This window comes from Melanaphis sacchari, unplaced genomic scaffold (assembly GCF_002803265.2).
Source record: "Melanaphis sacchari strain LSU unplaced genomic scaffold, SCAv2.0 Contig8_pilon_pilon, whole genome shotgun sequence".
NCBI lineage: Eukaryota > Metazoa > Arthropoda > Insecta > Hemiptera > Aphididae > Melanaphis > Melanaphis sacchari.
In genome coordinates this window covers 1,766,459-1,868,335 of record NW_020271635.1, presented here as the reverse complement: position 1 = coordinate 1,868,335, position 101,877 = coordinate 1,766,459, and the positions used below count along the sequence as shown (strand labels likewise).

At 25.3% G+C, this 101,877-nt stretch overlaps 6 protein-coding genes across 15 annotated transcripts; 4 read left to right on the top strand and 2 right to left on the bottom strand.

The window, feature by feature from the left end:
* The first annotated feature begins 3,993 nt into the window (after positions 1-3,993).
* Positions 3,994-31,972, top strand: LOC112602701. Of its 3 annotated transcripts, XM_025350915.1 has the most exons (7): positions 3,994-4,154; positions 16,146-16,227; positions 25,480-25,680; positions 29,497-29,683; positions 29,766-30,017; positions 30,084-30,259; positions 30,765-31,972. In XM_025350915.1, the coding sequence occupies exons 1-7, from the start codon at positions 4,090-4,092 to the stop codon at positions 31,125-31,127; spliced, it is 1,326 nt and encodes a 441-aa protein (XP_025206700.1). In that variant the 5' UTR covers positions 3,994-4,089; the 3' UTR covers positions 31,128-31,972. The 3 variants fall into 3 exon arrangements, with proteins under 3 accessions (XP_025206700.1, XP_025206702.1, XP_025206701.1); XM_025350917.1 differs by lacking the exon at positions 16,146-16,227; XM_025350916.1 differs by lacking the exons at positions 3,994-4,154; positions 16,146-16,227 and adding an exon at positions 23,922-24,698.
* Positions 31,973-36,576: 4,604 nt separating this feature from the next.
* On the top strand, positions 36,577-41,952 carry LOC112602591 (prostaglandin reductase 1-like). Its single transcript, XM_025350756.1, has 8 exons — positions 36,577-36,753; positions 36,877-36,922; positions 37,012-37,068; positions 39,667-39,852; positions 40,275-40,548; positions 41,364-41,475; positions 41,597-41,715; positions 41,815-41,952. Exons 1-8 carry the CDS (start codon positions 36,648-36,650, stop codon positions 41,923-41,925), a joined length of 1,011 nt encoding a protein of 336 aa, XP_025206541.1. The 5' UTR covers positions 36,577-36,647; the 3' UTR covers positions 41,926-41,952.
* A 2,195-nt stretch (positions 41,953-44,147) lies between these two features.
* Positions 44,148-58,025, top strand: LOC112602783 (phosphatidylserine decarboxylase proenzyme, mitochondrial). 3 transcript variants are annotated; one of them, XM_025351108.1, is made up of 6 exons: positions 44,148-44,421; positions 53,222-53,409; positions 56,374-56,607; positions 56,731-57,307; positions 57,361-57,521; positions 57,589-58,024. In XM_025351108.1, exons 1-6 carry the CDS (start codon positions 44,325-44,327, stop codon positions 57,826-57,828), a joined length of 1,497 nt encoding a protein of 498 aa, XP_025206893.1. In that variant the 5' UTR covers positions 44,148-44,324; the 3' UTR covers positions 57,829-58,024. The 3 variants fall into 3 exon arrangements, with proteins under 3 accessions (XP_025206893.1, XP_025206895.1, XP_025206894.1); XM_025351110.1 differs by lacking the exon at positions 44,148-44,421 and adding an exon at positions 44,493-44,643; XM_025351109.1 differs by lacking the exon at positions 44,148-44,421 and adding an exon at positions 52,988-53,100 and having other exon boundaries at positions 57,589-58,025.
* Positions 58,026-58,696: 671 nt separating this feature from the next.
* Positions 58,697-63,801, bottom strand: LOC112602782 (lisH domain and HEAT repeat-containing protein KIAA1468 homolog). Its single transcript, XM_025351107.1, has 20 exons — positions 63,417-63,801; positions 63,148-63,312; positions 62,810-62,970; positions 62,392-62,538; positions 62,249-62,331; positions 61,872-62,175; positions 61,675-61,804; positions 61,463-61,608; positions 61,252-61,389; positions 60,966-61,130; positions 60,735-60,900; positions 60,494-60,650; positions 60,311-60,434; positions 60,109-60,231; positions 59,889-60,042; positions 59,700-59,835; positions 59,431-59,633; positions 59,206-59,371; positions 59,026-59,127; positions 58,697-58,953 (listed from the first exon to the last, which is right to left on the bottom strand). Exons 1-20 carry the CDS (start codon positions 63,625-63,627, stop codon positions 58,845-58,847), a joined length of 3,090 nt encoding a protein of 1,029 aa, XP_025206892.1. The 5' UTR covers positions 63,628-63,801; the 3' UTR covers positions 58,697-58,844.
* Positions 63,802-64,704: 903 nt separating this feature from the next.
* On the top strand, positions 64,705-95,797 carry LOC112602781 (protein lap4). 5 transcript variants are annotated; one of them, XM_025351103.1, is made up of 35 exons: positions 64,705-64,866; positions 69,806-69,923; positions 78,425-78,503; positions 78,580-78,669; positions 79,484-79,604; positions 79,693-79,767; positions 79,843-80,060; positions 80,241-80,374; positions 80,920-81,031; positions 81,097-81,269; positions 81,783-81,892; positions 83,794-83,919; positions 83,975-84,076; positions 84,226-84,366; positions 84,498-84,612; positions 84,818-84,993; positions 85,063-85,317; positions 85,413-85,556; positions 85,619-85,699; positions 85,767-86,051; positions 86,207-86,470; positions 87,807-87,917; positions 88,027-88,206; positions 88,762-88,920; positions 89,036-89,389; positions 89,456-89,614; positions 92,687-93,103; positions 93,303-93,393; positions 93,466-93,522; positions 93,618-93,729; positions 93,788-93,878; positions 93,967-94,080; positions 94,156-94,293; positions 94,734-94,925; positions 95,313-95,797. In XM_025351103.1, the coding sequence occupies exons 1-35, from the start codon at positions 64,705-64,707 to the stop codon at positions 95,493-95,495; spliced, it is 5,439 nt and encodes a 1,812-aa protein (XP_025206888.1). In that variant the 3' UTR covers positions 95,496-95,797. The 5 variants fall into 5 exon arrangements, with proteins under 5 accessions (XP_025206888.1, XP_025206887.1, XP_025206890.1 ...); XM_025351102.1 differs by having other exon boundaries at positions 81,738-81,892; positions 95,313-95,795; XM_025351105.1 differs by lacking the exon at positions 86,207-86,470 and having other exon boundaries at positions 81,738-81,892; positions 95,313-95,793.
* Positions 95,798-97,632: 1,835 nt separating this feature from the next.
* Positions 97,633-99,630, bottom strand: LOC112602607. Of its 2 annotated transcripts, XM_025350774.1 has the most exons (3): positions 98,543-98,763; positions 97,916-98,075; positions 97,633-97,852 (listed from the first exon to the last, which is right to left on the bottom strand). In XM_025350774.1, exons 1-3 carry the CDS (start codon positions 98,675-98,677, stop codon positions 97,725-97,727), a joined length of 423 nt encoding a protein of 140 aa, XP_025206559.1. In that variant the 5' UTR covers positions 98,678-98,763; the 3' UTR covers positions 97,633-97,724. The 2 variants fall into 2 exon arrangements, 1 of the variants encoding a protein (XP_025206559.1); XR_003115116.1 differs by lacking the exon at positions 97,633-97,852 and having other exon boundaries at positions 97,987-98,075; positions 98,543-99,630.
* Positions 99,631-101,877: the final 2,247 nt, after the last annotated feature.

The window sequence follows — 101,877 nt, the reverse complement described above, 5'->3', positions numbered from 1 at the left end:
ATGTTTTTTTTATAATATATATATATATAAAGTGGATATCAAATTAATAAATATACTATACTCAAAAACATCTTAATATTTTATCAAATCTAATTATTCTTAATTATTTTAAAACAGCTATTATAATTTCTATCGCTATAAGCTAAAAGTTCTAATAATCTTAAAATATCATTGATATAATATTATATATTCTACAATATAAACTTCATAGCCAAAAAACTTGAAGAACATAAATCTTTTCTGGTTACATAATATTTAATTAAATTAAATAAAGTTCCGAATGTAACTGTGTTAATGGTTTCAATGTTGAGATTATTATGAAGCGAGTTGTTGGAAGTTTTAAATACTTAGGTTTGTATACTTTATAAGAAATATTTATACGTAGCTTCATTTTTTCAAACAAAAACTGTTATTCTTAAATTATATTGTTATTTGTAAATCACAGGGTTATTTTGTAATCATTAACACATCTAAATCAAAATTTTCAAAAAACCACGTGCTTAATAATTCACTATAAAAAAATTATTTCTCGTTGGAAAAAATATATAATTTATACTATTTTTAGAAAAATTAAATAGCATAAAAAAAATCTATGCCTAAGAAAATATAGCCCTTAGTAAATATTTTTAAGAATTACAAAAATTATCGTAATAACAATAAGTTATTATTAAAGGAAAAAATAGAAAGAAGGAAGAAACAACTCAACATATAAATTGGCGTAATAGATAGCTATTAAAATAAATTATACATAAAAGCTAATACTTATGATTTTTTAAGTAAAGAGGACTTATAATAAATAATAAATAACCTATATAAAGAAAAATAACTAACACTAACTAAAAGAAAAAACTAATACACTGTATTATGCAGTGTGTTGCAAAATCGTAAGCAAACATTTTTACTATGTTAATTTATTTCTTTAGACTACTGGGTTATCAATGTCAAAACTTACTATATTTTCCTGAATTCATATTAGTGTGCAATCATCATTGTTCGATAACAATTATTTTTGCTGTTTCTGTTTAAACTTTCTTCGAAAAGTAAGTAAAAATAATCTATTTATTTTTACTATTTAAAATACTTCTAGAAATAAAATTAATAAACACGAATTGAAAATAATATGTTTTTAAGCTTAAAAAAATAAATCAGATTATATTATTCAAAAGTGCCTTTATATTTATGTCGTATAGGAAAAAGTTTCTTTTAACCAAACCAAAGTAATACATTGAAATTGTATGGATAAAAAGTAAATTTTATACAACTATTCATAGCTATTGATTTTATATTGTATTTTAAACATGAAGATGGATACAATTAAATAATGGAAAGAAGAGAATTCAAAACTAATGTAATATTATGCAATTCAATACCAAATGGTTAAACATATTGCTAACAAATAATGAAATAATAATATAATAGTTTATAGTTAATATATCACATTATTAAAATAAAATATAAAATTGCATAGTAATATTATTACAAACCGTGATCTCTATCGATTATTGGATATTTTAACGTCATTGTTTTAAATAAGAAATTTGAAATTTGAAACTAATATGTAGTATGGATGCTAATTAAAACAATCCAAGTAAATAGGATCAGAAAAAATGCTAAAGAAAATCTGAAAATATTTAAAATATTAAACAATGTTTAATTATTATATTAATATGATCCGCATTATACGAAATAATATTTTTATTTATAATTATGCAGTTAAAGATGATATTATTTTTTGAGTATCAAAAAAAATATCTCGTTATATTATCAAAAATCCAATGTTCTAAAATCATCCCTAAATTATTAGATATTTGCTTATAGTTAACGTTTTAGATTTTTCAAATCAAAACGTGATGAGAAGACGAAGTAGGGCGCTATAATCACAATTAAATGTAAATATAATATACAGTATGCTAAAATATAATAATGATGTTATGAATATGAAATAAAAGATTTGATAATATAGGTGTTATCTAACATGTTATCTACTGTTCGCAATGTATAACTACATTGATCATAATATTAATCATTAAAGCAAGGAAATTAATATACTCTAATCCATTTGAATACATATTAATTTCCTAAAAATAAAACTCATTTCAAAAATGACTGTTGTCCTGGTAAAAATTGTTAAATAATTATAGTTTATAATGAATTAAAATAATTAATAAAACTCACTTATTGTTTCATTTTCTTAAATTTAATATTAGAATAAATTAAAATTAATTATTACCTACTCTTTGATGCCAAATTATTTTCTTATTCAATTATTACGATCAAAATATTATACGAAATATTTAGTAAAATATGATCAATACCTATAAATGTCATAGAACATCAAAGTGTTCTCAAAAATAATTTTCATTTTCATTTAAGTATAATTAAACGCATTTATTAGCATATAATATTCAACAATAAAATATTAGACGAAAAATATTGAAAAAAAACCATTGCTCAATTTTCTTATATTTTGAGGGTAATACATTGAATAATTTGAATATAATTTCTTTGAAAATATCGTTAGGACTTAAGAGTAGTAGACTTAAGTATAGTTTAGAACGAAAAAATTAACCCCCTAAACGCGCTTCCAAATTACTCTTTCAATAATAACAATGAAGTTCTGAAGCTGGTGAATATAAGCCGAGTTATTAATTATTATCAATTTCTCGTGAGCAATTGGACACGACCTATAAAAGGCAGCAGCTGCAGCACCAGCAATGATCTAATCACTGCGTGAAACAAACAATCGACGACGCATGTCCCGGAGCACGTGTACGGCAGCGTGTAACGTTTGGCCGCGTTCTTTCAGCCAACTAGAAAACACGGGATGATGAAAAGTCCACCTTACTGACTATACGAGGGTTTGCGTTTAATATGCTTTAACTTTCAACTTATAGGCATGTTAAATATTGGACTCGGCAAGATACTTTTACTCGCGATGTAACATAAACTTGACGAATGTTTTTTCTTGCACAACTTCAATAAATTACTGTTTTTATTCTATTTATTTACCTATATTATTTTTATATTATTAACTCAAACGAAAGAAAAATACTTGACCATATAAAATAGTCGTGTGTCTGCTTTTATGGTTTATTAATCTCATAATCAGGAGTTTAAGTAAATAGATCTAAGAGGACTCTACCTCTTAAATCTGACAATATTTAAATCTATCCATCCCCTTTCACATATTCTTATAATGGTACACTAAAAGCAAGGAGATATGCTCAAGCCTCAACTAAAGATGATTAAACTATTTATTTTTTTTTTCTTAATATTATCTTGTATTCTATAATGTGATAAATTTTAAATATTATATAGTATAAAGAGTACATACTTAAACTTATTTATCATCTCAGTATTCCATACGTCAGTTTATAATATATACTTTTTATTATATTATATTACATTTATTTAATAGATATTAAGAAATCTAAATTTATGCAATACAAGTACGAGTATCAAGTCCTAAAAAAAAAATAATTTATTTTGTATTATTTTACAAATATACTTTGCTGCTTATGAATTATGATCAATGATTGAACATTTAATCATGATCTGTACAAAAATTAAATTTAGAAAAAGTGGTATTATTAGTTTAAATAAAAATTCTTTGATATAAATAAGAAATGTACATGTAAATTAAAATAATAATATGATGTTCTTAAACATGGTTAGAAGTACTAATGAACTTAGAAATCCTCACTCCACCATCGATGGCGTTAACGCAGTCAAAGTAAAACGTCCAAGTAATAATTAATATTACATTTTACATTGAATGCTCAGGATTCTTTGCCACTTTAAATCACTTTAAGTCTTGCAAATATATATTTATCAAAAAATAATTAAATATCACTATGTGTACCAGTTATTTTAATTTATAAATCACCGTGAATGCTTCTATTCCCACTCCAAATACATATCTGAGCAGTGATAATTATCAGTTGTCGGTAGCCCGACAATCACATATTAAATAATAGTTATAATGGCAGCGTGAGTGCGGTGTACGTTTCTGTGGTATATGTACGTGTGTGTATATAATACGAGCATTAACTTCACTACCCTTACGAAAAATATTATTCGAACAAATTGATGAGTAGTATGGATCCTTGGCTCGCACCCAGACTGAACCTAGACGTAGATTCGGATTATGAAAGGTATGATGACAAGACCTATGTAATAAAACATAAATTATATAATAGAAAATTTGACGTTTTATACAATAACCAAGACATAGGAGTGCCATAAATTATTAATAGATAATAAAAAATAAAAGAGTCATATTATTGTTTTATACAGAACAATTCTTTAATTGTAAGCATTCATTATTTTTAAGTCTATTTATGTTATTAAAAATATTTCTCTTGTAAAATTTACAATCAAAATAAAGCAACATTAAAAAAATAATTATATTATTTATCGTTATAACTTATTTAAATAAAAATATTTATTTTTAATTTCATATTCTAAACTAAAGTTTATGAAGTATTTTGATACATAAAAATCGAAATTTGGATTAGTAGTTCATGAGTTATAAGTATTAAAAGTTTTGATGGTCGGAATAGAAGACCAACATTTATGCAGGATATCTCCACACCACTTTATCTCGCTAACTAAAACTTTAAATACTGATAACTCATAAACTACTTGGCAAAAAAAACAATTGTGTTTAAATACTTCAAAAAATATACTACTACAGAATATGAAATAAAAAATGTATGTTATCATTTAAAAAAGAAGAAAAAATTACAATAATAAAAATTATCATGTTTTTTCAAAAATAAATGTCATTTTATTTCGTTTGTAAATTATGTAAGAAAAATATCCTCAAAAACATTAATAGATTTTGAAGTAATGAATGTTCAATTAAAGAATCATTTTATACATAGATAATAATTAGAAGTTGTATAATAATATTTCATTGAAAATTTAAAAAAAAATTTATAGTTTTATATTTTTTTATTATTTACCACAACACAAATTATTAAAAAAAAAAAATGATAAATTAAGTCATCCAGCAGTTATGCACTATAAATAACAACATATTTTTCATTATATACAAAATTGAAAATATTGCATCATATATAACTAAATTTAGAAATTTAGTCATATATTCCATTCAGTTATGGAATAATTATGCTTACGAGGAGTCAAAGCAAAGTATTGAACAAACTTTTTTGTAAAAATTGTATTTAATTGTTTATAATTATAAATATATCTAAGTAGGTAGATAATCAGAACAAGAGTAACAAGCTAAAAATGTATGTTTTTAAAATATCAAAATAAAAAAATAAAAAATCTGATATTTACGAGAATTATTATCGAGTGCATTCACAATTTATATTACATTGATAGTTAACAGTAAATTTAAAATAAGCGACCACTATTTCCTGATAATAAAATATTGTTTCACATAATATTTGCTTTAATAGTTTTTAGATATTCTTCATCCATACTAAATTCCAATCGTTCTATATGTAAATGTGATTAAGTCTTTATCTTCATTGATTATCACGTGTGGTTTTTTTACTCAAACAATAGAGTCTAAAATAGATTTTTAAGTTCCACTGCATTTAGACTGAAAATTCCACACACTATTCACGGTTGTAGACCTATTAATCAGATTTTCAAAGATCTAAAGCGTCTGACATCCGCTTTATCCAGAGCCTTATTGATAGTATTGACGCGCCATGATTATTTTAGCAACTCAACTTCTACATTTTTGGCGATACTAGGTTTCAAAGCAGTTCTATTTACCTCTCACTCAAATTAGTCACACTAATTTTTCAAGATCTAGCCCCCTTTATTGTATGACGCCCATTATAAATACGAGTAACTCCAACTTCATATATAAATCCCTAAATAATAATTACTTTTTTGTACTCTAAACACTCTTAGTATTAACTATTAAACATTAAATTTTAGTTTTATCAATTTATTTATTCAATATGCGTTGTCACCATCGAAATCGCATTTTTCAGTTTTCTATTTATTTATTGTCGGTATCAAAGTTTAGGAATGTTTTTTTTGTATTATTTTTAGCTAAATTCAGATAGAGAAATTTTAAAAATGCTGAAAGTTAAATCATCATTTTCTTATCACTTGTATGCATTGCGTTAAAAATACATTTTTTTGTTATTTAAAAAAATGTTTTGATACTTAAATTTAAGCCCCTATAAAAAGTACTGAATTAAAATAGGAAATTAAACACAGAATAATTATAGTTTCAGTTTTTAAGTTTTCGCATTACTTAACAAGTAACAACAAAATATTCATTACACAAATACTATGATGATATTACTATTTATAAATATTTTTTTTAAACTTTTATGTTTCTCACAATAATAGGTCATTGTATAAATTATTGTAATAAAGAAAATGTTTAAATAATTATTCACATTGTCCAAAAATAACAAGCATTTTATAATATGCTCAGGCAATGTATAGGATTCTCAAATTGGAATATTCCTTTTAACATTTATAATATTAATACTAACTAAATGCACATCAAAATATAAAAGATTACTCGAAAAAATATTGAGCAAAAAAAAAAAATTATTCGAAAAACTATGTCCTGTTCCACATTTTTTGGAAAGATAAGCCGCTATTGGGTTGGCGTTAATCGTTTAATATAGTCGATTTCTGCATAAATCCTAGATCACCTGTAATCAATAATATGTACCCACTATCTATGTGGTATTAACCTAGTGTTTAAGTTTATATATCAGCTACTTCCTGAATTTCAGTAAAAATATGTATAAGGTACCACTAGCTAGTACCTATCTACATAGATACGCACTAGACGACTCAAGGGTGCCAAGTTTGGTAAACCATTCAGTTAAAAAAAAAAAATAACTTTCAATACCTAGCTTCAAATAGTAAAATATTTTACAAATTTATCAATATTAAAATGTATCTATAGGTAACAGTAGTCAACGTTTATTTATCGGTTGAATTTTTTATATGGACGCACAGAAACGGTACAGAGCCATCGGGATTATCGATCGTTTTACTACTACGTCTATAGTCTATTGTTCTAAAAAGGGTAAGCTGAAATAAAACGTATACGTAATACGAGCTAGCCTGTAGCTACCGAGTATTATATTCTATTTTTGCCCATACAGTCCGACGCTAATTATCATTATTATATTTCCGTTGAAAACTAATCATTAATGTAAAATAAATTGTTAACTTCATACAAATAATATGCATTTGACATCAAGACATTTGATGTTTTCTTTAGTTGATTTATTCAATCAGCACGTAAGTACATTGAATAATTGAATAATTCAAAATAACTATTATTCAGACAACAAAAAAATATCTCGTTTCTGCAGTTTATTGACTGTGCAGACTACTGTAGGTACTGAATAAAATTATTTTTCAAATAAAAAAATTAAATAGTCACTTTGATAATAAAAGCTATTTAGAAAGTTTTTTTCTATAAAATATCATAGTTATTAAAAAATGATGAAATAGACTTGTTCCCTTTTACTAACAAGCCGTCCATTTCACTAATGTAATGAAGTATTTAAACTTTTGTTTTTAAAAATGGTTATTTAAAATCAATCATCAACTAACCTTACCATATTTGTAATATAAAATTTAATCTTCAGTATTTGAACGGTAAATGGGATATGGGAACTTAAAAAAAAAATAAATAAAACTATATAAAAAAAAATAAAAATTTAATTTGGGTCGCAATTGGGCGGTGGTGATGTCAGCAGTGATAAAGACATATTGACACGTTCTCGCCTTAGTACGCGTCCACACACGTGAAAATTTGAGATATAATTATACTATATACGGTTATTTATTTTCGTTTCGCTTACGACGCGCACGCGCGCGTGTGTATGTGATGTCCGTCACGTTGTACCGAGCGTGATTATACACATAATGATACCTTTACCAAGATTCGAGTCGGTGTGGAAAATAGGTTCACTCGTATTGTTTTGTTCCCCCCAGCCGTGTCCCAAGAACTCTAAGTTAAACGCTTATTTCATCCCCGTACCCGGCTTTTGTTCGTTAGATGTTAATAATGTCTATATCATACTAATTGTTGTGTTAATGCACCATTTTGGACAACGATTGTATAAATTTAATTTTTAATAATTTTAACTCTTTAAGTCGGGAGTAATTGAAATTCCCGGATCGAAAACAAAATAAACTTAACAAGTGCCTACTCCAAATAACAATGAAGCCCTATATCAAAGACGTTTTTTCTGATACCAACAACTCAATATTTTATATTTTATGGATTTGCCATGAAACTGTAGTAATTTATCAAACTATAAGTATTAAAGTATTATACGTATGGCCAGGTAAAAAATAAAGTTCTATACAATTGAGTAGCATCATCATTTATCGTTAAAAGCTATTGTTATGTTAAGTGTAGATGTAAAACTGTCGATTTGAATGTAAACACGACTCATGGTAGATTATTATAAAATAATATACAAATTAATGACCCGATGACCCTGTTGTGTATCTATGGCGCACGTAATATAAATGTTGGACAATTCCAAACTATGTAGGTATACAAATGAATAAAACACAACAAAAAATATCAGAGTTACAGTATTCTCTCAGATAAATATAATAAACGTTATAAGTCACTAATATTTTTTTAAGCTTTTTTAATACGATTATAAGTTTACTATTTGTTAAAAAAGAAATATATTTAAATCCTGTTTTGATACCCAAAAATGTTTTGAGCATTACTAAAACTAATAATACTTACATTATAATAAAATAATATTAACTCAAACGTGGTTCTTTAAAATCGTATAAGAACGAAATAAAAAAACAACCAAGGTTCTTGGTTATTCAGTTGAATAAATTTGTTTTTTTTTCAAAATTATTTTTTTCTGTACTTGAGTTTTTAGTATAGTTATTATTTTTATTTATTAAGAAATCAGTTTATAACTATGATACTTAGACAGTATCTATTATTAATTAATAATAATAGAGTTTTATCGATCTAAAAATTCATATATAAATATAAATCAGTATCATTATGACAAGACAGCTACTTAAAAATTATGTTTAGGAGTTCGTAGTACATATGAATATTAGTGTATACCTATTATTATTACAATCTACCCTCAAAGCTCAAGAAACAGAAAAACAATAAATGAGCTTTCAGCCAAAGTTGATTAAAACAAATTTGACCGTTTTACAAATAGGCCACCTTAACAGATGATGAATAATTGTATTTCCTAGTATTACATAAATGGCACGTTTTTATAAAATAATCGAAAAACGTGCGTTCAGACTCCGGAGGAGTTTTAATTTATTCGAGGGAAAAGTAACGGAGTCAAGATTGTTGTATAACTATACTATATTATTATTATTACTATTATTCTAAACAATAAAACTTCATTATACTTGAAATTCGAGCTTTAGAGAATGATCAATGTACCAACAACTTGACACACAGCCAATCCGCAGACATAACATTTATATTTACAATAATATTTGAAACGTAATAACTAATAAGTATAAATTTACACGACATGCATATAATTTATTACAAAGTCAAAAATGCAATATTACCCCGGTCCCTAAAAAGAAAATTTGCAATTTTTAAAATTTTTTTCAATCAATAATATTAATATCACAAACAAACTTTGATCTAATCGAATCCGATACATTCATCATGATTTAGTTATTGAGCAAAGGTCGTATTTCTATTACACAGATAAACTTATAACTGAATATTTTATACATATTTATAGTTTAATATGTGTAATTAAAAATCCCACTTGTTGCATGATAAAATATTCACACTTTCTATAGTAGTATTATATAGTTTCAATTTATATGTTTAATTTAATAAACATACACAATTACCAAAGAAAAGCCAAATATAAATATATTAATACACATTATTACCTATGTAATTATTAGTTCATCAATCATAATAATAAATTCCAAAAAATATTTAGTTTTAAAACCGACAACTTATTAATTGTACTTGGTACTTACTGAATATAGATTACAGAAAATAAATATGTGATTAATTTTCTTATTATTATTTATCTTTCTAAATATAGTCGTACTTTTTATAAGTACAGTTTGTTGTTACGCCACGCCATTATTCCCACCAGATTTTAAGAAATTAATGTCTTATAGTGATTAAAAACCTCACAAATTTTCAATTTTATTTGTTTTTTTAACACTTATCAGTTATTGCACTTACGTAATCATGTTCACGTGTCTTAATAGTTATACTAGATAGGATTGGTAAGCATATATTTTACTACTAAAAACTATAGAATTACAAGAAACAAAATTAAAAAATATAAATTAAAGTGCGAGAAACATATTATTACTACAAACACAGTAACATAGTATATGATATATTACTTTTACATAATTATGTTATATACTTTCGTTTTATGTTTTTTTTAATAATACTGATTTTTGGGATTAATCGCTGCCCAGAAATGATTTTTTGGTCTTGTATTGAGAGAAATAAAACACTACCTTACACTAGTTAGTCATAGTCTATCTTACGCAATAAAATAAATCTAAATTCTGCTTAAATGAAATCATAGCGTTTTCTTAAAATAATTAATTGGCCTATTAAAAAAATTTAATGATTGAAGTTATTTATGACCTATTGTAATTTTTACTCCAATGTAATTAAAAACATATAATTGAATCGATTAATTATTTAAATCAAAAATGTTACGAGAAATTTAAATTAAGAATTTTAGTTTCATTCATGACAAAACTATAAGCTGTGTTCAATTATAATATACATCTATTTAACATAACATTAAACTTTGAAGCTTAAACAATCAATAATAATAATAATTAAACACTTAAAACCGTTTCTAAAATACAATTAATTTTAAATTTTCAACAACACTGATGTACTTAAACTAAATTGCAAACATTATATGATTTCACTGCCAATATTCTAAATGTATATATAATATATATATATTAAGTCTCGAGTCTTGACTATATTAAATTTACTTGCTACTAACTTTAGCGGAACGATTTCATTCTATGAATTATTGTAAATATCTAATGATTGATATTATTCATTTTAAAAGGTTTAAAGGGTTATAAGTATAACACATATTTGTAGTTTGTACTATAATATTACAATTTACAATAATGAGCTTTTTTCTAATTTTTTTTTTTTTTGCACTTATTTTGTAGCAAATAAAAATAACTCAATATTGAGGGTAGTTTATAATATAAAATTAGATGTAATTTGTACTTAGAAAGCCAAAAATATCTATTACTTTTCAAAATATCAGGAAAAATAAAAATAAAATGACAAACTTAAAAAAACACCAATTTTTGACTAAATTGATTTCTTTTTTTTATTGATTCAAAAATGAATGAAAGTAACAATTCTTTTATTACTAAATTTCAAATTTTGATGAAACTTTATACTTATCAAAATTAGAAACATTTTCTATTTATCTAATCGTAAAATCAAAAAATTGTGACCTACTTATTGACAAAGTGTAGACACTAAACATGCTTAAAACCTACTATTAGCAAAGCGACTTCCCTTGTTTTTTTTCTTTTCACTGGGTGGCTGAGTATGCAAAAATCATTTTTATACTATGTATATACAAAAGCGTATTCTTTAACAATTCCAGTTGTACCTGTTTTCGATATAAATATTTTTTGTTGTTGTCTTATATTTCACGTGTTTTAATAATACTGGTAAGTATACATACACACACACGCGCACGTATTACATAAATTGAATACATCACGTCGTTATTACAACAACTGCATCACGATGTATATTGCTTATGAAAATGGTCTATTGTTTTCCGCATAATATGACATATTGCACGCGCATGTACTATACACAATTATTATAATAATTATTATAGTGGGCGTGTTCATCAAGCATGATCACCCCAATTTTAATTAGCATATTTAAATTCATATTTTTAAGTATGCTTAAGGATATTATTTTCAATTATTATTTTTTTAAATTAGGACGAACCTTTTACATTGTAAATTATTAAGCACACATGATTATTTCAGAAATGTTTATGTAAATGATTCAAAAACTACTGATTATAATAATTCGATTTAAATTCATTGAAATTCTTTAAATATTCATCTGATTTATAATTTACATGAAAAATAATAATAATAAAAGTTGATATGAAAACAAGACACTTATCAAATAAAATTTAAATACATAAAAAATATATAGCTCTTATGTATACTTAAAAATCCCGAAAATCAAAATTTGAATAAATTCTTGATTAAAGAAAAATATTTGGATAATAATTATGCTTAAAGAAAGACTCTATAAAATATACAGTTTACATATAGGATTAAAATTATATAGCTACATAAGTACATATCTTTTTATTTTTTACTTGTTTTTCTTCCTCGGTGCATATGAAATGAGACTATTTTATACTTTTAAAATTTAAAAACTAAAAAAAAGCATCAAGAAAACAACGATCATGTAAGGTGGGAAACTCGGTATTATGATGGTGTAGTGGTGTATATAAATTAATCAAACCTAGAATAACAAAGATAATTTTACAAATATTGTCAGCGTCTATTTCTAAAGAAATTTTTTATTTATTTATATTGCTACTATTTTTCTAATAATAGTATGATATGTTCAACAAATATTGTTAGCAAAAACATAACATATAGGTAATATAAATACAAAATTAATATCAATATATTAATATAAGTATATCATAATTTTACCAATTATTTAGATTGGCATTTTCTTTACATGATTTAATTTTCAAAATATTTTGACTTTTTTGAGCTATTTATAGACAACTGAAATTTTCAATTTTTTTGAAAATTTTTTTTTGAAGTTTTGATAAATTTTTTTTGGCCAAATCAAAATACTTGAAAATTTAATACAAAGTTTCTTATAAGTTATTCTTATAGTGATCAAAAAAATTTATGAATACATAGTCACAATTTTTTTTTATTAGCATTTGAAGTTCAAATATTGACAAAAATTCGTCAAAACCATGAATATTTGCAAACTATTTTGAAGGTATAATTCATAAAAATGTTTGTATAAGTAGCTAAGAGTTGAAAATTGAATACAAGATTTTCCATAAATTTTGCTTACAATAATTATAAAAGAATTAAATTTTGGTGTATTCAAGCGATTAAAACATAAACCACGGAAATTTAAAAATTTTAAATTTTCACATTGATTGTACCACAGATTATAATATATATAATAATCCTACAGTAAAATAATAAAATGAAAATGTATATACCTATATGTATTATACAAGATGATTATTATAGTTACAAACTAGATATATTATATTGTTCTGTGATATTATGGTATTTCTTTTTGTGTAATAAAATGTTTACAATCATTCTTTTGGTATACCAGGTATATCTATGATAATATATTAAGGTATTATAAATTATGATAACTACATGCAATTTTTTTAGAAAAATTGATTAACCATGACTTTTGCAAATGCATCCTAATTGAAAAATAAAATATTTGTTCTAAAATAGAATATATGACAATAATATTTAAATATAATATATCCAAGACTGACAATCATCTCCGTTCAGAATCGTTTTTCGTATACAATGATACCTATCATTACATTCAAATTTAATCTACCCTAGTCCGAGGTTCATCCCACCCCCTAATGTACAACAGAGCGGTACCCACTTGCCCACTTTTTTAAATTTCATTGTGTGTAAAAAAAAAAAAATGATGTACGTTACGATAAAAATGTTCAATTTCCTACTTTTTGAATTATCAAGTCACAACTAAAATAGACAAGAGTCAGAGATTTACTGTAAAAATAGGTGTGTGTATGTGTATGTGTGTGTGGCCATTGACTTGATGATTATTATAGAAAGTGATATAGATATAATAAAAATTAAAACGAATACAACTTAAAAAATTCCTAAATTATGATAACACCTCCTATCTTTTGGATAAACTACGACCATCGTCGGTAACACGTGATTTCAACGAAAATTATGACAGACTAAGAAACGATGAAATTATTGTCTTTGCGACTCTGTCTTTACTCATTAAATAGTTGCATAGTATTTAATGAGAAATCATATTGTACCATACTACAATTGCAATTTATAACCCATTATTTATGTTTATAAAAGACTCCCAAATGACAGTCGTGTATGAAAAATTATTTCGAACTCATATTAACTTATAGAAGATATAAATAAATACATTACGATTTCGGTTTTATTTACTTATTGTTTTTCTATACAGATATAATAGTCGGTCATCAGTATGACACGCGAGTGGGTAAAGGGTCAAATATGATATACTAATCACAATGATGACGCATGTATATATTATATATTATTAAAAAATGCACTTTAATGAATACTGCTTCGGTCACACATCGTTATCAAATAATAATATATAATCAGAACACATAGCCTGCAGCTAACATAGCTTATACTCAAAACAAAAATTGCTCAATTATTCACCGTTATCAATATTACTTAAATTAAATTATATAAATGTTAACATGAATATATACATACGTTTGTATTCATGCCACACAAATTATTATAGTTATAAATATTTTTGTAATAATACGAAAAAAATATGAAATAAAATGATTATTGTTCAATGAATTGCAGTATAATTCCTATATTTGCATATATTATTATACCAAATTGTTAAATGTAAACTTATACATTATTTTGAATTTATATATCAATGATTCGTTTTCAATTTACTTTTCTTATCTCGATTTTATTAAATCAAGTATCAATTTTAAACGTTTAAAAATTTAAATATTAATCAAAATCAACTTAATTTTGGCATAATTAATAAAAGCACAAATATATTATAAAAAAATATTATATATACCAATAAATCATGACCAAATCTATTCATACCAAAGAATAATAAAATTTTACTTGGACACTAGAGCCCCAATACTATGATAATGTACATGTAATATACTATGGTTAATATCAGCAAATTTTTAATATACACTATAAATATAGCATTATTTTTCATGAAATAAGTTATTTATTATCATTTTGATTTCGATTTGATGGTTTTATACGACTTAAATATTATTTTGCTGCGATAAAAAAAAAATAACGTAAATATTAAGGAATTCGAGTACTTGCACGTATATTGGTAACGTGTCTATGCATAGTTGCATGTAGAATGTGTTTAAAGGTGTTTTTATTTTTTAACTCGGGTTCAACATACACTGCAAACATAACAATATTATAAATAAAGATATAGAAGTAGATTATCTTGTACTATTTAACTGATCGTTTTAACTTTATATTATATTATATATTATATTGCTATATTTTTAAGTGTGTGTATTAAATGTTGAGTTTTTGTAACTGTCGAAATTAATAGTTTTGATCAAATATACTAAAATAAATAAAGATATATTATGTTTTATTTATCCATTTCATTTTTTTTTCTTGCTAAAGACATTTTTAGTATATAAAATATTAAAATATACAGTAAATTAAATACATAAGTATTGATTAGACAATAAGCAACACTGATATTTAAATTGGCATAGTTTTTCTCAATATTAACACAAATACAAAAATCCACAATAAAGGATAACAATTTTAACATTAACATATTATAATTTAACTCGTGTTTCGATGTCTTACCAAAATAATATCAAAAATATATTAATTTATATTAATCAATTATCAACAATTATTATATGTAATTTTGTAAAAATTTCATTAAAGTATAAATTTACAAAATTAATTAATTTTTAATAATTTTTAATTAGACATAGTGTGATAAATAAAACATCCATTACGAATTTACATACGATTGTAAATTAATAACCGATCGATGATTTCATTGTTCAACTAAAAAAATTGTCGAGTTCATTAAGGATAATACTATTAGCACTTTGTTGTATATATTTATGAAAAGCTCAATTAATAAAGATCACACGTAAAAATTAAATAACTCGTAAATCGCAAATCGCTGTACAATACATAACTGAAATTTTTATACTTATTATTGTTTATGATATGTTTATATATTTAAAGTTTATATATCTAAACGCGTAATATAAATTGTTTACATATAGGTAACCTTACCTATGTATGAGTTGTGTTAATCGTCGCAATGTTAAAACATAATATTATTTTTGATATTATTGTAGAAGCATCAACCTCGACGCAAGTGGGATGAGCCAAAGCGATGAAGGGGAATATAACTCGTTTACTAAGAAAAAACCATCTCGAGTACGTACCCACAATTATTATTGCTTATTATAATAATATGTCGAGTAGAAGTACTCACTCATAGGTGTAGGGTGGTAAGATTTTTTTTAGGGAGAGGGGGGCTGTAGCCTTCCTAGGGGTAGACATGTACTAACTCGTAGAGGGCTTCGTCTGAATTTTGGAGAGAGACTATCTTCCAAACTGGGTAGCTAAGCCTCTCCCTAAGTACGCCTATGTACTCGCTAGCCAGTAAACATTTTTTATGAACCTACTATAATAATATATCTGTAATGTAAAACCTTCAACTTAACATATGCCTATAAAATTATTATAAAACAATAAAAAATCAGAAAATGACTATATAGTATATACACTGTAATATATATATATATATATATATATATATATATATATATATATATATAATTGCTTGTGACCTATAAGTATATACATTATTAGCATATAATATTATTTGATATGATCACGCAGCAGTGCAACACGCAATATATTTTGAGACGACTAATAGCGAAAATATGCGTTATAAGTATACAAATGACGGCGGAGCAATAGTCCAACGGAATGCAGTTAAATCTAAACGTATCGTTTTATCATCATGGATTTAAAAAAAATGCCATTGTGTCCGACATCAGCGTGATAATTTTATGAATTATAAAAAAAAAACTTTCAAAAATTAACCTTATCATCCCCCTTATAACGAAAAAATCATATGACCATTGACTGATCGTTGCTATTAATATTATATAGGTAATACTCGTATAATAATATTATTGATGTCAATACTCGATTAATGTCCAACGATATTTTTACTGATATAATTTCATAAAGAGGTGAGTGTAATGGTTGAACTAAAGAGTTGGACGGCCAGAGCGATGTGCTGGACAAAAATCCCAAAAAAATAAATTCCCACTCCCCAGTATATAAATAAATCAACTTTTATACTTTTTTAATGATGATTAGTAATAAAACAAAATAAGAGATAAAAAAGTATATAATGCATAGATAGTTCTGGTAATAGTTTATACATTTAATTTGTTATATAAACTATTTTAACACTGTTCATTTCTAAGCATTATTGGGTTTAATTTTATACTAAAGATTTGTTTTTCTTAACATTTTATTTCGCAATTTGCTGTAACAAATAGGAGGAAACTTGCCATTTAAAAATGACACGTATCAAATTTATTAAAGCATACTAAAGAAGGGCCACTCAAAACGTCATTGCACTATTTTTAAAATTATTCAGTCAGATGCATTACAATTTATACAAACTCACCCAGACGAAAACCTCTCTATTTTATTTTATGTATATTATACCAATGAGAACCTACATATATATATATATATATATATTATACCAATCCACGCGTATACACACGTGATTACCAATGAGTAATAAACTAATTGCTAATTATAATAAAGATTGAACAGTTGTGTAGTGGGTGTTAGAATATTATTTTATGCACTCCTTTTTATAGGTATATAAAAATATTACAGTCAGTCCGACTCTCGTCATATTATTTATACGGCCGAACACGACCTTTACACGAGCTCTGTAGTATTTACCACATCATAAATAAACCACATGAGTTTTGAATAAGCCGACCAGGTTTTAAAATTGTTTACCAATACATTGTCAATACGTTTGAATTAATATCGAATATCAATTGTAATAAATGATTAATGATAGTACTAACTAGTATAGGTATATTGTATAACATTATCCGAATGTATCTAAATTTACAATAAAATATGTATATAATTTTATTATTAGCCGAGGTGGTGGATCGATAGAAATTATAATATTGCTGCAGGGTAAAAATTCATCGTGTCTGTACATTAAACGTATAAATTACATACTCGTATTCAGTACATAATAATAAAATATTGTGTCAATCGAAAATCAGTCAATAGCATCTCTCACCTATCTATATTAGAACATCGCCCTTATAGCTTATGTAGACAGACACAATTGCAATCTCGTGATCGTGTATACATTATATAATAACCGGACGGACATTAAGCATTTTTACGCGTTCATTATAATATCATGCGCATAATTTAATACTATTGTATAATAATATTATACTGTGCGGTATAGGCACCTATAATGTGTTATTTACACACGTGACTGCGTGGGCATTAACAAAACGGCGAGGCGTTATTGTTATAATAATAATAAAAATTATTATTATTATTATTATATCACTGTTTTATTATTTAATAAAGTATTTACATGATATAAAGTATATTATCATACAGAGTATATCGCAAAGATTTAACACTTTTATATTTAAACATGTCAATTATTCGTGATACACACTGTATATAAATTTAAATTACATGTAACATTTCCTTCAATATACTATGTTTATTAATATGATATATGATAATATCATTGAATGCAATACCGTAATATTTTTTTTTTCTACAGCCGGTAGAATTTATACGTTAACTCATCACGTGAACGTGGCACATGTAACGCGTGAACCAGAGTAACAAAATAATGGGTGCCTACCTAGGTTATTACAATATTACAATATGGCGGGTAATTAAGATACGCAGAATACGGAATTTACAAAAAAAAATTTGAATTCCTCTTTCATATTTTTTTTAAATGTTTTCTTTACATAATATTATCTACTCCGTATATGGTATATTGCCATATTGGTAATGTGTAGAGGAAAGAGATCGTGATGCGTCATGTGTGATTGTATATTAAACATTTATTGTAAAAAGATATATTATTTTATTTCTATAATAATGTTTACAATCTGTAAGGATATCATAAGTACAATAAGATAATACGTATGAATGTTTTTTGGTTATGTCATCAATTTATGGCAGTAGTGCATTAACCATACACAAGTATATATTAAATGTAAACTATTACAATTTAAAAATTACCATAACTCTTATAAAACCTAACCTAACCGGAAAAACAAATTTTTAACTAATAATACTATTAAATTTAATGTTTATAGTAAAAATTATAAAATATTTTATTTGATATAATATATACTAGCTTGTTATATTCTTACGAGTATTATAATTATAAAATATACTCTGTAGACAATGGAATTACATGTACAGTGTATACACTTCAACAGTTGTGAATTTAAGCATAAAGTAAAAGTATAATAAGTTTAGGGTAATAACAAGTTTTAAAGTTGGAAAATCTTTTTAAATTACTGATCATGAATAATATGTAGTAGGTTATTAATAAACTTTTGCGTAAATTAATTTTATATTTTATGTAATATACATTATAAATGCTAACTTACTAAATTATTTATTATAAAATAATAATAATAAAGAAAGAAAGAAAAATAATTATTTACTTTTAATTTTTAATTATTTAATATATTTCAATACTGATGCCATATTATAACTAATATCTACGTTGTAGTTTTAGTAAATATTTAAATACTTAATACGAGATCTACAAAAATTTTTCAAAAAACATAATAGGTACTAACTATAGTACATTATAAATTAAATAAATAATTAACAATTTTGGAACTCAAAATTGTCTTAAAAATAAAAATGCTATGAACGGAATAATGAATAATTAATACTAATTTTTAGTATCATCATATTCATATTATATTAAACCAGCACTCAGCATAATATTGTATACACTCATATGTTAAATAGGTATAGTCAATGTATAACGAGAAAATAGTACAACGACCTATTTACTTTAATATTTGTTTAGTGAGTTCTTCGATAAACAAGTGAACCTATCCTAACACAGTAATTATGAAATAATACTATATGTAACATGACAATATACTGAAGTCGATCATACAATTATTATATTTACAATAAATGAATATTTTTTTTGTCACATAATACAAATATTATACTTAAGCTCACATAAATAAATAACTTAAATATTTTTTTATAGTTAATATCTTTATTCTTTAATTCGTTTATAATCTGTTAAGCTTAAGTTTACCACCATCTAATTCAAATAATAATGCTAAATCTTTTTCGTTGTTGGTTATATTTAAATTTCTTTCCCGATTTCTGACATATTTTATGCTTGAGGGCGATAAAAGAAACTTATACCATTTTTTTATTTACACTTTGAAGATAAATAGTAGATGCTTTAATGTTATTAAACAAAAATATTGTCTAAACGATAAAAATACGATTTTGTTAAAACGTATACAACTGTGCACCAACGGACTATTATAAACACGAATAGGTATAAGGTATACTACTATGCTCTACACTAGTACATTTACGAAAAAAATCGTAAATAATAATAACTGTTTATGAATGCTTAATAACAATAACAACACTAATAATCAGATCTATAATCTAGATTTTTTTATGTAAAGCAGAGAAGTATTAAAAAAATATAATTTTATAAGAAAACGCAATATGTCGTTCAGCTGAACTAATAAAGTTTTTTTCTGTTATTCAATTTTTCTAAAAATGAAATACTATACATGCTAAGTAATATTCTTCCATGGTGTTATGTGTTAAAATTTGTAATACGTAAATAACGTAAAAACGTATATAAATTTTATAATCAATTATTTTTTTTTTTTTTTAATATAGTTTACTTATTGGTGATTTAAAGATGGAAAGCCCACTAAATTCACAACAACATATTAATAAATTCTCTATTTTACAGTAGCAACATTTTTTTACAATAAAGCCAATTCCAAGGTACCTATAGAGTCTATAAACTATAAGTAGTTATAACTACAAAAGACTATCTACTTATCTAGCCACTACACAAATCAAACTTGCAAAATTGATAAAACTCAACAAGTTCTGTATTTTTTAAATAGGAAAAAACTGGATTTATGTAAGGAACTCCAAAAAAATAAATATTTTTAGTAAATACAAGAAGTACGAACTAATTCTATACACTTTCTTTTGACCTGCATTTATAAATTCATTTCAAAAAAAATGGAATAAAAACGATTAAAATGTAAACTCTATTTATCCATATTATTTAAACGTAGAACTTAAGTAGGTATATTACAATCCAAATATTAGGTACATTTTAAATATTATGTCTACCGTTTTCCATATAATTTTGAACGTAGATTTTTAAAAATGAAATTTCAAAAATTTTAAATTTTGTTATTTTAACAAATCTAAAACATACTATTTATACGGCCATCAAGAATATCAACTTCATCTTATCTCTTAATGTTTCAGAGTAAAAAATCCGTAAACAATATTTTCAAAATTTTAAAACTTTTTTAATTCCTATTTTGTCGAATATACTCAATTAACTGAAGTCAGACATAGGTTAAATAAATTCACACTAATTGCGCACTAATTATTGGGTAAACAAACTACAACTAAATTCAAAATTTTAATGAAAAAAGAGGTATAAAGATACTTCTATAGTTTCTCTTTAAAGTTTAAATTTCAAAATTGATAGGGTGTCAAGCAAATTCAAAACTAATTTCACGATAAACATTTAACCAAAAAAAAAAATTTTAATTCGTAATGGGAAGGAGGTTGGATAAAAGTGCATAATCCTATCATTGCTTTAGCAGATGTCTTATATCGTATTAATTTTCTGTGTACCAAAAAATACCCATAGTAATAATTTATTTATGTTGTAAAAGTTATATAATTAAATAATTATATAACTATTATTAATTATTATAATATGTTTCTTTGTCTATAATAACTAAACTGTGATAAAACATTACTAAATTTAATGTTATACACTAAATACACAAAATATATGTGGTAAAAATTTAGAATTAAGTAATGCCATAACATATTTATATACCTACCTAATAGCTATTATCTACTCAAGATATAATTCTAATACCCCAATTGCTATAATATGTTTTTTGGAGAATTTGACAATTAGTAATATTTAACTTGTTTTTTTCAATTCTATATGTCTATTGTTTACAACGTTGGTATGTTACTTATATATATATATATCATAATATTATAGTATCTAGGTAGACAAAATTCTTTTGTGTTCTTTGTTAAACTCTTCTCCGTTCGTTTAGTACTAACTTCTAACCATAAGAGTATTAATTTTATCAGGACATTATAAAATATATTTTTAAAACTCGCATGTAATTTAATATTACTTAATAGTTTATGGTGAACTTAATGAGCAATGACGTATCAAATAGCAATCATATTATTTTAATGTAGGTATTATTTGTTTTATAAATATCAATATATCATAGATATATCATAGGTTATAGTAAATTGTAAATTGTTGCTTTTGAACATAACTATTCTATCCTATGCCTACTATACAAACTATAATAACGATTCGACACGTAATAAAACAGTAATATTAAACTTCCTCATTATATTTGAAGTTTTGTTTATTGTGTGTTGGAGTAGTAGTTCTCGGTATAAGTGTATAACCACTAACCATTGCCCATTGAGCACCAGATCAATGTTGTACTTTGCTCCTGTTTACCTTACTTCCTCGAGTTTTGATTTATTTCGTTGATATAGGTAATAACAATACACATTATAGGCGCAGTTACGCAGACATTTCAAAAATACACTCAATAGCCGTAGCTCGAGTTAAGGTCTAATAGGCAGGTATTATTATATCGATTACGTACATCGGTCATCGATATTATACTGGATAGGTGTTATAACTATTATTAAGGTGTAATGATATGAAAAAGATATGTTACGTTGTATTTTAAACGATAATATAATATTTCGTAGTTCATATACTAGTTTTGAAATCTCTTCTCTAATCGACATCGATATAATGTACCCATCTACACGTATAATATTGTGTCGCGAGACGACCGTACGCATGTACGTACGTATTTACTATTGTCTATTTGGTCATCGGTGGCGGACCCCGTCCACCCACAACCCGTGTAGAAGGAGCTGTATAGCTGGTATGCCCCCCCGGCCGCCGCTACCACGCGTTTACCGCGATGATGATGATGATGATGATGATGATGATGATAATGATAATAATGACGAAAACATCGCCAAGATTAGAAGTTTAGGGTTGTGGTCGTATGTAGGTATTCAAAAAAATCGCGTAACGAACTCAGTTCGCGGTGTCCGTCACGTGCGTTTCAAACATTTATCAACAGTCACCAACAGCAATAATTCCGGTGACTTTCGTACACGTACAATAATCATAATAATACAATAAATACACGCGTAGTTACAATACTTATAATAATAATAATAATAATAATAGCACGTTGCCGCCGTAGAACGTAACGCAACACGATCACGCGACACGCGTTAACCGCGCACACGCGGACGCCGTCACGTTCGGCGCAATGTGCTAGCCGGCAGCGCGATCGACCGCCGCCGTGGGCGACCGGCGGCCGCCGTAGCGCACGGTGTACCGCCGAAATTGTTTTTTATCGGCGGACGGCGATAACTTTTGAAATATTTCAATATTATACTGTGTTGTTGTTGCGATGCCGCCGTCCGAGTGCACCGCGTGAGCTGCGAGTGAGGAGCGTTCACACACCGCGGTGAGAAAATAATAATTATTGTTATCAAATTGTTCTTTTCACACATTTAATATTAATTGTTGAAGACGCGGCGGCGGCGCCGACGGACGTAGGACAGCACGTGTGTGTGTGTGTGTGTGTGTGTGTGTGTGCCTGTCGCGGCGTAGCCTGCCGTGTGGTGGGCGGCGGTCGGCCGAGGCACGCGACAGCTCGGTGGCAACACTGGGGGGCCAGCAGCCGCCGCCGGTTCCGAAGCAGCTTTGAACGTGCGTCGCGACACGCTAACTGCTAAGCGGCGCGCTACAGTACCGGTCCCGCCGCCACCTGATGAACGACGACCACCGTTAACGCGCCAACGTTCCGCAGGTATTACGCGTATTGTGCGTTAGCGCCGCGCACCGTCCAGTCGTCGAGCTCGAACCGTTTGGCAACGACCGTAATAACATAATATTATCGCTCGTTTGTTTTTTTTTTTTTTTTTTGTTATTATTATTCTCCGGTATAATACTGTTGTTGTTGTTGTTGTTGTTGTTGCCGTTGTCTTTCGGCGGCGTCCTAAAGTCTGTGCAACGGTAACCAATGATATACCGTTGTCCGGCGGTCATAAAACACGGCTATTACAATAATAATTATCGAATCGTCGTTATTGTTGTTAGCGCGGTGGAAATACGCGTGTTATTTTATTTCCTACTCTGCCGTCGTTACACCATCACTGCGTCGTGCGCGAAACCGGAAATTTTGCGCGGGTCTCCGATCTGTCCGCCGAATTCGTGTTCGATATTCGTTCGTAAGTAGGTATTATGGTATTCTCGTTTTCGGCGTGAATTTGTTTGCGTTCGTTTGCGTCGTTACGAACACAGTATTATCATTGTTTTACCCGCCGATCGTCACAATCGTAAAACCACACAGTAATATTATAATATTACATTATTAATTATCGTATCTACCGCGTACGACTGGATCGAGTGTTCACAAACGAGTATTTGGATTACACCAAAAAAACACTAAAACAGTCATTTGGTGAGTGGTGCAGACGCGTTTTATTTGAACTTTTTAATATTTTATCTATATGTAAGATGTGGTGTTTTTTTTTTTTTATCTTTGATACGTTTCATTAAAAATCTTTAAACAATTCGGCATACATGACATTAGGGTTGCCATTCGTCCTTATTTCGCCAGGATACTACTGGTCAGCCGGTTTTCTAAACACTACAGTTCCGATATCTCTGAAATCCCGAGAAGGACGTTAAAAAAGTGCAGGTTTCTAAAAAATTAATTCCATATAACTTCAGAGGTGGACAAATTAATGAAAATAATTAACTCGTGTTGAGTTAAGTTAAAAGTTAATTGATGTCCACGTTTGCGTGTAATTATTTTATACCAAACTACTGTGTATAGCGAAAATTATACATTTTTTTAGTTTAAAATATGTCTATATCAAAATCGGTTTGCACAATAGTAAATTTAAACTTTTATATATAAGTATATAACCGAGTCCATATATAAGCCCATGAACTGGTTAGGTAGATAATAGGTACTAGGGGATATATCATTAAACAAGTTATTACCTCTTGTGACTTTTTCCTGTGGGTGTCTATGGAATCATACAGCGTTGAAAAAAATAAAACTACCCTCACCCAAAGACTCGATGTAATTCGACATTTGGATAAAATGATAATCGATGATAAAACCTTAAATAACGTGCGATGTTTGAAACATTTCTGCATCTCATTTCCATGTATTATATTGAATATATTATTATTGTAGTTTTGTATATACTTAACGACTGGTGTTTCCGTAGATGCCGATGGTGTCGGACATGATAATAACGCACCACGAAAACACTATGAAGGACAGACTGTCCGGTAAATCGCATGCCGTTTCAATTCAAATGGCGCCGCACATGAACGCGGAGCAATGTAATAATCTCGAAGGTGAAATGCAGCAGCTTACCGATAGAACTGGACCGCACCGGAATCAGGCGAAGAATATCAGCAAAGAGGTATGTGCCGATGATGTATAGATATATACGTGTAATTCACCAATCAAGTTCACCCCCTTTTTGTCTTGAATAATAACTTTAATAAAATTCGAAAATTTTTGAAATCTTTAAATACCTTGGTGTATTTAACGACCATATTTTCAATTACTTAAATTTGAATACCATTTGAAGGGTATCCTGTGGCGATATAAACTTCTTTTTTTTTTAATAATGCAGATCTTCTTTTTTTTACTATAGACGATTGAACAAATGATTTTTCATAGAAAATTTTAATATATAAATCAAAATTCGAACAAATAGCGTTACACGCTTTGAAAATTGCTCGAATATTCTGTAACAATGCCTTTAAAAGGGAGGTTTAATGTTGACCTTCCAGACCAATCATATTGAATTTTAATTGAAAAAAAATATTATTAATTAAATGTATCTAAATACTTTTAAAGCACTTAAAAATGTATTTAAAATACGTTTTAAAAAAGTTCTTGGACAAAGTTTTTTATGTTTATAATATCTATGTATAAAATCAAACAAGTACTAACTTTCAAATACTTTTTCTGTTTTTAATTTAATAACATAAAATAAAAAAAAAATATCTGATAATAATATATAATAATCGTATATTCTAATAATGTATATTTTTATGTGACTTTAAATAATAATAATAATATAGGTAGGTACCCACAACCAAAAACAATGACAAAAAAAAAACAGATGAGTAATTTATAGTTACACCAAATCAAGTGGTGTAAAATACTCAATAAAATTAATGTTATGTATAAAACATTAAAATGCTAAAAAAAATTGAAAATATCCATAAATATTAATATTTTAAAGTATATGTATTGTACGCAAATACTATTTTTACTGTGTATTCACATGCATATTTCAAAACTTTTCAAAATAATTATTTGTATCTATACTTGAAAAATATATTTAAAAAGTATCTTTTACATGACTACCGCCAATCGCCTACTTTGCATTTTGGGGAAAAGGGACCACAATTAACTAATTAATTGGTTTTTAATAATATATTAATTATACATTATCTTAATGTGGTATCTATTTATATATTACATATTTTATGTTTTAATATTATGTATGATAATAATAATAAAATAAACAGGAGTCAAGAATTTGTATTTTACAATTCTTCATCATTGTGCGTAATATAAATGTAAAATAAAACAGGCGAAGTATATTTGTTCAATTGTGGTCACGTGATGATGTTAAAACCATATTCATATTTATATTAGCTGCTTATCAATATTGATATGTTTTTTACACCCATAGAACCATCTAATCTTATATGGGGAGTTCTTCCCATATGTAAATCATTTTAAATTCAAAATGTATTACGTATTGATATTGCATATGTATGTAAACATAATTATTGCAGATTATTATCAAAAAAGAGGGTATGTATAGGTACATAATTTAACGACATGATGGCGGTCGGTCAATCATTCGCCATTACCATACGTTTATATACATATATTGATAAAATCAATGATTTTCTATAGGTAGTAGCTAGGGTTAAATACAATTTATAATCAATGGTAATAGGTACATTATGTTATAATCGACATAAAAATAATATTTTAGCTTATACTATAGGCCCAATAGTTGTAGTCGTTTACCGTCATTTGTCTACAACACTCGAACGCGTGGTTATCAGCTGCAGTAGACGTTGTTCGTATTATATAGGTACTAGGTAGCTATTAGCGAGTTATTAGTATATACATGATATATCTGTATGGCTATAAAATATAAGTATCTAGTGTCTATATATTGTGTGTTATACGATATTATGATGTATTATTATTATAAATTTACAATTGTAAATGTAAACATAGCGAAAACGCTTGATTACAAGTATTAACAAACAATAAAATTATTTTGTTTATATTTTCAAAACATAGCATTTAAAGTTTTTTGCGTGATATAATCATATTCCAATATATAATTATAAGAGTGTTCAAAATTCGTAATTTAATTTGGTAGTAGTGATATATAAATATACAATTAATGAAGATACCGCTCGGATAATGTGTTATTACTATGACAAATAACCTATAAGTGGATAATGATTCACTTGTAAAATTTATATGTAAAATAAAATAAAAATTAGGTAGGTACACGAACATGAAACAGTAATTCTATAAAATCAACAGCTTAAAATTATATACTTAAAATATAAAGGATTAACAATGAAAATAACTTAATTAAAATTAAAAGGAGTAAGTCCATTGCATATATTTATACTTAACTTTTAGTATTACAAGTATTTTATTCGATATCTCTTTAAATATAATACAGTAAAATAAAATATTTATGTTTAAATTAAAAAAAAAAATAAATAATTTATGAGGAGAAACAATATACAAGTTTTCACAGGTATAATTATTGTTTCAGAGAACTTAATATAATCGGGTTATATTAATATATTATTATGTATAAAATTATATTAATATCATTACAAATATCACTTATCGACAAGTGTTTTAACGTCATTATACTTCACCAATTGCTACTCTATTATCAATAATACAGAATAACTTAATTTAAACTGAAAGTCATTATTTTCCTTAAGTTCTGTTATTATTTGTATTAAACGTTAGAAATTAGAATCAAATACATTTACTTATAAATTGGAATTTATTTAAAAACCATCAAAAATTTCTAAATAAATGTGTTTGTTTTTACCTTATTCTAATGTATACAAATTATACAAAAAAAAGTATATTTTGTAACTTAAATATTTGTTTCTCCTTGTGTATATTAATTAATAAGAAATATTTAATTAATCTTAATTCACTAAAAATAATTAATACAATTAATATAAAAAAATTGTTTACCAAATTATCGAAATGTTTACATAATAACTATTCTTTAATATACCTATCATTTTTTTTAACCATAACTTTGATTAAGATCTTATTGTTATTAAATAAGTACTAAAATAGTAAAATGTAACTATCGCATGTAAATTTATTTAATGTTATAAAAATACAACGAATGATAGGTAGAATAATTTAGTACCTACTTGATGTATACAATAATAAGCAATATACTTAAAATAAAATAAAAGTCGGCTTTAAAATTAATTTATAAATTATTGCATATATTCTACTGAATTTTCAATTTTAAGTAAAGTTACTTAATTTAAAAATTATTTGATAACATTTATAATAGTATTTAAAATTATATATAGGTAATTATACTAAAGAGGTTTAATAATAATTAAGATTATCTACCTAAGTGCTATATTTTACGACCCTTTAAATAAATAATGACCTCATAAAAATATGAAATATATATATATATATTTAATCATGTATAATGTACTTGTACAATATGCATATCCAAATTTTTAATTGACGTTTACCCTCGATTCGTTAGCTACAGGTATTGAACGTTTATCATACTTAATATGATCAACCTCTATGACCCGTATATTTTTTTTAATAACCTGTCCCGATCACGTTGTATCGAAAAACCCGATTGTCGGCATATTATAATATGATCCTATTCTATTTACAAATAAACAACGGCGTGACAACGTGATCGCCCCCGATCAAGATGTTTGCTCATCACGTGGTGTTCTTATATGCGATGACGTTATTAATACGTTTCTTGTAATGTTGAAAACGTGATCATAATCAATTCAAATTGCCGTCATATTTAAATCGCTTAGAACGATTTTCGTATGAAAAAAAAATTCGATTTCTCCGTATGCGAAGCGTGTTTCGTCATAATGTTATACATTAACGAAAAATATAAACAAACATTACAATGATAATGTTTCTTATTATGCAGGACCCAATGTCACATCGTATAATAGAAAAACGTCGACGCGATCGAATGAATAATTGCCTAGCTGATCTTTCACGGCTCATACCTGCCGAATACATGAAAAAAGGTCGTGGTCGAGTTGAAAAGACCGAAATAATTGAAATGGCCATCAAACATATGAAGTATCTCCAATCTAACGTTTCCTCGACGGGTAAGGATTTTTGTTTTTGGAATATTATATATAAAGCATATTTGCTTAATGCTTATATTACGTATATACGTCACATATATAGTTGGGAATCAGCCACCGCCACGTAGTACAAATGAACCCACAGAACCAGTGGAAATCGAAAAGTCCGAGAATTCTACTCCCGGGGAACCCGAAAACTCCATTTTGATGGCAGACCAGTACAAGATGGGGTTTTTAGAATGTCTAACCGAGACCATGCAGTATCTCGTCGAAGGACATGGATATCCGCCCAACCACGGGTTGTGCTTGTCACTCATCAATCACTTACAACAACATTGTGCTCAAATTGTCAAAGGTATGTGTTATCATTGTTATTTTAATTGTAAATTAAATAAACAATATTTGTAACTCATTGCTGCAGGGAAACAAGTAATCCATGACGTGATGAAACAAGAAATTATACTAGAAGTGAACAAATTCAATGCAAACGTACTAACATACCTGGACAGAGATGGAGCTTACGACGAGAATGGTCAACAAAAAAATTCTTCCAAAAATTCAAAATCTCATACGTCGGTCAGCGCGTCATATGATCAGGTGCGTAATGCACTACACGCAACAGTGTACAATAATGTACCTAATGTACCAGTGACGGATTTAGTTAGGTTGCAGGGGGTGCTATTATCCTGGGCTTCAACGCTGAGGTTATTAAGGGGCCTAGGCTTGATATCTTACAAATTGTCTACATTGTAAAGTGATAAATTATTAAAAATATTGAATAGTGGTCTATAAATTATCCGCACCGCACCTTTTTACTGTTCTTGATAGTTCATGATTCAGTTTTATGATATAGCACATGAACAAAGGGTTTCCCCGTAGAAATATTTTCTTACTCAAATTCATCATCATTTAAATTAAATACAGAAAATAAATATAATTAATGCGTTATATTATATCACTTATATTACTTCTTTTTTTTTAAATGGGCCTCCAGTATTAGTAATTTTACTTCGATCCTTTGAGACTTATATCCAGCACTGTGTATATTACTCATAACGACAATTGCGTCTTACGAGATCTTATTTTTATTTCCATTCTATAGACCCTTGCAGACAGGTGCAGCATGTCGTTCACGACGGACTCGTATTCATCCAGCGGCTCCATGTACAAGTTCAAAACGGACATCAAACAGCGATTCAGCGCCGAGAACAGTGGCGAGGACATGCCCGATTATTATGCGCCTGCAAAGAAACGGCGCCGGAAAGAATCATCCGACTGCACTGAAGATAGACAGGAGGTGCCAATATTTGCGTTGCACGCCAACGGGTCGTATTATATACCACTTACCGTCAACAGGGACATTATACCGCCCATATTGGACCACGCGCTAACCGAAAACCGTTCGTCGGTCATCGTTCACCCGATATCGATTTCGGTCAACTTCCAAGCGACTAATCAGTTTTAAAAAATGATGGCGTAGTCACGACTGACGGTCGGATCACGACACCGATACGGCGTGAGGGTAGAGTTGTTGACTAAACCAATACAACAAATAACAACGTATTAGAACAACATTATATATGTCCTCAGCCATAATATAAATTTCGCAATTATTTGTATTCTCAATGCAATTTATTATATACGTGCGTGATTTTGTTTTATTCAGAAAATATATTTTGGGCTGTGAAACTTGCCCAAAATTTTGTATCGCCACACTTGGATAGTAAATCGAATACAGAAATTATTATTTTATATTATGCATGGCTCATTTTTTGCGATTCTTAAAATTTCAATTTTTTAAATCGAAAAACGATCAAAAACTACAAATCAATGAGTAAATAATATTGTAAATCGAATCCGATTAACGCTACATACAGTGGAACCTCGATAACTCGAATCGGTTGGAAGCGAAAAAAAAATTCGAGTTATCGAAAATTCGACTTACAGAGGTTACACATATGATATGTTATAAAGTAGGGGCCAAGACATTCTTTCTAGTATCGAAAATTCGACTTATAGAAGTTCGAGTTATCGAGGTTCCACTGTATATCATATATGTATATGTACCTAATTGTTTTTATTAATTTTAACACTCAGAATAATAAATATTTCTTTAAATGGAAAATTGTCAAGAACCTCTAGATCCCTGTTCCCTACTATAGTGGCAATACGTACTCAGATGCACCATCACATGTCTTGGGAATATGACTTTGTACCGCCGTCTTAACATTTATCAATATATTTTCGGTGTCGTGGTAAATGTGTATGTTACTTTTTAAGTATATAAATATAATGATTATATTATTACCATTAATGATTTAAGTATTTCCTATTTTCCTATAAGGTTATTGTAAAACTTAAGTTTGATTTTTTTCATAAAATATTATTATGTGCATATGTTGAAAATTTGAAATCAATAAATTTACTATAGTTTGTTTAATAATTTGATAATTATACTGATAAAAATATAAATTGATTACCTAAGTTTTATTCAACATTATCCATTTTCACCATTCTGTAAGTGACCAATAAAAGTGTACAAGGTTTTTATCTGATAAATCACTTATTTTAATGATAATAATGAGCAACACGTTACCACCAAAAGAGTACCTTTCACTTTTCCACCAATACTGTTTCCAACAATTGAGACATTGACCACATTTCATCCAATTTCAATTTTTATATCATTAAAATCTATAATATAGTAAATTTATTTATAAAACTATATATATATAAAATTTAAAAACAATTTATTATAAATATTTATAATAATAAGTCACGATTTTGGTCAAATAAATACACAAAATACAAATCAAATAAATAATAGGACTTTTTAATTATACCATCAATTTTAACGCAACATTAAATTTTCTTAGTAAATAAAAGTTATATAAAGTAATAAATAATATACATTATAATGTAATATGTGTATTTTATTTATAATATTTTAAATAAAATTTCTATAAAAATGATTTTATTAACATTTATAATAAACTAGCTGACCCGGCAAACGTTGTTTTGCCAAAAAGTTTTTTTAAATATTAAGTGGACCCGGCGAACTTAACGCTTTCTGATAAGCTTTAGAATGATAATAAAACATATAGTTCAAGAATTTATTTATTGATTTATTTGTTTTTTTTTCCTATAATATAGGTATACAATATTAAAAAGTATTTGTGGTGCGGGTGTTTAGAGTTTTTCCAAAAAATTTTTTCATAAAAGCCTTCTCCTGGCAATTACGAACAATTTAAAAAAAATTTGAGCCAAATCGGCCCAGCCGTTCTCAATTGATGAATTATTGTTATACATTTTTGGCTCTATTTTTATATATATGATTGTTTTTAATTATTTTATAATATCTTTGAATACCTAGTCTTTTAACTTTTTCTTTATAGTTTGTTGTTAGTTGTTTTGATGGAAACGTGGTCAATATTTCATTTGGTGAAAAGTAGTATTGATGGAAAGAAAAAGGTATTTTTTTGGTGAAAACGGGTACTCCATATTTTCGCTATAGCAATAAAACGAAAATGCCTAAAATTATTAATTACAATAAAAAAAAATCAGTCCATAATTATAGGCTTACCTACCAGGAAAAGTCCCGATATACTGCCGGTAGAGGTGATCCGTCACGAATTACACTATCCGAAATACAACGTTCCGTCAACAGGATCTCGACACAATACCTATAATGCGTTTAAAATGAATATCGTGTTTACTATATGTCAAAATATAATATTGTTTTTAATAACGGTAGACATATTATTTGCTTGTAAATTTTAATGTATATAACACTGGCATCCAGACAAATGGACAAACCGAAATAAAAACGGATGATGGTCTTGCTGCCAACCAATAAATCGTTAGGACACATCCATTTTAATTATACATTTACAAACAGATTGCAAACGGATAATTTAGACAGATACTATAAGGAAATGGACTCATCCTCATGTAGTACTACTGTTTTATAAACATATTATACAACTAATACAAAACAAATTTGCGTTTAGCCATTACAAATTTTATATTGATAATCATAGTCTTTTAGACAAACCAAAGTAAACTGATTTATTGACTATTACCTACCAAACTAAAAATAAGAGAATTATCAGTTTTTTTAACTTCTAAGTGGAGAAAGAAATGATAGATTTTACAATTTATTTTTAGGTACTTATATGTATGTATGTATGTTGTATTCAGGATAAGTAGTCTAAATGTTTCGATTTTTATCTTTAAAAGTGATTTCTGACAATAAATTAGATCTATAAATGGTGCTAAACTAAATTAAATGAAAAATTCTTTTTTAAGGTATTTAAAGTTCAAAATATACTCAACAATATTCTTCAATCACGAGACAAACATGCTGGTTAAACACTAAAAGACTGCCGACCACGTGAATCGCCGTCTCACCAATAACAACCCTCATAGGTATTTAATATTTCTATTCCTTTAGATCGTTTAACCTAGACTCACTCTAAGCTAACCTTATGCATAACCTACCAACCATTTGACGACAATCACAATCAAATGTAAATGACAAACATTCCTATTTCAATTTATGTCATTATTGTTCACAAAGCTTCACAGTACTTTGTTGAACGAGAGAAAAAATTATATTTTATCATATGAGTGTTAAAAAAAAAGTACTCTTACTAGTAGCTTATAGTATAAGTACTCTTATATTCTATCGATCCTAAAATTTAATTGTAAACAATCATATCACCAATATGCATGCTTCGTTATTAAGTAGTGTGAATTGTCACTCAACGTTTTTATATAGATAATCATTTATATGATTTTCGAAAATTATACAACAAAAAATTTCTAAAAAAAACACATTTTATGCAATACTATAGTGAAAAATTAAGTTTTGAAATTCAAAATTTCTTATCTACCCTAAGATATGACGCCAAAAAAGACTGAGAACAAAAAAAAAAAAAAAACAAACAATTTTTTCCTAGATAATGGCCCACCGTGGTTTTTGCCGATTTTTTAAAAAAAAATTAAATATTTCTATTTTTTAGGTAATAGAATGTTTGAAAAAGCATTAAAAATAGACTAGAAAGTTTAATGCAGTATCCTTCTACCCTTTTAAGAAATCATTAATACAAATTTTAAAAATTTTAGGACCACAGGCCCCGAAAAACCGTCTTTTTTAAAAAAAAACAAGTTTTATGCGATTTCTAAGTGAAGAAATGAGTTTTCAATGTCAAAATTTCATATCCACCATTATAATATGTGATGTCTGAAAAGAATAAAAAAAAAAGGAAAAATATTCAATTTTTTTTTAATTTACGGGGCCCACAGCCACTTGTTGATTCGTTTCGATAAAAACCCCATATTAACTCCATTTTTGGATCTAAAAAGTTTTTTAATATGTTTGAAACGTCATAGAATGTTTGATGTAATGTCCTTTTACCTTTTTATGTAATCATTAATATGAATTTAAAAAATTTTAGGACCACAGGCCCCAAAAAACTGTCTTTTTCTTAAAAACACGTTTCGTGTAATTTCTAAGAGAAGAAATGAGTTTTTAATGTCAAAATTCCATATGCACCATTAGATATGACTCCAGAAAAGAATGAGAACAAAAAAAAAAAGAAAAATAAGCAATTTTTTCTAGAGAAGGGCCCACCGTGGTTTTTGCCGATTTTTTAAAAAAAAATTAAATATTTCTATTTTTTAGGTAATAGAATGTTTGAAAAAGCATTAAAAATAGACTAGAAAGTTTAATGCAGTATCTTTCTACCCTTTTAAGAAATCATTAATATGAATTTCGAAAATTTAGGACTATAGGCCCCGAAAAACCGTTTTTTTTATAAAAACACGTTTCGTGTAATTTCTAAGAGAAGAAATGAGTTTTTAATGTCAAAATTTCATATGCATCAGTTATGTTATACTAAAAAACTATGAAGATAAAAAAAAGGAAAAATATACAATTCTTTTTTCTTTTATGTTCTACAGCCATCTGTTGATTTTTTTTCTTAAAAACCTACTATCATCTCTTTTTTATTGTTTTAAGTATTTGTAAATATGTTTAAAACAAGCTTAAATGTTTGATGCATTATTGATCTGCTTTTTTATGTAAGTACTGATATGATATTCGGAAATTTTCTAAAAAAAGGCTTGGAAAAAGTGGTTTTTTTAAAAAACCACTTTTCATACTTTATTTAGTTAAAGAAATAAGTTTTTAAATTCGAAACTTCATAAACACCATAAGATGTGAATTTGTGATTCATATATTTATGTGTATTTTTCAATATTTATTATAGGAATTAAATAATTTACAATTATAAGTAATGTTTTAATGAAAATTACAAAGTTAATTTTGAAATGATTTAAACCTTTTTCAAGTTTTTTTAGTTAGGTATTGAATTAAAAAAAGTATTTAATAAAGCCTTTATTACATTTTATTTTTCTAATAGGTAGTTTAAATATTTTGCTTCTTTTCAAAATTGTCCACCAGAAACGAATGCTCCTTTTACACCTAGGCTAACGCGGCCTTTTTAATCATAAATTATAACTGATTACGATTTATTACAGTTTAAAAATTTTGCACTTGATAATTTGTTTTGTTTTTATTTTTTATTATTTAAGAAAAATAGTGAATATATTTTTTATAAAATTTCCCCAGTGAATCAATGTATACACCTTATTAATTTGTAATTAATTCACTGGCGAAAAAAATGAATATATTTTAGATAAACTAAAAAAATCGTTGTAATTGACGAATACCGCCTAAGCCACAGACCAAATTATTATAATTAAACTGAAACTACAATGATATATCATTCATTATCAATTGTAATTATCATTGACATTCATGAAGGTCAGATATATGAAATAAGAACGAATCATCCGTAATGTTTTAGTTGTTAATAAACAACTAATTTTTTATTCAGTTAATAGACGGACACAGCGGCTTAACATTATAACATTATACCTACTTAATTTTATATTTTATTATTTTAAATAGTTAATAAAAATGGTAATTACAAAAAAATTTATTTTAGAAAAACCATTTAGTGGTGCACCAACAGAAGACAATTTTAAACTAGTAGAAGAAGAGCTAGATGAATTAAACAAAGGAGGTAATACATAAATATATTTTAATTTACACTAACCAAAATTACATCTATTATCTAGAACTCTAGAATGTTGAATTTAAAATAATTATTTCTGACCAATTATTGTTTTTTTTCATTTTTTTTTAGAAATTTTAGTTGAAGCAATTTGGCTCAGTGTTGATCCATACATCAGGTACCAATAATCCAAATATTATAAATTATATTTATGCAGATTATAGGTTTATTTCTTATAGAAATATAAGACGAATTTAAATGTTTTAGGCCTTATTCAAACCATGTATCTCCTGGAACAACTGTTATGGGTACTCAAATAGCCAAGTAAGTCTTAAAATTATCAGCATAATATGCTGAAATTAAAATTTTAATCGTTTATATGATGTTCTTATGTTTATACAATAATATTTTATAAAAAATAAATATTTACTTAGTATTATACACATTACACATACTTATAATATCGTAATGATAACAAAACACGTATTATTTTATTTTTTCAGATTAATATTTTTTTTTTTTTTTTTACATATTTAGTTAAAAACGAATTTCTAAAAATTCAAACTTTCTATTTTATCATAAAACATTTGAAAATATGGAATTACATTATATATCTATAAGATATTATGTATTTACGTTAGTAAACAATTTTGATTATAAAATGTATATAATTTATGTTATTACTACGTTATTATTGGTAGTCTAAAGCATTAAGTGTAAACTTTAGTTAATTATTACATGATAAACGAGTAACGAAGTAACAGTAAATGTACTTATTTTTTACGGTTACACACATATTCAGTAATCGAAATGCAACTTCTCGGATTTCATAATTATAAAATCTTCATCTAAATAAAAAAAAACAAAATCACCCATTTATTTATCAATATTTCTAAATTTATCTTTATTTTCTATATTTTCAATAATGAATTAAAATTGAATAAAGTATTCATGTGCATTGTACATAATATAATGTAATTACCTATATATATAATTTTTTAAATCGTTTTATATAACATCATTATGACCTATTTTAAAATGTTTAATATTAAGCTTTGTTTTAGTTTATGTTATTCTTAAATAGCCGTGAAAAAATAATACATATTTAACTATATTATTAATACGCCTTTTTAATTTCCAAAGGCCAATAGAAAATTTATAATTGTATTTATTTAATCTAAATATGTAAATGTGATAATAGAAATCTTTGTCACGCATGTTATCTGAAACTATACATACCCGATTATATTGATTATTTTAAATGAAAAATTACATCAACAGATTTTAAGCCTATTTCTGAATCTATAAGCTAATAAAAAACCGAATTATTAATTTTTTAAATAATCGGCAAATATACACATAAAGATATTTTTATTTTTTCATCCATGTTATCAATTATTAATTATTATTAGAAATTAGTATTTTAGTGAATAGTTGATGTATAGCATAACAGTACAAAAATTGTTCGTTGTTTTTAGTTCACAATAATGAAATTTTATGAATTATTGATTTTTAGTCCAAAATATAAATAAAATAAAATTTGAATCGTTCAACAGAAAAAAATTTAAATAATTTAAAAAAAATGCAACTGTTGAATGATTAAAAAAATAACGCTGGGTGGGGAAACTATGTTAAATTTACGTGTCAAAAATATCATCAAACCAAGAACAAAAAATACTATTTATTTATTCGTGTTACACTAAAAATGTAATGTTAGTATTAGACAACCAAATTTAACACAGATGCATTTTGTACAAAAAACGAAGTCCACGGAGATAGTATATATTATAAAATTAAATTTGATACAATTGATTTTTAATTTTTCTAACTATAAACAGTACCTATAAGCTATAAATACATTTCATTACTTAGTTTATTTTTTACAAATAACATTAATGTAGCATTATTATGATCTACCTAACCTCATGTTCTAACCTATTTATATAAGTAATAATAATATCATTAACCATTATATTTAAACTTTTTCGTCTGATAACTACTACGTATATAATTCTGAATACCGTCTGTCAATAGTTTATTTTACCAACAAAACACTTATTTGGTTATTGATTACTATAATTTTATTACATATTAGTTATAAACTTATAACTTATAATTGTAGTCAAAATACATGTAAAATATGAATGTTATCATAAAAATAAAACAAAAGAAAATTACTACAAATGTATCATACTTGAATTCAAGCTACATGAGCAATTAATACAAATAACAAATATAAAATGTAAAAATCGTATCTATTAAATATATTATTATCAAGTTAAATAATATCCCTGTATAGGTAATGATAAATGAACTTGTACAGCCTTAGTATCTTATCTCCAAATGGAATTTTACCGAACACCAAAATAAGTAAAGTCTGAATATATTATTATGGATTATAATTGATTAAACATCAAGATTTTTTTACCATAGTAATGCTAGAAAATAGTGAACTATCATAATATTAGTGTACTGTACTTTTTTACTATTGTCTATTGAGTATTTCCAGTACCTATCGTTATCTTTCATTATAATATTAAATATACATATGTTTGCTTACTCAATTTTCAAATAAATTTACTTATAATATTTAAATATTGACACCTAAAAATAATATAGAATGTAGCAATACTTTTTGCGCAAAAAAGTTATAAATGTATCTTAATATAGTCTTTAATTTTTAATATAGTTATTTTCATAGACACGAATAGCTCAAACTTTGTGAAGGGACTCAAGCCCCCTCCTCTTAATAATTAATATTATCTAAAAAATTATTTATGCTGAGTACTAAGAACTACATTTTTAATAAATTAGAGTAACTTGACACTTAACAGACATTTTAGCCTTAGAGTGATTATGTTTAATCACACCAAACCCTCCCCATATTTGTGCAAATGGTTATTTTTTACTTTATTTATTTAGAATTATCAAATCAAATAATCAAGATTACAAAGTTGGTCAAATAGTATTCTGTTCTACTGGCTGGAGGACATTAAGTATCATTAATCCCACAAAATCAGAAAAGGACGTTATGCCAACATTTTATGTACTTCCTGATTTTGGAAATTTATCTCCTTCGCTTGGTCTTGGAGTACTTGGAATGCCAGGGTAATTATATTTTATATTTCGTGTAAATATTCTGCCAATGCGATAGTTGTATACTTATATCTGATCATGTACCTAATTGATATTATTACACCTACCTATCTACCTATATTAGTATATAATTATTGTTTTATAATTATTATTATACTATAGAAAATAATAGCAATATAGGCATTAGACGCCTGTTATTTAATGTTTTTTATGAAATTATTATAGTTTTTACCTTTCACAATTAAGTTTGAGTTTTGAGTAGTATATCATTCTATAACTAATAGGTATTTAATGAGTAGTGACTAATATAGCGTATAATTAACAAGAATGAGCATTGATCATCTATTTTTGAATTCGACATATACTTGAGTTATATTAGTTAAATTGTTATAATAATTACAGTTAAACAATTATATTTGAAATTATTATTCTAGCAATACAGCCTTATTTGGATTTTTAAATATTTGCGACCCAAAACCAGGGGAAACCGTTGTCATTAGTGCTGCAGCTGGAGCTGTGGGTATTCACGTGGCACAGATTGCAAAGAATTTAGGATGCTATATAATTGGTTTTGCGGGTTCTGACCGTAAGGTTAAATGGCTAAAAGAAGTTCTTAAATTTGATGCAGCGTTTAATTATAAAACAAAAGATGTCAATGCAGCTCTTCTCGAGGCTGCTCCACATGGTGTAGACTGTTACTTTGATAACGTAAGTGAACGAAATAACTTTGATTTGTTTTGTATAACACATGTTTAACAAGCTATTTATCTCGAATATATAACTATTAATTATATTTATACTAAATAATATATAATACGTTCCTTAAATTAATTTTAAAGTAAGATTGTATAAACCATAATTACTATAACTATAACGTATTATTAATTATTAACATAATAAATAACTAAACAGTACCTATATGCGAGCATCCTTATTATATTTCTATTGTAAAATTCTTAATAGTTACCTACTATTTACAATATTGTACCTTCAATTAAGTTAACTTATCATTACAGTTTATAATTATACATAAAACTTGTGTTTTTGGCTAAATTAATTGATTTATCTTAAATTATTGAACAATGCCAATTTTCTTGTCTCTTCACAAAACTTTCCACTTCTATTTCTCACGAACTTACTTAATTCAATTTGCCCTACTCTTTACTAAAAAAATATTTCAATAATAAAGTCAATGAAGGCCAGTGAAAACCCAACACTCCTTGTCTGCATAATATATAATATTTTATATTGTATTGTGTTATATTTTTATTGATATATTAATACTTTTAATTATACTCATAATTGTTAATTTTGTTCAAAATTCAATTTTGTCAACTTCTTTCTATTACACACACATTGCTTTAAATAATTGTGTGTGACCCGCCATACCTAATTTTTTAATGAATAGTTAGTATTAAAAATCTCAGAAGTTTAGTAAAAATGATTTACATTCAAACATATTAAATTTATATAACAAATTATATGTTTATATTTATTGATTATTTGTAGTAATTAAATTACAGGTTGGCGGCGATTTCAGTAGTGCAGTTATCTATAGAATGAAAAATTTTGGACGTGTTTCGGTTTGCGGCTCAATTTCATCATATAATACTAATCCAAAAAATTTACCAAAAGGTATAAATTAAATTTCAACTCTATAATATACAAACATTTATTATTTTATTAATGCACACTACTATAGATTACATTAAATTATTATTGTTTATAAATTGAATGGAAAAATTATTTTTCTTAGTGCCAATGTTACAACCAGCCATAGTTTTTAAACAACTGAAAATCGAAGGTTTTATTGTTAGTAGATGGGCAGATAAATGGCAAAGTGGTATTGAACATAATTTAAATCTCATAAAAGAAGTAAGCTTTTTTATAATTTTTTCTTAATATTTATTAATCCTAGATAAACTATATTTTTTATTACTTAGTACTTACTATGTTGGTTTTTTTTTTTTTAAGGGCAAACTTATTTATCCAGAGTACATTGTTCAGGGATTTGAAAGTTTACCGCAAGCTTTTATTGGTATGCTAAATGGAGAAAATATAGGAAAAGCTTTGGTCAAAGTTTAAAATATAAAAATTATTATTGCCTACAAATTGATTTTAGTTTTATTTATTAATATTTATAGTTCATAGTTTATAAAACTTTTGAACTTAAAAAAAATTAACATAAGATAAAAATAGTGTTATAATTTATACAAAAGAAGATTTTTTATAAAAATAAATACCCAATATTAATAAATATGACTTAGATATTCTTTCAAAAAAGTTCTAAAAACCAACTAAAATTTAAGTTTTTATATTTTATATGATATTATATTTTTCTATTAGCTTAAAATAATTTTTATTTTCACTGAGTATCTAATAAAAGGTTGACGAATAATTTGACTCAGATTAAGAATTTTAATTCCTATCTCTCTAATCAGTAGTCTATACCTAGTACCTACCAAAAAAAAAAAGAAAAGGTCAAGATTATCTTATAAACATACATTAATATATTATATATAATTATATATATTAAATTTAGAAAATAAAAATATATTAAATTTCTGAAATAATTAACTTCCAAGCTAAGAATATTAATAAAATCTAAATTTGACTGCTATTTTGATCGTTGACAATTTATTAATTAGGATATTACTGTAGTTCGTGCTATTACATGTAAATATTTGTAAATTGTATTATATCATTTAATTACAAAACTGTTTTATCGATATGTAGACCGTATAGACCGATTGGATGATTATAGTTATATAGGTTTTGTGCGATTGCTTAATTCACCAAAAATATTGTTTTGGCGAATAACTATGAATATATGAATATATTTATAGCTTTAAAGGTTTATTTACACATTTATTAAAACAAAAATGATAATAAATTAGTCATTTCCCCGTATTTGAAGATTTTCATTAATTGGTAAACTCCAGTGACTATAGTAGTAAAAGGTCTCTTTACTATTTCCGCTTAAACAACAAGGTGGATTCTTAAAAGATTATTGAAAATCAGATTCGCAATTAAAGAATAAGGATGCCCATGGAAATGATTTCTAAATATTTTATTATAGAAATGGGGCAATTTGACTTTTTAACTTATGGTAGGTACCTTCAAAGATCCTTGTCTTTATGGAGACATGATAATATAAAATAGTTGTGTGGCAAAGATGATAATATAAATGGCTCAGGATTGGAACGCTGTTCAATGCATTAGGACCCGCAGTTAAAATGGTATGATAAAAACACTTTAGAATCTAGTATAGGTGTTAAAATAAAATACTGGTAAATCATAAATCATTATGACTACAAATATAACCAAAGAAAAGGTATATATATATCAATATATTATGTTTATTTATATTTATCTTTTTTGGATAAAGCTATTTAGTAGAAGCTGCAGAGAATATTCTCAAATCGGTACCTACCTATATTATTACTCTTTTATTTATTGATGCAAGTAAGTTATACTTTTCGAGTGTATGCATAAAGTTAAGTATTACCATAAGAAATTAGGAAAATATTTTGTAAAAAATAGTTAATTGTAATTTGTGAGATAAATACATGACATTTTTAAATTGTTTTGTGCTGATGATAATTGCGTTACAAATTATTATGTAAATAAAAACATTTTTGAATTTACGTAGGTATTCACCAAATCATAATAATGTGTTAAATTATTGCTGTATAAACTCAATATTTTACATGGGTTGGTACTTATTTAATTATCGATATTTTTATTTTCGCCCATGCCTTCTATATATTGTATAAATAGGTACAAAGATGTATAGGTATAAAATATAAATATGTATAACATGAAAATATGTTTATGCGTAAATATATTTTGTTTTAATTACAAATAAAATTTTGTTCTTATTTTTTTTAATTTATCATATAAATAAAATAAAATAATGAATTGCTATTTTTTGCACGATTAATAACTATAAAGTATAATATACTATATATTAACCATACGCGTACATGAAGTAACCTAACATTTTTGGACATAAGCCAATTTTATTTATAGTGTAACATAATATACACTATAGTACTATGCATGGGTAATTAATCATTAATAATAACCGAATTTTGACCCACTGGCCCACTATGTATATTGGTTATAATTATAATAAAATATTATAATAATATGATTTTGATTTATATTTAAGAGAAAAAATATAAAACATGAAAATCATATACAACGTCCTTGGCTACCACTATTGTGGTACAACAAAACATCTGATTGATAACAAATAATACATTTTTTTTGGTTGTTCCTTATCTATGTTATTGATTACCTACATTAGCCTTTACAGTTTCCAAGAATTCATACATTATCATAAATCATTAGCCTTATTTCTTTTGGATGATTTGGTTTTGATATGAGTCTCGATGGAGCGTGGTGGCTTTTTTTGTTTGTTTAACTTGTGACATTCGTTTTCTTAATTGTACGACATAATTTTTTGCCTATTGCACAAAATGTTTGGAAGAAGCCTAAAGACAACGAAGAGGCTGCTACATCACCCCACTTCACTGCGCACCGTTGAATACCAAAGGTCGCTGAGGAAAAATTATGGTTAGTGATAAATGTATTGTTGACTTATGCGATATATTATTGAACACGCATGCAAGGCGTGTTTAAATTAAATTAGTTGTGTTAGTTTGTCACTGGTAAGGACTAAGAGACAGAATTCTTAATCTACTTAATTTAATATAAATATCTTACAATACTTCATGTAATGATAATAAGTTAAAAAGAATTTAATGGATAATACTGTTTATCCTTTGATCGAGTTAAGTGAGTACAGTTTTTTTTTATATTCAAAAAACAAAAATTTTATATTTTTATTACCTTAATATTTATTTATTTTTATTTTAGCCATTTTTATAAGTAAATTCATGTTTTTTTTTCCATTTTGTTTTAAAAAACTACCACAACAATTTACATTCACATGTATTTAACTAATGGAAAATTGTGGTAAAATATAATATTTATTATTGTTAACTTGTTGAAATATTAATTTTGAATTTAATGTTCAATACCTATATTTAAATATTTACAAGTATGTTACGAGTTTTGGTTTTATTAAAAGACTTATTTAATCTACAAACTCTTATATTAGAACAGTAGAGTAAAACGATAAATGTATTAATTTTTTTTATTTTAATCTGATGATACTTTTCATCAACTTTGAGATGAGTTTCTGGTAACAAATTTAATTTAGTTTGTAGTTTGGTAAATCAAAAGTAGAATTTTCTTTGTGTTTTAAAAAATAAATGTATATATATATATACATTTTGTAATTCAAACCCTGTAATATAATTAAATATACCTACCGAAAAATTAGACAGTCTTCACTCAAGATTTTTTTTTTTCTGTACATATTTATAATTAAATTCAAATTAACTCATCTATTAAAATGACTTATTTATTTAATGACAATGTACATTCGACACATCGACACCTACTTTTCAACTTTTTTTAGTTTGAACTTAATAATAATTTATTAAATAATGACTTAACTATTTAATCAAATACTATTAGTACTAAGCTAGAATTTATTAGAATTGTTTCAAAGTTACTTATAAAATACTAATTTAAATTGTTATTCTATCACTGTATTAATTTTTAGTCATTGACATAAAAATATAATAAATACATAGTACAAATTAGTTCTTTGAAAAATGTAACATATGTTTTAATCTATTTTTATAATAAGCTTAAAGCAAGAACTATAAATATATAATACATTTTTATAACTTCTTAAAGTCTTATATTTACTAAAAAAACATAAACGTTGTCTAAACATTTTATACTAATTAATATCATTTTAGTTTTCTGAGGACTGATATATTATATTGATTGCCAATTTAGATTTTTAATCAAGAAGATTTGATACTATCATCTTTGGCTATCTACACATGCAGAACATAGACATTAAAACATGTTCTTTATCAAACTTACAAATTGATCTAATAAAGCAATATTAATTCTGAAAACAGATATAAATTTTTTTGTTAAGTTTACTTGAAGTCAATTGCTCAATTTTTTTAATTTTTAATTGTCAATTTTTCCAAATTAGAAATATGAAAATTTTTTAATTTCTACTTTTTTAGGATTTATGGTGAAAAATCAAAAAATGTTAAAAAGTCAATTTCAAGTAAATTTAACAAAAAATCCAATCTGTTTTCAGAATTTTTATCACTACTAGATCATTCTGTATGTTAAGCAAAGAATACATTTAAATTTATATATTCTGCTAAAACAGAAATGATCAGTATCAAATTTCCTTGATTGTATTGTGTAAAAACTAATACAGTTGGGTTTTTTCATAGACCTTCTTACAAATTTAGGCGTGTGCAGCCTCCGGTTTCAAGAGCAGCAAAAGATTAATTTGGCCCATTTTTCAAATTCATTATTAAAATTGTATTAGTTATTTTTAAAAAGTTTTATTTTAAGGTACTAAGCCACTAAAGATGTACTTTTTCATAAGCGTCATGACTAAGGGTCAGATTTATATGTAAATATATATTTTTACTGTGACTTGATAAATAAATTTAGATGAGTGATAAATTTGTTTTAAAGGGATTTCCAATAAAATGAACTATATTTTATTTTACATATTTTTATTTATTTTGCCATAAGTACATGTTTTTACATATTTCTCAATAATTCCATTTTTTCCTACATATTTCGACAATTTGTTCATTTATGATTTATTAATAGCTATCAAAAGTATTCTTTGCAATTGACATTCTCCTGAATTTTCATTGAATGTAGAACTTACTATTTCAGACATAGTCAAAATGCAATACTGTCCAATAACATTAGTAAAAGTCAAAGGATTATTTAGTTGTTATAAAGCAGTTTTATGACTAAATCAAAGGTTTTATGAATTTGAAAATTTGAAAATGCGTGTGATCATAAATATTATCAAGACAATTCATTTTTTTAATATTTTTTTTAATTTTTTTTTTTATTTATATTTTTTTCATTTTCTTAATAATTTTACTATTTAAAATATAATTTGTTTCATTAATAACTCATATGAATATATTAAATAATTAAATATTAATAAATAAATCATATTAGTAAAATACATATTTTGGTTTCATAAATACATATAAATCCTAGCCCTAGTCATGACTCATAACATATTGGTGTATGATGCACTAGACAATGACGTTAAAAATTCAGTTTTTTAGATTTCTTGACCATAAATGATAATAAAATATAATATTTACAATTTAAAATCATGGCTATTTTTTCATAGTAGACAAGTTTATTAGTTTTATACTAGTAAATTATATAACCATAAAATATTTATCTATACTTTACTAAATAATATAAATTTTCTTTATAATTTTCTTTTTTACAATGATCATAATTTATAAAAATATAATTTTACCGAAGCTCATAATCCAAAATTTACCAGCTGCAGTAGTCTCAAAGAAAGTCTAGGAGCAGTATATACTGTCCCCGTGCGCACGCCTATACTTACGAGACTTGCCTGGGCACCTCATAAAATTGTATAATTGGGTCATTAAGACGTTAATTAAGCTCCTAAATCAATTGGGACCTATATTTCATCTGATTATTACCAAATAAAATGTATTTTTTTTTTTTTTTTTTTTTAATAAGTATGTGATAAAAAAATGAATAATGTTAAGTACAATATTTTATATTTACATTTTAAAACTCATTATTTGAAATGGCTATAAACTATTAATTACAAATAATAAATACAAATAGGAACTATTACAAACTTCTATGATACTGATTATTCTGTAATACTAGCGAGTTTCTTTATGTGTACTGCACAGTTATTTTTGTTATTTTACGTAAATTAGAAAATGTATACACTATATTGTTGTTGTTTGTTATTATCATGTATTATCATTGAGTATAAATACTATTTAGTATATAGTGTTTATAATTAATGGTATTATGTTTGTTTACTTTATTCAAAAGTTATTCTGCAATTATTTTAGAGCACATTATGAACACAGTATTGTTGATTTTCTATTAATTTTAATTGAAAATCATACTATGTAAAATAAAATAAAAAATATGCAGTTTAAGAAAATAATAGGACTATGATCAATATATTCTATGATAATATTAAAAAAGATTAATTAAATTAAATATAATATATTTTATTTTATTTTGTGTAAAATAAACAAGTATAGACAATATTATGCAAATAAAATTAGCACTTTAAGACAATCATATTTGGTAGCCTAGTTGACTCTTAAATTGATCACCCATAACAAAATATAATTTGAATTAATATTATGTACAAATTATTATACTCTTCAAATCCATCAAACTTTGTGAAATTTAAATCATTAGTAATTTAAGAAAATTATGATTAAACATTACTCCTTCAATAACTTACTATTGAATAATATTTTTTCTTGATATTAAATTATGTTTGGATATTACACTACAATATGAAGTATTGATTATTCTATTACTTTGTATAGAAATAATTTAAAACACTCCTTTATTTGATTTATGAAAACCAATTTTTAAATTGAAAAAAATAATAGATTTCGTGCTTTTGTAAGATTAAATTAAAAATGTATAAATTTATGTTTTTATGGTAGTTAGTAAATATCTATTGTATTGCATTCTTTATTCATTATTTTAAATTTTAAAAAGAGTGGCAAATAATACTTAAATTAATGTAGTTTATAATATATTTAGTTTTATAGAATTTAATATGCGCATTATATTTTTATTAAAATAAAAGGTATTATATATTATATTATAATTTTAAGTCATGAATCATATCAAAAAATACATTCATACAAGTTGTTTAAACATTAAATGTATCATTTAAATTTATTCATTTTTTAAATAAAAGTTGTAAATCTTGTATAACATTTATACATAGTCAAAAATTAGCAACTTATATTAATTATTTTTTATCCGAAAATTAATTAAAAATTCTAAGTAATATGTAAGGAATAAAATACATCATAAAATATTAAAATATTAATGTAAAATCAATAAGTTTATCAATATCTATACAAGATAAAAAATTAACCCACATCATCTTAGTGCAAAAAATATATTTTTAAATTGTCAATAGTGTTATTTATATGCAAACTACAAGATAAAATATCATATTACTTTTATTTCATTCATAATTGAAAAATGAAAGTCATAAATATTTAATATTATGTATGTTTATGCATAACCCATGTAATATAATTTATTTACTTATTTTAACAATTATGATTTATATATTTTTTTTTAAACTAGATCTGTAAACGTTAAATAAAATTAATAATCCGCGTATTTAAATGATTTCTAATTTTATGCGGAAACCAATGAAACCTTTATTTTATATTATTTTGTGTACTAATAACTCACTTGAAATTATAATAATTCATACATTTTTAATAAGGTTATAATATTCTGTGTAGGTATCTTGAAGAAATAAATAAATTGATAAATCATAAAAGTTATTGCTATTGTATAGAATTTAACAAAAATGTGATTTTGTATTGGTACAATGTAAACATCGGTGTTGTTTTATTAATTATATAAATACATTTATAGATACTAAATAACCCTTAAGTATGATAAAATAAACTTGGTAGGATCACGTATTCGTTATTTCTATAATTGGATATTGATTAATATTAAGAAATCACATGTTTGATTATCAATATACCATGAAAATATTTGGTTATGTAAAATCGTAATGGTCATCATTGTTATATGAATATCTATAAAACATATTTCTTCCCATTAGTTCCTAATGTAATCACTAATCACAAATAAATAAAATTGTTAATCAATATGATGAAATTTAAACACCTTACATCATACTTCAAAAAATCAAAGACAATTAAAATTATAATTTAATTTATTTTAATATTCGTTAAGTATTATTTATTCATATTTCTCTTATCTATTTATGTTGTTATTTATTTAACCAATAGGTAATTTCGTTTATGATTCTTAAAAATTTTGTTGAGATTGTTATAATAATTCAAAATTTTATTTTTTAAATCTAATTTTAATTTTTTTATTATTATTATTATCATTAAATATTGAACTTTTCAATTTCAATTATTTATCTACAACACAGACATAAAATACATGGATAATTTCTTAACAATATGAATGCTAGTTTAATAATATTTTCCATTAAATAAATAAATAGGTCTACTGCTACTATCGTAGTAATTTAACATTATGGTACAATTAATATAAGTAAATTATAAAAACTATTATAGTATTGATTACCTAGATTTCTTAGAGCACGTGTTTCCCCCAAAGGAGTACCTCTTCTATTTGTAATGGATGTGTACTCCGTGTATCCACTAAAAAACAACTTTCCTATATTTCAGGAAGTCATCAATTCCGTCTTATCTAATGCAAATTTCACTATATCTACTATTACTTACTGTTTTACTATATGTAATTTCATACATTTACACATTTATTTATATAATGTGTAATTAAAATTAATTTGAACTTTTGTACCTTAAGAGTACACCAAATCCGGATATACTATTTTATTTCGCACTTTTTATACAAATGTATTACATCTACACTGAATGCAGATTTATAACCCTCAGATGAAACTATAAAGAGCGATCATCGTACATTTTTATGTTCAGTCTCATCAAATACAAGATTTATTTCGATCATACCCCGTCGTATTAACCTGAAGACCATCCCACTCCCTCTTTATTTGACGGGGATAATACTTGCTGGTTCAGCATCCTATTGTAATACATATAACAATATTTATGTAATTAAGTTTATTTTTGTCAAATAAAGATTCAATGATAATGTAAATAGCCAATCTAAACAATGAAGCTAGGTATCAAAAGTATATTACAGGTTATAAAAAGTATACGAAATATAAAAAAAAAAGTTTATTATGTATTATTTTAGGTTTAAATGATGTGTTGATTTAGTTCTACATAATATATTTTTTTAAATATGTGTTTTTTAATTTATTATTTTTGAACAAATTTGTTTTGGGCCTAAAATCGTATGTGTAAGAAGGTAGTTCACAAATATGTGCTCATTTATTTTCGATACCTTAGTAATTAATTAATATAATGCAATAAATGTATTAATATAAATAATACTTATTATTTATCGACTAATAAAAAATGTACAATTAATATTTTATATTCCCTGAAGTTTATACTTTTATTATTAGGTTAAAGACCCTTGTTATTGCAGGTGTATTATTATAATCTGTATGCAAAATAAATAAATAATTTTATTTTTACCTATTTTTTTACGTTGGTAAATTATATAATATTGTAAGAGCAAAGAAAAATATTTTTTATTTATTATTAACATACTTTATAATTTAAAAAAAGTATTTTTTATTTATTATTAACATACTTTATAATTTAAAAAAAAGTATTATTTTTTTTTTTTTTTTTGTGTTAAATTTGTTTTATTATACAATCTGTAAATATATTATTTTTACAATAAGTATAAGTGTTGTTAGAAAAGAATAAAATAAAATAAAAATAAAGTAAAGTAAAAAGGGACTGGTGACTTGAGCGAAAAATCCATCCAGTGATGGGACTTCTTGGAGTTGTGGATGGGTTTTATTCAGTCAGGAGGTCCCTACACCATTTTCGTTTTAAACGTCTTTCAGGGTCACCTGGGATGCTGAGAATAGATAAGTTTGAGATTAAAGGATTGCGGTGGTTGAAGAGATTTGAGTGGAATCGTTTATATAGGGTTTTGGCTACGTGTTGTATTGTTGGGATAGAGAGGTCCTTATGGAGTGTATCGTTAGAGTCGTTAGAGATGTAGAAGGGGGAGAAAAAAGTAACGATTAATTAAAAATAATTTATTTCCTTTCTGATATGCACTAGGTACACGTTAGTAGTATTAAAATTATAACCTTTCAAGTATACCTATTATCTACTGATATAATTTTTATTTTTTTATTTTATTTAAGTATATACCAAATAATTAAAGTTAATAATAGTATTTGGTATTGAATCTCGAGTTAACAAGTAATTATATTGATATTATAACTTAAAAATTGTATAAGTAATCGTAAGTTAATCTAAAGCCTAAATATCTTAAATAATATTGATATTATATATTACCCTTCTTTATAATTTTTTTCGCAGGTCTGTCATCAGTAGTTTCTATTAATTACTAGGTTAGGCACTACTTATTTGATCCATTGATGGTTTCTGAATACTATTAAACAGTAAACACATTATTTTTAATTGTTTTTAAAAATTAATAACAAATATATTTTAATAATATTGTCAACTGAATGTCAAAATCAACTTAAATATTATGTTATATACTGATAATAAATAAGATGTAAATATATTAAATTTTAATTAATTATGACTTAAGTACAAGATTCGTGTTAAAAATTTAATTTTAAAAATATTTTAGGAATGATGTTTTTTTTATTTATTTAATAAAATGTATTATTTTAGTATGGCATAAAATTATTTAACATACTTATTTTAATATTTTAATTTAAGCTATTAACACATATTAATTTATACCATCATATTATGTATTATTTTACGAATTAACACTACAACAGTACAGCGATAAAAGTCATAAAAAACAGTAGAAGTGGGAGTCAATTATATACAAAGCAATTTTAAAATGTAGTCAGTCATTCTAATTTTAATAATCGAGAAACGATCAATTATTTAAACAAAAATGGTGTGACTAGCTTAAATTCATATTCTATTTCAAGTCTCAACTACTTTGATTATTGATAAGTGTACAAGTGTACCTGTAAACAAATTATATACCATTCATTACATAATCTTTGCAAATATTTATGAGCACCTAGACGTATGCGTTTTTTCCAAAGGTCAATTCAATTAAAACCAATTGAGCTAGTTACTAAATTTTCGAGGGAAAATGTTTTAAGGCATTAAAAATATTAGCCTGTTGATGATATTTTTAAACTTTTTATACCAAGTTCAATATAACTAAAATATTTAAAATATTGACGATATTTTTATAGCCATATTTAAAACATCGACAGTTAGGTATAAATTAAAAATGTGAATGAGAAAATTTAGAGTATAGCTAGCTGGGTATTATGAGTATTAAGGTCATTACGCTGACTGATTTACTCCAAACCTCTTTCATCACGCCACTACACGCGCGTTGGCACGCATCAATTTTATTCGTCTGATTTAAACATTTACACGCGGACACGCGTCATGGATGAACTATGGATACAATACTATTATGAATTAATTGACATGTGTACGTAATATTTGTGCGCCTGTGTGTAACTTCGCCTATTTTGTTTGTTTTTTTTTTTCCGTAATTAATTTTATTTTGTGTTAATTTTTGTATTCATTTGATTGACATACTATTTATCTAGGTACCGGAAATGATGCCGGTGTTCAAGAAGTAGTAGCAAAAAATTCACGGTGGTGGAGCTGGTCAAACCTAATTTATCCCATTCCTACTGGTGTAGGGTTGACATTACTAGCTGTACTTCAATGGCGTCGTTTAAACAAGCAACAGCCAGAAAACGAACAACAACCCATCTATACGCGGAATCTAAGGGTAAATAATTTCATCAAAATGTCCTCAATAATATTTTAAACAAATTAAAATTATTTGATTCTTTTTTGTGTGACTAAAATTATAATGAAATATTATGACATAAAAAGTTTACTCATTACTGATTAAACAATGACAAAACCACACTTGTTGGTGTAAATAACTGTTGCATACACAAGTACGAAATACACAAAGGTATTGCATTTTTGTCAGAAAAAAATTAGATGAACATAAATATTATATTTTTATAATAGTATGAGCATAGTATTATAGTCAATTTATGGACTATATACTTATAAATATCATATGAATCATAGTGTTAAGTTAATAAGTCTATTTATCTTAAAGTACAATGCTCGTTAATATAATCAGTTTCTATCTAAAATATTTCAGATAATAATAATATAATACCCCGTGTTTATGTAATAAGATAATTATTATTTTACTATTAATCTATTATTATTATAGTTGTTTTATAAAATAAAGACTATTATTAAAGATACAATAATGATGGCGATTACATTAATCGCAATTTTTATACTACCTACAATCTAATATAGTACTTTTTTAAATTACTATGAGTAACAGATTAAAAAGGGATTAAATTTAGCATTTTTGGTTTAAAGATTTTTAGTCAATTTTAAACAATTTAAAAAAAAAAAAAAATTTAATTATAACGCAATGCTTTATTTGAAGTGTATTGTATAAGTACATTTTAAAGTAACACCATTTTTATATTATCGTTACCATAATCTACAAACAAAATATAATATATTCTATAAAAAAAATTACGATATAATTTTATGTTGGTTTTTTAACGTTTATGTATAAAAATGTTTAATCAAAAGCACCAATTAAAATGTTTGTTCTAAACACAATCTAACCCTGAATTTTCAGTGTACTATTTGTTTTCCCAAAGGTTCATCTAATTGTATGGTAAAAATATTATATAATATATGGTATCTCGTAGGCTTTTATTGATGGATATTTTAATCTTTAAACGAGTTATATACATTTTAATTCTGAAATATTTTACATAATTATAACCTTTTAATTATAAAAAAGCTTATGCAGTTTTATAGATATTATTATTAATTTAAGTTTGATAATAGATTAATTCACTATAATAATAAAGTTAACAACACAAATTAGTTCATCTATACCTTTGCTATGTTGTTACAATTCTGTTTAGACTTTTAACAGTGTATAATTTATAATGTATATAATATTTTTAGATTGAATATACTTACCTACAGAGAAGCAGTAAATATTTTAATTTGTCGCCTTACATAGTCTACGTTTTTTCTCCGCTTTCTTTTTGCATAACCCAAAGTTATTAATATCATCATCTTACAATAATTTACTTTTACATAAAAATGTGCTATATTGATAATTTTATTATTTAAAAATATTTGTAAGGATTTATAATTAATAATCAGATAATAATATCTTCTCGTTTTTAAAAGATTAATTGTTGAATTTATGAAAAATAAAGTATATATATTCTTATTGTTATTTTTAACTGTTTTAATAAAAATCTTCAACTTCAAACTATATGCTACTAGAGGTCTTTTACTCTTAACTATAATTTTTTAACTCAATTAATTAAATTTAGCATTTATAATTTATTAAATATTCCGTTAATAATATTAAATTATTTTTATTAAAACATTGGAGGACAAACTATATAAAATTATCACATTTCGTTTATTCCTAAAATAATCAGGTCAAGTTATCATTAAAAATATAATATATTATGCAATCATTTGTTGGCTAGTTTTGGATATAAAATGGTTATGAAACGGCGCTTACAATAGTTTTAAATAAAAAAAATAAGAAGATATCAATTAAGATCAAATTATTTATGAATTATTAGATATTAATTATTTATTTTATTTCATACTATTAAGCATTCAGTTAATATATTCTCTGAAGAGTCTTGTAAAAATATATACAGAATTGTTTTCGTGAAAAGATTTTTGAACTTAGATTTAGCAAGTTAATATTATTTATCATCATATTGCTATTATTGATCTTTTAGTTATTAATTTATAATGTGTACAGATTCTTCCTAAAAAAGCTTTCAATTTCACTCCACTATTCTGTTAGAATTTAATTAGAATACTTAAAAAATTAATATTGTGTTTTATAAAAGTTTCGCGAAAAAATCTCTTCAATTACGATAATTTTTCTAATGTAAAAATCAATTCTTAATAATTTATAATAACCAATCATGGGCCACTTTATCATGTTAAAAATCCATTTACTCATTATTGACTGATTAAAAGTTTAGTGATTGTTCATCATGCAACCCAGCACTAAATTTTGAAATAAACTTACTGCATTATAGCTTGTAATTATATAAAACGGGGTATCGCCTCAGAAAACAACCTTCTAGATCATTTACCTTGTAAACCGTAAACAATTCATTCTGAATAATAATTACTGTAATGTTAAATATAATAACAATTATAATGTAAAAATTTACCATACATTGACGAATTAGATTGATATCTTTTGAGATTTAAGTTTAGACAAAAACAAATTTACAATAACCCTCTTCCTCTCCATATTATGTAATATCAGGCGCGAACGCAGGAAAAAATTTCCTATGTATGTGTGTAGGGGAGGAGAAATGTTCATAAATATCATACTATTCATATTGTATTTATTTTAGGTACTTATATCATATTATTAATATTACAATATTATTTTTATTTATTTATTTATTAATTATACGTTTGTAAGTCAGTAATTTATTTTTTTTTCCTGATATTTCGGAGGGGGGATTTAAATACCCAACCCCCCCTACATTCGCGTCTGTATAATATTAAGTAATAAATGACCAGATTTGCTACTGAAAAAAAAAAAATTAAAACATATATATAAATTTGTAATGCAATTTTATTTTTCATTAGTTTTATTTCTAATAAATAATTTAATTCTTATTGTATTATTATTTTTCAGCTATCCTTTTACAAAGCAATACCATTAAGAGCAATGTCACGTTTATGGGGTTATATTTCAGGATGTTACATTCCTCGGCAATTGAGATATTGGTTATACACTGCTTACTCCAAACTATTTGGCGTTATTATAGATGAAATTGAATTACCTATGGAGTCTTATAAAAGCTTAGGAGAATTTTTTGCTAGACGTTTAAAAGATGGAGCTAGACCAATATGCTTGGATAGGCCAATGGTAAGAAATTTCACATTTATCATGAAATACTTAATGTGTTGTTTCAACATGATTTTGGATTCTAATGTTATTTTGTAATAGTGTTAGCATAATTTTTAAATTAATAATCATAAATACTAACAGGTGTCTCCTGCTGATGGTACCATAGTGAGTGTTGGACGTGTTACATCCTGTCAAGTCGAACAAGTTAAGGGTGTCACATATACTATCAAGTCATTTTTAGGTTCACCAACTTGGCAAGAAGACATAGTTTCATCAAAATTAGAATCCTCACCAGTGAATACTACAACAAAAAGTGATATGATGAAACAAGACTCTACATCCAATAATTGTAGTGGTTGGTCCATTAATTCCACTTTCCTGTTTTACCATTACGGTCTTCTCACTATGCACATGTACTGCATCAATTTCATTTTCAACTTCCTCTCACAAGGTGTAAGCTTTTTCAGCCTATCATTTAAAAAACAAGATGTAACATTGTCAGATAATACACAAGAAAAAACTGTGTCTGTTGAACGACAAGACAAAAATGATGATGAATGTCAGCCATTTGATCCTCATTGGAATGAATATAAATCAAAATTATTGCACAATCCAGACAATGAATTGTACCAACTTGTGATTTATTTAGCTCCAGGAGATTACCATAGATTTCATTCACCGGCTCAATGGACTGTTAAATTTCGAAGACATTTTCAAGGTACATTAGTCATTTTTAATTTCAGTGTATGTATTGACAAATTAATTTTATAGGTGAATTATTAAGTGTCAATCCAAAAATAGCCCGTTTACTACCAGATTTATTCGTATTGAATGAGAGAGCAGTATATATTGGAGAATGGGAACACGGGTTTTTCTCAATGACTGCTGTTGGCGCTACAAATGTAGGATCTATCAAAGTACACTCTGATAAGGTAAAATTAAAATTAAAAATTTATTTAGTAAATACTATTATTTATATCATGTGTATGGCATTTAAAGGGATTAGAAACTAATAAGCGATGTCGCCGAAAAGATTTTAATCAACATGATCGTCCTTTCTCAACTCAGTGGTCAATAGGACAAGAAGTTGGAGAATTCAGAATGGGATCAACAGTAGTATTGTTATTTGAAGCACCTAAAAGATTTATTTTTGATGTGGAAGCTGGACAAACGATACAAATGGGACAAGCTCTTGGCAAAATAGATGTTTCACAAGTTGATAATATTACTCCGAAATAAATTGAGTAATTAATAAAAAAATAAAAATAAAATCCTCATCTCATAAAAACTTCAATACATCCTTTTTACAGACTACCTTAAGGCTGACTAAATTTTTAATTAATTTATATCCATATAATAATTATTAATTAATTATTTAGTTTTTATGTTTATGTGATAGGGTTTGGAGTCCTGGTCTTATTAGACTAGTATTATTATATTATATATAATAATTATTTCAATTTAACAAAAGTATTTTAAAACAATAAAGACATTTTTTTTTTAAATATACTCTTATCCAATTTTAAATAATTAGAAAATATATTTAAATTATTTTAAAATTAAAAATGAGTGACCAAAACTTGATTTGTGTATGCAATTATTTTTCCCAGTTTAAAAATGTAATAATTATTATAAATCAACATAATATTTGTTTGTGTGATATGTATAAAATATAAAAATAATTATGTTATCTAGTATTTTAAAAATGATTTGTAGGAGTTTTTTTTAACTAGATATAAAAGTGTACATGTACCCTTCTTAACCTTCATAATTCAATTATTATAATTGAAGAAATTAAATAGTTTATGACTAGTTATTGGATACTTTTTTATATAAAAATATTATATTCATCACAGTTCTGTAGTAATTTCTAATTTTACAATATTTTAAAATGTTTTGTGTCAATTACCATTAGTGTTAAAAATATTTATATAATCATAAAAAATAAAAAATATGCATAATTAATTGCATTTAATATTTATTAAAAATATGTCAATACTTATAAAAATATATATATATAACAATAATTTAACAATAATAGAATAGAATAATTATTAAAAATAAAATAAATGTCTTAAAATATCACAATTATTGTATTTGTTTTTTTTTTTTTTTTATCATACTACAATATTACATATATGGTTTATAGTTAGTTTGAATCACTTGATTTTAATTTTTTTAATATTTTTAAATTTAATTTAATACACTAGTTCTTTAAACAATACTTAAGCATTTAAGTATTTATTGTGTTGTCTTTATTGAGACTGATTATTTTTCTTCCAAAACATTGTTTGTTTAGCTATATTCGATGATTGAAACATTTTAACCATTTTAGGTTTCAAGTCTTGAGTTACACTGCTACCACTAATGTTATATAAAAACAAGTGAATTAATAAATTGTGTAAATATGAATCAGATAATTGAAAATAGAATTACGTTTCAGATTGTGATGGTAATCTTGACTCAGCTTCTTTGATTAACATAGTTGACAATTCTTTTTGAGACAAATTATTTATGTTACAGAGTTCTTCTAAACACCTACAAAATATTATATTACAATTTAAAATTAAAAAAAATAGTTAATACTTAATACTAAAAAGACAACAATAAAATTACCTTAAACTTGGCAAAAGAGATGACATAATTGCACTTGGAGATAAAGTACATTCATATAGAACTGTACTGAATGCATCCAATAATACACGAGTTAATTCTATTTTTTTGGTAATGTCTGATGTTCTTACAGCTACACCAGAGTACATATTTAACTGCACCATCATTACTAAAAAAATTAATTTAAATTAAATTTCATAGTGAACATTACATTTTATTATTATTTACCATCTTCTCTGTAAACTTGATCTGACTTGGGAGCCAATTTTCCAAAAACTGTTATGAGTTTAGTTGCAAATACTATGCTATCGCTTAACGTCCGATCGTCCATTAGACTTTTCATTTGAAAACGACATTTTTCAATAGTATCCTTGTTATTTGTTGACATCATCAATTGACCAATAACTGGAACTAAGGCTATTTTGACATCACTGAAATAATATAAATGCAATTAAATTCAATACATTTTTAAATAATAATTAAGTTAGTAAACAAACCAATTAGAATCGTTTGAAAGTGTAATGAGTGCTGGCACAATTCGGTTAGTTATATTTATGTCAGACAAGTATGGCATGACAGACGATAATAGTTCAGTCACCGCAAGACGAACTACTTCTTTTTGACTAATTACTCCTATGAAAATAGTAAATTAATATTGTTTTTACATAATATTTCAATTACTATACCTTCCCAGAGAGATGATAATATTAATTCATGTAAACGTTGATGGTTAAGTGCTAGCTGACTGACTGTAAAGTGCAATATACTGATGGGAACACCACACAATGGTAATGTACACACATATTTTTTTAAAGTTGTCTCCAGCTCGTGTTCTTCGCGCTAGAAAATATAACATTAAAACATAATACAAAATTAAAGTTAATAGTATTTTAACCTCTAACTCACCTCAATTGGAGCTAAAACTGAACACATATATATACATAGAAGAGCCATTGATGGTAATGCATTAGCAATTTTACCTAAAGATTTTTCAAGATCTTGAATTTTTTTTACAAATAATGGTTTAACCTGTTGGAAATATTTTTAAAAAGTTATTTAAAAAAAATATTTATTACTGTGTATTATGAAAAATAATAATAAGTCATACTTTGTTCTGTGTGAACTTGGAGCCAAATCCACAACAAAACGATTGAAATAATGCTAAGAGTGACTGCAAAAGTTTTTGATTTTCAATTGATACCAAAGACGAAGATTCTATTAAGCTGGGCAACCTAAATATCATATAAAAATTATTTATCATAAAGAAATTTATTTTAAGCACAAATCGCACATGCATTCAAAAAGCCACTGTAGTCTAGGCCACGTTATTTTATTGTCCTCAACAACAGCATCAAAAGTACACATCACTGTACCAATTGTATTATTTGGATCATTATAGAATATTTGTGGGTTACACAAACCTACACATATATCAGCAAAACCTGACCCTGAAACATTAAATATAGTATATTAAATAGTATCCAACAAATTATTATTAATCAAAAATAACATAATATTTATATTCTACTAACTCAGTTCTCCTCTAGGTGTATCTTCATTTCGCAACAATATACATTCAGGGGCAGATGCTACAAATAGCACTAAGTATGGAAGTATAGAATGGATAGCATTGACCATATAGCAGCAATTAGATTCTAAGAAGTCAGTTTTTTGTGATTTTTTTTGAGAATCAAGACTCTAAATAATATAAGCCATTCAACTAAGTAAAAAAATGTAAACTTAATAAAATATAAATTATTAACCTTAATTTGAGTTGTCAAAGAGTTCATTAATCGCAAGAAGCAGTTTGATTGTAAGCGGCCTTTGTCAAATGCCCACTTAGCTAAAACTGGTAACAAAACTCCAATTGTAATTTCAACTATATATTTTAAATTATCTTTAAGGCCAATAAAAAGAAGTTCTTCAATCTGCAAAATTGAACAAAATTGTTTATAATACATCAGTAAACAAGTACATTTTTGCTTAATATAATAAACAGAACATATTAGAATAACAATATAAATAAAAAACAAAATTAACACTAATTACTTGAGCATATTTGTCAGAATCAAAAATATAAACAGTATTGATAGCAATACTTTTAATAGTAGCTGCACGAACAGATTCATCAGTATCTTCAATCAACATTTGTTGCAATACAGAGAGTAAAGATTGCCTAGATTCACACTAAATATTTTGTTTTATATATAATATAATTTCATAAAAATAAAGATGATTAAACTATACATTAAAAACATACATTAATTAAAGGGCTAAACCATGAACAAGCCTCTGCAACTAATAATCTTTTCTCCACATATTTATCTGTTAACAAATGCCATAATTGAGGCAATAATTCTTTTTCAAAAAAATCACTATTTGAGTATTTTAGGAACCAAGATAAACCTAAAATAAAATAATTACTTGATTAAAAGTAAGTATAATTAATTATATGAATATAGTCAAAAATACCTCCTATAACTGAACTTCTTTCTTTTTTATTTGGTTTTTTTCTCATATTGAATAGAGAATGTAAGATTTTTTCTCTTTCTAATACATCTGGGTGAATATGCATCAAGAGAACACTTAAAATAATAAAATCCTAGTATTTAAAAATAATAAAAATAATTTTATTAATAAATCAATAAAAGTAAAAATGAATATATTACTTCTTGTTTTTCAGATTCTAAAATATTTTCATCATTTTGATTACGCAACCTTTGATTTTCAAGAATTCGTAGTATTGGATATAAATTCAATTCAACACCATCATCAGATAAAACATCCAAATCAACATCCAAATACATTAATGGTATTTGGTAATCAGGCCAACATTTATTAATTAACATATCACAAAAAGCTGATGGTTCACAATTTTTTAGATCTTTTTGTTTTTTATTTTTGCTTGGCCGTAACCACTTTTCTTTAGATATTCTAGGGGTTACATCAGATAAATCTTTAGTTGATTTAAGCCTGTTGAAATAAGAATAACTTTCATTGTATTAAATGACATAAAAATAAAAAAAAAGTATCAAATAATATTTACAATTGCAATTGAGAAAGAAGATTTTTGTTATCACTTTCTAATTGACAGATTATTTTTGTTAAATCACTGTAATCTCCATCTATCTATAAAATATTATGTATTAAATAAAATTTAAATAATATATTCAAAGACTAGAAAAATACCTGGGTAGCAATATTTGCACAATTGTGTTTTTCACTCTGACAGGAAACATCTGATTTCAAGTAGCTTTTAGCTCGATCTCTATATAAGGATAATAAATGAGGTGGTCTTGAAATATTTAGACCAACATCATCCCAAATTTCAAAATCCTAAAACCAGAATACAATCATATTATATTTAATACGTATCAAAGTAAAATTAAAATATATATTAGTATACAATAAAATTAGTATAATTTATTTATTTACTACATAAGTAAATTCTATTATGAGATATGACTTAACTGTAGCACTTCATTATAAATATTTAATTTTATTATCAATTCATTCACGTTTAAAATGATTTATTGTAAACTTTAAATAGATAAATTTAAAATAAAACACAAGTGAATAGATTATACTGAATAATAAAATAATTTACTTGATTTTCATTTTCATCTGCAAATGTAATAGATGTCAGTTTATAATTATGTTGCATTAAGTATTCATTTACTAAAAAATTGAGAACTCGCTGTTCATGTGGCTTAATTCTATCATCATATTGGGTAATTTTGGGATCTTCTCCAGCAAATTCTTCAGATTCTAATAAAAAAAATGGTCCAATTGATTAATGTACTTATTCAAATATCTTAATACATAAAAACAATTTTATTTAGACTTTTTTTTAATTTTTATTATTAAGTTGTTAAGTACTAAGTATGATCATACACATGAGATAACAATAAAATATGTTCATTTTGAAATTTAAAACAATATTACCTACAGCTGCCACAGTCAGATTTGTTCTGAGGGCATTTATTGTATCTTTGGCTTTGCGCAGTTCGAACTCAAGGATAGCTACTCGTTCATTGACCGTTTTATCGCCATCTTCCGAATACCTGGTCATCTCTAACGAGTCCAATGTAGCTTGACTAGACGAACGAGCTAAAAAAAAAAATGTTCAAAAACACTAAATAAAGATATATTTTGAACAAATTATATTATGTACAATAATGGCAGTAGAATGCTCTTATTCCAACCTTACTTACCCATACTCAGCGTAATACTGATATTGTCGTTTTGTGGGGATGAGTGTTCAAAGTTGCTGGGATTGGAAAAGAATTCTCGGAGTCCGGGTAACTCCTTTCCGGCTTCGACGAGTTCATAATGGAGTTCCAGGGCAGTGAGCAACAGACGGTCATCCAATAGTTTTTTGGCTATATCACCGTAGCTCGGACCTGTCGGCCCGTCCTCAGCCATCGTTCCTGAGATCCGTCGTGCACGCACAGATAGACAACAGACGAAAAACGACGTCGGGAAACTAGAAAACCGATGGCGACTAGAGGACGGGCATAATCGCAATGAGTAGAAATAGTAAGTTCTTTGAAGACTACTAATTTCAAAATAACCATAACATTAAACATAATAACGTTATCTAATCTATCTACGTGGTTAATTTTGATAACGTCAATGGATAGCGGTGGCAGCGGCTAATTGCGTTGGCTAGACTGTGACGTATTCTTCGCGGGTGAGGGGGGCGCGGTCGTCGGGCGCGGCGCGCGCCTGGTGCCCTGATCATTTGTCGTAATGCACTGGCCACACCGTATAAATTCCCATTGTAGTAATATTATAGTAATAATAATAATAATAATAATAATATATTATGACATTCGTGTACACGTTCCGGAATGTTGTGGAATGCGGATCGGGAGATTACGCCGTCGTCATCGACGACACGCTATCCACAACGACTGGTGGTAGTGGTAATGTCGACTGTTGACTGACGTCGGTGGTGGTGGTAGAACAGCAGCACTGAGCACGTCGTACACCGCACGGCGCACACGTCCCCAACGGGGCGGCTCACTAGTCAGTAGTGTTGTACCGTTGGTCGCGGGGTTTTTTGGTGCACGGTCGTCTCTTTCGGTAACAACAATTTTATTCAACTCGCGATTGTTGTTGTATCGAAGGCACGCGTATTCGTTTCCCTCCCACCATCACAAGATTGCCGTTAAGGCGTCGTCGCCCACGCAAACGATTTTTATTCTAATTCGCGTATATTCACACCATCGACATTATTACTGTTGTTCTTCTGACGCGATGACGGTATTCTAACGATCGTGTTTCCGTCTTCTATGTCCTCGGCGACGTCTGAATAAACGGTTCGAATTCGGTACGTGTTATTGTTCGTCTCTGTTCTGATGGCTTTTTACTGATCGTCCGGCAGTCAACCACCAACGACCCATCTCCTTCGTTGATTACTGATCATTACGGGCCTAGCCACCCGTGCCGTGTTAACCGTATCTTTGTGAACATGTCACCTGCCGATTGACCAGTGTCATGTTCCGTTGCATACCGATATTCAAGGGCTGCAACAGGCAGGTGGAGTGTGTGGACAAGCGACATAGCTCGTTGAATTCGGTACCAGAAGAGATACTTCGATATGCCAGAAGCCTGGAAGAGCTGTTGCTGGACGCCAACCACCTACGTGAACTGCCAAAAGTAAGTGAAATATAGTCAGTAATAACATCAATCACTGTATTTGATTATTTGCTGCCATCTAAATTCAGTCAGCAATCACGAGTCCCGAAATTCATGCCCAGAATAGTAAATAGATATCCATTAAATATTGATAGTCTTTAGTTATGGGTTTTTAAAGTAGCTCACTATTAAATAGTCAGCCAGTGATTTTCACTAGTAGACTGACAGGTGTATTCTATGCTGCAGGCATGTTCATTATCATAGCTATCTTTTTTTAAATTAATTCTGGCTGTTAAATATTTAACAATTAGCTTGTCATTTTAGCAAAAATTCTACAAACATTTGTAAAACAGATAAGTACTTTACCTACCTAATGTAATTATTAAACAATTAGGTGTAACTTAACAATATAGATTGAGACCCAAACTATTTTACCATTATAAAAAAGTATATTTTAGAACAAGGTAGGCATAAAATTATTTTCAACATTATTTGTTTTTACTGTTAAAATATTTTTTAAAGATTTCTATTGTTTTTTTTTAAATGAAAACTAATAATGTGTACCTAACAATAAAGATGACTAAATATCTTCACAAGTTATGTATATTGCATTCAAATTCTTTTTTAAAGTTTAATAGAAGTACTTCCTATGAACCCGTTCATATTCATTTATAATATTAAAAGTATTACATATACAATTGAAACAACACATGGCTTTATAACTTATACTTACATCATATTGTAAAATAAACAAACTGTGGCAAATGTTTATTAATGTATTAGGCTGTATTTTACTATGTGTCTTTGTAAAATACATCGTTTTTGTTTATTATTCTATTTTTAATTTAATATAAAATAATTCATGTATAAAGGCTTGATAACATATTTTACCTATACCATTAAAATTATTACTATGTAATTAAGTATCCTATTTTCGTTTTATATTTGTTTATATTTTTTATTTTTATAAAACTAAAACTGCATGTTGTTATTTTAAACAATTTTAGTATCCAATCCAGACTTATATCTCTAGTTACTAAAATTCATACCTAATTAATGATTTTATTAAATATTAGAAAACTTGAAAAAATTGTATACAATTTAATGTAAATAAAATACTGTTATCGTTTTGTTGCACTTTTTGCACTTATAACCTTGATAATAAATATTTTTGATTTCGAACAAAACTACTAGGTGTTATTTATGTTTTATATTCAATTCATCATCAATATGCTCACTCAGGAAAACAATTTAACACATGTCATTGACATTGACACAATTACTACCAATACTAGTTAGGTATCTATGAATTATGATGATAAAGTCATTTTTCTCAATATTTTTCTACTGATATTTCTAATGCACCACTAAAATACATTAGTATTGTTTAAATTGTTAATTGGTACTGCCTAATTTATCAGAAATAAAATAAAAAAATTCTTTATACTTTCAATCACTTATAAGATCAACCAATTGATTTTAAAATAATAATTACATTTATGCAACTTTCTAAATGATTTTTTTTTTTAGTACTTTTGTCAAAATGTTGGTATCATTAATAATTAATTATTCATTTAGTATATAATATATTTGGATAATATTTTCATTGTGTATATACTATATAGACACTTAATATCGATGTAAACCTTGTCATCAGTGGAATTCAATTACATTATTATACCTACTCATTTCTATATTCTATACATAATGATTAATGTTTATACCTAGAATCCCTAGTTGAATTTGATAAGTATTTCAACTCCTTTTCTAATATTGTCTACTTAATATGAAAGCACTATATTATAATACTTATAAAGTTTTTTTTTTTATTTAATTAAATGTTTTTTTCTATAAGTAATTACCTACATTTACTTTACTTATTTGTTTAAAATAATTAAGAGAATCAATAACGAAATGTAGTACACTAAAATTTTTTTTTTTTTACAAAATACAATATCATAATTGTCTGTAATGATTTTTGGTACAGTTATAATCTATAACTAGGGCCAACAATTATATGCATTTGCATATTTTTATTGGTTGGTCCAAAAAATAGCTAGTTTATACTAAAATTTGTTTCATAACCTAACGATGCTGTATACAAAATTTTATTTTGCATATTTTAGCATTTTTTAGTATTTTGTTTATTTTTGCAGCATATTTAGGATCTTAAAGACTCAGGAATCATAAAATATTAATTTGTTTCACTCATATAATATATATATACTTTATTATGGGCCTATGGGTAATTCAACTCATTTATAAAAATCTAATCTTAATCACTAATCATTAGGGTCAACAAATATATATTCGTATGCCATTATCTTACTTATCGGCTATTGTAGTCGTGGTTTTACACGTGCAGTGCGTTATTAAATCAATCATTTTAAAATACCGAAAGTGAAAACTTTTAACACTAGTCATGTTAATAGTTACATCTTTAAATTTGAAGAAAAAATATTTTCTTCGGATGGGAATATATTTTTTTGTTAATCCTTGGCAATAATTGTATTATAAAATACTGAATAATATATTAATATATAAAAAAAAAAAATCATTTGATTAAAAATATAAAATAACATTTTTTTTTTAGAGCATATTTTAAGGACATATTTTGGTAATTTTTAAGGCATAACTACATGCATATTTTATAGATTTTTAGGGCATATAATTGTTGGCCCTATTTATAACTATTTTTATTACTTATTTTTTTTTTTAACTGATATTTTCTTTTCATTATGTATTACTGTATTAGCTTTTAGGAAAATTGTATGTCTAAAATTTACTAAATATGATTTGTAACCATGAAAAAAAAAGTTATTTATAAGTTAAGTGATGGGGAGTGGGGTTTAAGAGTAAGTTATGAGAAACAAATATAAATTTCAATAGTAAGTATTAATAATAATAATAATAAAATAACAATTATTAAAAAGTTAAATGATAATCTGGGGAATTAAATAACATAAACAACAGTAAATTCTATAGCTACAATTGTATTAGTAACCATGGCAACTAGTAGGTAGAAAAACATTAGTATACCTAATTTCTAAGTATATTGTTTTGGCCTAAACTTAAACCCAAGTGATACCCACTAATCATTTTATTGACCTCCTTAATATATTGTTTTGTTTGGATACAATTAATTAAATTACCTACTATTAATTTTTAGTTTGTTGTAGGCACCAATTATGAAATGTTTAATTTGTTAGACTTTTAATTTTATACATTTACCATTTTCTTTAGGATTATAAATCTGAACACATTAAATAATTAAATTATTCAAAGATAATATTGGTTATATTTTATAAAACTTATTAGCATTATATTATAAGACAAGCAAAAAAAAAAAAAATCAGAACTGTAGCTAGCTAACTAACAAGAATTTTAATCAAAATTTAAATTTGTTTTTGTATAACTTTCATCCTACTAATATTTACGAATAAATAAAGCATATTATAAAAAATATTTGTTATGAATAAAATATTATCTCATGTAAAATTTGAACTAAAAAAAAAAAAATGTCATTGTGTTTGTTCTTAGTCTTCTACAATATAATTAAATATAGTACTATATTATTTATAGTGACAGCTCTAATCAAATGTTTGTTTAACATTGGTAAGTAATTATTTACAAATAGATATATTTATTCCAGTTATTCTGAACTAGGTATAATGAACAATAATTACAGGGTACTAATGTCTTTTAAAAAATAAAATAAATGAATTGGACATCATGACAAAAATATCTCTTATAACATCAAAGTTAAAGTTTTATCTATTGCAATTTCCCCTCCCAATAAGTATATATATATTTTTTTTTTAATTTTTGTATTATTATTATAACTATAATAATAATATATACCCAATACCTATACGAAACTATTTTTTTTTTTTAATTTGATGCAATATACTTTAAATTAAATAATTTCATTACCTAATATTAATAATCAGAACAATTTTAAATTTTATATTTAAATCTAATTTATTTGTAATAATTAAAATATTTTCTTATTTAAAATTATTTCTGTTATTATTAAACCAATAATTTTTAATTAAGTAATAATATATTATGATATAAATATCTTGATTAGGTATTTGATAAAAAAAAAAAATTACATATTGTAATTTTTGGTATTGGCTTATGAAAATTTGATTGTTCAAATAATATTTATTGTATTTATTAGACATTTATTATTTTAGCTTTTATTGCAAGCTCATAAAAAGTGTTTGTATATTAAGGTTTGCTATAAAATAGTTATGGTACTAAAAACTAAAAATAACTAAAAAAAGAATTATAATAATAATAGCAACAATAAAAAAATTTAACAGTTTTCCTAAATCCCACACAATATTCTAATTTATTTTTTAAATGATAAACTATGCAAAAATTAGTTCTTTTCTTCTATGTGTGTAATAAGTAAGATAATAAGGCCCTTAAATATGGTATTATGTGTATTTGATAACAATAAAAACTTATTATTAAAGATGTAGATATAATGTAACCTGTCCAGTATTGATCCAAGGCCATTTACAAAATTACATCATTCTCCATAGATAACTCATGTGTCATTTAATGACCTTACTTTAACTAACGTAATTTATTTTTACATAATTTTTGAATATGTTTATTAATAATTAAATTTTATCACTAGTTTACATTATACACAAATTATTATTGATACCATTAAAAATGTACCTACTTATTATTACTCATATAAATTTATTATTAACTTTTTTAAATAAATACTAACACTGAATAGTAATTATAACTTATTTAGATTCTGTAGATATTTGTGTTAAAATAGAATACAGTAAATAGTTACTTAACCACTCATAGAAATAAATACATAAACATCATCAATATAACTAAATTATATTGATTAATCAATTTATAGTTGGAATTAATTAATATTTATTTATTAGTCTTAAAAAGTTAGTTTCACAATATTTTTGTTTTACAGAACTTCTTCAGACTTCAAAGGTTACGGAAGCTTGGGCTAAGTGACAATGAAATACACCGTTTACCACCAGAAATACAATATTTTGAAAATTTAGTAGAATTAGATGTTTCAAGAAATGGTAATTATAATTTTTATTTTACATTATAATATAATTAAGTACATATTTAGAAAAAATTAAAATGTAGTACCTATTTAAAGTTTATCTACTTTTCATACAGTGGTGTAACCAGGGGGTGGTTGGTTGTTGTAAATACCCCCTCCCACTAATTTTTATTTAATTATTCAATAAATTAGTGATCAAAACAAGAAAACTACGGTTAATGTAATGACATTAACCATAATGTGAAGTTCAAATACTTTTGACTTTGAATGTTTAAAATAAAATACAATGAAATAAAAAATATATTTTATGTATAACCTATTGTATATAAATAAACCTTAAACCCTCCTCCAATTGAAAAATTCTGACTTTACCACTGTTTTCATATATATTTTTTGATTAGGTATTGAATACATTTTCAGTTAATATAAATTCTATAAAAATTATTACTTGGTATTTTAACTATAATAACTGAGCGTAAACATTATTTAATAAAAAACTTAATTTTCTTTGTAAAATTATTAATTATTTATTTTTAACACTTCAGTTCTTTAGCAATTTTTATTAGTTTGTAATGCTGCTCATTTGTAAATACTAATTAGTAATTACTGTTGTTTTTTGTTTGGTGGTATTTAATGATGATTATGGGTAATCATATAATTATTATTTATCGCTTCTAAGGAAATTTAAGCTAAAATTATTTGAGCTAATTTTCTTTTCTTTTTACAAGATATTTAGTGGTAAGCAATTCTTATTACTTTATGCACTGTTCTGATTTTATAAATTTTAATAAATTGTTCATACAAGCAATAATAATCATTTAATATATTTTACTACTTAATAAAAAACATGTGTCCATTGGTATAGCAAGATGAAAATAAAATATTTCATCGCAAATTGTAATACAAAATTAATTGGTTAGTAAATACTAATGTATTTAAACATATATAAAATCAACATTATATGCAATTAACTATAATTATTTATACTTCAACATTAATAGTTATATTTATGTTATATTTTATTTTTATTTTGAAACTCACGATTCCAAGTATTTATCATTTTTATTTTAAATTAAAAGTATTTTTTTATGATAGTAAATAATACCTACCAATAGTTTAGGTTAGTCATTTTATATTTTGTTGTTTGTCTTACGTGACATTTTCAGAGTTGAATTTTTTTACTTCTATAATGTGACTAGTCTAGTTTAAATTTAATTAATCCACATACAGACATAAATTTTACGTTATTTAACTATTTTTTAAAATATTTAAATAGATCAATTAAAACCTTGGACAGAAGTGTTACTGCTTACAATTGTGGAAGTATGAACTATATTTGTCAGGCAAAATAAAATAAATGTTTTTCTGTGTAGCCCTAAAATAATAACTGACTAGTGAATTATTGTTTATTTTGAATTATTTAATGTCAAAAATTAAATGGGGTCAGAGTATTTTCACTATGTTAAATGCAGTTCTAATATAATAATAAAATGCAATGCAGAAATATACATTAAATGTTTTTACTTCACTTCATTCATGTGTGTGTAAACGATTAGAATGTTTCCTCCCACCATTCTCATGTGAATCCATGCATACATCCTTCTATCCTAGTCATGTCATCTAATAGTATGTATAGGTCCTGATTAAAACATGTAGTGCTTCAGGTTATTTGCCCTTGTATATTTTGTAAACTAAACTCAGTAAATTCAACTTAATTATGTTTTTGCATCTATATAAGATAATATGGTATATAAAAATAAATAATAATTATTTGTTGTATTTTTTTTTTTTTTTTTGAACGTGGTCATTTTAACAACATTTTGATATTGTTGACTGCGAACTGTTGTATAATAATTTGTTGTCATAAGTTACTGGTAAAATTAAATAAATATACTATAAATTCGTATACAATAGTCAAAATACGTGTCAATGTAAAATAGCTGTTTAGAGTAAACATTTTGATTTTAATTACTACTTAACATATTCAAAACAATTCTTATGTATTTAAAATAATACATTTCGAATTACAGCAAGTTGAAATATGACACAGGTTACCGATCAACAGTTACTAGTTGGTTCATAATACATATTATATAGTTATAATAATAATAAGTATGAAAACAACAAATATTAACTAACATATCAAAATTGCGTCGACAGTATATTACATGCCATAAAATAGAAACCATACACCGTTTATACCCGCGTTACTCTGACTATTCCATAGTGATGTGACGACGTAGTCGATGTACTGTATGTAGTGTGTTCTATACTAGAATAATCGGATAAATAAAAAGTATCCCATATTAAATGATTCGTTATTTGGTGAAAATATAATTTAATTTACCGCACCCCATTTTTATATTATCTTTTAATGGTTGCGAAATGTGTTTGAAGAAAGTAATTATTATAAAATACGTAAATGTGTTAAACTTAATAAATTATATAATATAGTTAGTTATGTACCCAACACTTAATTTTCTACTATTTACTAAATAACTGTATATTTTTTTAAGTATACATTATTGCAGACTTGTTAAACTTTAACCAGCTTTAAAGTGTCTACTCAGTCTATTACCATGTAGTTAGCGCCGTTAGTAGATTTTCAATAACTTATTTAGAAAGTTAAACGATAATCAATAGGACTTTATTATTCCATAATTAATTCAATCAACCTCCTCAAAAACGCTATCAATTTTAAAGAATTAACTTTATAATTTTTTATTAAAATATCCTAGCCTCCTTGAAACTTTGATCTTAGTTACATTTATTTTAACTTATTTTGTTTGTCCTATTCTCTGCATAACCAATTTAGATTCCATGGAACACCCCCAATCAATATTATATTATAACTATAAGAGACTATATACCGTAATTTCTAAGTATACAAGATTCACCACAAACAAATCTATTAGCACATGCCATATATTTTGAAGGACGCTGTTTATAAACGTTCTTAATTGCTAAATAAAATAATAAATTATCTTTTCTTCCTAATAACTGGTTTTGCTTGACAGATGACCACTATTCTTTGATACGGGAAACTGAATACTCGACACCCCTCAAAATACAAATTAACAAACAGGACCTTCATAGTTCAGTATATGAAATAATATGATATACGAAATTGTCCATAATTAATACTTTAAAGGAGATTTATAAACTAAAAATTAAAATTTCCAAAACGTGCAAATTTAATATTAAACAATTAATTTAGTTATTAGAATTAGGTTTCCACCAAACATTTGTTTCACTTTTATAATTTTATGAATTATATTTCCCAGTCGTTACACATTCCATTGAGCAACTGCTTTAGTCAAATTTTAGGGCAGGGGTGCTTTAATTAAAAGCAAACAAATTTACATAACACCTCTGGCTCCCTTATCAATATTTTAAATAGATTCCATCATTAGAAATATTACCTATATGACAATACATAGATATTATTTGATATCACAACTTGTCCGTCGATGTGTCATCGCACTGCACAATAATTAACGGTGGCATCTCTGAAATAATTTATTATTTATAAAATCTGACAACTTTTCGAGAATTCAATCAACGGACACTGTATTCTTTTATAACTGACTAATAGAAAATATCCCAGTTACCCACTCGTGAGTTACGTAAACCTTATGAGTTATGAATGGCAATCGCCTTGACCATGGTAAAAATTTGTTGACCTTGGTCCACATTGTGTAAGAAGCGTACTCGTAAGATAGGTAGTTGTCGTGGTAGTTTTTATCATCAGTCTGAGGAAAATGCGATCTTCGTCGGCTTTTTTCTCTCTATCCGTCGTATTTCGTTTGATTTTCACATTATCGTTCACGAAATAAATCAATACAAATATAAATTTAGTGGTTTGCAATACGGCAAAATACCTGTGAAACGACTCCTGTGTATTAAATTTGTGAGCACCCGTCATTTCCGGTCCGACGAAACACGTTTCCCTAGGATTGTAAAACCTGAGGGCGGTGCCGTCAAGGTACATCGCACATCGTGTCGCCCATTTGCGTAAAGATAAACGGATAGAATAGCGTCCATATACGACCGTTATTAGTGTAATGTATAGACTACCTATTTATATACAATATACATAATATTATTATGTATATTTTAAATATTTTTAATCCGCATTCCGTCATTTATTTTTCTGACGAATCAATCAAACTAGTGATACAAATTATTCTGAGAACATATTGGAATTTATCATAATAAAGTACTTGAGATTGACTTTTAATTTTTTTAATTATTTTGCTGGAATTCTTATGGTGTAGTTTATTGAGGTCAGTTATAAATTTTAGTTGTTCAAGTTCTTATTTTGTTATTATTTATCATTTCTTACAAATTTATTCTGCACTCGAATGAATCATCTAACTATCTATTTATTATATTTAATTTTTAAATATATTAAAAACATTATTTTCGTAGTATGAAAATATGGCACGTTTAGATGTAAATCTACTTTATTTTAAATAAAGTTAATAGGAACTCATCAATTATTTGATCTTCAAAGAACTTAATTTAATAAATCATTAATAATAAATTTGGCCTACTTATATTTTTTTACAAATGATTTGTACTTAACATTTAAAAAAAATAATTAATAAACATTCAAAACCTAAACAAATATTTACACATATTTTAGGTGAGTAATTTATACACTAAATGTTATTATTACAATGATAAAAACTTCAAAAGTAATAATTTATATGTGAACACTAAAGTACCCAACTAATAAATTTGTTTTCTATTAAATAAGTACGTTGTTTGAAAGAATAAAACTATTATTTATTTATTTTTAATGAATAAAATTTATTCTTAAAATTAAGGCTATATTATGTATACTAATATATTATTGTATTATTAATTAATCTTATATGATTCTATGATAAAATAATATTTTTTTTTCTTTAACGTTCTATTCAAAAACTGGATCGTAAGAAGATAATATAAATAATAACAATCGATTTATCCGATGTCCTCGGGCTCAGAGTGTATATTATTCATTTGATTGGTAATTCAAGTAGACCGGCTGTACTTATCCAGCAGCATACTTCACTCATCCTTGTCAGTGGCTGAAAACTGGTTTTAGTTATTATGTACTGTACAGTAGGCTCCAGCTTAAGGGTCAATCACCTGCTTTACCTGTATAATAATAAGGTTGTTGGCAAATAAAAGTATAAAATAAAATCATTTTATTGTTTGGCGTCAGATGACACTTTTGTGCCATCATGTTCGTCCATGTTCGAAATTGTATTATTTATTTATGTTGACTAGACTCTGGCAGGTTAGCATAAAGTTTAATCTATAAATATATTTATAGAACTATGGTATTTAAATAACTTTGATTTATCATATTATTTTAAAAGTATAATTATAAAAAAATTGCTTATATTATGCATATTTGTTTTAAACAAACCTTGTGTTAGTTAAAGGATCTAGAAAAATTGAATTTTCCTGAAGAAAATATACATAAAAAGTAAAATCCGTAAATTAATTGTAATTTCTAAAAGTTTCTATTCTAAATTAGTAGATTATGTTTATTTTCAACCTATTTGTATATACGAGTATTATACATCATTATTACTAATGTATTTAGTTCTGTATCATTCAACATTCTGTAATCAAAATTAAAAACGGCGATAAGTACCTTCGCATTAAATATAATAATATTCATTAAATCAATTTTAATAGTATTTTAACAGCTTTAAAAATCTACTTATAGTTTCTATTTTATACTTAGTGGGGGTAATGAAACGCACTAAGTGACAACCCAGTATCAATGTAGCCTTAATGCTTCTTCTTTCGAGGTAAATAATTGTTAGAAATAAAGGTACGCAAGTGAGTACCGCTTTGGCTGTATATTAAGCGTCGAGTAAGTCATTATTATGGGTGTGTTAAATTTGAATTCAATGATATGTCGTTGTTCAAAAATAAGTTTTTAAGCAGAGATGATTTATCACCTATATCATTAAATATATTTTATGATATGATTTTAATATGGCTATTTAAGTAATTTATTTTACTTTTAGTATTATAGTAGTTAAATAAAAAAAAAAATAAAAAAATATTGCACTTGTTATGATAATTAAAATATTTAATTATTATAATAATATATTATATTACTCAAAAGTCAAAATGTATTAACATCTTACTGTAAATATTGTAAAACAGTAAAAATAGATTCATAGTATAAAAAGATAATATTTTAAAATAAATTAAAAATATTGTCATTGCATTGTGTATGGTGAAATTTATAATAAATTAATATATGTTAAAGTTTCAAGTTCATACGATTAATGTTTACGAATATTTTTTATCAACAAAAATAAAGAATTTAAAAATTTGTCATGCCTATAAATAGCTCAAAAATAATTTAAAAAATATGTAAAATTTATCATCATATAGGTAGTAAGAATAATAACTTAAAAAATTGTTTGAGGAGTAATAATTATTTTACGGGTAAATATCGAATGTTGTAAAAATGTTAACTTGAAATGCTCATAAAAAATTAATTCAGCTTTCTAGTAGAGGTTTTTTCAAACTTAATTAAAATCATGAATTAAATTTTCTATTCATAGGTATAAAAACATAATATTTTATACATTTCTATCTACAAAATCATTTACTAATTTTCATAATTTTGTTAAAATTCTAACCTTAAAAAATTATCAAAAAAAAAATATTTTTTTTTATTATTTAACTATAGATTTTTATTATTTTTTAATTGAAAAATTAACTTATGAAGAAATTTGTATATTATATTTTCAAGATTTTCTACCCATTAATTAATTTTTAATCGATATTTATAAAAAAAAATTTTTTATTGTAAATAAGAAGGTTAATATAAGTATTTGATGAAAATTCCAAATTTTTGCCCTTATTCGTTCTCGAGTTCCACTAAAAAAATCGATTTTTATCAAAAATTAGATTTACGTAAAAATTCTTGTTAAATTTATTATTTGTGTTTCCTGTATATGAAAAAAATACTATGAATTTTTAATTTTAACCTTTCTAAATTATAAACTAGATCCAATTTACTATCCAAAATCTCCTTCAAAGTTGAAAATTAAAACATATTATTGATTGATTATCGAGTACTCATACACTCTTACGCACAAAAAAAAAAAAAAAAAAAAAAACAGATCATTGTAAAAATCAATACATTCATTGCTCTGTTAAAAAATCAAAAAATAATTAAATAACCATAATAAGCTCATGATAAACAATTGGCGTTCTAATTATTATTAGTATAAATTTATTAAATAATTCTAATGAAATAAGCAACTAATGTTGTAAGTACCAATGATATTAATTCATACTTATTTTGTAATATGACTATTATTATTATTACTTAATTTGGACTTTAAACTCTGCTCTTGGAATTACACAACCCTACAAAGATTTTTTTATATCAAAGTGTATGTTCAAATACTTTTTGAAAAGTATTTAGAATACTGGACATTTCTAACATTGTTCAGTTTGTACACATTATGTTATTTATTATGGATTTTATGTAGGACTGTTTCAAAATTAAATTATACACCCATAAAAACTCTAATATATTAATAAATTTAAAAAATAAAATCTGTGATGAAAGTGTTTATGTACCCTTGGAAAAAACTGAAAAAATATTCCTCATATAATAGAAAATTATAAGAAAAACTTATGATATTTGAAACTCAGTATTAAGGAAGTATTTTTAATACAATTAATATACTTATTTAAATTTATTAATAAACAATTTTCATTAATTTAGTAGTAATATAATAATTTATTTAACTTTTGAAAATCAGTTGTTTCATTACCTCACTTTAGCACTATTACACAGTAATGATAATTCTAGTTACACGATCCTTTTTAGACCAATTCCCTGATTAACCTATAACCCATTTCTGTCAAATATTGTTAAGAACTATTTAACAGTGTTTAAATTATGTAATAGTTATACTAAAATACTAATATTAATTGTTAATCATTATTCATTATAATATCATAATTAACAAAATAAATAATAGTTGAAAAAAATCATTTTATTATATTATATACATACCTATTTATATAATTATAGAAATTTATTCTTATTAAGAAACTTTATTAATTAGTACATATTATATCACCTAAAATCATTTATAATCTTAACCTTGAGATGTTAAAACTTTCCTAAACATTTTCACTAAAAGATTTATTACTTAGTATTGATTATAGCTAGTTTTCTAACCTTTTTTTTCTTAGTTAATAAAAAAAAAATAAATAACTATAACTTTTAATATTATTTAATAAATATATTTTTTCTAAATTCTAGAATGATTTTAAACATTATATCTCCTCTATTCGTGATTGAAAAATTATAATTTAATTTTATGATACAAATAATCATAAGTATATATTTATAGTAAAACTATAAAATATTGAATAATATTATCTTGCAGATTAAGTACCTATGTGTTGAAGTATATACTTAGTAGCAAATTATATTTATTAATTATTAATGTTTTAATATTTTTTTTTTAGATATACCTGATATACCAGATGAAATTAGAAGTCTAAGATTACTGCAAGTTGCAGACTTTAGTAGTAACCCTATTCCTAAGTAAGTTTAATAAGTACTTTAGATAATATCCTATTAATTTATTACTATTGTTCTTATTATTTTTGAATTGTTATAGATTACCATCTGGATTCTCACAATTACATAATCTTACTACATTAGGACTTAATGATATGTCATTAAGTAATCTACCTGCAGATTTTGGGCTGTAAGTTTATTTTATCATCATTGTAGGATAAATTATTAGCATTCATCAAACCATTTTTCTATTAATGTAAATATCATGTATTTCACATTCTACTGACATACATATCTTTGTTTTTAATTGTCAATTAACCCATTAATGAACCTTTAATAAAAAAAAATAATTTGTACTTAATAATTTAATTAAAACCATAATATAATTATTTAATAAATTATCACATTTTTCCAAATGTTTTATTTTTTTATTTTATATATTCAATCCAAACTATAAACCAGATAAATTTAAGATAAATGATAAACTATTAAGTAAATAACGTTTTACATTATTTTGTTATTGCAGAATTATATTTTTGTATTACAAAGCCTAGATAATTATTTAAATATACTTCTAACAAATTATTATTAATAGTCTTTTACTTAACTATATTTATGAATTCTAAACATGAATAATAAATATAATTATCACAACTAAAAAACATTATTATAATATTATAATAAGTATATTATAATAAGTATATTATACTACTTAATTTATTATTATGATAAACCTACTTTTCATATCTAACAATTATTTTCTCTAATTTTCAATTAGTATTAAAAATCTGAAAAAAATTCTTAATAAAATTATCAAAAATGTAATTAACTTCTAATTCTATAGCAATTGAATGCTAATAAACCTAACTTTAAAATAGCTAATCCCTTATTTTTTAATTTTCATATATATTGTATAAATTAAATTCTTATTTTTATTTATGATTTAATATGTTTATATTGTTTTATATAATCATAAAATTGATTTTTTTTTTTTTATCTTAAAGGTTAACAAACTTAAAATCATTAGAGCTGCGAGAGAATCTTTTAACATCCTTACCATTATCATTATCACAATTAACACGTTTAGAGCGATTAGATTTGGGGGATAATGAAATAGATCATCTGGTGAGTAAATTTATTAACTATTTTATGATTGTATATAATTGATAAAAAAAAACTAATATTTTAAGTTTATATTAATCATTCATTTTAGCCATATCACATTGGTAATCTTCCAGTTCTCCAAGAACTTTGGCTGGATCATAATCATTTACAACATTTGCCTGCAGTAATTATTATAATTTATAAAAATTATTATTTTTTTAAATTTAACATATAATAATACTCATTATCTTTTATAAAGGAAATAGGAAATCTTAAGCAGTTAGCTTGTTTAGATGTATCTGAAAATCGTTTAGAAGACATTCCAGAAGAAATTGGTGGTCTAGAAAACCTAACCGATCTGCATTTATCTCAAAATGTAATAGAGACCCTTCCAAATGGCATTGGTGAACTCACTCGTTTAATGATATTAAAAGTTGACCTAAATAGATTAACTATGTTAAATGATCGTATCGGATGGTAAGTAGTTTTATAAGTAATTTTTATATTTTTATATAAATACTTTATTTTAAGATTATGTCCTCTATTAATTAATTCATGGATATGTTTTAATAAAATACAATATGATTATGATTATTTTACCTGACTTAATATTATTGAGAGTTTATCTATAATTTTATTTTTCATGTTTTATTTCAGTTGTGAAAATCTTCAAGAACTTATACTAACAGAAAACTTTCTGGTTGAATTACCAGCAACAATTGGAAGACTTGTTAACTTAACAAATCTTAATGTAGATCGAAATAGCCTCCATTGTCTACCAACTGAAATTGGTAAGTTAATTTAATAAATATTTTTATTTTATTTGTATACACAATCATTTAAAACAGTAGTTACTTCTAAAAATTTCTTAGAAATTATAATTAGATGACGCATTAATTTCCAGAAACTTTAAATTTGAATATTTTAAAGTTTTGTGTTTGTTTTGATATAGTTAAATTGTATAAAACCAAATTTATTTTTTGTTTAAGCAATCAAGTATATTAAACAATTTAATTATTATTTTAAAAGTTGAATTTACAGTATTTCTAAAATATTATTTTAGTATTTTTTTTTTTTTTTTCAAAATGTTATACAAAGGTTATAATATAATTTTTATATCATAAATTATGTCAATAACATATAAAATATCAATTGTACATTATTTTACTTAAAGAATTATATTAAAGTATTTTATTATTTTTGTGTATACAAATATTTATAAAATATAATTAATGTAATTCAGTTTTTAGTTTTTTACTAATTGTAAAAATTGTCTTAAATAAAACACTTAAATGTCGTTAATAGTATTGTTACACATAGTTAAACATTGTTCTAGGTAATTTATCTCAATTGGGTATTCTATCTCTGAGAGATAATAAATTACAATATCTTCCTAATGAAGTTGGAAATTGTGTTGAATTACATGTACTAGATGTTTCTGGAAATAAGTAATATAAACAATAATATTTTTAATCAATTATTTAAAGTAAAATATAATTGTTTTATTTTTTAGTTTACAATATTTGCCATTTTCTTTGGCCAGCCTCAATTTAAAGGCAGTTTGGCTATCAAAAAACCAAGCTCAACCTATGCTCAATTTTCAGACAGATGAAGATGAAAAAACTGGAGAACAAGTTCTTACTTGTTTTTTGTTGCCTCAACTTGAAATTAGAGGAGAAGCAAATGGTAAATTTGTTTTTTAACACAATAAAATTTGCTTGAAACTTTGCATGCATTTTTAATTACATGAATATTAAAAAAACATTGCAAATTTGTATTCTTATTTTATCACTTTAATATTTCTTTTTTAAATAAGTAATAATGTAATAATATAAAAATGTAAAAATCAGTAAAAAAAAAAATAGGCATTAATTGTATAGCTATTTAAAGTCTTAAAATAGGTATAATGTTTTTGAATTTTTCAATCAAAACAATCATAGTATTTGTATTTAATTTTTTTTGATCTATTTTTCACGTAGCTCTATTTGTTAGATTCTCTTTAGTCACAAAGTTTATAAAAAAAATTGCAATTAGGGTAATAATTTCATAATATCTATGTAATGCTACTATCTACACATACTTAAGTCTATATTATAATCTAAGCACATTCTATGCTTACTATATCTGCGCGCATGGCATGCACATTCTTTGTAGGCTTGATCACTGGTGACTATGACCAAACGTTGTGCTCGCCACCAGATGAAGAGCCAACCAGTGAAGCAGACGAAAATGAATGGGAAAACAAGGCAAATTCCAGAACAACATCCGTTCAGTTCACTGGTGATATCAAGACTGAACCCAATACAAATGTATGTTAATAATAGTAATTTATTTAGTATTTTAAATTACACAAAAATATTAATATATTAATAATAGACTTTAATTATAGGATTATAGAAAACTTAATGGAATTTGTTGATGCTAGATAGATTAACTAAAATATTATAATTTTGACTTATTAAAAAATACCCACATTCTACATAGTTTATTGTTTCCACTTTAAATTATCAAAAATAATAATAATAAATGTTTAAGGTACTATAGAAAGTATTTTTATCATTAAATTTAATAATCGATTATTTCACTTTAATATTAAAAACAAAGTAAAAACAATTTTTTTTAATGTTAAGTTGTTCATAGTATGTGTTGATAAAGAAACAACACACCCAGGTTTATATAATTAACATAATAAAATTTAATTAAAATTTTAGTAGAGTTATAATGAAAAAAATATTAATTTAAATTGTTTGGTTATTTTAACTTAAAATTTTTATTTATCATCTACAATTCCATTAATTTATCCTTCAATCTTAAAATGAACATTCTTTATGAATTACTGAGAATTAATCATAAAATTAAAAATGTAGTTTTATTTCTGTTATAGAAGAATAATCCCAGCTATAGTATATTTTTAATATTTTATTTATTTATTTATTTCATCTAATGTAATTTATACAGCATAGTTTATTTTTTATTTTTTTGAAAACATTAAAATTTTAAAACAATTGTTAGCCCTCACATTTAGGTAGTAAAAATTGCTAAATTTATAAAATTATGATGACATGATTATGAATATTTTTAATTTCTAATATTAATAAAAAATTAAAGTAAATTATACGCAGCATACTAAATTTATACATTTTTAATTGATTTAAAATTATAATAATAAATATTACTGTAACAATACATAATAATTAGAGGTCAGAATAATATTCTCTTAAAACAGCCAAAATATAATGCCAATATCCCCCTAAAAAATTGATAATATTCTTTAAAAACTGTAGTTAAATATGCAAAAAATATGCTTTTATAGTAATATATTCTTCTAAATTCAAAATATGTTTTTATATTAAAAAAAAAATACAATCTAATTGATACATAAAGGTCATTAATTATGATACAATTCTATATGTTTACTGAAATATTTTTTTTTTATTTATTTAAGTAAACAGTTATAGGTTAGGTTAGGTTAATTTAGCTTTAAAACAATTTTAACTCAGTCCATATTGTTATTTTATTTATAGTTATCTCAATAATAACGGACTAAAAACTTATTTAATATTATTAATGATTTTCATTCCTACAACACTAAATATTTAAATTCTATAAAATTAATCGATATATTCTCTAATATTCTCAAGTATGCAAAAAAAACTTTTGCTATTGAATCATATAATTAATATTTTACATAGATTTCAAACTGAAATTTGATTGCATAAACTCAAAAAAAAAATATGTAAAAGAATATTATTCCAACCTCTAATAATGATAATGCAAAACTGAAAGACTTCTAAAATGAAAATAAAATGCAAAAATTAGCTAATAATTGTATTTATTCAAATATTATTATTATTATCATTTATTGCATATAAAAGTTATTAGTTTATACTAATATATGTTTTTTTCTTTTAACTTACAAATCCAAGCACTGGTTATAACAATATATCTTTTAATTTTATTTAAACTTATTTGATAGATATGTTGAACTCGCTCAATATAAACTAAAATTTTATTTAAATAAAATTATCATATATATTACATAGTATATTTGAATAATGAAACAAAAAATAAAATAATTTTTACATTGTATGGATTGGTCAATTAACTTCTATTCATTGATAGTTGACCTTGTCCCACTCTTGCTAAAAACAAATATATATTCATCTCTAATAATTAAATATCCTAACTATTTATGTTATGTTATTTTCAGACATCATTTGTGCGACACAATACTCCTCATCCGAGAGAGCTGAAAGCTAAAGCAACAAAGTTGTTTGGTAAGACCAGAAGTAATGAAAGCAGTTTAACTGACAGTCAAAAAGGAGATGATTCTACCGTAAGAAAATGTATTTTATATTTTAATTAAATAAAAACATAATTTTTATTGATAGGAAAAAAGCAACGGAAATGAGGTGATGAATGAAAAACATTCAGAAGAAGTAGAATCCATTGTAGAAACAAATAGTATTTTAGAAGAAGATGCCAACTATGAGGTTTATTATTATTTATTTATCTTAATTTTTTATGTATAGAATTATAATAATATTTTTTAACTATGTAATTAAATAACTTCATGGTATTTATTTATTTTAAGCAAATTAAATAAATTATAACGTTACTAATGTTTTTGATTATTTTAAAGGAAAAAAGTGTAGTTTTCCACCCATCTTCAAATTTTGATGCTGATATTCAAAATAGGCCTATGAAATTACATCGAAGAGACACACCTCATCATTTAAAAAACAAAAGAATTACTATAGATACTAATTTAATTGAACAACAGGTATATAATTTAAAAGTATAACTAAAAATTAAAATTAAACCTAATATTTTAAACATTATTTATCACATCATATTGAACCAAGATAATTATTCTCAAGTGTATTTGTTTTATTCTTTTGTTTATTTTGGTAGGAAGCACAGCTGGTTAGTCATGAAAACGAAAATATGTCAAATTCCTTATCTGAAGATAAAAGTTCATTAATATTTCCCACTCCACCTGAATCATTAGTAGATCAAACTGCTCTAGGTAAATATACAGTTATTATGTTTTTGTCCATTAAAAACCCGCAAAATGAAATCAATTTTTATGTCAACTGTTAAACAAATGCCAAATGGAAAAAAGAAAACTTATCCTAAACGTGTTAGACTATTAGTTTACAAAAAATGTGGTCTGTTTATATGATTGAGTTTATATTTAGTGTAGAGTATAACTTTTAAATACTATTTTGTAGATGGTGAAATGGTAGGAAAAGAAGAATTACTTGAAGTTAGAATTGTAAGAACATCTGCTGGTTTGGGGTTATCAATTGCCGGTGGCAGAAATTCAACACCTTTCAAGGGAAACGATGAAGGCATTTTTGTGTCTAGACTTACACCTGATGGACCTGCTGAATTAGCTGGACTTCGAGTAAATATTTATATTTATTTAAAAAATATAATTATAAAACAATAAATTACCAATAATTTTTTTGTTTAGGTTGGAGACAAAGTTCTTACAGCTAATGGTCAATCATTAGTTGATGTTGATCATTACACATCCGTTGAAGTTTTACGTTCGTGTGGGTCAGTTTTAGTTCTTCAAGTATTAAGAGAAACCAACCCTCAACCAAAAGATTGGGCTATACACATTCCAGGTGAATCGGCTTCATCCAGTTTGAATAATAGTCGAGCACCCAGTGTTGTTTCTCATCAGACTAATTATGAACATACTAATGGTTATAGTTTAGATAGGGTAATTTTTCATTATTTTGTAATATTATTTTATTACAATTTATATTTAGATTAATTTAAAGTATAAAACTCATATATTTTATTTTTTATGTAAAGAATCGAAAAACACCAGAGCCTTTAAAAGAATTAGATACACCAAAAAAACAAATTGTGTATACGACTTTAATAAGAGACCAGAATGGTCTTGGATTTAGCATAGCTGGCGGAAAAGGTTCTAGTCATTTTAAAGAAAATAATGAGGTAATAAATAAAAACTTTAAAAATTATATAAATTATTTGTAAAAGTATATATTTGTTTTTAGGCAATTTTTATATCAAGAATTACAGAAGGTGGTGCTGCTGAAAAAGATGGAAAATTACAAGTTGGAGATCAAGTTATATCGGTATATAAAATATTTGTTATGATTTATGACATTAATTTTTATATTAAATTTATCATTATAAATAAAGATAAATGGTATTGATGTGGCTGGTGCCCGTCATGATCAAGCTGTATCAATGTTAACTGGATTGGAACGGTTTGTGCGTCTTGTATGTGAGCGAATAGTTGATGCTCGGTACTCAGATTCTGAATCACATAATTCTATTTCACCAAGTATCGCATCCACTAAATCTCGTTCATACATGTCACCAAAAACTCCTCCTCCAGCACCACCACAAACTCCACCTAAACCTGCACCAAGGAAATTAGTTTCTCAGTCATCGTCCATCAGTTCTGATTCTGAAAGTGTACAAGTAAATTTTTGTTTATTATTTCAATTTATATTAGCTTACTTTAAAATTGACACACAAACTTTGTTATGGTTTTATGCACATGTTCTTCATTTTTATTTATAACTATAAACTACTAAAATCAATTTATTGGGATACCTTTTTTCGCTAAATAATAGCCTAAGCCGTTGACCAATGAAGATTTTGAAGCTATGATTCCACAACGTTTTCAAAAGAACGGTGGGAATCAAGTTGAAGAACAGCCAGTTGCTGTAGTTACTACATTAACTATCAAAAAACCCAGCACTTTGAATGGAATAGAATTCAGGGAGAGCCCAACTACTTTAGGTCGTGTCACTGAAACTATAACCAAAAGTACATTTACCGAAACTGTGGTGACTAGGGTGACAGATAATGATTTAGCTAAATCTGTCATTATTGAGGTAAGTAAATCAATAACAAATTATTCACCATTTATTATAATTTAATTTGGTGATGGTATATCATTTCTTTTTATTACTGTATAGTTTAATAAGGCATGAAAAGTGACTGATATAATAAATGTGCATGAAAAGTATGTTGTGTGGTATAAAGATAATTAAATTATTAATATAATGATTCATATTAATGAAGAATGTCAAATTAATACTTTGCATGTCTTTATTAAATTATGTCTTGCTTATACCCGTGTATAGTTTCAATGTATTATTTACATTATTATTATTTTTTGACACACAAACATGAGTTTATACAACTTTGTTTATTATTGTATTACTAAAACTGCATGATCCCTTCAATTTTTATCTTTTAACAATACGACATAATCTGGCTGGTTTGTTGTCATAATAATTAGTACTATTGCGTTTTAAATATATTTTTTTATGCATATTACTAAATTCTAGTATTTATAAGTATAATGTATATAATAATTTTCAACTACGAATTTCTAAACCTTTCTTATCTGTGTACAAAAATTATAGAAGTTTGTTACTAAACAAAATTCTGTTTATACCTAGTTAACTTGGTGCTTTTCAAAAGGATTTTAATTATTGGTACTAGTTTTTTTCTCCGCGCACATAAAAATATTCTATAAAATAAAAATAATATTTCAATTTCTCCAATATTATCATATTTATGAACACTTCAAAGTACTGTCAAGACTTAATGTCCAATTGTTGAATAGATTATATAAAATATTTTAATCACTTAAAAAAAATACTATATTAAAAGAAAAACATTAAAAACTAATACATTCTATCTAATATTATAATAATTTTTAAAATATTTCCATCTAATATCTTTTACTAAATTTTACTGAATATTAAACAGACATATTAACTGTTATTTTTATTTTTTTAGAACTATTTTGAATCAACAGAAATTTGGAGTATTTATTGTATAATTTTAAGTATATTATTCAAATAAATACTTTTAAATTAAATTTTTTTTAATGACTATAATATACATATTGCATGGTTTTAATTTATAGTGTTCATTAAAATATTGCTTAGCCATATACTTGTATAAGACATAAATATTTATTTACCGTTAATTTTGATTTTAAACATGCAAGCACGGTGAAGGTTATCAAGAAGAACTCAGGTAGGTATATAAGTTCACGTAGATTGCAAAATTATGTGTCACTAAATTTATATTATAAACAAATGTTTGTGTGTCAGTTATCAAAACTTTATAAATATTTATAATTTAAAAATAAAAATTAACCAATATATGTTATTTACTAATAAATTACATAAATTATTTTTATTTATTAATTAGAACGTCACTTTAGTAAAAGAAGGAGGTTCTTGGGGCTTCAGTATAATTGGAGGAACAGATCATCCATGCATACCATTTGGACTACAAGAACATGGAATTTTTATCTCTCATGTAAATATGTACTATAAATAATAAATGTATTATGATACATGATATTTTAATAATGTATATTAATAAAAATATATTATTATTAATATAAGCATTTTTTTAATGATTTTAGATTGTTCGTAATGGCATAGCTGAAAGTTCAGGAAAATTACGTATGGGCGACCGTTTATTAAAAGTAAATGAAGAAGACGTTACAAAAATGACACATCAAGACGCAGTACTAACTCTTTTAAAGCCAACTGAAGAAATAACTCTCACTGTACAACATGACCCTCTTCCGGACAACTTCCAGGTAATTAAATAAAATTAAAATTATTATTTTCTCTTTCTAATACTAATAAATAATATATACTATCATGAACAGCTTGAGTTAGCATACTCATAATCAAATATTTAAAATATTATTGCTAATATGCCCAATTATCTCAGATTTGGTAAAATAAAATAAAATAAAATCCAAGCCCAAGACCTATCCTACTTGTATTGAAAAAAATATCCCTGCAAAATTAATATTTATAATAGCATGTAGTACTGTTACAATATAATCACATATTGTTAGTAATAATTTTTTAGTAGATTAATAAAAATGATGAGATAAGTATTATAGTAGTTTCATCGTAAAATATGAAATTATTAATCTTAATGAATTTCAATCCTAAAATTACAAATTACTATCATGTGGTGTTTATAGATAAACTACTAAAGATGCTTTTTTTTATTATTTATATAAATAATTTGGTTATAATACAAGAAATGTTCGATGCATCAGCATAATTATAATGATTGTGATGTGTATCAAACACTATTAATAATAATATATTAAAAACCTATGTTATAAATGTAATAGGAATTAACAATTGTACGGGAAGCAAATGAAAAACTTGGCATGCATATCAAAGGTGGTCTTCGAGGCCATCGAGGCAATCCGCTAGATAAAACTGATGAAGGTGTTTTCATTTCAAAGATTAACTCTGGTGGAGCTGCTAAAAGAGATGGACGACTAAAAGTAAATCTAATTTAAATTCTATGTATAAATATAAATTACTTTATCTTGCTGCTTTCTTACACTTATAATTAAATATTGCAATTTCTGGTATGTAGTATATTATTTTTATTTTCAGGTTGGTATGCGTCTTTTAGAAGTAAATGATGTATCATTATTAGGTGTTACACACCAAGAAGCTGTAAACTGTTTGCGGACTGCTGGTCAACAAATACACATGATTGTATGTAAAGGTTATGATAAAGCAGAAGTGGAACGACTGGTTAATGAAGGCAAACTCAGGCGAGAGAGTAGATCAATTTCTCAGAGTGTCTCTAGTTTAGATAGAGATGATGACGATTCTGAAGTAATTAAACAAGAAATGGAAATTAAAAAAGAATTAGCTGAATGGGAAAACCAAGAAAAATTAATTAAAGAAGAATTAGAAAATATGGAATTAGACGAGGTTAAAGAAAAGTCTACCCAAGAAAAAGTAATTATTAATAACAAAATAATATGTCTTTAGATAGTAGAATTTTTTTATCAAATTTATTTATAGGTTTTAGATGTAGTGCGTGCTGCAGAAATGTTGACCCTCAACTCAACTGAATCAAACCCTATAAAACCTAAATCTCCCGGTGGCCCAAAATCAGGTGATATTCAAAAAACTACAACTATAGTTATGAGTAAACATACCTTAGCCCCTCAAACTGATCAAGTAAGTGTACATTTTTATAAATATAACAAAATATATTTGATGCTATCATATGCTTTAGTAGATTTTTTTGATATCGTTTGTGGTGTGAAGATACCGCTTGTACATTTTACTTTATTTTAACTGCGTAGCATGTGCTTATTTTGGCTGCTGAATATTTTTTAAGTCATAGAGAAAATGTAAATGTTTATGAATATTTATTTAATTTTATATAAAAAGACAGAATGTTAAAATCCATTCAAATTATATTGCGTTAAGTATATTACTATTTAATTTATTGCTTACTTTTAGAAGCATAGCTTCTTTAAACAATTTATACATTTTTTTAAGTTTTTAACCATTATATTTAATTATCTATTAAAAATATATATATATTTGCCTTAAAGATGACTTCATTAGTAAAACTATCAGACAATAGTTCATTCACTATGGCTCTTAATATAAATTTCAAAAATAATAAGTAAATATTTATTTGGTCTCCAGTTGTTGAACTTCAAAATTAATTTTCCTATTTTTGTTGTAATATATATCATATAATATTTAAAATATGATACTATTTAGTTATTTCATTTAAATATTATGATAAACATTAATCACCTACTTGATTCTTTTCTTTATGAACTCATAAATTATAATATTTTTCAAATCTGCAATATTATATATACTCATCATATAAAATTTCGATTATATATTGTTGATCAAATTTTACATAAAATTCTTCTCTTAATAATCCTCAATATATATTTATGTATGTATTTAATTATAGAATAGATAAAATTATATATGTGTGTTCATTAATAATTAATTTAAGAAACTGAAATATATTTTTACAATTCAATAAAACTTCATAAATTATGTAACATGTAAATTATATTTGTGATATCTTAAATTTATTTTATCTTGCTTGAAATCTGAGTTATTTTTGACTTGATTGTAATTAAAGTGTATAAAAAAAAAAATAAAAAATATTTACAATTTTAAATAATCTACTTAATAACATTTTTTTGTTTGTTAATATTAAATTATTTAATATTTAAGATTCTATTTAAGAGTACTTATTTAATGAGTTGTACAATTTTAAATACTCCATAGTTTCATATATCTTGAATAATAAAATACTTAAAATATCATATATTTTAATTATAATAAAAATTTTGTTTCGTTTCAAAAAATGCTTATTTATTATTATATTTTTGATTTAATTTTTTTTTTGCATGATTTGCATATATATATATATATATATATTATTATCATTTTATTATTATAAAGACGCCACACCTGCATATATTGTCTCCGTCTTACATAATAAATTTACTTATTATCAAATTAATGTGAAATATAGTTAAATAAAATATTAATAAAAGCCTATAAGATACCTCAGAAAATATTTTTACCTTTAATTTTAATGATAGGTAAATTTGTTATGTTGTATGTATGTAATATGGAAACAACACATACAGATGTACTGTTGGCTTAGTCAATAATTTTCAAATTTTGCTCGATTTTATGAAATTATTTAAGTAAATAAAGTATATTTTTTAATTTAAGGCTATTACAAAATATATTTATCATATTTATTTCAAATATTAACTGAAACATTGAATAGGTGTTTAAATTTTTAAATTACATTGTGTAAAATAAACGTAACAATTGTTTTTGTTAATGATCAACATTATTTGTATGTGATAATGATTTGCCTAAATCTATTCACTGAATTTTTTTGTTTGATTTCCATTATTTCAATGGAAGATTTTCATTTTTTTAATACTTAGTATTTTACTACTTTTTAGTCATAACATCTGTCATTGTTTCTGTTTAAAATTAAAATTTTGATAAAAATAAAAGCTCATATCTAAACTAAATTATCTTTTTAACCAATATTGACTTAAATTTGGTTATGATATTTATGTTAAAGTATGATAAATATGATTAAAATTGTTTCATTTTCTTTATAAGAATGTAAATAATTCAAATGAATTCAAATGTCTAATTAAAAATTTAGCATCTAGATTATGTAATTATATGTATATATAAAATAAAAATGTTTCTTTTTTTTTTTATTAATTTTCGTGGTTTTTATTAAAAAAAATTCTATCATTTGTATATTTTATTTATATATTGCATAATATTTTATTTATTTATTTTATTCAATTTATTTAATAAATGTTAAAATGAGAAAACTATAAATTGCTCATTGATACATAGGCATTAATTTCTAGATTTTCTAAATATAAATTTTAATTTGTTATTTTCAGTGTGTCATTAAATCTGTGACCGGATTATAACATCTCAAACACAGTACAAGGGAATTTTTTTCTCAATTAATCTCGTTATATTTCTAAGATAGTCTATATATGTACAAATTAAATTACAAAATATTTACTCTGTAATTTTTTTCTCTTATTCTTAATTATTAAGCGTTTTGTGATTGCATTTTATCAAGTTTAACAACATCAAGTTATTACTTATCTAAACATTTTTCTCATTATATTATTAAGGTTTAATAATTTAAGTATAAATAGTATACTTAATGAACTAATACCAAGTGAGTAATTCCATTCACATACTTAATAATTAATTTTATGATATTGAGCGGACCATTAAATTATAATTAAAATTTAGTTATATTAATTTAATTATTTTCTTAACACATAGATTACATAATATATATTATCAATGTTAATCCTCAATTGTTTTTTTATATATTTGTTATCATTGCTTAATGTTATGAACAACCCTTACCCTATAATAGATTTCTATTATTGTCCTTACTTATTTTTTTAACATTGTATTAAAAAAAAAAAATTCTTCTTGTGTAATTTTATGGTATATATTATATTTGTAATAATATAGTTTTATACCAGCAATAAAATAAGCACATACTACTGGATCTATTTATTTTAATTATTACTACTAATTACTACTCTGCATGTATGAAATTTTAAAATAAAAATTGAAGTGGTGTAAATAGGTATTTAATTGTAAACTCAATGAATTCTTTACACTACTGATTTTAAAAATAATGCAGCCAAAATACATTAACATTGCTATTATTTTTTGCATGAACATTAACAGGTAGTTATTCAGAAACGGCCTAACATATCTCTTTCAAAACCATCTCCTCCAAAACCATCACTTCCCAAAAAACCACCCCCTTCAAAATCCTCTTTCCAGTCACCAAAACACATACATTTCCAAGATGTTCCTTATAGTAACCCTCATTCTCCTCTACGAACAGTCGTTGTGGAACGACCAAAACCTATTCAAGTAGAAATGATGCCTTATGTTACCAAAGTGAATACGTTGCCAGCCGACCAGTTTTATGTTCCAGACTACACTGATGTTGAAAGTAGCTCATCCTTGGAAACTGCACAGTCCCTAGAACTACCTCCTGTAAACTATTCCACACACCCGTCCACTCCTCATTGGTTGGAAATATATAATGATACCCCATCACTTTTGACATATTACAATGAAGTTAATCCCTGTGAGGTACGATCTTCTTTATACTGTGTAGAAATTATTTATCAGTATCTTATACTTTATTATAGCAATAATTTTAGCTTTTAGAATAATTTATCAAAGCTCTATATTTTTATCATAGTTTAATATACATAAATAATAAATTTAGTTATTAGTATGAGACTAACTTATATTATAGTATAATATTTATTACATGTAACATTTTTAGCAAAATGCTGGTGTTAAAGCTTCAGTTAGTGATAAGAAGAAGTTTTTTGAAAAAGCTATGGAAGAACACCACAATCCTAGTCCAAAACCTGGTTAGTAAATTTAACTTTTATTGATTGAATAACAAGTAATCTGTTATAATACTTTATAATATTGTGTTATAGAAAGAGTATTTAGTTTCCTAAGTCAGGACGAAGTAGAAAAAATGAAACAAGAAGAAGGTATTTTATTTAATTATATCTATATCTAAGAATACAATATTAAAATACTTTTGATTATATTTTATTGATTTACGCATTTTTAAAATGATTTATAGAGCAAAAAATGGGTACATTGATGAAGCAAAGGTTAAATCAACATGAACAATTTATTGAAGAAGATGATGAAGATAATAATGATGGTGGTGCTCTAATTTTTGAAAACACACAGTATGCTAATCAATTATTGTTTATTGTTGAAGAAAATTAACTATGATTTATATTTTAGAAGTATTGAGTTACCAAGAAATGTCAATTCTAACACGTGTGTACGAACAGCTAAAGCTGAGAAGCGTATGAAAGAAAGACTAAGTCAAGAGGTATAGCTTAATAAAGATTTTTAAAATATGGGTCTAGTACATTTAAACATAATCGTAATGTACATTATATATATTTATATTTTTAAAGGGAATTGTTATACCCAACGAAAACAACAAAGAACTTTCTCCTTCTGAACAGCGTTCACTGAACGCTGAAAAAAAAGCTGCATGGCGACAAGCTCGATTAAAGTCTTTGGAACAAGTAATGCATTATTATATTATATGCCTAAATCACTGAATTTTTAATATTTTTTTAATATTATTTGTATTATTTAAGGATGCTTTACAAGCACAATTAGTAATAAGAGAATTAAGCGAAATAAGTGAAAGTAAATCAACAAATGACGGCGATGCAGATAGTGATGAAATACCAGACATTCAGTCAAAAGAATGTACAGAAAATAAAACATTAGAGGTAATTAAATTTAAAAATTATTAAAGTTTAAAACATAATATAATAATAAGGTGTCATCTTATTGCTTTTTAATTTTGTCTAACATTGAGCTTCATGATACCCAATGGGGGAGAAGGGGATTCATTATGTTATTATTTATTTATATATAATATATTATATTATAACACATTTTGTTTTTCATGGCATAATTATTAACTGCTGTATTGTAATTTTTTAACTCCAAACATTAACTAACTTGTTATTTTGTATTTATTTATTTTATTTTTTATAACCATTTGTATTAATTTATAATGTTTTTCGTTTGTTTTTATTTAAATAAACAACTGTTACTATTTAACATGTATTATTATATATATAAATACATGATAATAAACTCTAATAAACATAATATATGATATTAATATCAAAACTAATTGGCCTTTGGTGGCGGCTATAATTAGTGCTTGCGGCCGACCAGCGAGGACTTTCCTCGCCTGCGCCTGCGAGAGTCCCCTGTCCAGACCAAGGTGTCGGAACGTGAAACAGTCGTCGGAGAGAGTGTTTCCTTACGGACCGAGCAGTATGTTGACCACATTTCCGGTCAACTGAAAGTCAGAACTGTCGAAATTATTGAAAAAGTCATTGAGAAAGAGGTACCTACATACCGTACACAATCAAGTACCTAGTACTTGCCTCGTTTCTGAATTTCGCACCAACTTCTGTTCTCTGTACCTAGTTACCTACACAATTGAATTCTTATTTACAGTTTTATAAATTTATATATTATTGAATACCTTTTCATAGCATGATGCATGGTTGACACTAAGACACGAGTCAAAATAATAACACGTCTTTTCCTCGTCTATATTAATTATTTATAAAGTCGATATTTTTATTCCACACAGTATTTTTGCATGTAAGTAGTATATCTTCCAAAAAGAAAATATCACAAAGTATATTATATAGTTAATAGATGATGTTGTATCTTAGAAATAATCTTAGTTTGTAAACATGTATTAACTATTTTTGTATACATTAAGGTGGAGACAACTAAAGAGAAAATAGTGTCTCTCGAATTAAGTACTCCTGAATCTGAAATACCTGAAATACCAATTGAAGAGGCCGCTGAAGAAGATGTATCATTAGAGAAGAAACAGACCAATCCATCTGGAAAGAAGAGACGCAGAAAGCGTACTAAGTCTACTGATAAGCAAACAACATAGTAATAAATCAATAATCATCAAAAAAAAAAAATCATTTTAAAAGTTAGCAGCTAATCTTCAATTATATATTTACTTATATAATGAATAATCATCCCTCCTCATTCCTATTAAATATTTTATAGTATTACTAGGCGTAACAAATTGTGATCACTATTAATTATTATTATTAAATAAATATATATATTTATATTTTCCATTCTTATATTGTATTCAAATAACAAAAAAACATCTACATTTCATTATGGACCAATTTTTTACATTTACTATATTTTTATCTGTTTAGTGATGAGAATTTCAATTTGTTTTTTAACTGTTGGCACGCATTATTGTCAAGTATAAACCAATTGTTTGTAATAAAACTTTTATTTTTTTATATAATATTTATGAATGAATAAAATAAGACAGTATTTGTAACTTTTAAGGAAAAAAAATCTACGATAAACTATTATTATTTATTATTATATTATATAACAGTATTTTTAATTAAAGGACTTAATCATTTTGTAATTATTATAAATCTATATGAATTAAAATAATTTAACAATAATATATAATATACCGACCATATTTGTTGTTACTCAATTTTTATAAGAACTATTGCCAATATTAAATTAATTATAAACATACAACGTAATAATGAATATTGTCTTAACGCAACAACTGTGCATATGCTCATGTATGTAACTTTTGTACTGTTCTGAATTTTTGAAATTCATTTACTCATAAGTTTTGACTTAATTCTAAATGAAAAATTATATGTTATCTTATAATTGATAATAATTTATTAGTGTATTATTAAGTAATCAAATTTAAATACGGGGCTTTTCAAAGGATTTTTCTCAACTGTGTAAAACGACAATCTTGGAGTCCGCCTAATGTGGGCAATATGGTCTAGTCCCAATTCCAATGCATACCAACAAGGTTAAAAAGAATCACATAATATGGGCACTTGATTCGGTTTATGTGGACAATTTTTATTTTTATCATAGCGTTAGAATATACACAACCCGGGTAGCAATTACTGTGCTATGATTGTGTCAAATCATCAATAAATCAATTGTGTGGAACACGGTGTATTTACTGTCTCTGCACTGTGTTTTAAGCCATTTTGAATACCAAATTTTTACATGGGTAGCACCGTGCACTCAGAGTGCAATTGTCAGTTCAAACACCGTGTCATGGTACAGTATTTTAACGGAGTTTTTATTGGGTATTGACCCATCGTACAACCGTGTAACAGTCTGTTCAAGCACTGTGCAACTGTGTTAATATTTCACCGTGTACTTATTGGGCATTTGACGGTTAAAACACCATACACTGATTGTACTGTATGTGTGTAGGTCTGGTTCAACACCGTGCAACAGTGTATTAATTAACTATAGCTATACGCCCCGGGCTCGTATTTAGAAATTATGAGCTCCGGGCGCACTTACGAAATTCTGCCCTTCTTTTTGGTAGCATGGAGGAGGATGTCTAGTGTTAAAAATAAAAATTATAAATACTTATATAAAATTATAAAACATTACTATTGTATTTTAATAAAGTAACCAATTCACTATTTAGTTACCTAACGTGAATAAATCTCCACCAAATCACAATATACATAATATAAGAAAAACTATTTTGCATAAATTATAAAAAAAAGTTCATGAAAATTATAATTATAATTATATAATATATATATATATATAGCCATGCGCGTTTGTTGTCTCCGTTTTATACCTGTTATTACCAACGTACGACAGTAAATTTCTGTTCACTATATAGTTTCAATAGTGTGCTGTTTGTTTTTAAATTAGAGAAAATTGCCTATCATCAACATTTTTGATATTTTCATTTGAATGTATAATAGATACAAGTATGTGAAATATCACAAATTAAAAATACCCATATCTCACTTGAAAATGAAAATATTTAATAAACACCTACACTTGAGCACATAGAATGTTTTTACCTAGAGGTTTGATTATAGGTAAATTTACTCTAATATTAAAACTAACAGCACACTATTATAATCTAATTATAGATGATAAGTATTAAAATATGACATAAATAACATTGTATTATTTATTTTAACAATACATAATAACATTATTTCTTTTACATTTAATATTAAATAAAAAAAATTAATCTTCTCACAATAGTAGGAACTGAATACAAATATAAAATTGAAAAATAAAACTGTTCATATACTTGACATAATAGTTGTAACAAAAACATTTAAAGAAATTATAATTTTTTTGTTCCTCCGTTATTACCACTGCAGTTATAAAGAGGCGCATGTCTTATGTAGTTGTCAGCAACAGAATGAAATTTAGTTTCATCTTCAGGACTTCGGCGAAAACTTGACAAGGAATCTAATAAAATTATGATATAATATAAATCTTATAATTTATTCTTATAAATGATAGTAATATTACCATAAATAACTGAGAATATCTGGAGACCAATAAATTTTTCTTTTGTTTTCCCCTTATAGCTAAATTTTGATAGCAATTCCTTTTCAAAACAACAGTCAATTGTTTTCTTAATCGCAGTGTTAAATGACATCCCACCAACTTTCATCAGCAAATAGAACTTCTGAAATGGCATCAATAAAACCAGTAGAAAAAAAAACAATTATTTAGATTCTATATCTGAATTATACATAATAATATATACCTATACTATTATGGATGATCTATGACTAAATATATATATATAAATATATATACAAAATTACAAATACCAGCTACTATACAAATGCACAATGACTAATTGTGACTAACACAGTGACTAATTTACAATACATTGTATCCATGTGATGTAGTATATTAATATAATAGTACAACTTATATACTATAAAGTTTTAGTGATTTGACAATTATGTAATACACAATTTTAAGATTATAAACTGTCAATATCCATAAGTCTTATGTTAATATATATATTTTATTATAATTTTATTTTATTGACTATTAAATATAATTTAAAAGTTTTTTGAATCGAAGAAATAATTTTTGTTTTATATCTGCAATATTAATATTTAAATAATAATTATCAATTACCAGTTCTTCTTTATATTTATTTGCTTCTTCGTTACCATCAGATAATAGTGTCTCTACAGTTTTCAGCTCATCCATTGTTTTTACTGGTAAGATACCAATGAAAGCCGGAGGAATATTTGGCAGTGGGACAGCCATGGCTGTGTCCCTTAAAATTTAATGCAAACGATTTTGCTGGGGCATCACATATAAGAGCTTTTAGATGAAGTTTTACATGAATATTATTATACATCACACCATCATTAATCAGCACACAAATTTCATTTACAAAATCACTTAAAAATTCGTTACTGTCTTCTGGTTTTGGTTTACCATAATATGAACCAATAATGAAAACACTAGAGTCAGAGATATTTGAAAAATACCCTAAAATAGGCCATAATTGACTAGGAGGATTTTTTGTGATGGGTAATCCGTCTATTCCAACCATTAGCATGAGTACTGAAGGAAGCGAAGTACCAGATTTTATCAAATGTTCAATTTGATCAAAGATTCCAAAATGATAGTAACTACCCCCTTTGATTTCTTTAATAATAGTTTTGGTGGGGGTTTTTAATAATGTTCGAGAATCTATGGGTAATTCCTTAAATTGTGGATGCTTTGATAAATTTTTGAGCAGATCGTCTAAAGCCATGTGAGTAATATTATTTCGAATGGCCCATTTAGCAATAGTTAAATTAACCCCATCATCAATTTCTGGATTAAATTGTTTTTCATCATAAGAACTAGAGCTAGAACTTAGTTCACAACAATCTTCATCATCATTAGTTAAAGTTACTTCTTCCTGTGTGTGTACTATTGCAGGTGATGAACAACGTTCATACATTTCTGAATTTGATGGAAATGCAATATGAGGAAGTGGGTTTTGATGAAAATCATTATTATACTCATTACTAGAACTAGATGATGAATACATTGAAGCAGTAAGAACTGTAGCAGCTCGCTTTCTTCTACGATACCGAGTAGATTTGCTTAAGTTAACCTTAAACCTATAAAGAACACAACCAAAACTTTATATTGTTAACACGTGTTACCTGTTATTTTTTGTATTCATGGATATACTTTTGGCATTGAATTATAAAATTAATAAAATTTTTTTTATTTTAAAGCAAGACAAAATGATGGTACTTATACATATTATTTTAATCCAAATTTAGTATATAATATATGTCATTTCTAAAAAAATTACCTAATTAAAATATGATAACATGTTATTAAAATAAATTAAATGTAATATAGTACCATCCTGACTATATATGTATATTGTATAATATATATGTAGGTATATACACATATATTATTATGATTACTTTTAACTAAACATAATCACTATTCGCAAGACAGTCTATAGATTTATACCCTACCTATATAAAAATAATTAAAACTGAATGTTACATGTTGTAGGTACTATAAAAGATTTTATAAGTAAAAAAATTAATTTGAATTAGGAACCTATATTTACTTAATTAATAAATGAAACCTTTATTCAATCATTCCACACCTTTTACAATTTATAAGACCCAATATTATTTTAATAAATTAAGTTATATAAATTGGTTCTTTTAAATTAAATTAAATTAAATGTGTATATTATATAGCAAATAGGTATATATTTTTTAGTTACTTTTCATAATTACCTAAGTATATCTATATTACATATTTTAATTTTCAAGTTTGTATAATTATACCAAATCTATAATACCATGGCTAAATATTATAATAGTGCAGTGTTTACCATGTGCATAACTACATAAGACATATTAATAACACATATCACTAGTAATATACAATATTATATATCTGAGAAGTGAGAAGTATGATTAAGGTAGAGATATAATAATATTACTATTAAGACGATTGTTAAAATTAAATAAAATACTACTATATTATATAGTTATAATAATATAAGATAATATAGATATAGGTATGTATATAATATATAATGTGTAGACTGCTGTTTATATATAAAATATATATGTGCTATATATATGTATCACCTATATAACAGACTGTATTATTTACATTTATTGTACTTACATTTTTAAATGTTGAATATTTATTATATATATAGTATATATATACTGTCCTTAGAATTCAATATTTATACATATTATGTACAATGCGATTTATTGAATACATATAAGTTATAAACTTTAGAATCTTACTATATAAAACGTGAATATAATATAAAACGTTATAATTTTTAATAATTAGGATTTAAGATAAACACTTACAAATACAGCTAGGTTAACAAAGAAAATAACGCGCTAAATAGTGAAAACTGAAAAGCGGAATGCCAATACAGAATGATAATAATTATTATACTCGCTATATTATCAATCTAAATCTAAAACACGTGGTTTAAATAATTTGCCCATTATCATAATATTATATAAGTTCACCGTGTGTGCTTTGCACAGACACACGTTATTCAACCAGAAACATAAACAACTACCTATATATAATATATTATATATATAAGTCTATATAGACTTATAAATATATTTATAAATATATGTTATTTAATATTTTACATTTTGGCACAGTGGGGACACAGTGCTTGAAACAATTTTCACACGGTTATTTCACCGTGCGTACCTTGCACGGATACACGTTATTCAACCAAAAACACATATATACCTACCTATTATATATAAATATATAATAATATGTTTCACGGTTTCATCTCTTGTATATAGCACACTGCAGAGAACACCGTACTTGAAATAATTTTCTCACAGTTATTACACAGTGTTTTTTTACATTTACACACGCAATTTAACCCAAGAATATATTAACACTTTTATTGATTGATAATTTATTGAAGCTGCACAGTGCTCACACCGTGTATGAACGGTCTTATAAGCACCGTGTAAATATACAGACGTTGCACCTTCAAATTGCTACTCGGGTAAGAGAGTAACGAAGGTAGTCCATCTGATAAGCTTGAAGCGTGTGCCACTTTTGTATACCTTCCACATTCAAAAAGTAATTTTATTAATTGTATTATATTTAGTTTTACTTGTGTAGTAATTTAAAATTTTTTTCAATTGCAAAATGAAAACTTTTTTTGATTTCATAATTTTTTTTTTTTTTTTTAACTAATTTCGGTTTTTATGGGCAACCGCTTAATGTGGGCAAACAGGGCTGGTCTCAATGTGCCCAATAATAAGAGGAATTCATTGTATACCTCACTATAATTTAAAATATGTAAGGTGTGATAATTAATATACATTCAATTTTCTGCATTTAGTGTAAAAGAAAAAGCAGAGTCTACTGCACTATCACTAATCTACGGACTGTTATCAACCTTACGTTTTACTTTATTACTTTCATCC

What these genes read in the sequence shown, in the direction of transcription:
- LOC112602701 (XM_025350915.1), top strand. Translation starts at nt 4,090, where the DNA reads ATGAGTAGTATGGATCCTTGGCTCGCACCCAGACTGAACCTAGACGTA. An exon ending in GTAGATTCGGATTATGAAAG is followed by an intron (nt 4,155 to 16,145) that starts GTATGATGACAA and finishes ATATTATTGTAG; the next exon opens with AAGCATCAACCTCGACGCAA. An exon ending in CGAAGAATATCAGCAAAGAG is followed by an intron (nt 25,681 to 29,496) that starts GTATGTGCCGAT and finishes CTTATTATGCAG; the next exon opens with GACCCAATGTCACATCGTAT.
- LOC112602591 (XM_025350756.1), top strand. Translation starts at nt 36,648, where the DNA reads ATGGTAATTACAAAAAAATTTATTTTAGAAAAACCATTTAGTGGTGCA. An exon ending in AGTGTTGATCCATACATCAG is followed by an intron (nt 36,923 to 37,011) that starts GTACCAATAATC and finishes TAAATGTTTTAG; the next exon opens with GCCTTATTCAAACCATGTAT. An exon ending in GGAGTACTTGGAATGCCAGG is followed by an intron (nt 39,853 to 40,274) that starts GTAATTATATTT and finishes TTATTATTCTAG; the next exon opens with CAATACAGCCTTATTTGGAT.
- LOC112602783 (XM_025351108.1), top strand. Translation starts at nt 44,325, where the DNA reads ATGTTTGGAAGAAGCCTAAAGACAACGAAGAGGCTGCTACATCACCCC. An exon ending in ATTTCGAAGACATTTTCAAG is followed by an intron (nt 57,308 to 57,360) that starts GTACATTAGTCA and finishes TTAATTTTATAG; the next exon opens with GTGAATTATTAAGTGTCAAT. An exon ending in TCAAAGTACACTCTGATAAG is followed by an intron (nt 57,522 to 57,588) that starts GTAAAATTAAAA and finishes TGGCATTTAAAG; the next exon opens with GGATTAGAAACTAATAAGCG.
- LOC112602782 (XM_025351107.1), bottom strand. Translation starts at nt 63,627, where the DNA reads ATGGCTGAGGACGGGCCGACAGGTCCGAGCTACGGTGATATAGCCAAA. An exon ending in CAGTTTTAGCTCCAATTGAG is followed by an intron (nt 60,043 to 60,108) that starts GTGAGTTAGAGG and finishes TATATTTTCTAG; the next exon opens with CGCGAAGAACACGAGCTGGA. An exon ending in TCAAGTTTACAGAGAAGATG is followed by an intron (nt 59,372 to 59,430) that starts GTAAATAATAAT and finishes TAATTTTTTTAG; the next exon opens with TAATGATGGTGCAGTTAAAT.
- LOC112602781 (XM_025351102.1), top strand. Translation starts at nt 64,705, where the DNA reads ATGTTCCGTTGCATACCGATATTCAAGGGCTGCAACAGGCAGGTGGAG. An exon ending in ATGGAATTTTTATCTCTCAT is followed by an intron (nt 87,918 to 88,026) that starts GTAAATATGTAC and finishes TAATGATTTTAG; the next exon opens with ATTGTTCGTAATGGCATAGC. An exon ending in AAGAAAGACTAAGTCAAGAG is followed by an intron (nt 93,879 to 93,966) that starts GTATAGCTTAAT and finishes ATATTTTTAAAG; the next exon opens with GGAATTGTTATACCCAACGA.
- LOC112602607 (XM_025350774.1), bottom strand. Translation starts at nt 98,677, where the DNA reads ATGGCTGTCCCACTGCCAAATATTCCTCCGGCTTTCATTGGTATCTTA. An exon ending in ATAAATATAAAGAAGAACTG is followed by an intron (nt 98,076 to 98,542) that starts GTAATTGATAAT and finishes ATGCCATTTCAG; the next exon opens with AAGTTCTATTTGCTGATGAA. An exon ending in GATATTCTCAGTTATTTATG is followed by an intron (nt 97,853 to 97,915) that starts GTAATATTACTA and finishes TAATTTTATTAG; the next exon opens with ATTCCTTGTCAAGTTTTCGC.